The sequence below is a fragment of the Hordeum vulgare genome, chromosome 2H, assembly GCF_904849725.1.
Source record: "Hordeum vulgare subsp. vulgare chromosome 2H, MorexV3_pseudomolecules_assembly, whole genome shotgun sequence".
NCBI classification, from domain to species: Eukaryota; Viridiplantae; Streptophyta; class Magnoliopsida; order Poales; family Poaceae; genus Hordeum; species Hordeum vulgare.
The window spans coordinates 185,832,543-185,976,721 of record NC_058519.1 but is presented as its reverse complement, the minus strand read 5'-3'; positions in this window follow the sequence as shown (position 1 = coordinate 185,976,721).

Below are 144,179 nucleotides of genomic sequence, written 5' to 3'. Positions count from 1 at the left end.
GCGATACCTTTGTTGATATTCCTGATATCCGAGTTGAGCCTTCAAGCCCTGAAAAGGAGGAAATTGAAAACGTTAACCCTCCCAGTCCAGCTAAGACGCCTGAAGATCCAGATTCAGTCATTGTTACTGGTACTGGTTACTCTAAGCCTACAACTGCGATGTTAACCAGGCATACACCAAAAGATGCCCAAACATTTGCAGAGAAGGATATCACCGAGCTGAAGCTTCCTCATTATGAAAAAAATGGAGTTTGAAGAATTGTACTCCTGTTTTGTGAGCCGCTTGGAAGCAAGCTGAGAGATGGAGAAAAGCCTGGCCAACTTGATGCGAGTCAAACATGAGGTATGACATTTTTATTTTTGTGAATATATCCTCCCATTAGCCCTCGAAAAGGGCAGGTCATCCATGATGAATCGTACTTTTGCATCATTTCAGCAATGTGTAGCCCCCAAGTGCCGGGTCATCTTTTGAAAGATGAGCCAGGACTTCGAATATAAAATTTCTTCAACCTGTAGCCCCCAAGGGCCGGGTCATCTATTGAAAGATGAGTCGGGTCTTTGAATATAAAATTTCTTCAACCTATAACCCCCAAGGGCCAGGTCATCTTTTGAAAGATGAGCCGGGTCTTTGAATATAAAATTTCTTCAACCTGTAGCCCCAAGAGTCGTCTCATATTTTGAAAGAGGAGCCGGGTCTTTTGAATATAAAATTTCTTCAACGTGTAACCCCCAAGGGCCGGGTCATCTTTCGAAAGATGACCCGAGTCTTCTGAACATAAAATTTCTTCAACCTGTAGCCCCCAAGGACCGGGTCATCTTTTGAAAGATGACCCGGGTCTTCAATGAAGGTATGACTTGAAAAGAATCATACATTAGCCCCCAAGTGTGAGGGATGTTGCTTGCAATTTTCCTAAAACTTGCTTCCCCAAATTTTGTTTTGCAGGAATCCTTGACTCGGGCCGACTCAATCTTGTCCGGTTTAAAAGAAAGCTTAGCCAAACAACAAGATGCTCGAGCTAAGTCTGAAGAGAAATTTTGCCTGGCCCTTGCTCACATGGAGAAGATGAAAGCTGAACACCAGAAGTTTGAAGAGAAAGCCCATGCTGAGCAAGCCGCCATCTTGAAGCGGGCGGAACAAGCCGAAGAAAATCTAAAAGCTACTCTTCAAGAACTCGCCAGCTTAAAACATCATATCTCCAACATGACCCAAGCTATCTTTGGTAAGGGTCAATTCCCTTCATCTGAAAAGAGGTGCAAAGCATATTGCAAATGCTAATTATCTCATTTTGTCCTTCGTAGGTCCGCGAGCCGCCACCCTGCAGAATAACTGCATTCTGAAGCTAAAGGCGATTTATACTTTCACGGAGCAATTATACACGGGAGGCATTATGACTATGAAGGCCGTGATGGGCAACAGGGAGCCCATAAAATCCATCAAGCACATGCTGCGTTGTCTGTCAACATTGCCGTCTCAGGTAGAATAATTAAAGAGGTCAGCCGCCCGTAAAGGAGCACTGACCACCCTAAGCCGGTGTCTGGCCTATGCTCCTGAACTTAAGCCAGAGGAAGTGGGTGCTGGCTTTCCAGAGTTAAAAGACGATGCGTCGGAGTTCACCGAGGAGGACTACCATCGTTGCGTGAAAGAGTCTCACTCCGCGGCGACTCAACTAGCAGCCAGCCTGGACTTAGGTAAATATCAGGTGGCTTATGATGAAAGCAACAAAAAGGTGACTCCTCCTTCATATGAAATCACCAGCCCGACTCCACGACGCCGTAATAATCCCGTTGACTTTGACGTTGATCTGTCCGCCATCTTGAGTGATGAAGACGAGTTCGTCGCCTTGACCAATTGCAATTGGAAACTGGGCGAAGGAAGGGTGAACCGGAGGCGGCTTGAACTGACTGATCATGAGATCGATTCTCCAAAAATATTTTGATCCCTTTCTGACCGGTACATGATGCCCAGTATGGCTTGGTGAGCCATGTAATAGTCTTAGGCTTCAGGAAAACAGTATGATAACTGTACCTTGCGATTTGTGTTTGGAATTTGCATCTTTCATTAATATGAATCGCCTTGACCAAATGCTTTGTCATATCTTGAGAAAAAAAGTCCTTTGCCCTGTTTATCAAAGAAAAAAATAAGCCGGCTCAGTGAGTTGCGACGGGTTGTAAACAATAAGCCGGCTCAGTGAGTTGCGACGGGTTATAGAAATTTTATGAAACCTTTGGGCGATGCCACAAAGATAGTCATAAAGTTCGTCGGCTCGATGAGTTACGACGGGATAGGATGAGTTTGCAAAACTCTAGTGCTACCCCAAGAAGGCTTTTGCAATAGCCTTTAACTGTTTAGACCGGCTGATCAGGTGGAAGTCAAGCTTTAGTGAAGCAGGTTCAGTGAACCCATGGTTTGTCTATTTTCCATATGTCGACTTTCGCGAGTACCTTTCATGTTTTAACCAAGGCAAGTTCAGGGTCCAAAAAGTGGATTGACTCGCCAAGAGTACAAGGGACCATAGGGCGAGTCGTCAAACACACATTCCAGTATAACCATTGTAATGTGTTAATTTTTCGCTAGCCAAGAGGGTATTCAGGCTGAACTCAGTGAGTGGAAGCCCCCAAGTGACCTATGATTATGGAAAAGCCAGACATAGGATTGCAGAAGCGTATACACTCTTACTGCAAAAACAACTTGGAAGCTAGTAGCCCCCAAGTAAGCCGGCTTAATTCTCAAAACCATATAAGGTGCCCATGTTTGAACCGTGCAACGTGGCAACTTTGGTCCTCTTTGGCGTATCAACATCCAGGTTTGAAACAAGCGTGACATGGCGACTTATGCTCTTTGATGCTGATAGCGTCCATGCTTGGACGACTTGTAGAAGAATAAATACTCACGCTTTCAAGAAGCTGAAATGGCAAAGGACCCCGAAGTTCGTGGGCGCCGGCTTTATTGCTTTATAAATAAAATAAAGGATTACAAATTCGAAATTGTAAACATAGGTAAGGAGCCAGTGGCTCTAAGTATAGTATGGCTGCAAGTGGGCGATGTTCCGTGGGCGAGTTGTCTGAACCTCTGTCGTTGACCTATCCGGGTGAAGATCCACCAAGTAATATGAATCGTTACGGAGATTCTTGCTAATGACTGATACATCTCCAACGTATCTATATTTTTGATGGTTTCATGCTATTATCTTGTCAAACTTTGGATGTTTTGCATGCTTTTTATTTATTTTTTGGGACTAACTTATTAACTCAGTGCCAAGTGCAAGTTCCTGTTTTTTCCATCTTTTTGACCCCTTTCACAGGAGATTTTGAAACGGAGTCCAAACGGAAGAAAATCCCCGAAACGATTTTTTTTGGAACGGAAGAAGATCGGAGAACTTGGGAGACAATCTAGAGGAGCTCCAGGGGCCCCACAAGCCCCCACCCCGCGGCCAGGGGGGCGCCATCCAGGCTTGTGGGCCCCCTGGAGGTCCACTGACCTAGGTCTTGTGCCTATATATTCCCAAATATTCCCAAAAAATCAAGAGATCATCGCAATCGCTTTTCCGCTGTCGCAAGCTTCTGTCTCTGCAAGATCCCATCTGGGGCACGTCCTGGTGCCCTGCCGTAGGGGGGATTCGGATACGGAGGGCTTCTCCATCAACACCATGACCTCTCCGATGATGCGTGAGTAGATCACCATAGACCTACGAGTCCATAGCTAGTAACTAGATGGCTTCTTCTCTCTCTTGGATCTTCAATACAAAGTTCTCCATGATCTTCATGGAGATCTATCCGATGTAATCTTCTTTTGCGGTGTGTTTGTCGAGATCCGATGAATTGTGGATTTATGATCAGATTATCTATGAATATTATTTGAGTTTCTTCTGATCTCTCTTATGCATGATTTCATATCCTTGTAATTCTGTTTGAGTTGTGGGTTTTGTTTGGCCAACTAGATCTATGATTCTTGCAATGGGAGAAGTGCTTGGTTTTGGGTTCATACCATGCGGTGACCTCACCCATTGACAGAAGGGGTAGCGAGGCACGCATCATGTAGTTGCCATCAAGGGTAAAAATATGGGGTTTTCATCATTGGTTTGAGATTATCTCTCTACATCATGTCATCTTGCTTAAAGCGTTACTCTGTTCGTCATGAACTCAATACACTAGATGCATGCTGGATAGTGGTCGATGTGTGGAGTAATAGTAGTAGATGCAGAAAGTATCGGTCTACTTGTCTCGGACGTGATGCCTATATGCCTGATCATTCCCTTAGATATCATCATGACTTTGCGCGGTTCTATCAATTGCTCGACAGTAATTTGTTCACCCACCATGATATTTTCTATTATGAGAGAAGCCTCTAGTGAACACTATGGCCCCAGGGTCTACTCCACACCATATTTTCAGCCTTACACTTTCTACTTCGTTGCACTTTCCGCCTTCAGATCTCACTTTGCAAACAATCTTGAAGGGATTGACAACCCCTTTGAAGCGTTGGGTGCAAGCTTGTTTGTGTTTGCACAGGTACTCTGGAGTTGACGAGGCCCTCCTTCTAGATCGATACCTTGGTTCTCAATGTGAGGGAAATACTTACTGCTCCTGTGCTGCATCACCCTTTCCTCTTCAAGGGAAAAACCAACGCAAAACAGAGAAGTAACAAGGAGAATTCCTAAGTGCCAGGGAAGGACTTTTGTTGCCGTAGCAATGACAAACGGTCCTTCCCATGGAGGGGATAGATTATGCATACCAGTATGATTTTGAATCAATCAGAGCACTAAGTCTCCCTCTTGAAAAGATCGACTCTTGACTCGGCGGCTGTGATATCGTCGCAAGTCTTGTTGATAAATCACCGAACGTGACGTGGACAAATCACGCTCCTCCTCCAAGGCGTCCAACGAATCTTGACGTGCTAACTCGTTGTCTTGCTCCACATAAGCAGCGACTCATGGTGAATCGTGTCTGATGTCACTTGGCAATACTGCCTCTACCCCATAGACCAGGAAAAAGGGAGTAAAACCCGTAGATCGATTTGGGGTGGTTCTGATGCTCCATAAAACTGAAGGCAGTTCGCCAACCCAACATCCCAGGGTACGTTCTAGACGTACCATAAGCCGGGGCCTGATTCCTCATAGTATTTCTTGATTTGCCCTCCCTGCGTGTCCATCGGACTGAGGGTGAGCAACTGCAGAAATGTCAAGCCGGATGTGTTCCCTTGTGCAAAACTCTTGCATAGCACCTTTCGATAAGTTAGTACCATTATCAGTAATGATACTATGAGGATGCCCAAAGCGGAAAATCAAATTCTTCAGGAACTTGACGGTCGTGTCTGCATCACAGCTACTAACCGGTTCTGCTTCAACCCACTTGGTAAACTTGTCAACCGCCACCAACAGGTGAGTCTTTTATTGGAAGACATTTTGAAAGTACCAACCATGTCCAGCCCCTAGACCGGCCATGTGATTGGGATCATCCGTAATTCCTCGGCCGACACATGCATCTAACGCCCAAATTTTTGGCAACCATCACATCGACGAACTATATCCTCAGCATCCACATGAGCCGTCAGCTAGTAAAACCCATGGCTAAAGGCTTTGGATACCAGGGAGCGTGACCCGGCATGATGACCATAGTCGCCTGCATGAATCTCGTGAAGAATCGCACACCCTTCCTCAGAAGAGACACACCTTTAAAATACTCCAGAAGTGCTTCGCTTGTGCAACTCGCCATCATGTATGACCATGGACTTGCATCGACGGACGATCTGGCGGGCCAACAACTCATCAGCAGGTAACTCGCCTCGTGCCAGATACGCCATGTAGGGGATTTCCCAATCCGGGGTAGCACAGAGAGCCGCCACAAGTTGAGACTCTGGATCACGGACTGCCAAGTCTTCCTCTGAAGGCAGCCTTACTGATGGGTTATGCTATACATCCAAAAAGACATTAGGGGGAACCGGCTTACGCTGTGAACCGAGGCGTGAAAGAGCATCCGCCGCCTCATTAAGTCAACAATCAATGTGATCCACCTGATAGCCATGAAAATGACCCTCCACGTCCGACACGGCTTGCCTATAAGCCGCCATTAAGGGATCTCTAGAATCCCACATGCGAGAAACATGCTGTGCCACTAGATCTGAGTCACCCAAACATCTGACCCGACTAAGATTCATATCTTTGGCGAGTCGCAACCCATGGAGCAGAGCTTCATATTCTGCCGCATTGTTGGTACATGGGAACATGACTCGAAGGACATATCAAAACTTGTCACCCTGAGGCGAAGTCAACACCATGCCAGCCCCCGAGCCTTCCAGTTGCCTAGACCCGTCAAAATGGATGGTCCAATATGTGTGATCAGGTCTGTCTTCTGGAATCTGCAACTCGGTCCAATCGTTGATGAAATCCACTAGTGCTTGAGACTTAATGGCTATGCGAGGGGTATATCGCACGTGGTGAGGTCCTAGCTCAATGGTCCACTTGGCAATCCATCCAGTCGCTTCTCGATTCTCTATAATATCATCGAGGGGGGCTGAACTAACCCCCATGATATGATTCTCTTGAAAGTAGTGTTTCAACTTCCGACTCGCCATAAACACCCCAAAGACCAGCTTCTGCCAATGCGGATAGCGCTGTTTGGAGAGGGTTAGGACTTCGCTGATAAAGTAGACTGGTCATTGAACCGGGTATTCCTTCCCTTCTTCTCTGCGCTCGGCGACTACTGCCACGCTTACCGCTTTAGAATTGTCCGCGATGTACAAGAGCATAGGCTCCTTGTCAGTTGGGGCAGCCAGTACGGGTGTCTTAGCTAATTGTTGTTTCAGGGCCTCAAAGGCTTCGTTGGCTTCATCCGTCCAAACCAAACGATCAATTTTCTTGAGCAGCTGATAATGAGGGATGGCTTTCTCCCCAAGGCAACTTATGAAACGGCTTAGAGCCGCGATGCGACCCACCATGCGCTGAACTTGATTGATATTGGTCGGCTTGCCTAGCGAAGTGATCGCCTCAATTTTATCCGGGTTAGCTTTGATGCCTCGTTCTGACACCAGAAAACCCAATAGCTTTCCTCCGGGAACACCAAAAACACATTTGGTAAGGTTAAGTTTCATCTGGTAGACACGCAAATTGTCAAAAGTCTCCCTGTCCTCCAAAAGTGATTCCTTCCTCTGGGATCTGACCACGATATCGTGAACGTAGGCATGAACATTGCGTTCGATCTAGCTGTGGAGGCAATTCTGGATGCAACATTGATAAGTCGCCCCCGCGCTCTTGAGCCTGAACAGCATCGACACGTAACAAAAGGCTCCAAAGGCGGTTATGAAGGATGTTTTCTCCTGGTCCGCCACATCCATCTTGATCTGGTGGTATCCTAAGTAAGCATCTAGAAAGCATAACCGCTCGCAACCCGCCGTAGAGTCAATGATTTGATCACTGCGGGGAAGGGCGAAAGGATCCTTTGGGCAGGCCCTGTTGAGGTCGTTGTAGTCGATGCACATGCGGAAAGTGCCATTCTTCTTTAACACCAAGACAGGGTTTGCCAACCATTCAGGATGGAAAACCTCAACAATGAACCCAACGGCCAAAAGCCGGGCGACTTCCTCCCCAATTTCCTTACGTCGTTCTTCATCAAACCGGCGAAGATACTGTCGAACCGGCTTTATGTTAGGGTCAATATTTAGATGGTGCTCAGTGAATTCTCTCGGCACACCTGGCATGTCTGAAGGTTTCCATGCAAAGATGTCCCGATTCTCACAGATGAATTCGATGAGCGTGCTTTCCTATTTGGCATCCAGACCCGTCCCAATGGTGAACTGCTTGGTTGAGTCGCCAGGCGTGAAGTCTACCACCTTTGTGTCATCCGTCGGCTTAAACTTGAGGGGAGGCTCTGAGTCGACTGTGGGTCTCTTGAGTGGTGTCATATCTGTCGGGTCAACAATGGCTTGGTGAAACTTGAGTTCCTCGGCTGCGCAAGCCGACTCGGCATAAGCCACGTCTCCTTCCTCGCATTCTAGGGCTATCTTCCTGTCCCCATTGGTCGTAATAGTCCTCTTAGGGCCGGGCATTTTGAGCTTGAGGTAAACGTAACATGGGCAGGCCATGAATCGAGCATAATCTGGTCTTTCGAACAACGCGTGATAAGGGCTCTTATAATTAGACTCCATGCCGAAAGCTACGTTATGTTTGATTCACCCAACAGGGTATGCCGACTTACCCGGAACAATACCGTGGAAGGCCGTGGAAGATGGCATCAAGTCTTCTTCTGAGAAATTCATTCGCCGAAAGGTATCGAAGTATAAGATGTTAATGCTGTTGCCACCATCCATAAAGACCTTGGAAAGGGTGTAACCTCCGACCTGGGGAGCCACGACCAAAGCCAAGTCGCTGGAATTATCAACCCGGGGTGGGTGATCTTCCCTACTCTAGATAATGGGCTGTTCAGACCAATTGAGGTACCTAGGGAGCGCCAGCTCAACCACGCTAAAGGATCTGTGTTTCACCTTTTGCTCCCGTTTGCAAGTGCTGGTGGTGAACACGTGATATTGCCCGCTGTTCAACTGCTTAGGATTATTCTGAAAGCAGCCACTGTCATCCTGTTGCTGGGGATCACCTTGTGGGGGCGGTTGCTGAAACACACCTTGTGTGTTGTACCGCTGATGATTGTGAACTTGGTACTACCCGACGTTAGACTATGACCCGCCCTGCGGGCCCGGGTTAGGGAACCCACCGAACGGGCTTCGGTGTGGCCCGGGCATGCCGAACTGTTCCTGACGTCCACCTTGGTCACCTCCTTGACCTTTCTTGAGTGCCTTAGCTCGGAATTCCTGCATCACATAGCAATCCTCCCAATAGTGGGTAGACGGCCCTTCGGCAGTGGTGTGCTGTGGGGAGGGGCCTTTGAGCATCTCATGATAGTTGTGTGGTTTCTTCCCGCTGAAGCCCCTTTTCTTCTGACGTTGGTTTCCATTGCCAGCGTTAGTATTAGCGACGAAGTCCGTGACGCCTTCCTGCTATCTCTTTTTTACTTTGTCCCGCATGGTTGTGGTTGCTCCGCCCTTGGAATTGGGAGTGGCCATTTGACGACTCGCCTCTCCTGGCGGTGCTAACCTTGTCGTCGTCTTCCCCGGGGTCTTTAGTGTCGTCTGACTCGGCGTACCTGGTCAAGGTGTCCATCAACTCGCCCATGTCCTGCACCTTACGCTTGAGCCGCCCGAGCTTCAGCACCACAGGCTCGTAATGACAATTTTTCTCCAGAATTAGCACTGCGTGAGCCGCCGAGATGTCGTCTGATGAATGGATGACCTCTGCAACCCGGCGTGTCTAGTAATGGGCCGACTCATCCGGGTGTTGGACGCAGAGTTGCAGGTCAACAATGGTCATCGGGCGTTTACAGGTTCCTCGGAAATTTTTGATGAAACATTCCTTCAACTCGGCCCAGGTGTTGATGGAATTGGGCGGCAGGTTTTTCAACCATGTGCGCACCATTCCCTCGAGCATCATGGTGAAATACTTAGCGCAGGCCGTCTCGTTCACGTCGAGCATATCCATTGCAAGCTCGTAACTTTCGATCCACGATCCTGGCTCGAGATCTTGTGTGTAATTGGGTACCTTTCTCAGTCCTTTGAAATCTTTTGGCATACTCTCATTGCGGAGGGCGGGCGTTAGACAGGGCACCCTAACGTGCCTAACGCCTGTATCGGCCAACGCGGGAGGAGGCTGGGTGTAAGCTGGATAGCCTTGACCCGCCGCAGCTGTCGTCTCCATCAGTCGGGCGGCTCGCGCTGCATCCACAAGATCTTGAGCCCGTGTATTGGGCATCCCGGGCAGGTTGGTCCGCGGGAGGCACCGTTGCTCCCTGGTTATCGCAGGTAGGTCATCAGGGCGACTCCTGGTGTGACTCGCCCGGGCATGGAGTGTAGCCGGTCGCGGCTATGTGAATATTGCACATGTTGTACCACCGCCGTTTTAGCATCTCGATGGCGTTTCTCGCCTCCACTTCAGCCGGGGAGTTTCCGTAAATCGGAAGAGACTCTAGGTGGCGGGTTGCCGCCAACACATTATCCACGGGGTTCGAGAAGTGACCGTGTGGTGTGTGGAAACGGGGCGCACGAGCCTCTGTTGGCTGAGGCGACTGCGGGTTAGGCAGCGGCCGAGCCGGATCGTCTCCTGGAGCGGCCTGCCAAGGTCGATCAGGTCCCGTACCGGGGGTATGTGGACTGTCGAAGAGGCGAGTCGGGTTTAGATCAGCCGGGAGGCGGCCATGATGTCTCCTCTGGTGGATCGCATCTGAGGCACGCTGTTGTCTCTCAAGCCGCCAGCCTTCAATATTCAAACGCTCCGTCTCCGCGGTGATCTGGGCCTGCTGGGTTGCCACCCTGGCGGCTTCCGCTTCCATGTCCCGTGAATCTTGGCCATCTCCTCCCTCAGCTTCGCCAGTTCGGCGTTGATTGTTTCCTGGTTCTCTGTTGTCACAGCGATCACCATGAGTTTGGTTGTCTCTGCTGCTAGGTCTACCATGGCCTGAGCCGGAGCTTTTGACGACCCGCATGGCTCGTTGTTACCCGTCGGGTTTGGCTGAGGCGGTGCTGCCACTGCCATGTAGATGGAGACTTGTCGATGTGGTCCTGCAAAGTCCTCCGAATTTGCCGCTTGCGGTAACCCTCCAAGTTGTCCCTCATAGAGAGGGTAGATTGAATGTGTGTCGCCCATAGATGACTCGTCGTCTGAGTTGACGGGGGTGATCTCCTGGACTACCGGCATGTCCGGCAGGTCGGTTCCCTGCATAAAACCAACGAAGGCGTGGCATCCCCTGACCTGATGTTTGGTGGGATGGGCGTACCGGGCCAGCTCGATGATGTCGGTGAAGGTGTCCGGCTTAGGTACGGGCGCCCCAAACTTGCTGATGAAGACGTGGATCTTGCCGAAGGGGACCCTGTATCTAGATTTGATTGAATCGGTTTAAGGCCCCCAATGCAAGTTGTCGATGTAGTATTTTCCACGACGGCTTTTCGTCATGATGCCGATCGCGTAGGCTCCTGACCTTGGAAGGTCTCCCTTTGAGAACTCAACTCCACCATGCGCATGCCCCATGGTAGGCACCAACTGTTCTGGTTTTGTCACGGCAGATGTCCTCGTGAAAGGACTTAGTGAAGGATCCATCGCACCTTGGTGGCGACTCAAAGTGGGTGAGCGGAAGCGAGACTCAGATTTACCCAGGTTCGGCCCCTCGTGTCGAGGTAAAAGCCTACGTCCTGCTTGTGTATATTGATGGTGGATTCGATTACAAGGAGGGCGTAACTCGCCTGACCTAGCTCTCAATGATTTCTAACTTGATCTATTTGTCCCAGAGACTCGCCTTTATATACAGGCCGAGGCCCCAGGGTTTACAAAGTCCTGGCCACGTTACAAATCGTGGCCTTCCTTATCTCTAAGTCGTCTTGTACCTCAAGCCAACGAAAACTCCTTGGCGGCTTATCTTCTTTGTCATTCTTGAACCGCCAGCCGACTCATGGGCCGTGGCGGCCTTCTTACAAGATCTCCCAACACGCCCAGGCTCAAACCAAGGCTTATGTTGGTCATGTATGTATGAGTCACCACTTTCCTGACTCGGCCCATTAGGGCGGGTCATACCGCAGGTAATATCCTCAATAGGGTGGACCCTCCACCCAAGCGGCCTGGTGGCGCGGCCAGGAGGGGGGCCGCGCAGGGTGGTCGCCTGGGCAGGGCTGGCTCCCCTCTGGCCCACCTTGATGCTTCGTGAAGCTTCCCTCACACTGATTTTTATATATTTTTCTCGGGATTTTTGGGGCTCTGAAAATTGGGGTAAAGTCCCTACAATTAAAAGACATCAGCAGACAGAAACTGGCACTGGGTGCACTGAGTTAGTAGGTTAGTCCAAATATGTGTAAAAAGGTGTAAAATTGTAGGAAAACATATAACAATGTCACCCAAAAAAGCATGGAACAAACAGAAATTATAGATACGTTTTTGACATATCAACCACGCATCTCGGAGTTGGAATATACGCTTTGATGAGATGCTCAAAGTTTTTGGGTTTATACAAGGTTTATGAGAAACTTGTATTTCCAAAGAGGTGAGTGGGAGCACTATATAATTTCTGATAAGTATATGTGGTTGACATATTGTTGATTGGAAATGATGTAGAATTTCTAGAAAGCATATAGGGTTGTTTGAAAAGTGTTTATCAAAGGAAAACCTGGATTGAGCTACATGAACATTGAGCATCAAGATCTATAAAGATAGATCAAAATGCTTGATAGTACTTTCAATGAATACATACCATGATAAAGATTTTGAAGGAGTTCAAAAATAGATCGGCAAAGAAAGAGTTCTTGGCTGTGTTATGAGGTGTGAATATTGAGTAAGACTTAAAATCTGACCACGACAGAAGAAGGATGAAGGTCGTCCCCTATGCATTAGCCGTTGGCTCTATAGTATGCTATGCTGTGTACTGCACCTGAAGTGTGCCTTCCATGAGTCAGTCAAGGGGTACAAGAGTGATCCAGGAATGAATCACTGGATAGCGGTCAAAGTTATCCTTAGTTACTAGTGGACTAAGTAATTTTTTCTCGATTATGGAGGTGGTAAAAGAGTTTGTCGTAAAGGATTACGACGATGCAAACTTTGTCACTAATTCGGATGACTCTAAGTCGTCAACCGGATTCGTATAGTGGAGCAGTCATTTGGAATGTTTCCAAATGGCGCGTGATAGCTGATCTATAGGATGGCATAGATATTTGTAAAGCACTCACGGATCTGAAAGGTTTAGACCCATTGACTAAGACTTCTCTCACAAGCAAGACATGATCAAGCCCCAGAACTGTATAGGTGTTAGATTCATTGCAATCACATAGTGATGTGAACTAGATTATTGACTCTAGTGCAAGTGGGAGACTGTTGGAAATATGCCCTAGAGGCAATAATAAACTGGTTATTATTATATTTCCTTGTTCATGATAATTGTCTATTGTTCATGCTACAATTGTATTAACCGGAAACCGTAATACATGTGTGAATACATAGACCACAACATATCCCTAGTGAGCCTCTAGTTGGATAGCTCGTTGATCAATAGATGGTCATGGTTTCCTGATCATGTGTGGGGACCCCAACTTACGGGTCGAGATCGCCGAATGAACGTGTTCAGTGATCCCAGAGATCAATGCTGACCGAACACACAGAAACTAAATAACAAGAGTCTTACATCCATATATACCGTTTCATACAATAAATGACCATTGCGGTCAAGTCTTACGTATATAGGCCTTGAGGGCCAACACACCAAACTCGACCAATAGTGGGAATATTGGTCGAAAGCGTGAACCCATGCCATCGGTCTTAACCTACAGGCATTCTGACTGGGAAGCGTCCTAGCTCGCAGGAACATCACCAAGTTACTCTTCACCATATCCCGTTCTCTCATACCTGGCCAGTGAAATAACCAGTGGCAAGTGTCGTGGGTATAAGTCTGACAGTAGATGTGTAGGGTACGAAAGGATGGGCAGAGCCTTAGCTACAGCTAGGTTGTATGAGTTCAGGCCCCTCTATGGTGGAGGTAAAAGCCCTACGTCTCAGTGCTCTTGGGAGCTTAATGTCGAGTGTAATATAGAGTACAGTGAAATGCCAACCCCTGCACCAGTGGGGAAGGGCGGCTTATATAGAGTGCGCTGCCCTTCACAACGGTCCGGTGCATAGGGGTGGAGTAGTGGCGAATAAATGTTTACATTACGGGTAATGTATGCCTTAAATGCTAATAATGGTGTATGAAAACGTATGACCGTTGCCCTCCAGGGAGGTTACGATATACAGAGTGGAATCCAGTCGGTAAGTTTAATATGCTCCGAATGCTCGTTTCGGACTGGATGATGGGGGAATCGTCACCGACTGGATGATGGGAAGTTCTTAATTCAGTCGGAACTGGTTAAGGGCCTTGTCCCTTATGAAGGGTAGTCCTTGGGTAGGACTTATAAGGCAGGCCTATAACCCTACCCTGGGACTATAACCCCATCATTAGTCCCCGAATGGATCGGGGTTGGAACGACGAAGTGATGCTTGGAGTATGGATCCGACTGGTATGGATGCGACTTTGGCGTTGTTTGCCTCGATCCATTTTATCCTCTTGACCAGTGATTCGAGTGGATATATCCGTGAAACGAACCGTCAGAGACCGAGTGCTTCCGCGGAATCTTTCAACGTGACCAGTCAACTGACAGCGGCGGATTTTCCGGGATCCTCAAATTTCGGTTGTCGCGCGCTCAGCGGGGATGACGACATCGTCATCGAGTAGTTTCGGGGATGCCGCCTCGATTACCGCGCCTTTATCTCCTCCACTAATATCGCATCAGCCGGTCGGGGGATAAGATTTCGGGGACACCTGTTAGTGACCCAGTCGGAAGCTTACTTAAACCTCCCAAGCGAGGGTTTCTCGTTGCGCCCCCCTGTTTACTCGCACTCTCCCCGCTTCTCTGCAGCTCCTTGCGTGCTCCAAGCCTTCTCCTTCCTCTCCTCCCCTGCGGATCTGCTGCCTCCGCCATGACGAAGGGGCAGACGAGCAAGCTCGAGTCGCAGAAGAAGAAGAAGAAGGCGGCGGCTCCTGCTCAGCAGCGACAGCGGGCACTGCCGGCGGGTTGGATCCAGGGGGATTTCCTCCCCTCCACGGTGACGATGGACGACCTGCTGGAGCTGGTGGAGCAAGGCATGATTGCCAACAAGTCGGGGAGGCTGCCGGCGGAGGGCGAGACGGAGCCATCGCCGCAGGAGGGAGAGCGTGTCTTGCTGCTCAGTCACGTGTATCGGGGCTTCTCTCTGCCTCCTCATCCCTTCTTCAGAGGTATCATGAACCACTTCGGGGTGCAGCTCCGTCATTTTCCTCCCAACACGATAGCTTATCTCTCTGCGTTCGTAGTACTTTGCGAGTACTTTATCGGTTGTCCTCCCCATTGGGGGATCTTTAAGTACATCTTCTCTGCTAGATCCCAGACTGTCAAAAAACTTAGCCAGTCGGACGATAAAACTCATACCTCCAGCTCTGCGGGGGCTTAGGCTTCCAGAAGAAAAACAAAAGTAGCTACCCCGCTCTTCAATTGTCCGAGTCCGTTAGGAACTGGCAGTCGACTTGGTTCTATTGCCAGGATGTTGCTTGTCCGAATGCTGCAACTGGGCTGCCACCTTTTAGCCTAGACCGACCGGCTCCGCCCAGGTAGCTTGCGCTCACGAAGATGGAAAAGATCCAGATCCAACCTCTGGTCGAGGCGCTGATAGATGTCGTCCGCAAGGGAGTCACCGGCACGGATTTGCTGGAGACTTTTCTGGGTCGGCGCATCCAGCCTCTGCAAGTTCGACACCACGCCATGTGGCACTATGCGGGGCCTGGGGACTCCACTCGGACTCATCCCGAATGCGTGACCAGGGAAGTTGTGATGGCGTGGGTCCACAGCATCACAGGCGCCCGCGATAACCCCAGAGGAGCCCGGCGAGTGAAACCCTTCTGCGCTGACAACCCTCCTCCGAATGAGGTGAGCATATCTTGTCGAGTGCTTTCAATCCTATTAGATTCATCGCTTTTTCTTGTATCACTGTCTGACGTCTGATGTTGTCGACTGTATTTTGTGCACGCGTGGACCAACTGGTATTCTCCCGTTTCGAACGGGAATCCAGCTGAGGAAGAGGAAGGCAGCCAGGAGGGCAGCGTGGACAGCGTCGAGTATGTCTCTGACAGTGGGGAGACGGAGGAGGAGACCGAAGAGCAGGAGGGGGAAGTTGGGGAGCAGAGCTCGCCACCCCCACCACCAGAGCCTCGAACTAAGCGCCGTCACGAGCCCGTGACTCCGTCGGCTCCTCCAGCGGCCCCGAGTGCCTCGCCAGCTCCTCCAGTGGCTCCGAATGACCCGCCAGCTCCTCCCATGGCTCCGAGTGCCCAGAGCATGAAGAGGACCAGGGACACTGCTGCCGAGCCCACGGACCAACCTTCCAAGGCAGCCAAACCGAGTGGATCTAAGCCTCGGAAAGCTTTGCCTCGGATGAGGATCGTTGTTCCCGTCGCCTCAGCGTAAGTGTCTTGTTCTCCTATCTTCTTTCTGTATTTGATTGAACTCATGCTTATTGGTCGAGTGGATTTTACTCGATAGAGCTGCTACCTCCGCCACCTCTCTGCCACGCCAGGAAGACGATCCCATGGATACAGATAACGTGGCTACATCCCAGCAAGGTACGTTGAGACGACTCCGAGAGTTTGCATTATTGTTTCGCGAATTCTGTCTTTAATCTTGCCCTTTTTCTGTAATCTCATGTTGTTCAGTTGGGCTTCCTTCAGAGGTGATTCATCTGGAGGAGGATGACCAGAAGAGGTCAGGGCAAGCTTTGGCGCCTGTCCTTGAGGCTGTTCCATCTGCTGTAGGTCCCGCCACGGACGCACCGCCGACCGAGACGATGCCATCGACTGAGACGGTGTCCCTCGCGGCAGAACCGACTGGAGTGGGACTTGGGATGCCCAAGGATTCTCCTGTCGTGCCGGGTCCATCGACCGTCCAGTACGACGCCCGACACCTCCCGGAAGACCAAGTGGGAGCTGCCAAGGAGGCCATGGTGCAGGCTGAGTTGATGGTGGGTGATGCCAAGGGAGCGTACGACTCCGTCGCATCTTTGTACAAGAGAAGCTTGGAGCTCCGGGACGATATCCGAGTAAGTGCACTAGTAAGTGTTTACTTTCCTCTTGTAACCCACTAGGGGTTGAAGTGATAGACTCGGATATAGTAGTATTATTTTGTAGTGGGTTCACTCCGAGTGAACCCAGTGGGTGTAGTCCCCGAGACTTCTGTCGAGTGCTTGCACCGACAGTTGTCTTTATATATATATATTTTTTGACTTGATCGGATCAGAACTGATCTGCCCGAATGGTACCAGTGGGGGCACTCGGAATACACCCACTGGAAGTAGTCCCCGAGAGTAGTTTTACTCAGGTCGGGTAATAGTAGCCTCATAGGCTTGTTTTTGTCATGTAGCTCAATAGGGCGAACCTATTCGAGCTTCATGCCAGTGGGGTCACTCTCAGTGAACCCACTGGGTGTAGTCCCCGAGACCGCTGTCGACTGCTTGCGTCGGCAGGGGTCTGAAGAACTTTGAGCTTTTATTGTTTTCCTTGTTGAATGTGTCTGACCTTCTCTTCGCGCTGATTTGCAGAAGACTTGCGAACTGGGATCAACATATAATGCTCTGAAGGCTGAAAATATTCAGCTTGCTGCGAAATTGGAGGCAGCTGTGAATGACTTAGGTGGTGTGAAGGAGGCTCTTGCTGACCGAGAGAAGTCCTTGGAGGAGTCTCGTGAGGCGAACAAGGCGCTGGTGGCCGAAATTGAGAAAATGGGCAAACAAAGAACTGAACTGATGAGTCAGATGAAGTTGATGAACAGTCGATGTATATCGCAGGAGAAGTACGTCAGCGACTGGGCAAAGAAGATGATTGCACTGCTCGGTGGTAAGTTTTTTCCGAGTGTTTCTTGACCTTGTATGTCATTCTGCGCTTACTTTCTGCGCGTGTTGTCTTTGCAGACTTTTGTATGGACGCTGAGGCTGAAGCAGCTGACATTGAGCGGTCAGTTATTCCGAACGTTCCACTCAGCGACGAAGCCAATCGAGACATGCTCCGAGTGCACATTTGCCTTGGCAGGGTGGGACCTTTCATCGGCCGCCTGAGAGAAGTCATCGGCCGAATCGACAAGGAGCTGTGGCCCGATGACGATTCCCGGCGGGAGATAGAAGGGTTGATGACTCGGCTGGAGGACGTCCCGAACCCAGTGCAGGCGTGGAAGAAGTCTGCCGCTCATTGTGGTGCGGACGTGGCACTATCGCTGGTCCGAGTGCACTGCAAGGAAGCTCGCAAAGAGAAGCTGAAGGCGTTGCAGGTCGCCAACACGAAGAAGCTTCGATTCAAAGATTTCATGGAGACCTTCCTTGAGACCGCCAGTCGCATCGTAGACGGGATCGACCTTGACACTTTTGTGGAGCCTGCTAGTCCTGGTGCCAGTCCTGACGACGCTTGAAAAACTTTACCTCGGTATGCCGAGTGGTATCTGTATCAAACTTTGGCCACTGCGGTTGGCCATGACATTCGTGGTTCGGTGTGGATAAGCTTGATCTACACCGAGCCGACTATCATTGAACCAACTTTGAATTCGAATCGAATATGTTGCTCTTCATTCGCCAAAAAATTTTTTGACATGATTTTGACTCGTGGTTTCTGTTTGGCATTTCTTGGTGAAGCCAATGGCAAACATGCGGAGCATGTGGTTGTCAGTTCTCTTCACATCCACATGAGCCTCAACGAGGGTCTGCCAAGCCTCCGAGTGGATCTCTAGGATACACTCGAAGGAAACTTTTTACTTAGGCGATTCTTGATCGCAGCTAAGTCCTCGAGCGCGACTGTAAGGTCGCACTCGCAACGAGTTGCGACTCATGTAATTGTCAGTTGTCTTCACATCTACATGAGCCTCCATGAGGGTCTGCTAAGCCTCCGAGTGGATCTATAGGATACACTCGAAGGGAGCTTTTTACTTAGGCGATTCTTGATCGCAGCTAAGTCCCCGAGTGTGACGTTTAGTGTACACTCGGAGAGGGTTTGTACTTAGGCGATTCTGGATCGCAGCTAAGTCTCCGAGTGCGTCGTTTAGTGCACACTCGGAGAAGGTTTGTACTTAGGCGATTCTGGATCGCAGCTAAGTCCCCGAGTGCGGCGTTTAGTGCACACTCGAAGAAGGTTTGTACTTAGGCGATTCTGGATCGCAGCTAAGTCCCCGAGTGCGGCGTTTAGTGCACACCCGGAGAAGGTTTGTACTTAGGTGATTCTGGATCGCAGCTAAGTCCCTGAGTGCGGCGTTTAGTGCACACTCGGAGAAGGTTTGTCCTTAGGCAATTCTGGATCGCAACTAAGTCCTCGAGTGCGGCGTTTAGTGCACACTCGGAGAAGGTTTGTACTTAGGCGATTCTGGATCGCAGCTAAGTCCCCGAGTGCGGCGTTTAGTGCACACTCGGAGAAGGTTTGTACTTAGGCGATTCTGGATCGCAACTAAGTCCCCGAGTGCGGCGTTTAGTGCACACTCGGAGAAGGTTTGTACTTAGGCGATTCCGGATCGCAGCTAACTCCCCGAGTGCGACGTTTTAGTGCACACTCGGAGAGAGTTTGTACTTAGGCGATTCTGGATCGCAGCTAAGTCCCAGAGTGCGACGTTTAGTGCACACTCGGAGAGAGTTTGTACTTAGGCGATTCTGGATCGCAGCTAAGTCCCCGAGTGCGACGATTAGTTCACACTCGAAGAAAGTTTGTACTTAGGTGATTCTGGATCGCAGCTAAGTCCCCGAGTGTGACGATTAGTTAACACTCAGAGAAAGTTTGTACTTAGGCGATTCTGGATCGTAGCTAAGTCCCCGAGTGTGACGTTTAGTGCACACTTGGAGAAAGTTTGTACTTAGGCGATTCTGGATCGCAGCTAAGTCCCCGAGTGCGATATTTAGTGCACACACGGAGAGAGTTTGTACTCAGGCAATTCTGGATCGTAGCTAAGTCCCCGAGTGCGACGTTTAGTGCGCACTCGGAGCAAATTTTTTATTTTTTAGACCGGAGTCTGCCGACGCGGAAGAATTTTGAATTTGCAAAAAATCAATCTTCTTTGTATTACTTCAAAGATACTTGTTCTTTACATTGCCTTAGTCGGCGTTCACGTGTAGAAGCGCTTCAGAAGATCTCCGTTCCATGCTCGCGGCTCGTCCGTTTCCGTGTCGAGGTTGTAGAGTCGATATGCTCCGTTGTTCAGCACCTTGGAGATGATGAAGGGTCCTTCCCAGGCGGGAGCCAACTTGTGAGGTCTCTGCTGATCCACTCGGAGCACCAGGTCGCCTGCTTGGAATGTACGACTCCCGACGTGTCGCGCGTGGAAACGCCGCAGATCTTGTTGATAAATGGTTGAGCGAGTTAGTGCCATCTCGCGCTCCACTTTTTGAAGATCCACTCCATCTTGCCTAGCTTGCTCTACTTCGGCTTCGGAGAAGAGTCCGACTCATGGAGAGTTGTGAAGCAAGTCACTCGGAAGGACTGCCTCTGCTTCATAAACGATGAAGAACGGGGATCGCCCTGTAGATCTATTTGGAGTTGTGCGGAGGCCCCACAACACCAAAGGCAGCTCGGTGACCCATGCGACGACGGCATGTCCAACTTCCCGCAGGAGTCGAGGTTGCAACCCTTGAAGAATAAGTCCATTCGCCCACTCTGCTTGCCCGTTTGTTTGGGGATGCACCACAAACGCAAAATCCACTCGGATACCTTGGCATGTACAGAAACCCTTGAGTCTGTCCGAGTCAAAGTTTGTGCCATTGTCAGTGATTATGCTGCGTGGTACCTCGAATCTGGAGATGATGTCCCTGACAAACTTGATGGCCGTAAGGGCATCGAGCTTCTTGTTGGGCTTGGCTTCAATCCACTTGGTGAACTTGTCGACTCACACCAACAGATGTGTGAATCCCCCTTGGCCTGTCCTGAATGGACCAACTGTATCTAATCCCCATACTGCAAATGGCCAAACAAGAGGGATTGTCTAGATGTTGGCTTGTGGGACTTGTTCGAGTAGAACTGACAGCCTTCGCATCTGTCGACCATATCCTTCGCTGTTTCATTCGCCTGCAACCAGAAGAAACCAGCTCTGAATGCTTTGGCGACGATTGCTCTTGAAGAGGCATGATGGCCGCAGGTTCCCGAGTGAGTTTCTTCCAGGATTAGCTATCCCTCCTCAGGGGAGATGCATCGTTGAAGGACGCCTGAAACACTTTCCTTGTACAACTGACCATCAATGACAGTGAAAGATTTCTACCTGCGGACGATCTGCCTTGCTTGGACTTTGTCCTCCGGTAACTCTTGCCTCAGGATGTACGCAATGAACGGCACAGTCCAATCGGGCATGAGAGCAAGAATCTCCATGATCAAATCAACCACAGCGGGGACCTCGACTTCAGTCGGATCTGTCGAGCTCTTTGGTTGTACTGGTTCCTCTGTGAAAGGATCTTCTTTAACTGAGGGAAGGTGCAGGTGCTCGAGGCAGACATCACTCGGGCCTGGTCTCCGAGTGGATCCAAGTTTCGCCAATTCATCACCCGCTTGGTTTTTCAGTCGCGGAACATGGTGGAGTTCCAGACCTTCAAACTTCTTCTCGGGCTTCCTCACTGCGTTGCAGTATGAAGTCATGGTGGGGTTCCTTACATCCCACTCCTTCATTACTTGATTAACCACAAAATCTGAATCGCCATAAACCATCAGGCGACGGACGCCGAGTGTGATGGCCATGCGCAATCCATAAAGGAGAGCTTCATACTCTGCCTCGTTGTTGGAGGAATCAAAATGTATCTGCAACACGTACTTGAGTTTATCACCTTTTGGCGATATGATCACTACGCCAGCGCCGGAGCCATTCAACATCTTGGACCCATCGAAGAACATTGTCCAATGAGCCGAGTAGATGTGAGTCGGTTGCTGTTGTTCTACCGATTCTGCTATGAAGTCAGCCAGAGCTTGAGACTTTATAGCCTTCTTGGCTTCGAACTTGATGTCGCAGTATAACATCTCCATTTCCCACTTTGCCACTCGGCCGGATGCGTCTCGATTGTGGAGGATTTCCGACAACGGAGCATCAGAAACGACAGACACTGAGTGGTCTTGGAAATAATGAGCCACCTTCTTCGCAGTCATGTAGATCCCGTAAATAAGCTTTTGACAATGGGGATACCCCTGCTTGGAAGGAGTCAGGACTTCGGAGACATAATACACTGGCCACTAAACCTTGTGTGCTTTGCCTTCTTCTTCACGTTCGACTGTGAGAACAGTGCTGACGACATGATTTGTAGCCGCGATGTACAGAAGAAGGGGTTCTTTACTGAGCGGGGCAGTAAGAACCGGCCGGGTGGAAAGCAGGGCTTTGAGGTCGTCGAATACAATTTGGGCTTCGTCTGTCCACTCGAAAGTATCTGATTTCTTCATGAGTCGGTACAGAGGTAGCGCCTTCTCGCCAAGTCGACTGATAAACCTACTCAAAGCCGCTAGGCAACCTGTGAGCCTTTGAACATCGTGTATTCTGACCGGCCGCTCCATTCGGACGATGGTCCCGATGTTTTCGGGGTTGACATCGATCCCTCGTTCGGAAACGAAGAAACCGAGTAACTTTCCGCTGGGAACACCGAATGAACACTTGGCAGGGTTGAGCTTGATATCGTACCTACGAAGGTTGGCGAATGTTTCTGCCAAGTCAGTCAGCAGGTCGGAACCTTTGCGTGACTTGACTACAATATCATCCATATACGCCTCCACATTCCGACCGATCTGGTCAAGGAGGCATTTTTGGATCATGCGCATAAAAGTTGCTCCTGCATTCTTCAAACCGAATGGCATAGTGATGTAGCAGAAGCACCCAAATGGGGTGATGAAGGCTGTTTTTAATTCATCGAGGCCATACAGACGGATCTGATGATAGCCCGAGTAGGCATCAAGGAATGACAAACGCTCGCAACCCGTAGTCGAATCGACAATTTGCTCAATGCGGGGGAGCGGGAAATGGTCTTTCGGGCAGACCTTATTGAGATGCTTGAAGTCGATGCACATTCGGAGAGACTTGTCCTTCTTGGGCACCACGACAACATTGGCGAGCCACTCGGAGTGGTGTACCTCGCCAATGAAGTTGGCCGCCAACAGTTTAAACACCTCCTCTCGGATTGCTTTCCTCTTGTGCGCGGCGGACCGGCGCAGGCGCTCTCTGACGGGTCGAGCAACGGGATCCACATGCAGTCGGTGCTCAACCAACTCCCTGGGTACACCTGGCATGTCAGCGGGCTTCCATGCGAAAATGTCCCAGTTCTCACGGAGGAATTGGATGAGCTCGGCTTCCTATTTTGGATCAAGGGTGGTGGAGATGTTTGTCGGGGCAGCGGTGTCGTCTGTCGGGTGGATGCTGACCTTCTTCGTGTCTCCCGCCGACTGGAACGCAGACTCCATAGCTGGCTTCTTCGAACGCATCAACTCAGCGGGGTGACTGTCTTCTTGTACTCGTCCAGCTCGAGGATAGCCATCTACTGATCGGCGATCCTCGACCCCTGCTGCAGACACTCCTCGGCTCGCTGCCGATTGCCTGTGACAGTGATCACACCTTTGGGACCTGGCATCTTCAGCTTCAGGTACACGTAACATGGACGAGCCATGAAACGCGCATACGCCGGACGGCCCAGAATTGCGTGGTACGCACTCTGGAAATCCACCACGTCGAATGTCAGTTTTTCCTTGCGGAAGTTCTTGTCGGAGCCGAAAACAACGTCCAACGCGATCTGGCCGAGTGACTTGGCCTTTCATCCGGGGACGACTCCGTGGAACTGCATGCTGCTCTCGCTAAGTTTGGACATCGGAATGCCCATCCCCTTCAGAGTGTCAGCGTACATGATATTCAAGCCGCTGCCGCCGTCCATGAGGACTTTGCGCAGTCGGACTCCTTCCACCACCGGGTCGACGACCAGAGCCTGCCTCCCTGGGGTGGGCACGTGTGCTGGATGATCCGACTGGTCAAAGGTGATCGCAGTCTGAGACCATTTGAGGAACGTGGGGTTGGTTGGGGTGGCCATGTTCACCTCCCTGTTCACCAGCTTCAGTCGACTCTTGCTTTCCACGTCAGCAAAAATCATCAGTGTTGCATGGACTTGGGGGAACGGATCCTCCTTGTCCTCATCATCCTGTTCATTGTCCTTTTCACTCGGCTGCCCTTCGCCGAACCCTTGGATCAGGAGGTGACATTGCCGAGTGGAATGCTTTGGGAATATGGCGTTGCCTTCTTCGTCCATCTTCGTGTGGATTGGACATGGCTGATCCAGGATGTGGTTTTCGAACTGCTTCTTCTTGGGGGTGAACTGAGCCTTCCTCTTGCCCTTGAACTTGGCATTGGTAACGGCTGCGGCCTTTGCCTGTGGAGTGGACGGAGCTTTCTGCTTCTGCTTCCGAGTGCTGTTCCCATCTCCATCGGCGACTGCTTTGTGCTTGCCGCTACGAATGCGGTCCTCTTCTTCGCCATTTGCATAGCGTGCCGCTATCTCCATCATCTTGCTCATGGAGATGTTGCATGTCCGACCGAACTTCAGGTATAGATCTCTGTACCGCACGCCTGCCTTGAAGGCGCAGACTACTTGGTGCTCTGTGACATTCTCCACCGTGTGGTACAGGGTTTTCCAACGCTGGATGAAATCGCGCAGGGGTTCATTCTGCTTCTGGACATAGTGCTGGAGCTCCACGAGACCAGCAGGGCGTTTGCACGTGCCCTCGAAGGTCCTGATGAAGACTCGGGCCAGATCTGCCCAGCTGTAGATGCTTCAAGGAGCCAACTGGTTCAGCCACGCACGTGCCGAGCCGTCGAGCATCAGGGGGAGATGTTTCATGGCGACCTGGTCATCTCCACCACCGATCTGGATCGCCACTCGGTAGTCGTCCAACCACGTTTCTGGCTTGGTTTCTCATGTAAACTTGCTGATCCCCGTCGCCAATCAGAAGTTGGGAGGGATGTCAGCCGAACGGATGGCCCGACTGCAACACTCGGGGCCAGAGATGATGGTCCTGCTTCCAATCGGACGGTCTCTATCATGACCATCACGGTGTGCTCGACTCCTGTCGACCTTCCTCTGGGCGATGTACCCTCTTGCGTCGGGCCTTGGATCATAAGTGTGACCGACTGAATGCCTATCATCATGATGTCAGGGCCCATAGGGCCCACCCCGCGGAGGGGTGCGTGAACGGCGACGATCTTCGGGATTCATGGAACGGCTGCCTCCTCTGTGTCGCTGATGAGAATCGGGGCTGAAAACTGACCGATGCATGTTCGCGTGAACAGAACTGTTGTGGATCCTGTTGTGCGACTGGGAGACCGCCGAATTCTGCTGCTGTGCCGTGTGCAACAGGGCACACATCTGCTCGATCCCTCAACCAGCCTCTGAATCAGTCGGTTGGAGGGAATCGACTATCTTGGCAGCGGCAGCCAGGTTGAGGACGGGCGTGCGGAACACCTCCACGTTGGTCTGGCGAGTCCATCGACTGGCAGAACGGCGGGGCTAACGGCGAGCGCCGGAAGACTCGCCGACCTCGTGCTCGTTCCGACCAGTTTGGCGGGGACTTTCATGGGAATTGGCCATGAGAACTTCGGCCGCAGGCCCGCGACCCAAGTACTCGGAAGGCAACTCAGTCGGAACTGAGTCCAAGCACTGGGACGGCGGCGCGACCACGACCGACTCGAGGACCGCCACTTGAGAGGAAGCGTTCTGGCGCGCCTAGGCGTGTCACACCCAACGCTGGAGCTGCGGACGGCGAGACCGCTTATTGCTGCGCATGATGGGGGCGAGGATCGACATCGGAGGCGACTGCTGGAGAAGAAGGACGCCGCTGGCGCTAGCACGGAAGTGCGTAGCCCCACGACTGGGGAGCGCCTCGACGTCGAGGGGCGCATCCTGAAGCCATGCCGAATCGTTGATTATGAAGGAGAGTGCGCCGAAGAGGATCTCATGACCCATGCACAAATCTCCACCGGACGACATGATGAAAAGATGTAGTCGCAAACTCGCCGGATGTCGCTTAGACGCCTGCCCCATGGTGGGCGCCAACTGTCGTGGGTATGAGTCTGACAGTAGATGTGTAGGGTACAAAAGGATGGGCAGAGCCTTAGCTATGGCGAGGTTGTATGAGTTCAGGCCCCTCTACGGTGGAGGTAAAATCCCTACGTCTCAGTCCTCTTGGGAGCTTAATGTCGAGTGTAATATAGAGTATAGTGAAATGCCAACCCCTGCACCAGTGGGGAAGGGCGGCTTATATAGAGTGCGCTGCCCTTCACAACGGTCCGGTGCACAGGGGTGGAGTAGTGGCGAATAAATGCCTACGTTATGGGTAACGTATGCCTTAAATGCTAATAATAGTGTATGAAAACATATGACCATTGCCCTCCAGGGAGGTTACGATATACAGAGTGGAATCCAGTCGGTAAGTTTAATATGCTCCGAATGCTCGTTTCCGACTGGATGATGGGGGAATCGTCACCGACTGGATGATGGGAAGTTCTTAATTCAGTCGGAACTGATTAAGGGCCTTGTCCCTTATGAAGGGTAGTCCTTGGGTAGGACTTATAAGGCAGGCCTATGACCCTACCCTGGGACTATAACCCCATCAGCAAGCCAATGAGTACTTTGAATGTACTCGCAAACAACCTATAATATGGATAATGCAGTTGGTATGGTAACAAGTAATATGCAGTATTTGGTGGATAGCAACTTAACTGTAAATAAACATGATCATAGATGGAAGTGCAACATAAGCTAGATGGTATTTAGAAGAACAAGTTACAAATATCAACATATATGTTATAGGCTGAACACTCCGGGTTCACCGGATATGCCAAATCACCAAACTTGGTCATATCAACTCTTTCTCAGTTAACACCATTAGACACACACAAACTCGGTTTATACGGAAACGACTTGACGTAGTTTAAGCAGGATTACCCAACTATCCTTGACCGTGGACCCGACTATTAGAATAGTTTTACACTCTGCAGAGGTTTTACGTTGGACCCACGAGATCCGGGAAACTTCCATGTCATCCACGACTCGCGGTATATAACATACCCGAGGTAAGTACCCGATCAATGCCTTTCCCCTGACGATACTAGACAAAGAGGTCCACTCGATTGGTACCCAACCCACATGCTGTACGTCTTACGAGCACCGACTCTGGATAGTATAAACCATCCGGGGACCAACGGTGTGCCTGGAACACGTAAAAACGGCATAGTCGCCTTACCTGGCACGACCCCATCACGAGAGTGACTACACATCACTCCCGCCACTAGTAATGTAGCTCTTTGCTAGCACCGACTAGAGTAATCAAGAAAGCCCCGCCCCATAAAGGGGTACTCGTACATGTAAGGTTGTGACGGTCGACCCATCATAAATATATTCCCGTTTCCAAAACCACTCACACGAAAATACCCAGTGCACCACTTCAAAAGTGGCCACCTAACTCATCATCACCCTCGGGCATTAGTGGCACCCGACGGGGTTTTCATAAACCTTTGATTTATACCATCATCATGCTCATTCTATCATTATGCTGAGCTCTACTTGTCAACATGATATCAGCATGACCCTCATAGGTGGTAGGATCATGCTTCAAATACAAGTGCTCCGGAGGAGCCATCGGTAACATCACTTCAATGATTTACCGATACTTATGATCATGCTCAAAATGCAAGTGCTCCGGAGGAGCCATCGGTAACATCACTTCAATGATTTACCAAACATGGTCAAAGGGCTGCTTTCCTTTGCTCGGATAAGTCCTCGGGGTCTTCGCGGTCTTCCGATCCAACTCCGAGAACTCTGTCTACTCGTCAACTATCGTCGGAAACAATTACAGTCAGCCACACAGCAAGCAGAACAAAAGTGATATATAAAACATCAGTTTTATTTTTCTTGGACCACTCTGGTCATAAGAAAAATACCTGAAGCTGGCTAGAGGAGAGTTGGACCATCAGGGATTTTTGAATGGATGAGAGTAGGAATAGGGGATCCTTTGTGAAGCCCATAGAAAATATTCTGCTAAAAATGAGTGGAGGCACTCATTTGATAGAGCACGAATTTAGAAATATTTAGGAAGTTGTTTCACTCGATTTGGAGTTGGTATGAATATTCTAGGGAGTTTATAACATGGAATAAATAGCAAAAGGAAGCTATTTATTTATTTCAACAAAAATATGTTATACAAAAATGTTGACCAAGGTTTCAAAAATAGGGTATGATATTAGAACACTCTGGAATTTGGAATCACTCCATTTGGAGTGGAGTTGAATCCTCTAGGATTTTTGAAAGGGGCTAGAAGCATTCGAATCTATATTTTAAATATAAGTATAATATAAAAGTTGTTTGGAAAATTGTGCAAAGCACACCTCTCGTTAGATCTTAATTTTTGGGACCTGCAGAATTTTGAACCAACCAATTTGGAGTTAGGATGAAATATTTAGGGATTTGTGAAGTTCCTAATAAAATAAAAAGAAAAGCTTGCACGAGAGGGTTGCAGCCGCCCTGGGCGCTGGATAGATCTTGGGCCGGCCCAGCCACTCAGCCTCACGGGCCGGCCGACCACGTCAAAGGCGTATTCTCCAGAATATGCCTCCATACGGGGAAGGCGGTACCACGCCAAAGGCATGACCACGTATTGCCTGGGCCCGACCGGGGGAGGATGACAAGGGAGCCCCGCCTGCCAGGGGTCTTCTTCCCCCTTCGTTTGGACAGATTGGGAGCACAGGAGCGGGAGCTGGGCGACGTTGGTGCATCCTCCGGCGGCCGTATCCACCCTTGGCAGTGCCCCGGCCACCAGCACGCTCGGGGGACGAAGCCGCCATCACCGTGTGGACCCATTCCCGTAGGGAATCGGCGGGGGCGAGCGGGTTCTCTGCCGTGGCAGGGTCAACTTCAGCTGATGGGGAGGAAGGTGCCCCGTCCACCTGAGAGGAAAGAGGGAGAGTGGCGAGGAGCTGCAGTGGACTGGGGGTACTCCTGGAGTAGCTAGAAGGGGAGCACAGGAGATGGCTAGCTCTGGCTCGAGTGGACGCCGCCGAGGGATCTTCGGCTATGGTTGAGCAGGGGGAGGAGAACTTGGGAGGGAAGGGTAGGTGCTCAGGAGGTTGCTGGGAGGGAGGAGAAGCTGAGTGTGATCCAGAGAGGCTCGGGGGAGAAGAGATAAGAGAGGGGGAGGGAGAGAGAGAGCTCGGGAGCTCTCTAGAGCTTCCTGGTGCATGGATGCCACACACCCCAGAGGGAGCTTGGAAGCTAGCTGGTGCCGGGAAGTGGCTTGACTGGTCAAGGGGAAGGGCTATGACATACTGAGACCACTTGGTTGGGCTAGAAACATCCTGGAGGAAAGAGAAAAGGTGCAGAGCTCCCAAATTGCAGGCCAGGGTGGTGGTCACCACGGCCACCTGTGCCTAGAGTGATAATTTGACTAGTCAAATATGTCTTTAGCTCAGGGCATGCATGCAGGAAGGAGACTAAGGTGTTTGAAATCATCTGGGGCTGGTTAGGTGGGATTTTGACTATGATTAAGTTTGTAACAAGAAACTAGGGACTGGCAAAAGTGGTTTTCCCAGAAGGGGAATTGAGGTAAAACATTGCCTACCGGCCTTATACATGGAAGGACTACAACAATGCCAAGTTTGAGCTCACGCACAGGAGGGTAGCTAGTACTTGCTATACAAAGCTATATTTCAACCAGAAATGAACTTGCACATGTGCTGCTTATTTTCCCCACATGAGCATGCCATAACTTTGTTTGAAATGATGCCTTGGGATGCTAGGGACCCTCTAGAAAGAGGTGGGGTATTTGGCTTAAGCAGAAGTGGAACATGAAGGGTAAAAATGGTGACCCAAGGGTAAAAATGAGGAATAGTTACATGGAGTCTCTCTCCAATAATTTACGAGAGGCCATGGTAAAGCTACTAGAGGTAAAATGTAACTAGGGAAGGCCGTGGTAGAAAGTTGAGCTCAAGGGTAAAGGTGGAAGGGTCAAAGGAGCCAATTTGGTGAGTGCACACAAGGTGTTTCATGAGTGTCAGGGCAACTAGATGAACTTCAATGGATATGAAACTTAACAAGATCAAATAATAGATGAAAATAAGCCTGGACACCAAATTTGGTATTTGGTAGAGAAGGTTTCCAATGTAGACTTGGAAAACCCATGAAAGGGCCAGAAATGACTTTTTTCTTACAAAACTATTCAAATCAATTCCCACAAATCCAATATTTGGTGTGGGGGCATTATTTGAGCATTAAAGCATGCCCGAAAAGTTTTGGGGTCAATTGGAGAAACTTTATAATGTAAAATTTCCCAAACTAAGAAATCAATAGAGGGTTTTGAGAGGCTTGGGACAAGTTCTTCTATTCTCCTTGATGCACCACTTGGTGTGGATGCATTATTGGAGTATAAGAACATGTCTACCAAATGTGAGCACAATTGGAGACACTTGACAATATAGAGTTGCTCAAATTTGGATCTGGACACATAGGGTTTTAGAACATTTAGGGGAATCAAAACAACTTGGATTGAGATGAAACTTGGCAAGATAATCACATATATCATATTTGACATGCTAGAATTTTACACGAATTTATTGAGAATATTTCTTATGGAAATACTCCAAAAAGCTTGAAATAGGTAGGAAGGATTTTGAAGAGGTTTGCCCAATATTTGAACATGACCATGTGTTGAAACACATATATATGGAATATATATGTCCACTGAGTTTCCCTAAATTTTCTTAAATATTTTAAAATCAATAAAAATAACTTGCCTTCATAAGAGACCATTTCTGGCCTCACAGGAAGGCATTTAAATAAAATATAAAAATAACTTTTAAAATAATAATATTGTGGTTTTGGGAAGCCGTTTTGATAATGGGTTTTAAATAAAATAATTGGTGTAAAATAAATTCCCTAATTTTAGGACTTGTAGTACATATCTCATCTCACGGGTTCTGAAAGCTTAATTCAAAAAAATGCGTTTTGGTGAAAGTAATATTTGGTAAAAATAGTTTCTGGTCCTAAACACATGGCATGATCATTAGGCAGGAGTTTTTGGCTACATAGGTGAGTTTGGAGAGTAACATGAATTATTGAGGATCAACCACAGGCATACAAGCAAGCAAGCAAACAACAGTCACTTCAAGCATGACAAGCATTCACAAAACAAATTTAATTTCCCTGATTTTTGAAATAAGTAAATTAGTCAGGAAATCTAAACACAGGGTGTTACAAACCTTACCCCCTTAATAAAATCTCACCCTCGAGATTTCTAGGCTAGGGGTTGGAGAGATACAAAATCTTGAGTCGGAGGTAGTCTTCATGTCCCCATGTTGCTCTTGTCGGTCTTGAGGTGCTTGATGATACAGCTTGAAATGCTCCGTGTGTCCTTGCCTGACTGAGCGGGTTTTGGCAATAAGTTAGGCTTGACCGAGGGCTTGGTGCACTAGGTCCGTGCAAGGTTCTGGCTTTCAAGTGCATTCCAAGGTAGGAATACGTGGCAAGATAATGTGTCTAGGTTCTGGTCATGGGGCCGCTCAAGCCGGTTAGCGACATCTAGATGTCTCGTGTTAGAGCATACTGTCAAAGTCTTTGCGTAGCTCCCCGCTAACGGGGAAGTCCTTGACTCCTTTAAGGCAGGCAAGCTATGGTCGCGGGTGGTCTTCATCCTCGAGGGTGTTGGAGTGGTCTTCGAAGGCTTCTCGCGAAAGGGTCCGGGTAGGGTCTCGCCCATGAGTCTAACCTCGGAGACTTAGAGTCCGGAACAAGTCCTACCATCTCGGAGGGTTCACGAGGGGTTCTGGATGAGCTGGCTACCCAAGTGTATAGACCAGTCATCCACTCCTAAGGTCCGCGGCTCGGCAAGCGGGTGAATCACCTTTAGCAGGTTTTCACCTGATCCAATTAGGACTCTCGTCCTTGGTTTGGACTAAGAAGAAGTCGTCTAATTTCTCTCGCTGTCCAAAGGCTTCATCGTCTTGACTCATCGAGGATTATTAACATCGTTGATGTAGTCGGTGCAGGATCGGCGGTTGACGTCTTCTGCTTCTTTGTCATTGTCATGGTTTCCTAACCATGGAGGTTTTTCGTCTTGTCTTGGGTAGGATCGACTTCCGCTGCCTTGAGGTTGCTTCGAGAAACCCTTCTTCTCGATATAACACCTTACTCTTGAGGGGCATGGCAATCAGCGTCCTTGGGGTTCGTCCAAACAGGACTAAGGTATTCTTCCTCTTATTGGGTGAATAAGTATGTCATCCGCGTGGATAACAACATATTTGCCCCAAGCATGACATAAGCACAGCGCTCATGAGACAGGTGAGGAGAACAAGGACTTGCTATGGGTGGTCACTTGTCGAGGGGTTTGTGGTCCGACATGACCTAGTCCTTCATGCCCATGTTCATCATAGACACGATGGGTGGTGGTCGGGCGGAGTACTGGCCATATTCCAACGACTTAGAGCCGTTTTCTATGGTCGTAATTTGACCACCTTATGGCTGGGTGAAGCTTTAGGGTCTCAAGGAACTTAGGATGTGGGTGAACAGTTATCATCTTATCCTTCAGAACATTCCTTAGATGCCAATAGTCTGACCTCTAACTCTGGACAAAATCACCCTATTTCATTTAAGATACCATCTCACATAAGTCAACTCCACACCGCTTATGCTAGTCAACTCCGGGGTTGAGGGATTGACTAAACCCAAACACCACAAGTATCATACAACATACATTGCACATGTGTCCCTATGTGGGAACCTCGGGGAAACATACAAGCTGCTAAGCTCGAACTAGGATGCTACAAATCCAAATGTCCAACTAGATCATCCAATGGACAGGGTACTGCATTTCTATATTAAGGAAGCACATAGTATACCAATCCAAGATCTCGCTTCCTTCCTATGAATCCGGTCAAGTGGTCTATCAATCCGGTCAATCATCAGTGGACTCATCACTCCTACAAATCCAATATTGATGGGGTTTTACAGGATCACTTAGAGTCCTCATAATTCACATGTTCCTGCAAGGATTACGTCATAGTATATCCACCAACATTCAATCTCATGGCCAAATAATCTCTGAGGACTGCTTATACAGGTTCATAAGTTATTTCTACAACTCCAATTACTTCTACTCATTATCCACCGAGAAACATGGTGTCATCATCAGGCTAAATTCAATTTACTTTGAACCATGTGGTCTCTGTCATCATCGATACTCTATTGAGTTTACCTATTTAAATCCAAGACTCAAGTCCAATAAGAACTCTTACTCGATACTCCAAGTCATAATGGTAAAAGCATCAAATCATGCCAACTACTTGATAAAGTCAATTATACCACCAAGAATTATCGCTCGTGATCATAATCATCCTACTAAATCCAATCTTACTCCAAGAACATGTAGGTTATGCTACTATATCAACTTGTTCCACCAAGTTCACCTACCTGCATATGGGTCTTATGATCCACCAAGATAGTCTAGCTATATCCTCAAGACAACCATCATCATCACAACAACCTTAGTATAATACCATTATATCCGAGAACGGTCCTTCTTATGGCATCAGGGTCATGGTACTGGCTTAAGAATGAAGGATACTCGTTCACTGTGATCACTCGTCCCATAAAGAACCCGGTGCTAAACGGGGTTTATCGGGGCTTGATAGGTGTTCTGGTAAATCTGTGTATTAGACACGTGACCAGAAATTTGAGCCGGAAAGGTTTGTGGGGGTTAGGTTGGGGCTAGGGAGGCTTTCCAATCTCGAGGAAAAGCACAACCTCTACGGGCTGCGGGTGGTTAGGCATGGTATAGTCAATGTCTTCAGTGTCAGCTGTCCGTTGAAGTGGATCCCTCGTGCATCTTGTCTTGCTGGTCTTTAGTTGTCGAGAAGGGTGAGAGAGAGGGAGAGAGAGAGTAGCATAGAGGAGAGTGCCTAAGGGTGCTATAGTGCAAGTGTAATCAAACAAGTCTTAGAAAGTCAACTCAAACATCAAGATAAGGCACGTGATATAATCGTGTATTCGTTGCCTGGGGCAAAAGCGCGACTTATATCAAAGCACAAACAACAAAACAAGCAACACACAACATGGTTCCATCCGAACCATTTCACGGACTTGACTTCGTATAAGAGATTTACGACTCATCCTACCGTAGGGGTTCTTGGACTCGACAGTCGTGCTAGCTTCATGCTTCCGAGAGGAGTATGCTATGTCTTCTGGACCTTCTCATGGTGTTGCCACGTCTCTTCTTGTTGCTTGCCGAAGTGACTCAGGTTGAGTTGGAAGAATTCTTGATGACTTCTCGTGTGGTGAGTTGCCGACGAAGGTGGTTCTTCATGGCCGTCGTTGATAGGTCTTCTGTTGTCTTTATAACCTTGTCATTGTCTTCTTGCCTTTCAAGGCGTCGAGAGTTCCAAGTGGACGACTTTTATGCAATGACATTATCAAGGCATGATAGATCTTTGACCCATTAGTCATGTTGATCGCGATATCGACACCTAGAGAGGGGGATGAAGAGAGCCGTTTTCCTGCTCACTAAGGTGAGGCGGACCAAATGGCGACGTTCTCATCCACCGGTGGTGGTTGACACAACCTTAATGTTGACAGGGTCGCTCTATTAGTGATGCAAATAATGGTCTTGCACTTATTATGTCCTGATCATCGTAGGAGAATGTGGCATCACTCCTGAACAGTGTCGAGGGTGTCACCATCTTCGGGGCCTCGATATGCTCGTTCCTCATGGAGGTACTCCTGTTGGTGTCGTCTGGTCATAGCGTTGTCATCCTTATCCTTCAGTTCATGGGTGGTTGTTTGGAAAGGTTGCTTCCTTCCAAGTTGCCCACAAGGATTTTAAGTTATCCAGTGGTCAGAGGGCATAAGGTTGCTAGCAACCATTTGCAAGTTTTGAAAAAGTAGACGAGGAGTGTCAGATAATAAGGTGGAAGGCTAAAGTATAACCTTCATTTTCATTGAATATTTAGGAGATGCGAGAAATATATAGGATTTGCATGTACTTTTGAAGGGTTTGGAAAGCAGTTTTATACTAACTAACGTCCGTGCTAACTAAGGGCTTCCTACCATCAGGATGGCTCGGATACCAGCTTTGTGGGGACCCCGATTTATGGGTCGAGATCGCCCAATAAACGTGCTAAGTGATCCCAGAGATCAATGCTCACCGAACACACAGAAACTGAATGACAAGAGTCTTACATCCATACATACTGTTTCATACAATAAATGACCGTTGCGGTCAACTCTTATATATATAGGCCTTGAGGGCCAACACACTAAACTTGGCCAATAGCGAAAATATTGGTCGAAAGGGTGAACCCATGCCATCAGCCTTAACCTACATGCATTCTTACTGGGAAGCGTCCTAGCTCATAGGAACGTCACCAAGTTACTCTTCACCATATCCTGTTCTCTTATACCTGGTCAGTGAAATAACCAGTGACAAGCCAATGAGTACTTTGAATGTACTCGCAAACAACCCATGATATGGATAATGCAGTTGGTATGGTAACAAGTAATATGCAGTATTTGGTGGATAGCAACTTAACTGTAAATAAACATGATCATAGATGGATGTGCAACATAAGCTAGCTGGTATTTAGAATAACATGTTACATATATCAACATCTCTGTTATGGGCTGAACACTCTGGGTTCAGCCGATATGCAAAATCACCAAACTTGTTGATATCAACTCTTTCTGAGATAACACCATTAAACACACACACACACACACACACACACACACACACACACACTCTGTTTATGCCGAAATGATTGGACGTAGTTTAAACAGGATTACCCAACTGTCCTTGACCATGGACACGGCTATTCAAATAGTTTTACACTCTGCAAAAGTTGTACGCTAGACCCACGAGTTCCAGGAAACTTCCGTGTCATCCACGACTCGCGGTATATAACATACCCGAGGTAAGTACCCGATCAATGCCTTTACCCTGACGAAACTAGACAAAGAGGTCCACTCGATTGGTACCCAACCCACATGTTGTACATCTTACGAGCATCGACTCTGGACAGTAGCAACCATGCGTGGACAAACGGTGTGCCTGGAACACGTAAAAACGGCATAGTCACCCTACCTGTCACGACCCTATCACGAGAGTGACCACACATCACTCCCACCACTAGTAATATGGCTCTTTGCTAGCACCGGGCAGAGTAATCAAGAAAGCCCCGTCCCATAAAGGGGTAACGTGGTCGTACATGTAAGGTTGGGACGGCCAACACATCATAAATCTATTCCCATTTCTGAAACCACTAACACCAAAATACCTGGTGCACCACTTCACCAAGAGTGGCCACCTAACTCATCATCACCCTCAGGCATTAGTGGCACCTGACGGGGGTTTTCATAAACCTTTGATTTATACCATCATCATGCTCATGCTATCATTATGCTTAGCTCTAATTGTCAACATGATATCAGGGTGACCCTCATAGGTGGTAGGATCATGCTCAAAATGCAAGTGCTCCGGAGGAGCCATCGATAACATCACTTCGATGATTTACCGATACTTATGATCACATGCAACGGAAATATTTTCTCTACTGGCATGCAATATAACATATGCTCAAACATGTTCAAAGGGTTGCTTGCCTTTGCTCAGATAAGTCCTCGGGGTCTTCGTGGTCTTCCCATCCAACTCCGAGAACTCCGTCTACTCGTCAACTATCGTCGGAAACAATCACAGTCAGCCACACAACAAGCAGAACAAATGTGCTATATAAAACAGAAGATTTATTTTTCTTCGACCTCTCTGGTCATAAGAAAAATACCTGAAGTTTCCTAGAGGAGAGTTGGACCATGAGGTGTTTTTGAATGGATGAGAGGAGGAATAGGGGATCCTTTATGAAGCCCACAGAAAATATTCTGCTAAAAATGAGTGGAGGCACTAATTTGACAGAGCATGAATTTAGAAATATTTAGGAAGTTGTTTCACTGGATTTGGAGTTGGTATGAATATTCTAGGAAGTTTATAACATGGAATAAATAGCAAAAGGGAGCTATTTATTTATGGCAACAGAAATATGTCATACAAATATGTTGACCAAGGCTTCAAAAATAGGGTATGATATTAGAAGACCCTGGAATTTGGAATCACTCCATTTGGAGTGGATTTGAATCCTGTAGGATTATTGAAAGGGGGCTAGAAGCAATCATATCTGTATTTTCAATATAAATATAGTATAAAAGTTGTTTGAAAAAATGTGCAAAGCACACCTCAGGATAGATCTTGATTTTTGAGACGTGCAAAATTTTGAACCAACCAACTTGGAGTTATGATTAAATATTAGGGATTTCTGAAGTTCCTAATAAAATAAAAAGAAAAGCTTGCACGAGAGGGTTACAGCCGCCCTGGGCGCTGGATAGATCTTGGGCCGGCCCAGCTGCTCAGAGTCGTGGGCAGGCCGGCCACGTCGAAGGCGTATTCGCAAGAATATGCCTCCAGACGGGGAAGGCGGTACCAGGCCGAAGGCGTGGCCACTTATTGCCTGGGCCCGACCGGGGGAGGATGACAAGGTGGCCCCGCCAACCAGGGGTCTTCTTCCTCCTTCGCTTGGATAGGGAGGGAGAGCGGGAGTGGGAGCCGACCGACGCTGGTGCATCCTCCGGCGGCCGTAGCCACCCTTGGCAGTGCCCTGACCATCAGCAGGCTCGGGGGAGGAAGTCGCCGCCGCCCTATGGACCCATTCCTGCAGGGAATCCGTGTGGGCAAGCGAGATCTCTGCCGTGGCAGGGTCAGCTTCGGCTGATGGGGAGGAAGGTGCCCCGGCCACCTAAGAGGAAGGAGTGAGAGTGGGGAGGAGCTGCGGTGGACTGTGGGGGTACTCCTGGAGTAGCTAGAAGGGGGAGGAGAGGAGCTGGCTAGCTCGGGCTTGAGCGGAGGCCGCCGAGGGATCTTCGGCCATGGCTGAGCAGTAGGAGGAGGAGAGCTTGGGAGGGAAGGGGAGGTGCTCAGGAGGTTGCTGGGAGGGGGGAGAAGCTGAGTGTGAACCAGAGAGGCTCGGAGGAGAAGAGATAAGAGAGGGGAGGGAGAGAGAGCTTGGGAGCTCTCTAGAGCTTCCTCGTGCATGGATGAGACGCACCCAGAGGGAGCTTGGAAGCTAGGTGGTGCCGGGAAGTGGCTTGACTGGTCAAGGAGAAGGGTTGTGACATACTGAGACAACTTGATTTGGCTAGAAACGGCCTGGAGGAAAGAGACAAGATGCAGAGCACCCATATTGTAGGCCAGGGTGGTGTTCACCATGGCCACCTATGCCTAGAGTGATAATTTGAACAGTCAAATATGTCTTTATCTCAGGGCATGCATTCAGGAAGGACACTAAGGAGTTTGGAATCATCTGGGCTGGTTAGGTGGGGTTTTGACTGTGATTAAGTTTGCAACACGAAGTTAGGGACAAGCAAAAGTTGTTTTCCCAGAAGGGGAATGGAGGTAAAACCTTGTCTACTAGCCTTATACATGGAAGGACTACAACAATGCCAAGTTTGAGCTCAAGTAGAGGTGGGTAGCTAGTACTTGCTGTACAAAGCTATATTTCAGCGAGAAATGAACTTGTAGATGTGCTGCTCATTTCCCTACATGAGCATGCCACAACTTGGTTTGAAATGATGCCTTGGGATGCTAGGGACCCTCTGGAAAGAGCTGGGGTCTTTGGCTTAAGCAGAAGTGGAACTTGAGGGGTAAAAATGGTGACCCAAGGGTAAAAATGAGGAATAGTTACATGGAGTCTCTCTCCAATAATTTACCAGATGCCATGGCAAAGCTACTGGAGGTAAAATGTAACTAGGGAAGGCTGTGGTAGAAAGTTGAGCTCAAGGGTTAAGGTGGAAGGGGTCAAATGAGCCAATTTGGTGAGTGCACAAAAGGTGTTTGATAAGTGTTAGGGAAACTAGATGAACTTCAATGGATATGAAACTTAACAAGATCAAATAATAGATGAGAATAAGCTTGGACACCAAATTTGGGATTTGGTGGAGAAGGTTTCCAATGTAGACTTGGAAAACCCATGAAATGGGAAGAAATTGCTTTCTGCTTACAAAACTATTCAAATCAATTCCCACAAATCCAATATTTGGTGTGAGGGCATTATTTGAGCATTAAAGCATGCCCAAAAGTTTTGGGCTCAATGGGACAAACTTTATAATGTAAAGTTTCCCAAAGTCAGAAATCAACAAAGAGGATTTTGAGGGGCTTGGGATAGGTTCTTCTATTCTCCATGATGCACCACTTGGCGTGGATGCATTATTAGAGTATAAGAACATGTCTACCAAATGTGAGCACAATTCGAAACACTTGACAATGTAGAGTTGCTCAAATTTGGATCTGGACAGATACGGTTTTAGAATATTTAGGGGAATCAAAATAACTTGGATTGAGATGAAACTTGGCAAGAGCATCCCATATAGTATATTTGACATGCTAGAATTTTACAGGAATTTATTGAGAATATTTATTATGGAAATATTCCAAAAGGTTGAAATAGGTAGGAAGGGTTTTCAAGAGGTTTGCCCAATATTTGAACATGACCATGTGTTGAAACTCATATATATGGAATATATATGTCCACTGAGTTTCCCTAAATTTTCTTAAATATTTTGAAGGCAATAAAAATAACTTTCCTTCATAAGAGACCATATCTGGCCTCACAGGAAGGCATTTAAATAAAATATAAAAATAACTTTTAAAATAATAATATTGTGGTTTTGGGAAACCATTTTGATAATGGGTTTTAAATAAAATAATTTGTGTAAACTAAATTCCCTAATTTGAGGACTTGTAGTACAAATCTCATCTTAGGGGTTTTGAAATCTTAACTCAAGGAAATGCTTTTCGGTGAAGATAATATTTGGTTAAAATAGTTTCTGGTCCTAAACACATGGCATGATCATTAGGCAGGAGTTTTGGGCTAAGGAGGTGAGTCTGGAGAGTAACATGATTTATTGAGGATCAACCACAGGCATACAAGCAAGCAAGCAAACAACAATCACTTCAAGCATCACAAGCATTCACAAAAAAAATTAATTGACCCTAATTTTTGAAATAACTAAACTAGTCAGGAAAGATAAGCACATGGTGTTACATCATGGACATTGGATGTCATTGATAACGGGATCGCATCATTAGGAGAATGATGTGATGGACAAGACCCAACCCTAAGCATAGCACAAGATCGTGTAGTTCGTGTGCTAAAGCTTTTCTAATGTCAAGTATCATTTCCTTAGACCATGAGATTGTGCAACTCCCAGATATCATAGGAGTGCTTTGGGTGTATCAAATGTCACAACATAACTGGGTCATTATAAAGGTGCACTACAGGTATCTCCGAAAGTGTCTCGAGCAAGGTATATGGATACCAACGATTGAATCTCGGGCAAGTGTCATACCGGTAGACTAAGGGAATTGCATATGGGATTGAGTGAATCCTCGACATCATGGTTCGTCCGATGAGATCATCATGGAACATGGGGTAGCCAATATGGATATCCAGACCCCGTTGTTGGTTATTGGCCGGAGAGGTGTCTCGATCATGTCTGCATGTTTCCCGAACCCGTAGGGTCTACACACTAAAGGTCCGGTGACGCTAGAGTTGTTATGGGAATCGTATATGTGGTTACCGAAGGTTTTTTGGAGTCTCGGATGAGATCCTGGACGTCACGAGGAGTTCTGGAATAGTCGAGAGGTAAAGATTTATATATGGGAAGTCCAGTTTCGGTCGCGGGAATAGTTTCGGGGTTTATCGATATTGTATCGGGACCTCCTTAAGGGTACCAGGGGTCCACCAGGGGGGTCCACCTGTCCTGGAGGGCCACATGGGCTGAAAGGGGAGAGGAACCAGCCCCTGGTGGGCTGGTGCACTAAGGGGAGGAGGCCCAAGGCGCAAGGGAGGCCAAACCCTAGGCGTGGAGGCTACCTTGGGTGGGAAGCCACCCACCTAGGGCGCCCCTCCTCCTCCTAGGGCTGCCGCACCTCCTAGGGTTTCCCTAGGGGTAGCCCACCCCCTTCCCTCCCTCCTATATATAGTGGAGGATTTGGGAGGGCCGCACACACCTGATTTGATCACCCCATGGCGTAGCCCTACTTCTCCTCTTCTCCTTCTCCGTAGTCTGTTCTACCGCAGGTCGCGCGAGCCCCCAAAATAAGTGGTATTTTCTGAATTTGCTCATATGTCATGTATTGCACACAAAATTATAAATTAAACATAAGGTAAAATAAAAATCTTTCAGTAAGCAAATTATAATATAACAATCATACAAATTACTATAATTATTCAAATCACCGAATTAAAGTAATAGTTCAATATAAGAATTGTCCCAAATAATAAAATGATATAAATCACACATAAAATGAATAAAATGAATGAAGAAATGGTAGAAATTATTACCCATGCCGTTGTGAATGGTGCTCAATGAGATTCTCCTGAAGCTAATAGTGGGTGTTTGTGTCTTCAATCTACCGGTATGTGTGAAGGAATGCTTGTATGCGATCAAGGTCTCTAGCTGGCTACACATGGCTACCGACATTGTCATAGAAGAACTTGAAGTTCATGTCCCTCTCATCTTCGGTAATCATGTTGTGAAGAATCACACAACATCTCATGATGTTCTTTGGGGTTCGTTTGTCCCAAAGAGGAGCAGGACCACGAACGATGGCAAACCTTGGTTGCAAAACCCCAAAGGCTCTTTCAATATCTTTCCGGGCAGCCTCTTGTGCCTTTGCAAATTCGATGTGCTTCCTAGTTTTGGGTTTTTTGATGCTCTTCACAAATGTACACCAAGAAGGATAAATACCATCTTCAAGATAGTATACCTTTGTGTGCTCATGGAAATACACCATGTCGTTGTAAGTAGGAGCATCACCACAAATGAGACCATTGCAACACACTGATATCATTGAGAGTACCTTCTCCGGAAGAGGTGCATCGGATATGTTGGATTGTCCGCGAAGTAGTCTTGCATGAACACCTCGTTCCCAGGATGGCGGTTGCGAGGGATGCATAAATGACCTACAGTGAATCCTCGACATCTCTTTCGCTCCCAATCTTTGTGCCATCACGGCGAGCACCACAAACACCATATTCTCTCGATGGCTCTCGAGCAACGGGTCTATGTCTGAGTCATCGAACTAGTTCAAATCCTCAAGTAATAATTGCTCGCAAGGGCTCAAATCCATCTACAAAATGGTACCCAAGCTCGCATGAACGGATTTTCTTCTTCAAATCGATTGCTCAATCAAACTAGAAGAGGGCACAAATGGGCTCACCGGTGGCTGGCCGAAGGCGGCAGTGACACGGCGAATCCGGGGTGGGGCGGGCCTGGAGCAGAGACAACTCGGCGAATTCGGGGTGACAGCGACTCAGTGGTCATCAATCTGAGGCGGCGGTCACGCGACTACATGGATCTTAGGGGGCGAAGCGACATAGTGGAGTTGGGCCAGGAGTGGCCTGACGACGTGATTCTGGCGGCGGGTATGGACGAAATCGAAGGCGGCAGGCGTGCGATGATGGTGTTGGGTGGCTGAAGGATGGGAGCAGGAACAAGTGCGGGTTGAAATGTCCCTCCCCCAAACGCTTTCCCGAGATACATGACACCAACGGGGCGAGCGGGGGGGGGGGGGGGGCTGTGTATTCGCGGGATGGAAGGGCCAATTTACCATGGCCCTTCAAAAATTTAAGGGTCTGACGCGTTTACCGAGTCTGTTCGGGTCACTTTTTCAGCATCAAACCGTAAACTGGCGGTTATTTTGTAGGTCGGCGCATCATAAGGGGTCTGCTAGAGTTGATCTAAGATGATCAGGGAGTTCATGTCGTTCCTTTGTGCTGTTGGGGATGCATCACTTGGCGTAGTCGACCAATCTACCATCCAGCTTGTGATGAGGGGACATCTCTTTCGCAGCTTCTCTCATGCAGAGCAGCTAACCAGATCACTCGTGCCAATGAGCATTGCACCAACACGTGATCCGTTGTCTCAGGCTCCTACGGGCAACATGGACCATAGTGTGCATGTTAGAGCATATTTATCCATATGTGGTTTTGGTAATTGATGACAATCCCTATGGACTAATGGTTGCCTTGAGTTATAATTGAATGGTTTGTCCATAGGGACTTCTTGAAGTCCATCTGTTGGTTTCAAGGAGTTTATATGGTGACCAAGGTTGTATTCAAGGTTTTATCCAAAGGTTGTATTCAAGGTTGTATTCAAAGTTGAGCTCAATTATTACAAGCATGTCTTGACGAATAAGATTGTGTGAACATTCATGTTTACCTTCAATACATCATCTTTATGAAGATAGAAGATAATATACAAGGTTTATCAAGACTATGTGAAAAAGTGAATCATGTTGATCAATACACAAAGTATACAAGATGTACCCAGAGGGATCAAGTGATCCCATGGTATGGTAAGCATTGTCCATTAAACTTTGTGTACAAATCCATGGTCTACATGAGAGTTCTATGTGGGGTTAGGTATGTTTCCATGGTCTTGCTTCAAGAGGAAGATCACATACAACCCATGGAGGATGACATCAAGTGGTGATCGTCATCAAGATTGCGGTGTGCAACTTCAAGTGAAGCTTCACAAAGAGATCATGCTTGAAGCTTGCCATCCATTGTGGTGATAATGGACTTGTGCAGATGTGCCAAAAGGTGGCTCACCCAAAGTGGAGTATGGGGTAGCAATCTACTAGCCTTCTTCAAGACAGCGAAATCAAGAAAGGTGGTCCATCTTGGGGAGGATAAGATCGTCATCATCTAGCTCAAGTGGACTATGCACAAGGCAAAGGTTTGTCCTTGATAGGTTTTCTATTTTACCGGTCTCACGGTGTTAGTTGGGAGACCGGGTTATAGGGTCTATTGTCCTACTATGAAGGGGGGCTCTCAAGTGAATAGCTTGATCATATCATTCGTTGAGAGCTCAAATCATTGCATTCTTGGCATCGTCATTTTTCTTGGCTCATGGTTGGTTTTTCTCTATGTGGGTTCTCGAGTCTATGGTCATCTTCGTGACAAGTTCGAGTTCACTAAAAACAGAATCCATATGCATCTTCTATGATGTTTTCAATGTTGGAGTTTTCCCGGTCTTCATTCATAAAGGTTTCACATCTCTATATCATTGGCATTTTTATACTACCTCTTCTTAATTTAACCAACAATCTTGAGTTTCCTCAATTCGGAGCTCATTTGTGGAAGTTATGGAAGCTCTAGTGTTCCCTCATTCATACGTTGCCTTTGTTCTCGGCTAGACGGAACCAAGTGGTAGTACAGTGCAAGGCAGCGGTACTACGTCCGACCTGCGGTAGTACCGCTCACGAGCAGCAATACCATTGCCCAAGTACCATAGTTTGTACCGATGGCTTCGGTGTCTGGACTTTTCGTGTTGGACTGAGCGATTTCTGGTCGGTGGAATGGCACGGTAGTACCGTTCTCAAGCGGTACTACCTCCTATTACTACCGTGCTACTACTGCCCTTCTTTCTGGGCTTGGAACCCTCGGAAAACTACGAGCAGTAGTAGGGCACGGTACTACCTGTTATCTGCGGTAGTACCACTCCCACAAGCGGCAGTACCGCTTAGGCGGACTATCTTCGCTCTTACCACCTCTCTGTTTGTAGAGTTGTTGGACCGCAACCCAAGCGGTAGTACTACTTGGGCGAGCGGTGGTACCGCTCCAGCGACATTACCGCCTCGTGGCCTCATGTCTTTGCCCTTTGCGGCTCGCATAGCCACCCATGAGTGGTACTACCGCTTGTGTGCGGGATGATGGGGTAAGAGTTAGATTTTTTCCCTCCTATAAAGGGGGGTCTTCTTCCCCAATGGACCATACCTATTGAGCTTGTGTTTGCCGCCCGTTGCTGACCTTCTTCGATCTTGCTAACTCTAAATCCCTCCAATGATTTTCTTCTAGTTCTTGAGGGAAAAGAGAGAGGTGATCTAGATCCATGTTTCCACCAATCACTTTCTCCTCTATGTGAGGGGAACCCGTTGGATGTAGATCTTGGAGTTCTTTGTGAGCTCTTTGTTCTGCCTCTCGTATTCATCCATAGCTTTTGTTGTTGTGGTAGGATTTGAGTGTGAGGTACTTGACCACTCCGTGTGTTCTTTCCATTGCATTAGTTGCACCGGCTTGAGTTCTCCATGGTGATACGTGGAAGTGAAGTTTGAGAAGTATATTACTCTTGGGTGTTTGGGCACCCTAGAGCTTGTGCCTCTTGGGCGCCCTAGATGGTTGGTGGTGCCTCGGAGCTCAATCATTATGGTGTAAAGCTCCTGGCAAGGGTCGGGGGATATTGGATTCATGGGGAACAGGAAACACATGGACGATATTTACCGAGGTTCGTGCCCTCTCGGAGAGGTAAAACCCTACGTCCTGCTTGATTACATTGATGTGTGTATGACAACTACAGAGTCGATCTACCACGAGATCAGATGAAGTAAACCCTTGATGAGTAGGATAATAATTCTCTGCCCTACGAACTAAACCCTATGGTTTATATAGACACGCGGGGTACCAAGGGTTACACATGGCCGATTGCCATCAGGGAATAAACATGCCCATTATACCATCTTGACTTGGAGGACACACCAAGGCTTTGGAGGTTTCCTTCATGAACATGGAGTTGTTTTATAGCTCTGCCTTCCATAGGGCGGCCCACATGTCCGGCCCATAAGAGATAGACCGACAGCCCGAGGACCCCTTAGTCCCGGACTCCCTTAGTCACCCGAGAACTAGCCTCCAATATCGGGGTTGGTGTGCCAGAAGTCTCCAGTTTTCCGGGCAAGTTCTTCTCTCCTTCTATGTTCGTCTAACACACTAATTCAGCCACCGACGTGTTCGTGATTGTCGAAGCGCCGCGAGGCCCACAATATTGACTTTCTTTTTCAAGGTTAATGGCACCCCTCGATTCTCATGCATCGATGGGAGGTGGGCAGTCCAGAAATCTTTTACATAAATGCTCCTCACGGGTCAAAGGAAAAACGCCTATTAAATAGGCTCGACGTGCCACTCGCAACACACCCAAATCCCAACCATCGAAGGATAAAAAATTAGGGAACCCGAAGACATGGCAAGCGTCCCAAAATCCTCTTCTCGCCCTCAAGGCCCCCTCCTAGGCGACTAGGCAAGCTATTCAGTCTCCCTGTCTCCAATTGAGCGCCCTTGAAGCACAAGGGCACATTCCTGCTTTGGATCTAGCGCCCACCCGCCCTAGATTAACTTCCGCCAATGACGAGGCCTTTGCAGAAAACTTCCCACCTCCTAGGAAGGAAGAGATTGTATGCTTCGTACCCTTCCTCATACGAGACTTTGGCTTCCCCATTGTCGGTATCAAAACCAGAAGATCTCGGATAAGGGTACCAAATTGTGGATCTTGGATTGATGGGTAACATGAGACAAAGGAGACGATGTGTACCCAGGTTCGGGCCCTCTTAATAGAGTTAAAACCCTACGTCATGCTCTTGTTTATATTGATGATGGCATATCAAGTAGAGAGTTGATCTACCTCAAGATCATAAGTTGTGGTCTAAACCCTAGGAATAACGATCTTAATCTATCCTATGAACTAAATCCCTCTCATATATATATACCAGGGGTACTGGGGTTACACAATGTCAGTTACATCAAAGAGAAAACATGTCGATTACCAATGCTCATGGGGTGCACGCGAAGTCTTCGGAAGAGTCTGTCTTGGATACAACATCGCCACATCTGTTAGGATTCCAATAATAATAATAGGACGACCCAGGAGTCCGGCCCAAGGAAATAGGTAAGTGACCCGAGGACCCCTTAGTCTCGAACTCCCTCGGTAGCCCGTGAACTGGCCTCCAATGCCATAGTCTTGACTCCCAGCTGCTTCGTGCGTCCAAAGTCTCCTACTTGCGGGGCGAGTTCTCCCCTTTTTATATTCAGCCTGTAATAGGTAATAGTTCGGTCACCGATGACATCCCTGTTTCCAAACAAATATATATATATATATATATATATATATATATTCTTGAAGATATAATTTATCCTCCTAGGCTGGCAGTTCGATAGCGAACAACATTTTTCCTGACAACCTTTTTAACGAAAGGTTGTGGATGGTCAAGACCAATGACCTGTTACGGAAATGTAATTCGAGGCAGTTTTCATTGACACGTTCCATCAACATGGAGATTGCGTCCCTCTTTTCAAGGGATATGGTTCATGATTTGGGTTATCCCACACACACATAATCGCACGGTTTATCGGGAAATGGTGAATTTTAACTTGCATTACAAGGGCTCTTGGAATTTCAGTAGCTTATAAAAAGGAAACCGCCACCATAGCCTCCTTACGCTTTCCAGACCTCACATGGCCATTGCCTTTACCACTCCTTAGGGCTCCATCTTCCAAGCGCCATCTTTTCCCCAATCCCCTCGAACCCCTTCCCTAGTTCATCCATGGCTGGCTCGGGCTCGAAAGGCAACTGGGAGGCCTCCTATGTCACTGTGAAAATGACATCTTTGAGTTGAAGAGTGTCGGCTATTTTTTGGCAAACATCGTCCACCATGTTCCGAAGAAGGGCCACATAATCCCTAAGCCTAAAGAAGGCGAGAGGGTGGTTTTTATCCCCAACTTTCTTCGGGGACTTGGCTTCCCTCTCCACCCCTTTGTTCGGGGCATAATGTTTTATCATGGGTTAGATTTCCATGATCTTCCCCTAAATTCCTTTTTGCATATTTCGGCCCTCATCATAGTATGTGAGGCCTTTCTGCAGGTCCAACCCCACTTCGTCTTATGGTTGAAAGTCCTAAACATCAAGTGAAGATAGTTAATAGTGAGCAGGCCAACTACGAGGGAGCAATGGTTAGCAAACTTCCCCTAGTTCAATGGCTGACCGGTTCCTTCATAGACACCGTCAAGGTCTGGCAACAGGAATGATTTTACATCACTAAGACACGTGACGCGAGGTGGGCAACACCCCCCGGATTTAGATCTAGACCCCCATCCGATTAGTGTCATGGGCGAAGAAGTCGCTCGATTGTGGGGAAATCAGAGGTGGAGGCACTGCAAAGGTCCATCTCCATCTTGTTGAAGAACAATATCGAGCTGACCAACGTAGTTCAAGTCACGCTATGTCGTCGCCTCCCCCCTGTCAACGTCGGGTTGCTCCGATGTGGGAATACAGCCCGGGCGACCAGACTGCTGTGTGGATCTTTTGTCGCATCATCCACGAGAAGTTGTGGAAGGTGATATTCAAGCAACAGAAGACTTGGCCGGCCGAAGAGGAGGACATCGGCATCAATGTTACTAACCCTCTTGGACCGGCAAAATTATATTATGTGTTCGGTTTTCCCCTTTTAACAAGGCTCTTATCTATCTTTCGCAGATCTGGCTGGAAAAGTCCCAGCAGATCAACTGTCCGGCGCCCTTGCCCGAGGGCCCCAGGCCGACTTTATTGACATCCATGCTGGTCGAGAAGCTGGACACGACACCGATGGAGAAGGAAGAAAAGAAGAAGGAGAAGAGGAATGCCTGGGAGGGTCTTCGTTTAAAAGGACCTCTGGACACCAGGTCCAAAGACACACTTGCTCCCTCTCATCTGGAGGGAGAAGATGAATAAGGTGGGTAGGAGAGCGGCTCCTCCCATACGAAAAAAGGGCGCAACCAAAGACGCCAAGGGAGATTTAGCTCCCAAAGCCGGAAAGAGGCAATGCAAGGACAAAGTGGTCCTATTTTATGATGTTCCGGACTCCATCGAGGAATCCAAGGACTTTGGGAGGGTTCCTCAAATGAACCTAAGGGTGAAGCCTCGAGCGATAAGGTATGAGTGTGAAAACCCGAATACCCTTCCGTAATGAGACTTTCCTATTAATGATAAGCATACTTTCCGTATTGTAGCCCGCCGCGCGATTTTCCCACCAATCAAGTTTCGAAGGGGGACTCCTTACCGGCCAACCTGGTGGAGAGCGGGACCGCCTCACACAACATGCCTCCCCCAGTTATCGAGGAGATCGGGGAGGTAGTGCCTCGATAGACCCCCCCCCCCCCCGAAACCAGAAACTAGGGTAGTACGATGACCAGTAGTATGAATCCCTCGTGGAAAGAAAAGAGTGAGAGCCGGGATAATCCTGGACTTCTTCGAGGACAATTGCATAGACCTCTCAACCTCCAGAACCATCCGCACCAGCTTCTCCAAGAGGAGAAGAGCAACGCTGCACCCAGAGTTGTCCACAACATAGCAGCCCCAAACTGGGTGGCCGTCCATGATGGTAGACGGTCTAAATGACTCTTCCATCCCTGAGGAATGTCACACTCTAATAAGTGTGGTTCCACAAAGTATTTGATACGTTGATAACCAATTAAAGGAGGCTTTCGATGGCCGCTTCAAGGTAATTCACAATCTATTTTTTTTAAAAAGTAGTTGTAATTCGTGGGTTTATAAGCAATCCCCATATTCAATAGTCCCCGAGCCCTGTGTGGGTTTGAAAAAACTCATGCGGGGGTCAAATTTGTGTAGGAAACACACATACAATTTGTCTTAAAAATGAGTCGTAGCCCCCAAGACTGTGGTAGGATGATGGAAGGAACTTAGCAAAAGATTCAAAAAATCCGATAACTTGGGTGTCTGAGACGTATTTATGTGAGCCTCATCTTTGGCAGCATCCCCCAACTCCGTGGAATTGGCGGAAATGAATCGGAAGCTTAAGAGATCCGAGGAAGAACTCGACCTACTTAACAAGCGGTTCGAGAACGCACAAAGTCAATCCGAACTGGACCATTATTTCTCATCAAGGTGAGGTATTGTTACTTGCATCCTTAAGTTAGAATGTTTTAATGATGACTGTAGTCACCATCTCGGAGGTCGAGAAGCTCAAGGCCAAGCTATACAAGGCGAAGCAAGAAGCTGCCAAACAGAAGGCGGCAGCCGAACAGGGAGATGTCAAACTGTTGATGATGAGGTCTGTCAGTGACAAGCACGAGGCTAGGGTCACTGAAGTGCAGCAAGAACTCAAGGATACCTTCACCAAATGTGAGGTCCTTGAGCAGAAAAATATGGAACATGCTTCCGAGTTGTCCTCTCCAACCGAAGCGCTTCAGGAGGCGCGAAAGGAGGCACATAGCCATTAGAAGGAGATCCACCAAATCAAGCAAATTGTGGATGGTAAGTGATACTTACTGAAGTGTGTCTTTGGTGGAGAAAAAATTCACTGCTTACCGGAGTGTGGCATTCTAGAGGCGTGTTTGCGTACCTCCCAAAGAGTGTGGCCGATGGTTCAAGGAATTATGCGTTCGAGGAGGGGGATACTGAGCAAAGGATGTTCTGGGCGCAATTCCAAGCCCCTGAGCAACCTCTCCTTGTCTCCGATCAGCTGAAACAGCTGATGGAGCTACATGGAAGGTAGAGCCAACCATGAAGGATCTCTGCATCAGGCTATCGCCTACATAGCCGCTGCCGAGCAACTACTTTGGTCTAGTGCAGAAACTAATCATCGTTGCGCCCTAGATTGACGTCCTGAGTCGCTTCGTCTGCATGGAGGGAGCTCGTATGGCAATCGCGAGGACCATGATGCACTAACCGAAGTTGAAGCCCACCTAGATGGCCATCTCACCTCCGCCGCCTGGAAAGGAGCATAAGCGCCCCAAGCTATATTTCCCCAACGTCATGGAGGGTGCTCGACCAATAGAGGTCTAGTGCTCCAAGGATGTAATCATTGAATGAAAACTATCCTATATGAACGCTTGAACCCCTAAGGAATATAATCATTTTTGCTTTTCATGGTACACCATGTCTTACTTTGTTTAATTTGACTCATGTGCGGCCGTTTTAACATGAAAGTATCCAGTCGTCCACTTCAGCCCCCTGGTAGATGCTATCAGGGGTGTTTTCAACTTCTACACTATTAACCTTAGACAACGTCTTGGTGCCCGGAGGAGATAGTGCGGAAGGAAACAAGGCAATCAGACTATGTGGCTTTAATTCTTTCACTTAACCATAGGAGCTTGACTACGAGAACTAGTTACGAGCCCCCTTGTAGTTTGTAATGTTTGGACATACCGAGGATAAAAACCATTATCACTTGGTTTGTATAACTTCACACCCCCCGCATAACACGGTGAACCTTCATCGGCTCTTAGTTTAATACTTGGCAGTGGATGCTAGATCAGTTTTCACTTATTATGACAGTCAGTTTTCAGCTTTCCCCACTCAGGTACTTGAACAATCAAGCTAGAAGTACAATCATAATGGTTCTCCCTTTACCCTTTTAGCTGAACAAGCGAAACATAAAGGGGTAAGCACGGGAGCCGGGCAACCCAGCTATTGACCCAAGACATAATTTGGAATTGATGCATATAACACAATATCCAAGACGTTGAACACACATGACAAATGGTGGTGTTGGAATGATGATTATGGCGAGGCTGATAGACAAGCCCCCGGTAGATTAGCCAATCACATCGACAATACGTATTGAACAAGCATTCTGTTGTGAAAGAGGGGAAAATAGGTAAAGAAGCTTGTACAATATAAATGATAACCATGGGATCACAAAGAGTGATCTTTCTTTCCGATGAAATCATATAATATAATAGGATTTGCTCAAGCAACTATTATGGGTACTACAAAAATAAATTTACAGAGGAAAGGTTTACACGGGGTCTCTTGCGGATGGCTTGATGTCCTTCATGGTGCCCTGCTGCATGTCTGCACCTTTGCTCTCCATGAAGTACTCCTTTACGAGAGGGAATGATGGGCAAACATACCTTTGATAGAGACGGTCGTGAGAGGTCGCTGAGATGTGTTTAGCTTGACGCTGAATAGGACCTTAATGATACCTGATTTTTTCCAAAGACGTGTAATGACCATAGTTCGGTCTAGCCGGGTACTTGGTCCCATGTATTCATTCCCCACAACTGCACAGGGTATTTTAAGCAAAGAAATGTGCCTTTGGGGCACGTATTTTATGGGTAGCAAGCTCCTGGTGTGGGGAGTGTATCCCTATTTATTTAGAGCGTGAGAAGGATCCGGGAACTGTGGAGGGACACGATCTTGTTTGTTTTCCCCTCATTCCTTAATGGTGAGCTGGGACATTGGAGTCTTATTGTCGACCTATACATCGGCTGTCGGAGCCGTGGTATGTTCCTCGGTTTGGAGGGATCACTCAGTGTTACCATTGATGTTAATAACACCCTTGGATCCGGGCATCTTCATCTTCAGGTATGCATAATGGGGAATGGCATTAAAGCGATCAAACGTTGTACATCCGAGGAGTGCATGATAGCCGTTGTCAAAAGGGACAATGTCGAAGATCAAGTCTTTGTTGCAGAAGTTGTAGGGAAAACCGAACACTACTTCCAAAGTTATGGTAACCCAGCAGCAGGCTTCGACGCGAGGAATTATTCCTTTGAAGGTGGTGTTATTGGGATTGATCCTTGACGGATCGATACCCATTTTTCTCACTATGTGTGCGTAAATAAGATTGAGGTTGATTCCTCCGTCCATAAGGACCATAGTGAGATGGTACCCATTGATAAGGGGGTCGAGTACCAGGGCTGCCAAACCCCCGTGTCGAATACTGGTTGGGTGAACCATGCGGTCAAAAGTGATCGGAAATGCCGACGGCGGTTATACTTCGGAGCTACTGTCTCTCTGGTGTATACGTCCCGAAGTGCTTGTTTCCTCTCCTTTTTTGGCATCTGTGTGACATAGATCATTTTCACGTTTTTCACCTCAGCAGGAAATTTCTTTTGGACTCTATTGTTCGGCCTGCGAGGTTCTTCGTCGTCCTTTCTATGGGGACTCTTGTCCTGGTCCTCAGCTATATTTTTTGCTCGCCTATTTCATTACTCAACAGATACAATTGGTGTTGGGGATATACCCGGTCCATCACTTGGTGGCTCATACGTCACCTCGCTCACTGGCTCGACCTGGACGACATGGCCCAAGGCCCAGTGTTCAAGCCGACGGAAGGTGGCTCATGGAGAGGCCTGGAGGGTCGGCTCACAGAGAAGGCCCAAGAAGAGGACAGATTCCCTCACAAGGGAAGCAAGACCCAGATTAGGATCCAAGAGAGATAAGTCATAGTCCTAGTCCTCGTAGGACTATACCTGTAATCATGCCCCTTCAACTTATACAAGGAGGGCCAAGGCACACCAAGAGGGACAAGTTAAGTCTAGACAAGACAAGTCATTAGAGATAGACAAATTAGAAACCCTGGAGACTAGAGGTAGCGATTCTGCACCCTTGTAATTGAGATCATCATCATCATCAATACACACAAAGCAGGACATAGGCTTTTACCTCCATCGGAGGTGCCCAGCCTGGGTAAACCCGTGCCTCTCGATTCTGACCAACCCCTCTCAAGCCACTACCTAGTTGTGATGACCTCACACCTAGGTTCTCTCATGAGGACATCTGTCGTGAAAAAACCATGACAGTTGGTGTGAGTAGCGAGCTTATTTGGAGTGTCGTGGATCTGGCAGGGCATGTCTAGTATTTTGTCCAGTGCGGTCGGTCCATCCTGATTCCCTTATAATGTTTCTTCTATGGTCCAGACCTGGAGTTGTTGAATCCGTCATTGACTGTCGTGTCTTCAATTTGACCGTTGTTGTGTTGACGCTTGTTCTTTTGCGACGTGGCTTACCATTTCCGTCCCGCACTTCGGACATGCCGGGGTTTGTGGGAGGGTTGTTCCAACGGGCTAGCCAGTTGTTTTCGCCCGTGCAAAAGCGGGTCATAAGTGACATAAGGGCTGCCTTTCTTCTTGGCATGTCTTGCCCAAGTGTCCATTCTAGCCATTCATCCCAGATGTTGCTTCTGAAGGAGGCTAGCGCATCGGCGTTCAAACAATCGATTATTTGATTTTTCTTTGTTAGGAATCGATTCCAAAACTGCCGAAATGACTCGCCGGCTTGTTGGACGATGTGGCTGAGGCCATCGGAGCCCAGCGGCCTTACATAGGTGCCTTGAAAGTTAGCTCGGAAAGCATCTTCGAGCTCTTCCCAACTCCCAATAGAGTTTTCGGGGAGGCTATTCAACCAATGTCGTGTTGGTCCTGTGAGCTTTAATGGTAAATATTTTATAGCATGGAGGTCATCACCTCGGGCCATATGTATGTGCATAAGAAAAACTTGATCCACACGGTTTGGTCTGTTGTTCCATCATATTGCTCTATATTAACGGGATTAAACCCTTCAAGGAACTGGTGCTGCATCAACACATGTTTGAAACACATTGGGTGAGCAATGCCTCCAACTATAACACCCCAAATTTTTGCCAAAATTTTTATTTAATAAATTTGGCCTGAATTGCTTGGAATTTTTATTTCTGGGTTTTCGGTTGATTTCAAAACCTCTCTTATTCTTGGTTTTGTGAATAACTATTTTATGAGCTGGAGCTTTTTGAAAACTTTTATGTGACTTGAGTGTTGACTCAAATATTTCCCTCCACTGAATATTGCAGAGAAGGTTTCTCTATAAATATTATCTTTCAATTCTATTTATTCAAAACTGGCTTTTATTTTCCTAAGGGTCCAGTTTTGAACTGCAGCCACCTGTTAACTTCTTCTAAAAATTCCACAATAAACTTGGCAATTACCTTCTATGCTTCTGGATCAATTTTATATAAAAATATAGCCAAGTGTTTTGGAAAAGATTAAGCAATTTTTTTTAATTTCTGGTCCAATTGAAGATTTGTACTACAGCCTCTTAAATAAAGTCCCCAAAAATTTTGCAAAAATTTGTAGTAGCCAAGGGGTTCATACAAATGAGTTTTATGCAAAAACCCAGCTCAGTATTTTGGTAAAATATTGCTCATTGATATCATTTCTATTTTGGTCCAGGTAGGTGCTTTGCAGTGCAACCTCTTCATTAAAGTCTTTATTAATTCTATAAAAATTTGTAGAGGTCAAGATGTTTATATGAATGAGTTTTTTGCAAAAATATATATTGGTCTTTTGAAATATTTGAGCACCACTTCTTGTTTTCTTTTCTGGACCAGATTGGTATTTTGTACTGCAACCCCACTATTTCCTTCCCCAATGACCTTGAAATTTTTTGTGCTTATAGTCCACCCTATAGAACCCTTAATTATCAAATTTCAGCCCCATTGGAGTTGTTTTGACCCCTGTTGCATTATCATCTTGTTTCGGTCCAGAAATGGACTTTTGCTATAATTACACTATGAAGTTGTTTGGTTGCTAAATCTAACCTTGCCATCTTTGTGCCCGTCCAAGGAGACTCCTATCTGGAAATTATTGTGGCTAGCAAGTGCCTCTAGATGCCCTTGGCATTCTGTCAAACACCTGGTGTCCCTGACCAGAATTGACATGAAATTTTGTTTATGTGATGAAGTTGTACCCAAGAGTGAACCAACATGTCTAGCAATCCCCTAGTAGAGCCTTTAGCCACTATGGAATGTTGTACCACCAGGCCAAGCCCCTAGCTAGGCGTGGCAATTCGTTGAGCGCCTGGCAGGTATGCCAGAGTGCGCGGATTGCAGCCAGTAGACCCGAGCCGTCGCGTCGCAGCCCTGCCGCCCCCTCGCTATTTGAAGCAACCTTAGCATGTGGGCACACTCGCACGAGCTCCTCGTGCGCCCCTATTGCCCCTGCCGCCCCTGCAACGTCGCTACCGCTGCCGAGCCGGCCGTCGTCAAGCAGTAGTAGCAGCGCATCGATGTCATACGTCTCAAACGTATCTATAATTTTTTATGGTTTCATGCTATTATCTTGTCATCTTTGGATGTTTTATGTACCTTTTATATCTTTTTTTGGACTAACTTATTAATTCAGTGCCAAGTGCCAGTTCATGTTTTTCTGTGTTTTTGACTCTTTTAAGATCTGATTTTGGAACAGTGTCCAAACGGAATAGAAACCCCGAAATGATTTTTTCCCGAACAAAAGAAGATCAGGGGGCCTCTGGGCCAAGCCAGGTGGCCTCCAGGGAGCCCACAAGCTCCCACTCCGCCACCAGGGGGGAGGCGGCGGTGTCAGGGCTTGTGGCCTCCCTGGCCGCCCCTGACCTAGATCCTTGGCCTATATATTCCCAAAAATTCAGCAAAAAATCACGGGAGCCTCGAAAATACTTTTCCGCCGCCGCAAGATTCTGTTTCCGCGAGATCTCATCTGGAGACCGTTCCCGGCGCCCTGCCGGAGGGGACTTGGGAGTTGTAGGGCTTCTTCATCATCATCATCGCCCCTCCAATGACTCGTGAATAGTTCACTTCAAACCTACGGGTCCGTGGTTAGTACCTAGATGTCTTCTTCTCTCTCTTGGATCTTCAATACAAAGTTCTCCATGATCTTCATGGAGATCTATCCGATGTAATCTTCTTTGGCGGTGTGTTTGTCAAGATCCGATGAATTGTGGATTTGTGATCAGATTATCTATGATATATATTTGAGTGTTTGCTGATTTCTTATATGCATGATTTGATATCCTTGTAAGTCTCTCCGAGTCTTGGGTTTTGTTTGGCCAACTAGATCTATGATTCTTGCAATGGGAGAAGTGCTTGGTTTTGGGTTCTACCATGTGGTGACCTTTCCAAGTGACAGTAGGGGCAGCAAGGCACACATTAAGTAGTTGCCATCAAGGGTAAAAAGATGGGGTTTTCATCATTGGTTTGAGATTATCCCTCTACATCATGTCATCTTGCTTAAGGCGTTACTCTGTTCTTATGGACTTAATACACTAGATGCATGCTGGATAGCGGTCGACGTGTGGAGTAATAGTAGTAGATGCAGAAAGTATCGGTCTACTTGTTTTGGACGTGATGCCTATAGATATAATCATTGCCATAGATATCATCACGACTTTGCGCGATTCTATCAATTGCTCGACAGTAATTTGTTCACCCACCGTCTACTTGCTTTCATGAGAGAAGCCACTAGTAAACACTACAGCCCCCGGGTCTATTCCCATCCATCGTTTACACCTCCACTTTTACTTTGCTTTGTTACTTTGTTGCTTTAAGTTCTCACTTGACAAACAATCTATAAGGGATCGACAACCCCTTCATAGCGTTGGGAGCAAGCTTTTTGTGTTTGTGCAGGCTCTTGTGATACTCCTCCACTGGATCGATACCTTGGTTCTCAAACTGAGGGAAATACTTACCACCGCTACACTACATCACCCTTTCCGCTCCGAGGGAACACCAATTCAAGGCTCCAGGGTCATGGGGGAAATCCTTTGCATACTTGCCTAGGTAGTCCCTTAAGGCGTAGCCGCAGCAGAAGGATCAAGTCAAGTATTCTCCCGTCAACGTGCCTATTTCTAGGGCCATTGGAAGGTCTTTTGTTGCAGTAGCAGAAGTATTTCTAGCGCCGTTGCCAGGGAGGCGAAATCAAGATCTATCCAAGTAGGTCTCACAAACTCATCTCCTGCATTTACGTTTGTTGCCAGTTGCCTCTCGTTTTCCTCTCCCCCACTTCACATTTGCCGTTTTCTTTTGCCTTTGCTATTTTCCTTTGCCGGTTTTCTTGCTTGCTTGTGTGCTTGTTTGTTTTTTGAAGTCATCATGGCTGAAAACACCAAACTTTGCGACTTCTCAAGCACTAATAATAATGATTTTATTAGTACTCCAATTGCTCCCGCCACTAGTGCGGAATCATATGAAATCAACGCAGCTTTGCTAAATCTTGTTATGAAAGAGCAATTCTCTGGCCTTCCTAGTGAAGATGATGCATCCCATCTCAATACCTTCATTGAGCTTTGTGATATGCAAAAGAAAAGAGATGTGGATAATGACGTGATTAAGTTGAAACTTTTTCCTTTCTCGTTGCAAGATCGCGCAAAAACTTGGTTTTCTTCTTTGCCTAAAAAAATAGTATCGATTCTTGGGATAAGTGCAAAGATGCTTACATATCCAAGTATTTTCCACCGGCTAAGATCATCTCCTTACGTAACGATATCATGAATTTCAAGAAACTTGATCATGAACACGTTGCACAATCTTGGGAGAGGATGAAGCTTATGATTAGAAATTGTCCCGCTCATGGCTTGAGTTTGTGGATGATTATACAAATCTTCTACGTTGGCTTGAATTTCGCTTCTCGCAATATCTTGGACTCCGAACATTCATGAAAATCATGTTAGGAGACGCTACAAAACTCCTAGACAATATCATGACCAACTACTCTCAGTGGCACACTGAAAGGTCGCCTGCTAGCAAAAAGGTGCACGCTATAGAAGAGATTAACTCGCTTAGTGCTAAGATGGACGAGTTGATGAATTTTGTTGCTCTTAGAAACGCTACCGTAGATCCATGACATGCCACTATCTTCTTTGATTGAGAGTAGAAACGCTAGTTTGGACGTGAATTTTGTTGGTAGGAACAATTTTGGCAACAATAATGCTTTTAGAGGAAACTATGTTCCTAGGCCTTTTCCTAGTAACTCCTCTAACAATTATGGCAATTCCTACGGCAACACTTATGGAAATCACAACAAATTACCCTCTGATCTAGAGAGTAATATCAAAGAGTTCATTAACTCTCAAAAGATTTTCAATGCGTCCATAGAGGAGAAACTACTCAAAATAGACGATTTGGCTAAAAGCGTTGATAGGATGTCTTGTGATATTGATGCTTTGAAAGTTAGATGCGCTCCTCCCAAGGTCAACTTGGATGAAACTTTGAAAGCTATGCGTATCTCCATGAATGAGAGCAAAGAAAGAACCGCCCAAATTCGCGCTAGACATGAATGGTTTAAAAGGGTGTGTTCTAGTGATGCAAATCACAAAGATCTTAAAGTGCTTGGTGTGTCTCCTCTTGCATCTTTGTTTTGGCGTGTCAAACCTACTTATGGAGGGGCTGGATATGAATCCACTTTGGTTGAAAAACGCCCCAATGATTTGGAGTCTACCTATCTTGATGATAAAGGTGTGGAGAGTGGCGTAGAAGAAGTCAAAATTTTGGGTAGTAATGAAACTACCACTTTGGATTTCAAGGAATTCAATTATGATAATTGCTCCTAGTTTGAATGCATTTCTTTGATGCAATCCATTGCAAACTCTCCACACGCTTATAGCCAAAGCAAAGCCTTTACCGCGCATATCGTAGATGCTATGATGAAATCTTTTCAAGAGAAGCTCGAACTAGAAGTCTCTATACCTAGAAAACTTCATGATGAGTGGGAAACTACTATCAAAATCAAGATCAAAAACTATGAGTGCAATGCTTTGTGTGATTTGGGTCCTAGTGTTTCCGCGATTCCAAAGTCTTTATGTTATATTCTTGGTTTTCATGAGATTGAAGAGTGTTCTCTTAATTTCCATCTTGCGGATTCTACTGTCAAGAAACCCATGGGAAGGATTGATGATGTTCTTATTGTTGCAAATAAGAACTATGTACCCGTGGATTTCATTGTACTTGACATAGATTGCAATCCTTCATGTCCCATTATTCTTGGTAGACCTTTCCTAAGGACTATTGGTGCTATCATCGATATGAAGGAAGGGAATATTAGATTTCAATTTACTTTAAAGAAGGGCATGGATCACTTTCCTAGAAATAAAATAAGATTGCCTTATGAATCTATGATGAGGGCTACCTATGGTTTGAGCACCAAAGATGACTATACGTGATTCCATCACTTTTTGCCTAGCTAAGGGCGTTAAACAAAAGCGCTTGTTGGGAGGCAACCCAACGAATCTACCCTTTTCTTTCTGTTTTGTGTTTTCCACACTTTCATAATTCTGTTATGATTGTGTTTTTTGTGTTTCTTTTTGCGTTTGTGCCAAGCAAAACCGTCATCATTAGTCTTGGGGATGATCGTTTGGTCATGCTGGAAAAGACAGAAACTTTATGCTCACGAAAATAATTTTCGTTTTTTTTCTGTAAGAGATTTTGAGTTGATTCTTTTTGCTCCTCATTTCTACGCAAATGCTTCTGACTGTCGTAATGTTTCAGAATATTTGAAGAACAAGAGGTATACGAAATATACAGATTGCTACAGACTGGTCTGCTGTTAACAGATTCTGTTTTTGTTGTGTTGGTTGCTTATTATGATGAAACTATGGATAGTATCGGGGGGGGGGGGGGTATTATCCATGGAAGATTGAAAGTACAGGAACCCAACATCAGCACAAGTAGAATTTAAGTTTTCTACGGTACCTAAGGAAGTGGTGGTTTGCTTTCTTGTACTAATGTTATCACGAGTTTCTGTTTAAGTTTCGTGTTGTGAAGTTTTCAAGTTTTGGGTGAAGTTCTTATGGACAAAAAGATAAAGAGTGGAAAGAGCTCAAGCTTGGGAATGCCCAAGGCACCCCAAGATATTCAAGGATGCCATAAAAGCCTAAGCTTTGGGATGCCCCGGGAAGGCATCCCCTCTCTCGTCTTCAATCCATCGGTAACGTTACTTGGGGCTATATTTTTATTCACCAGATGTTATGTGTTTTTGCTTGGAGCGTCTTGTATCTTAGGAGTCTTTTATTTTTGTTGTGTCACAATCATCCTTTATGCACACCTAGAGAGAGAGAAACATGCACACACCGTGATTTTGTCTAGCTTCACTTATATCTTTCGGTAGACAATTCAGCTCACATGTGCTTCACTTATATCTTTTGAGCTAGATACTTTTGCTCTATGTGCTTCACTTATATCTTTTAGAGCGCAGCTGTGCGTGGCTTGGTAGTTGATCTATGCTTTTAAAGTAGTCTCAAAGGGGTAGTTATCCAAAGGGATACGAAAACTTCCACCTTCATGTGCATTGAATAGTTAGAGAAGTTTGATTCATCTCAATTAGTTTTGAGTTGTGGTTATGGTAATATTGAAGTCATGCTAGTAAGGTGTTGTGGATCTAGAAATACTTATGTTGAAGTTAGTGATTCCCGTAGCATGCACATATGGTGAACCGCTATGTGATGAAATCTGAGCATGATTAGTCTATTGATTGTCATCCTTTGCGTGGCGGTCGGGATCGCGTGATGGTTTATACCTACCAACCCTTCCCCTAGGAGTATGCGTTGAATCCTTTGTTTCGATTACTAATAAAACTTTTGCAACAAGTATATGAGTTCTTCATGACTAATGTTGAGTCCATGGTTAAGATGCACTTTCACCTTCCACCATCACTATCTTCTTAGTGTCGTGCAACTTTCGTCGGTGCACAAAACCCACCATTAGCCTCCCTCAAAACAGCCACCATACCTACCTACTATGGCTTTTTCAAAGTCATTCCGAGATATATTGCCATGCAACTACCACCATGACATGTGCCACCACGTCTACATTGCCTTTGCACGATCGTAAGATAGCTAGCATGATGTTTCCATTAATGTCTATGCCATGCTAGATCATTGCCACGGTTCACTACCGAAGGCATTCCATATAGAGTCATAATTGCTCTAAGTTTTGAATTGAAAGTGTGATGATCATTGTTAATGGAGCATTATCCCATGTTAGGAAATGAAAGAGGCCAAAGAAGCCCACAAAAAAAGAGGCCAAAGAGCCCACCAAAAAATGAGAGAAAAAGAGAGAAGGGACAATGGTACCACTTTTTCCACACTTGTGCATATTAAGCACCATGATCTTCATGATTGAGAGTCTCTCGTTTTGTCACCACCATATAGCTAGTGGGAAATTTTCATTATATAACTTGGCTTGTATATTCCAATGATAGGCTTCCTCAAAATTGCCTTAGGTCTTCGTGAGCAAGCAAGTTGGATGCACACCCACTAGTTTTCTTTAAGAGCTTTCACATACTCGTAGCTCTAGTGCATCATTTGTATGGCAATCCCTACTCATTCACATTGATATATATTGATGAGCATCTCCACAGCTCATTGATATGCCTAGTTAATGTGACTATCTTCTCCTTTTTGGTCTTTCAACCTCCACCACATTCCACACCATCTATAGTGTTATAGCCATGGCTCACGCTCATGTATTGCGTGAGAGTTGAAAAGGTTTGAGAAAGTAAAGGTGTGAAACAATTACTTGGCCAATACCGAGGTTGTGCATGATTTAAATTCGTTGTGCAATGATGATAGAGCATAGCCAGACTATATGCTTTTGTAGGGATAATTTTCTTTTGGCCTTGTTATTTTGAAAGTTCATGATTACCTTGCTAGTTTGCTTGAATTATTATTGTTTCCACGTCAATAGCAAACTATTGTTTTGAATCTAATGGATCTGAACATTCACATCACATAATAGGAATTACAAAGGACACCTATCCTAGGTAGCATGAAAGGATGAAACATTCATTCTTTATCACTTCCCTACTCGAGGACGAGCATGAGTTAAGCTTGGGGATGCTTGATACGTCTCAAACGTATCTATAATTTTTGATGGTTTCACGCTGTTATCTTGTCATCTTTGGATGTTTTATGTACCTTTTATATCTTTTTTGGGACTAACTTATTAATTCAGTGCCAAGTGCCAGTTCCTGTTTTTTCTGTGTTTTTGACTCTTTTCAGATCTGATTTTTGAACGGAGTCCAAACGTAATAAAAACCCCAAAATGATTTTTCCCGAACGGAAGAAGATCAGGGGGGCTCTGGGCCAAGCCAGGTGGGCTCGAGGGAGCCCACAAGCTCCCACTCCGCCACCAGGGGGAGGCGGCGGTGTCAGGGCTTGTGGCCTCCATGGCCACCCCCTGACCTAGAATCTTCGCCTATATATTCCCAAAAATTCAGCAAAAAATCTCGGGAGCCTCGAAAATACTTTTCCGCCGCCGCAAGCTTCCGTTTCCGTGAGATCTCATCTGGAGACCCTTCTCGGCGTCCTGCCGGAGGGTACTTTGGAGTTGGAGGGCTTCTTCATCATCATCATCGCCCCTCCAATGACTCGTGAGTAGTTCACTTCAGACCTACGGGTCCGTAGTTAGTAGCTAGATGGCGTCTTCTCTCTCTTGGATCTTCAATACAAAGTTCTCCATGATCTTCATGGAGATCTATCCAATGTAATCTTCTTTGGCGGTGTGTTTGTCGAGATCCGATGAATTGTGGATTTGTGATCATATTATCTATGATATGTATTTGAGTCTTTGCCGATTTCTTATATGCATGATTTGATATCCTTGTAAGTCTCTCCGAGTCTTGGGTTTTGTTTGGCCAACTAGATCTATGATTCTTGCAATGGGAGAAGTGCTTGGTTTTGGGTTCTACCATGTGGTGACCTTTCCGAGTGACAGTAGGGGCAGCAAGGCACACATTAAGTAGTTGCCATCAAGGGTAAAAAGATTGGGTTTTCATCATTGGTTTCACATTATCCCTCTACATCATGTCATCTTGCTTAAGGCGTTACTCTGTTCTTATGGACTTAATACACTAGATGCATGCTGGATAGCGGTCGACGTGTGAAGTAATATTAGTAGATGCAGAAAGTATCGGTCTACTTGCTTTGGACGCGATTGTTGGAAATAGGCCCTAGAGGCAATAATAAAATGGTTATTAGCATATTTCCTTGTTCACGATAATCGTCTATTGTTGATGCTATAATTGTATTAACAGGAAATAGAATACATGTGCGAATAAATAGATCACAATGTGTCCCTAGCAAGCCTCTAGTTGGCTAGCTCGCTAGTCAATAGATGATCATGGTTTCCTGGTCATGGGCATTAGATGTCATTGATAACGGGATCACATCATTGGTAGAATGATGTGATGGACAAGACCCAATCCTAAGCATAGCACTAGATCGTATTGTTCGTATGCTAAAGCTTTTCTAATGTCGAGTGTCTTTTCCTACGACCGTGAGATTGTGCAACTCCCGGATACCGTAGGAGTGCTTTGGGTGTATTAAACGTCACAACGTAATTGGGTGACTATAAAGGTGCACTACGGGTACCTCTGAAAGTGTCTGTTGGGTTGGTACGGATCGAGATCGGGATTTGTCACTCCGTGTGACGGAGAGGTATCTCTGGGCCCACTCGGTAGAACATCATCATGAGCTCAATGTGACTAAGGAGTTAGTCACACGATGACGTGCTACGGAATGAGTAAAGAGACTTACCGGTAACGAGATTGAACAAGGTATAGGTATACCGACGATCGAATCTCAGGCAAGTTCTATATCGACAAACAAAGGGAATTGTATACGGGATTGATTGAATCCTTGACATCGTGGTTCATCCAATGAGATCATCATGGAGCAAGTGGGAGCCACCATGGGTATCCCGACCCCGCTGATGGTTATTGGCCGGAGAGGTGTCTCGGTCATGTCTGCCTACCTCCCGAACCCGTAGGGTCTACACACATAAGGTTTGATGATTCTAGGGTTATCGAAAGTTGTTTGGATTCCCGGATGAGATGCCGGACGTCATGAGGAGCTCCGGAATGGTCCGGAGGTAAATATTGATATATAGGACGGATGGTTTTGGACACCGGAAGTGTTTCGGGCGTCGCCGGTAACGTACCGGGACCACCGGAGGTGGTCCCGGGGGTCCACCGAAAGGGGGCCACGACCCCGGGAGGCTAGATGGGCCAAGTGCGGGAGGGAACCAGCACCTAGGTGGGCTGGTGCGCCCCCACACTCAGCCCAAGGCACAGGAGGTGGAGAGGGGGGAAACCCTAGGCGCTGGTGGGCCTAAGGCCCACCTAGGTGTGCGCCACCCCCTCCCCCTGCCCTGGCCGCCGAACCTCCCATCTAGGGGGGGGGGGCTGCCGCACCACCTAGGGTGGGAACCCTAGGGGTGGCAACCCCCTCCCCTCCTCCTATATATAGTGGGGGTTTCGGGGCTGTTTGACACACAGTTTTCTCTCTCTCTCGGCACAGCCTTGCCCTTCTTTCTCCTCCTCTCTACCGGTGCTTGGCGAAGCCCTGCCGGGAGACCTCATCTCTCCATCGACACCACGCCGTCGTGCTGCTGGAGATCTTCCCCAACCTCTCCCTCCTCCTTGCTGGATCAAGGTGCGGGAGACGTCACCGGGCTGCACATGTGTTGAACGCGGAGGAGCCGTAGTTTGGCACTAGATCGGAATCACACCGCGATCTGAATCGCCGCGAGTACGACTCCATCAACCGCGTTCTAGCAACGCTTCCACTTAGAGATCTTCAAAGGTATGAAGGTGCACTCACCCCTCTCTCGTTGCTGGTCTCTCCATAGGAAGATCTGAATATGCGTAGAATTTTTTTGAATTTATGCTACATTACCCAAAAGTGGCATCCGAGCCAGGTTTTCTATGCGTAGATTCTATGCACGAGTAGAACACAAAAGGTTGTAGGCGATGATTTGTCAATTACTTGCCGCTACTAGTCTTATTATTTTCCGGCGGTATTTTGGGATGAAGCGGCCCGGACCGAAATTACACGTACGCTTACGTGAGACTGGTTCCACCGACAGACATGCACACCGTGCATAAAGGTGGCTAGCGGGTGTCTGTCTCTCCTACTCTAATCGGATTGGATTTGATGGAAAGGGTCCTTATGAAGGGTAAATAGCTTTGGCATATCATCGTTGTGGCTATCACGTAGGTAAGAAAGCGTTCTTGCTAGAAACCCAAATCAGCCACGTAAAACTTGCAACAACAATTAGAAGACGTTTAACTTGTTTTTGCAGGGTTTGACATGTGATGTGATATGGCCAAAGTTGTGATGTTGCATGTATGATGTATGAGATGATCATATTATTGTAATAGGTTTCACGACTTGCATGTCGATGAGTATGACAACTGGCAGGAGCCATAGGAGTTGTCTTAATTTATTGTATGAGATGCAACGCCATGTGCTTACTACTTTTACTTCATTGCTAACGGTTAGCTATAGTAGTAGTGATAGTAGTAGTTGGCGTGACGACTTCAGGGAGACACGATGATGTAGATCATGATGATGGAGATCATGGTGTCACGCCGGTGACGATGATGATCATGCGATGCCTGAAGATGGAGATCAAAAGAGCAAAGATGATAATGGCCATATCATGTCACTATATGATTGCATTGTGATGTTTATCATGTTTTTCATCTTATTGCTTAGAACTACGCTAGCATAATAAGATGATCCCTCTTAAAATTTCGAGAACGGATTCCCCTAAGTGTGCACCGTTGCGAAGGATCGTTGTCTCGAAGCACCACGTGATGATCGGGTGTGATAGATTCTAACGTTCGCATACAACGGGTGTAAGCCGGATTTACACACGCGAAACACCTAGGTTGACTCGACGAGCTTAGCATGTACAGACATGACCTCGAATACAAGAGACCGAAAGGTCGAACATGAGTCGTATGGTTGAATACGATCAGCATGAAGTTGCTCACCATGGTGACTAGTCCGTCTCACGTGATGATCGGACACGGGTTAGTCAACATGGATCATGTATCACTTAGATGACTAGAGGGATGTCGATTAAAGTGGGAGTTCATACTTAATTTGATTAAATGAACTTAATTGTCATGAACTTAGTCTGAAAGTTGTCTTTATAAATATTGTAGATGGCCAACATCAACCTCAATTTCAATGCATTCCTAGAGAAAAACAAGTTGAAAGATGATGGTAGCAACTATGCGGACTGGGTTCGCAACTTGAAGCTCATCCTTGAAGCATCTCAAAAGGCTTATGTCCTTGGTGCGCCGCTAGGTGACCCTCCTGCTCCCTCAGCAGCCCAGGACATTCTGAGCGTCTGGCAAACGCGGAGTGATGACTACTCTCTGGTTAGGTGTGGCATGTTATACAGTTTAGAAACGGGGCTCCAAAGGCGTTTTGAGCAACGCGGTGCATATGATATGTTCCAAGAGCTTAAGCTAGTTTTTCAAGCTCATGCCCATGTCGAGAGATATGAAGTCTCTGACAAGTTCTTTAGCTGTAAGATGGAGGAGAATAGTTCTGTCAGTGAGCACATACTCAAAATGTCTGGGTTACACGGTCGTCTGACTTCACTTGGAGTCGAACTTCCGGATGATGCTATAATTGACAGAATCATCCAGTCTCTTCCACCAAGCTACAAAGGTTTTGTGCTGAACTACAACATGCAAGGGATGGAGAAGACCATTCCCGAGTTGTACTTGATGCTCAAGTCTACAGAAGTAGAAATCAAGAAAGAGCATCAAGTGTTGATGGTCAACAAGACCACTAGTTTCAAGAAGGGCAAGGGTAAGAAGAACTTCAAGAAAGACGGCAAAGCCGTTGCCGCCCCCGGTAAGCCAGATGCCGGGAAGAAGAAAAAGAAGGGACCCAAGCCTGAGATTGAGTGCTTCTATTGCAAGGGAAAGGGTCACTCGAAGCGGAACGACCCCAAATACTTAGAGGACAAGAAGGCCGGCAACGTTAAAGGTATATGTGATATACATGTTATTGATGTGTACCTTACCAGTGCTCGTAGTAGCTCCTGGGTATTTGATACCATTGTTGTTGCTCATATTTGCAACTCAAAGCAGGAACTGCGGAATAAGCGGAGACTAGCCAAGGATGAGGTTACAATGCGCGTTAGGAATGGCTCCAAGGTCGATGTGATCGCCGTCGGCACGCTACCTCTACATCTACCGTCGGGATTAGTTTTAAACCTTAATAATTTTTATTTAGTACCAGCTTTGATCATGAATATTGTATCAGGGTCTTGCTTGATGCGAGACGCTACTCATTTAAGTCAGAGAATAATGGTTGTTCTATTTATATGAGTGATATGTTTTATGGTCATGCTCCGCTGGTGAATGGTTTATTCTTGATGAATCTCGATCGTGATGTTACGCATATCCATAGTGTGAGTACCAAAAGATGTAAAGTTGATAATGATAGTCCCACATACTTGTGGCACTGCCGCCTTGGTCATATTGTCGTTAAGCGCATGAAGAAGCTCCATACTGATGGACTATTACAGTCTCTTGACTTTGAATCATTTGACACATGTGAACCGTGCCTCATGGGCAAGATGACTAAGACTCCATTCTCAGGAATAATGGAGAGAGCAACGGACTTATTGGAAATAATACATACTGATGTGTGTGGTCCAATGAACGTTGAAGCTCGCGGTGGCTATCGTAACGTTCTCACTCTCACTGATGATTTGAGTAGGTATGGGTATATCTACTTGATGAAACACAAATCTGAGACATTTGAAAAGTTCAAGGAATTTCAGAGTGAGGTCGAGAATCAACGTGACAGAGAAATTAAGTGTCTACGATCTGATCGTGGAGGAGAATATTTGAGTCACGAGTTTGGCACACACCTAAGGAAGTGTGGAATCGTTTCACAACTGACGCCGCCTAGCACACCGCAACGCAACGGAGTGTCTGAACGTCGTAATCACACTTTATTAGATATGGTACGATCTATGATGTCTCTTACCGACTTACCGCTGTCATTTTGGGGATACACATTAGAAACTACAGCATTCACTTTAAATAGGGCACCGTCTAAATCCGTTGAGACGACACCGTATGAACTATGGTTTGGCAAGAAACCTAAGTTGTCGTTTCTTAAAGCTTGGGGCTGCGATGCTTATGTGAAGAAACTTCAACCAGAAAAGCTTGAACCCAAAGCGGAGAAATGTGTATTCATAGGATACCCTAAGGAAACTATTGGGTATACCTTCTATCTTAGATCCGAAGGTAAAACCTTTGTTGCCAAGAACGGATCCTTTCTAGAGAAAGAGTTTCTCTCAAAAGAAGTAAGTGGGAGGAAGGTAGAACTTGATGAGGTAATTACACCCCCTCTCGAACAGGAAAGTAGCGCAGCGCGGGAAGTTGTTCCTGTGGCGCCTACACCAACTGAAGTGGAAGTTAATGATAATGATCATGAAGCTTCAGATCAAGTTACTACTGAGCCGCGAAGGTCCACGAGGGTACGCTCCGCACCAGAGTGGTACGGCAACCCTGTAATGGAAATCATGTTGTTACACAACGGTGAACCTTCCAATTATGAAGAAGCGACGGCGGCCCGGATTCCAACAAATGGCTTGAAGCTATGAAATCCGAGATAGGATCCATGTATGAGAACAAAGTATGGACTTTGGTGGACTTGCCCGATGACCGGCGAGCCATAGAAAATAAATGGATCTTCAAGAAGAAGACTGATGCAAACGGTAATGTAACCATTTATAAAGCTCGACTTGTCGCAAAGGGTTTTCGACAAATTCAAGGAATTGACTACGGAGAGACTTTCTCTCCCGTAGCGAAGCTGAAATCAGTCCGAATCATGTTAGCAATTCCCGCCTTTTATGATTATGAAATTTGGCAAATGGACGTCAAAACAACGTTCCTCAACGGGAACCTTAAAGAAGAGTTGTATATGATGCAACCAGAAGGTTTTGTCGACCCTAAGGGTGCTAACAAAGTGTGCAAGCTCCAGCGCTCCATCTATGGGCTGGTGCAAGCATCTCGGAGTTGGAACACTCGCTTTAATGAGGTGATTAAAGCATTTGGGTTCATACAGGTTTACGGAGAAGCCTGTCTGTACAAGAAAGTGAGTGGGAGCTCTGTAGCTTTCCTCATACTGTATGTGGATGACATATTATTGATGGGGAATAATATAGAGATGTTGGAGAGCATAAAGGCTTATTTGAACAAGAGTTTTTCAATGAAGGACCTTGGAGAAGCTGCATACATATTAGGCATCAAGATCTATAGAGATAGATCGAGACGCCTCATAGGTCTTTCACAAAGTACATACCTTGACAAGATATTGAAGAAGTTTAATATGGAAAACTCAAAGAAAGGGTTCTTGCCAGTTTTGCAACGTATGAGATTGAGTAAGACTCAGTCGCCAATCACAGCAGCTGATAGAGAGAAGATGAGTTATGTCCCCTATGCTTCAGCCGTGGGCTCTCTTATGTATGCCATGCTGTGTACCAGACCTGATATAAACCTTGCCATAAGTTTGGTAGGGAGGTACCAAAGTGATCCCGGTATGGAACACTGGACAGCGGTCAAGAATATCCTTAAGTACCTGAAAAGGACTAAGGAAATGTTTCTCGTTTATGAAGGTGACGAAGAGCTCGTCGTAAAGGGTTACGTTGACGCTAGCTTCGACACAGATCCGGATAACTCTAAGTCATAGACCAGATAAGTATATGTTTTGAATGGTGGGGCAGTGAGCTGGTGCAGCAGCAAGCAGGAAGTCGTGGCAGCATCTACATGTGAAGCGGAGTACATAGCTGCTTCAGAAGTGGCTCATGAAGGAATTTGGATGAAGGAGCTCATCACCGACCTTCGAGTGGTTCCAAGCGCGTCGGGTCCAATGACACTCTTCTGTGATAACAGTGGGGCCATTGCCATAGCCAAGGAGCCCAGGTTTCACCGGAACACAAAGCACATCAAACGCCGCTACAACTCCATCCAGGACCATGTCCAGAGTGGAGTAATAGAGATTTGTAAAGTACACACGGATCTGAATGTTGCAGACCCGTTGACTAAACCTCTTCCACGAGCAAAACATGATCAACACCATAATGCTATGGGTGTTCGATACATCACAATGTAACTAGATTATTGACTCTAGTGCAAGTGGGAGACTGTTGGAAATATGCCCTAGAGGCAATAATAAAATGGTTATTATCATATTTCATTGTTCATGATAATCGTCTATTGTTCATGCTATAATTGTATTAACAGGAAACAGTAATACATGTGTGAATAAATAGATCACAATGTGTCCCTAGCAAGCCTCTAGTTGGCTAGCTCGTTAGTCAATAGATGATCATGGTTTCCTGGTCATGGGCATTAGATGTCATTGATAACGGGATCACATCATTGGGAGAATGATGTGATGGACAAGACCCAATCCTAAGCATAGCACTAGATCGTATTGTTCGTATGCTAAAGCTTTTCTAATGTCAAGTGTCTTTTCCTTCAACCGTGAGATTGTGCAACTTCCGGATACCGTAGGAGTGCTTTGGGTGTATCAAACATCAGAATGTAACTGGGTGACTATAAAGGTGCACTACGGGTACCTCTGAAAGTGTCTGTTGGGTTGGTACAAATCGAGATCGGGATTTGTCACTCCGCGTGACGGAGAGGTATCTCTGGGCCCACTCGATAGAACATCATCACGAGCTCAATGTGACTAAGGAGTTAGTCACACGATGACGTTCTACAGAACGAGTAAAGAGACTTACCGGTAACGAGATTGAACAAGGTATAGGTATACCGACGATCGAATCTCGGGCAAGTTCTATACCGACAGACAAAGGGAATTGTATACGAGATTGATTGAATCCTTGACATCGTGGTTCATCCGATGAGATTATCATGGAGCAAGTGGGAGCCACCATGGGTATCCAGACCCTGCTGATGGTTATTGGCCGGAGAGGTGTCTCGGTCATGTCTGCCTACCTCCTGAACCCGTAGGGTCTACACACATAAGGTTCGATGATGCTAGGGTTATAGGGAATTGTTATACGAGGTTATCGAAAGTTTTTGGGGTCCCGGATGAGATCCCAGACGACACGAGGAGCTCCGGAATGGTCCGTAGGTAAAGATTGATATATAGGACGGATGGTTTTGGACACCGGAAGTGTTTCGGGCGTCGCTGGTAACGTACCGGGACCACCGGTCCCGGGGGTCCACCGGAAGGGGGCCACGACCCCGGGAGGCTAGATGGGCCAAGTGCGGGAGGGAACCAGCCCCTAGGTGGGCTGGTGCACCCCCCACACTCAGCCCAAGGCGCAGGAGGTGGAGAGGGGGGAAGCCCTAGACGCTGGTGGGCCTAAGGCCCACCTAGGTGTGCGCCACCCCCTCCCCCTGCCCTGGCCGCCGAACCTCCCATCTGGGGGGGCTGCCGCACCACCTAGGGTGGGAACCCTAGGGGTGGCAACCCCCCTCCCCTCCTCCTATATATAGTGGGGGTTTCGGGGCTGTTTGACACACAGTTTTCTCTCTCTCTCTCGGCGCAGCCCTGCCCTTCTTTCTCCTCCTCTTTGCCGGTGCTTGGCGAAGCCCTACCGGGAGACCTCGTCTCTCCATCGACACCACGCCGTCGTGTTGCTGGAGATCTTCCCCAACCTCTCCCTCCTCCTTGCTGGATCAAGGTGCGGGAGACATCACCGGGCTGCACGTGTGTTGAACGCGGAGGTGCCGTAGTTCGGCACTAGATCGGAATCACACCGCGATGTGAATCGGCGCGAGTACGACTCCATCAACCGCGTTCTAGCAACGCTTCTGCTTAGCAATCTTGAAAGGTATGAAGATGCACTCACCCATCTCTCGTTGCTGGTCTCTCCATAGGAAGATCTGAATATGTGTAGGAAAATTTTGAATTTATGCTAAGTTACCCAACAGTGATGCCTATAGATATAATCATTGCCATAGCTATCGTCACGACTTTGCGCGGTTCTATCAATTGCTCGACAGTAATTTGTTCACCCAGCGTCTACTTGCTTTCATGAGAGAAGCCACTAGTAAACACTACGGCCCCCGGGTCTATTCACATCCATCGTTTACACCTCCGCTTTTACTTTGCTTTGTTACTGTGTTGCTTTCAGTTCTCACTTGGCAAACAATCTAAAAGGGATTGACAACCCCTTCATAGCGTTGGGAGCAAGCTTTTTGTGTTTGTGCAGGCTCTTGTGATACTCCTCCACTGGATCGACACCTTGGTTCTCAAACTGAGGGAAATACTTACCACCGCTACGCTACATCACCCTTTCCGCTTCGAGGGAACACCAACGCAAGGCTCCAAGGCCACGGGGGAAATCCTTTGCATACTTGCCTAGGAAGTCCCTTAAGGCGTAGCCGCAGCAGAAGGATCTAGTCAAGTATTCTCCCATCAACGTGCCTATTTCTGGCACCATTGGGAGGTCTTTTGTTGCAGTAGCACGATGCAGCACCGCGCAAGCCCTCCTCGAGCGCCACCTGCCCCGTGTACGACCTCCTCATGACGAGCCACTGCTTCCCCGCCATGTGGTTGCATCGAGCCGCCCCTGTGCCCTCGCCAGTAGTTGTCCCCGTCGATCTCATCCATCCCTGCTGCGGAATCGACACTCTGAGGCTATAAATAGGACCCCCGGCAGCCTCAAAGCAATGCAAGTCCTCTGTGATAGCTGTAGCCATCCCCTCTAGCTCCAATTTTGGGCCGAGACCCTTTCGTTCCCAACTTCGGTGACCTTCGGCCACCGCAGCGCCTCGGGTCGATTCAGTCTAGTTAGAGCGCCTTGCCCCTTCCTAAGCCTACCACTCGAACCCCCTGGACACCATGGAGCTGCTCCACCCCTCGCCTTGCACCTAGGGCCCCTCCTAGCATGCACCTCGTCGGAGCCGAAGATTCCTCCGCCATGGAGGAAGGGCTATTCGCTTCTGGTAGCCGCCGCAGCCCCAAGACCGTCGAATGGATGCGTCATGACCCCCTAAGCATGCCGGCGCCCTCAACTTCCTTGTTAGAGGCTCCTGTCGCCTATGAGCCTCGCCGGAGTCCCTCCTCCCTTCGGCCAGAGGAGGAAGAAGGAGACCAGAGTCGAACTTGCACGCAGGCCCCACGTGTTAGCGTCTCTGTCCCAGCCAGAGCCCGCGCTAGTGGAGACGCCTTTTGTCGAGTACACTTTCTCTCTTGCGCTAGCGCATTTTCGTCCAAAATGTTTTCTTTTCTATTTGTTTTTAAAAACAGATTTTTGACCAAATTTTGACTTGCTATAACTTTTATAGAAAACTCCAAATGAGTTGATTCCTTTTCTCACCCCTTTCAAATTCTGTCTAGTTTATTTTAGTATTTATTTGAAAACTTTCTAAGACAACTTTATGTACTATTTTTATATTGTGTGTTAATTAGCATATATTTTTAAATAGGCTTTGAAGAGGGGAGTCAAAACTTGCAAAATTTTTGTGGTGAACCCTACCTCTCTACACTTTGAAGGCAAGCATCCTGAACATACTTTTAACTTGATTAAGTGTGTTCGCTTGGTGAAAATAACATAGAGTTATGTCATATATATGGTGTTATTTCAAGTGACAACCATGCATGTGGTTCATATTCTATGAGCAAAGATTGTTGCATTATGGTACATGGACAGTGGTCACTCTTTCCTACCCTACATGCCTACCGGATGGGATTCGGTGAGACTCGGTGTGTTGTGGAGACACGACCGTGGGATTGACATCTCGTGGGTGAGAGTGGTCAGCAAGGCATGTTAGGCAGGTAGTGGCTTTGTCTGCACATGGTTTGTGCTAATCATGTAGGAAATCCTTAAACCTCCTAAGTCGACCATAGATCGAGTCTTCTCAGTATGTCTCCTTATTAGCGTGCTATCATAGCTTCCTGGATAATGGATTCGGTATAATCAGTTGCAGACCTGTTATCAGTCACACACCAGTAGAGGGGCCGGGATGAAACTATCCACGGCCGTGGTATAAGTCCAGTCATATGTTCAGGGGGCATGGGTATTTCCGGTCTGGGACCGGAAGGGAATGGACCTTCCCAGTGAGCGCACACTATAAATTTTTGATCCCATGCTAGTCGAGGTCGGAGCCTCCCCGTCTTATGGTTTTTCCTTGGCAGCGTAGTCCGGGTGAAGTCGGGCTTCGCGGAGGTAGAATGGGTGTGTGCTGGTTCTAAGTGTCCGCTTCTAAATTACCGTACGCGGGATTAGTCATGGTGACTATTGATAACCATGAACTATGGGTAAAGAGTACACCCTCTGCAGAGTCAAAACTATTCGCGTAGTCGTTTCCACGGTCAAGGACGTTGGTTGACTAGTCAAGTGTCGCTCTAAGTGTCGGTCTTCGGAGGTAGTTAAAGGACTATGAGACTAATCGGGAAATATGGTGGATGATTATAAACATTATTTTCTGTGGACTAACCCTTATGATTTTGATTGTTGAATATCCCTGGGACGGTTCTACCTCCGGGAAATTCTTTATTATTTCATATAAGCCCATTATGTGGTGTCGCTGAGACGCCCAACTGTGGCATTTTATTATTTCATATAAGCCCTTCATGTGATGTCGCTGAGACACCGGACTGTGCCTAGTTTATTATTTCATATAAGCCCTTTATGTGGTGTCACTGAGATGCCCGACTGTGGCATGTCCATCATTTCATATAAGACCTTTATGTGGTGTCGCTGAGACGCCCGGCTCTGGCATGTTTATTATTTCATATAAGCCCTTTATGTGGTGTCGCTGAGACGCCCGAGTGTGGCATGTTTATTATTTCATATAATCCCTTTATGTGGTGTCGCTGAGACGCCCGACTGTGGCATGTTTTATATTGAATCTGTTATTATTACCCTTATTGATTGCTTAATAAATTTCAATATGATTCTGATTTCACTACTAATGCTTGAGTAGTATTTTGGTTTGACGCAGTATTATGGCATCATTATGAGTGTATAATTAACACTGCAAATTATATATTTGTTTTTTGATGTTTGCGAGTACATTCAAAGTACTCACTAGCTTTTTCCTGGCTATTGTCTTAGCTAAATTTCAAGCTTGGAGAGGATATGCTTGACGATAAGCTTGGAGCATAGGCTTCAAGGACAGCAGTCGCGCGAGATAGGAATTAACCCGGACAACTGTTCCTGTGGGAAATGGAGTCCGAGAGGAGTTGGAGATCCGTGTAACGCTTCCGCCATCAACCACTAGAAACCCTTTGATGTACTCTTTAGACCACCTTGGTCTTGTACCTCAATTTGTATTTTGCTTGGACATTTGTATCAAGGAAAGGTGTGCCAGCTAACAGAATTCTTGGGGCTGGTATACTTAAGGGCCATTTGAAGGGAAATTAAAATCCCGGAAAATCCGGTCCCCACAACCTTGGTGTTAGAGCCAGGCTGACCGTTGGCTAATCCTATCTTAGCCAGGTTAATAAGCACTAGACGACCACCCATCAAACCAATGCCATAGCTACTAGTCAAACCTGCCCTAACCAGTAGCCGAATAGTGTTCGCCAACACCTTTCGGCAAAGTGGTGCCCAACCTATCAGACTAGCCCTGTGGTCAGATGCCAGTGACCACGACCATTTTGTCCTTCTCGCTATCTTGCGAGAGAAGACTTCGTTTTCCTTTCTGTAAAGGGAGCGATTGCCCCACATAGCACATCACAACCACAACTACCTCAAGATGCCAGGCCCCATTGTCCACAGTGAAACAACTGCTGCGGACCAAGGAGGTTTTGTAGCCATCCTAGCCAACCTAACCCGTCGTGCCTTTGCCATGGAAGAGCCTTCGTAGTATGTTGTGTACCAAGAGCGCACGAGTGGTGTCATTCATCACTTATGGGCCATAATACACATCTACGGCAGGAGTATCACCCAAGAGTGTCCCCATCGGTTCACCGGAAGGTCAACTACCTATGAGCCCGAAGTCATCTAGCTGACAGCTCGAGAGGCAATAGTTCAACTCCGGCACCTATCGCCAGGAGTTAACTCTCGCTCGTTCTACTAATACCCTAGCCGTGAAGGTTATGGTAGGTCGATCCAGGTCGCCGGCAGAGACCATGAGACCGACCCTGCCTTGTCGCACCATGTGCGCTACGTGAGAGCGCAAGAGGCACTGTACGACCAGGTCACCCTCGACCTGATTGTAGCTCGTGCAAAGCTGGCTCGTTTGAGGAGGAGAGAAGCGGAGCCCGAAGCCAGCAACCCAGTAGTACTGTTTGGGAGACCGATTGAGCTCCAGCAGTATGTTCCAGGTGCCGACCCAAATCATGGACCTATCTCCCCCGAGGAGCTTCGCCGCATTTTCGGGATTTCTTCCAAGGGAGCGGTTCCCACAGCACCCCCAATGGACACCACCGCTACCTCGACCTTGTAGCTCCACCCCCTTCCCCGAGCATCCGTGACGCCGTAGTTCCAGCAAACTCGATGTCCGCAAGACCCGCTCACCTAGATGTAAACGAAGTAGACTAATCCTTGACCCTGTTGTAGAGTTCTCTTGCATGTAATGTATGAGCCAGTATTTCATGAATGAGCTAACTGTTTTTGTTCCATTATTTTAAGCACTACAGGTAATCACCTATGTATGCTTTTAGGCTGCATAACTATAGTTGGACATAACCACGACAGTCTACCACAGTAAGGTGTCACATTTCGTGAACTTTTATCTATGGTCTTGACCAAACCCCGCTAGAGCGAAGCCAGCCACCGAGACCAACCCAACCTACGGCTTGTGTCCCAACCCCGCCTATATAAGGGTCACTCAGTAATCTTCCTAGCAACCCTCGCCCTGTGTACTGCCTTCACAGCCTTTTTGCCATGCTACCCCAAGGGAGTTACCTCATAACTCCGCATGCAACTCCGGGCAGTTTTGTTAAAGTATTGTGGGATTTTACCCGCAGTACCATGGGTTCTTCCTTCCCACCCAGGTACGAGCTGTTCAAATCGAGGATCACTCCCACTACCTCAAAATATTAGGTCGGTGTGCACATTTTCCCAGTAGACCATAACCAAGACCCCACGGAAATCTGCTTCAGCGGAAAATCTATTCCTACCCTAGAAATGGCCATAGAGGTTGCTGCCTACGAAGCGGTTACTCGTCTTCGATATGCAGTACCATATGCTAGTGAAAGGGTGTACTGTTATTTTCCGAGCCGTGTAGAACCCGGAGGAGCAGCATCTTTTTCAGGAACCCGTTCAGAGAGAGACCCCGTGTTGGTCAGGCTCGTGCAATATGTCGTTGCTCAAGAACGTTTGACACAACACATGATGAATTTTCTCCAGAACCTCACCATCCAGAACCCTCAAATCGCCAATGGTGAACTGATACGTCTCCAACGTATCTATAATTTTTGATGGTTCCATGCTATTATCTTGTCAACTTTGGATGCTTTGTACGCATGATTATGTTATTTTATATCTTTTTTGGGACTAACCTATTAACTCAGTGCCAAGTGCCAGTTTCTGTTTTTTCCGTGTTTTTGAACTTTTTCAGAGGAGAATATTAAATGGAGTCCAAACGGAATAAAACCTGCAAAATGATTTTTTTTCCATAACAGAAGATACGCAGGAAACTTGAGAACCAAGGCAAAGGACCTCGGAGGAGGTCACAAGCCTACCAGACCCGGCCTGGGGGGGCTAGCAGGCTTGTGGGATCCCCGTGGCTCCTCTGCCCTACCTCTTCCGCCTATAAATTCTCCAAAAATCCGAAACCACCAGAGAGAGCCAAGAAAATACTTTTCTGCCGCCGCAAACTTCTCTCTCCGCAAGATCCCATCTGGGGCACTTTCTGGTGCCCTGCCGGAGAGGGAATTCGGACACAGAGGGCTTCTTCATCAACACCATTGCCTCTCCGATGATGCGTGAGTAGTTCACCACAGACCTTCGGGTCCATAACTAGTAGCTAGATGGCTTCTTCTCTCTCTTGGATCTTCAATACAAAGTTCTCCATGATCTTCATGGAGATCTATCCGATGTAACCTTCTTTTGCAGTGTGTTTGTCGAGATCCGATGAATTGTGGATTTATGATCAGATTATCTATGAATATTATTTGAGTCTCCTCTGATCTCTTATATGCATGATTTCGTATCCTTGTAATTCTCTTCAAGTTGTGGGTTTCGTTTGTCCAACTTGATCTATAATTCTTGCAATGGGAGAAGTGCTTGGTTTTGGGTTCATACCGTGCGGTGTCCTCACCGAGTGACAGAAGGGGTAGCGAGGCACGCATCGTGTTGTTGCCATCAAGGGTAAAAAGATGTGGTTTATATCTATTGCATGAATTTATCCCTCTACATCATGTCATCTTGCTTAAGGTGTTACTCCGTTTGTTATGAACTTAATACACTAGATGCATGCTGGATAGCGGTTGATGTGTGGAGTAATAGTAGATGCAGAAAGTATCGGTCTACTTGTCTCGGACGTGATGCCTATATGTATGATCATTGCCTTAGATATCATCATAACTTTGCGCGATTCTATCACTTGCTCGACAGTAATTCGTTCACCCACCGTAATACTTTCTATCTTGAGAGAAGCCTCTAGTGAACACTATGGCCCCCGGGTCTACTTCACATCATATTTTCAGCTCTACACTTTTACTTTGTTGCACTTTCCACCTTCAGATCTCAACTTGCAATTAATCGTGAAGGGATTGACAACCCCTTTATAGCGTTGGGTGCAAGTTAGTTTGTTTTTGCGCAGGTACATTGGAGACTTGTCTTGATACTCCTACTGGATTGATACCTTGGTTCTCAAACTGAGGGAAATACTTACTGCTAGTTTGCTGCATCACCCTTTCCTCTTCAAGGGAAAAACCAACGTAAGCTCAAGAGGTAGCAACAAGAATTTCAGGCACCGTTGTCGGGGAGTATCAAGTCAAGAATAGTCTCCCTTCAACGTGCCAATTTCTGGTACCGGGGACTATTCTAAGTGAAGCTTATCCAAGTAACTATCACAAACTCATCTTTGGGGTGCTAGTTTTGCAATGTCCACTACTTGTTGCAATGATCATGATTGGGGTGATGATTTTTCTTATGATCTTGAAAAAAAAATTAGGCCTCATGATGAATATGATATTTGTACTAATATTGAAAGTGGGTTTGGACAAGTCATGACTTTAGTTGATGATAATCCCACTATTTTTGAAGAGCGTCAACTTTGCATGCATGTGGATCATGAAAAGAATATCCTATGTGATAGCTATATTGTTGAATTTGAATACAATCCCACATGTAATTGTTATGAGAGAGGAAAAAATTGTGGTAGAAACTTTCATATCACTAAATCACCTCTCGTTATGTTGAGATTGCTATTGTCTCTTTCTTCTTCCTTGCATATGGTAGTTATTGCTTGTCTTGATAATTTGTTTTCCTATAAAATGCCTATGCATAGGAAGTATGTTAGACTTATATATGTTTTTCACATGTTTCATGATGCTCTCTTCATGTCCGACTACTACTTTTTATGTGAGCATCATTGAATTATCAATGCCTAGCTAAGGGCGTTAAACAATAGCGCTTCTTGGGAGGCAACCCAATGAATTTATCTTTGCTTTTTTGCTTTCTGTTTTTTTGTGTCCACACCATCATAATTCTGTTATGATTGTGTTTTTTGTGTTTTTTTGTGTTTGTGCCAAGTAAAACCTTTATGATTAGTTTTGGTGATGGTTGTTTGATCATGCTGAAAAAGACATAAACTTTGTGCTCACGAAATTATTTTTAATTCCTATCCAGAAAGATATTTTGAGTTGATTCTTTTTGTTGCTGGTTGATATGCCAATTTCCCTAATTGTCATAATTGTTCAGAATTGTTGAGATACCAGAAGTATACGAAGTATACAGATTCCTACTCACTGGTCTGTTTTTGACAGATTCTGTTTGTGTTGTGTTGATTGCCTATTTTGATGAAACTATGGATAGTATCGGGGGGTACTAGCCATGGAGAAGTGAGAATACAGTAATCTAACATCAATCTAAATAGAAATCAAGTTTACTATAGTACCTAAAGAGTTGGTAGTTTGTTTTCTTATGCTAATGATATCATGAGTTTCTGTTTAAGTTTTGTGTTGTGAAGTTTTCAAGTTTTGGGTGATGTTCTCATGGACAATGGGATAAAGAGTGGAAAGAGCTCAAGCTTGGGGATGCCCAAGGCATCCTAAGCCAAATTCAAGGACACCAAAAAGCCTAAGCTTGGGGATGCCCCGGGAAAGCATCCCCTCTTTCGTCTTCAATCCATAGGTAACGTTACTTGGAGCTATATTTGTATTCACCACATGATATGTGTTTTGCTTGGAGCGTCGTGTATTATAGGAGTCTTTTCTTTTTGTTGTGTCACAATCATCCTTGCTTCACACCTTTTTGAGAGGGACATGCACACATCGTGAATTTGCTAGAATACTCATTGAGCTTCACTTATATCTTTTGAGTTAGGCAATTTAGCTCGCATGTGCTTCACTTATATCTTTTGAGCTAGATAACTTCGCTCTAGTGCTTCACTTAAATCTTTGTAGAGCACGGAGGTGTCATATTTTGAAGAAATAAAAACTCTCGATCTTCACTTATATCTTTTTGAGAGTGCTCTCTCTAAGTAACTTGGTAATTGGCGTGTGTTATGAAATCAGTCCTAAAAATGATGGGCAGCCAAAGAGGATATAATAAACACTTCCATATTCAAGTGCATTGATTAGTAAGAGAAGTTTGATTCCTAACAATTAAGTTTTGAGACATGGATTTGGTAATATTAGAGTTATGTTAGTAGGGTGTTGTGAATCTAGAAATACTTGTGCTGAAGTTAGTGATTCTGGTAGCATGCTCGTATGGTGAACCGTTATGTTAGGAAGTTGGAGCATAATTGATTTATTTATTGTCATCCTTTGTGTGGCGGTCGGGATCGCGTGATGGTTAACACCTACCAACCCTTCCCCTAGGAATATGCGTTTGGCACTTTGTTTCGATTACTAATAGAACTTTTGCAATAAGTATATGAGTTCTTCAAGACTAATGTGAGTCCATGGTATAGATGCACTTTCACCTTCGACCATTGCTAGTCTCTCTAGTGTTGTGCAACTTTCGCCGGTGCACAAACCCACCATATAGCTTCCTCAAAACAGCCACCATACCTACCTGTTATGGAATTTTCATAGCCATTCCGAGATATATTGCCATAACTCCCACCGTTCCGTCTCATGACTTGTGCCGTCTCTTTCATATTGCCTTTGCATGATCGTAAGATAGCTAGCGAGATGTTTCAGCGTCATACGCTAAGCTAGATCGTTGCACATCCCGGTACACTGCCGGAGGCATTTCCCATAGAGTCATCATTGTTCAAAGTATTGAGTTGTGAGTAAATAAAAGTGTGATGATCATCATTATTAGAGCATTGTCCCATGTGAGGAAATAAAAAAAAGGCCAAAGATGCCCACCCAAAAAAAATAAAAGAGCCCAAAGAGCCCAAACAAAAAAAAGAGAGAGAAAAAGAGAGAAGGGACAATGCTACTATCTTTTTCCACACTTGTGCTTCAAAATAGCACCATGTTCTTCATGGTAGAGAGTCTCGTGTTTTGACACTTCCATATACTAGTGGGAATTTTCATTATATAACTTGGCTTGTATATTCCAATGATGGGCTTCCTCAAAATTTCCCTAGGTCTTCGTGAGCAAGCAAGTTGGGTGCACACCCACTAGTTCTCATTTTGAGCTTTCACAAACTTATAGCTCTAAGTGCATCCGTTGCATGGTAATCCCTACTCATTCACATTGATATCTATTGATGGGCATCTCCATAGCCCATTAATACGCCAAGTCATTGTGACCATCTCCTCCTTTTTGCCTCACAACCTCCACCACACTCTATTCCACCTATAGTGCTATATCCAAGGCTCACGCTCATGTATTGCGTGAGAGTTGAAAAAAGTTTGAGAAAGTAAGAGTGCGAAAACAATTACTTGGCCAATACCGGGGTTGTGCATGATTTGAATTCGTTGTGTGGGGATGATGGAGCGTAGCCAGACTATATGATTTTGTAGGGATAACTTTCCTTGGCCTTGTTACTTCAAAAGTTCATGATCACTTTGCTAGTATGCTTGAAGTATTATTGTTTTCATGTCAATAGTAAAATATTGTTATGAATCTTACGGATCTGAACATTCATGCCACAAGAAAGAAGTTACAAAGGACAAATATGTTAGGTAGCATTCCACATCAAAAATTCAGTCTTTATCACTTCCCTACTCGAGGACGAGCAGGAGTTAAGCTTGGGGATGCTTGATACATCTTCAACGTATCTATAATTTTTGATGGTTCCATGCTATTATCTTGTCAACTTTGGATGTTTTGTATGCATGATTATGCTATTTTATATCTTTTTTGGGACTAACCTATTAACTCAGTGCCAAGTGCCAGTTTCTGTTTTTTCTGTGTTTTGACCTTTTTCAGAGGAGAATATTAAACGGAGTCCAAACGGAATAAAACCTGTGAAATGATTTTTTCCATAACAGAAGATACGCAGGAAACTTGAGAACCAAGGCAAAGGACCTCGGAGGAGGTCACAAGCCCACCAGGCCCGGCCTAGGGGGCAGTCCTAGCAGGATTGTGGGATCCACGTGGCTCCTCTGCCCTAATTTTTCCGCCTATAAATTCTCCAAAAATCTGAAACCACCAGAGAGAGCCACGAAAATACTTTTCCGCCGCCGCAAGCTTTTGTTTCCACAAGATCCCATTTGGGGCACGTTCTGCTTCTTCATCAACACCATTGCCTCTCCGATGATGCGTGAGTAGTTCACCACAGACCTTTGGGTCCATAGCTAGTAGCTAGATGGCTTCTTCTCTCTCTTGGATCTTCAATACAAAGTTCTCCATGATCTTCATGGAGATCTATCCGATGTAACCTTCTTTTGCGGTGTGTTTGTCGAGATCCGATGAATTGTGGATTTATGATCAGATTATCTATGAATATTATTTGAGTCTCCTTTGATCTCTTATATGCATGATTTCGTATCCTTGTAATTCTCTTCGAGTTGTGGGTTTTGTTTGGCCAACTTGATCTATAATTCTTGCAATGGGCGAGTTCTTGGTTTTGGGTTCATACCGTGCGGAGTCCTCACCCAGTGACAGAAGGGGTAGCAAGGCACGCATCCTGTTGTTGCCATCAAGGGTAAAAAGATGGGGTTTATATCTATTGCATGAATTTATCCCTCTACATCATATCATCTTTCTTAAGGCGTTATTCCGTTTGTTATGAACTTAATACACTAGATGCATGCTAGATCGCGGTCGATGTGTGGAGTAATAGTAGTAGATGCAGAAAGTATCGGTCTACTTGTCTCGGGCGTGATGCCTATATGTATTATCATTGCCTTAGATATCATCATGACTTTGCACGATTCTATCAATTGCTCGACAGTAATTCGTTCGCCCAGCGTAATACTTGCTATCATGAGAGAAGCCTCTAGTGAACATTATGGCCCCCGGGTCTACTTCACATCATATTTACAGCTCTACACTTTTACTTTGTTGCACTTTCCACCTTCAGATCTCACCTTGCAATTAATCGTGAAGGGATTGACAACCCCTTTATAGCGTTGGGTGCAAGTTTGTTTGTTTTTGCGCAGGTACATTGGAGACTTGTCTTGATAGTCCTACTGGATTGATACCTTGGTTCTCAAACTAAGGGAAATACTTATTGCTACTATGCTGCATCACCCTTTCCTCTTCAAGGGAAAAACCAATGCAAGCTCAAGAGGTAGCACGAACCCATGAGGATAAGCCGAGCAGGACGCATTTTGCGAGTCCTCCAACCCCTCGCCCCTGAAGACGAAGTGGATATTCCCCTGCCAGGAATATTTCCCCATGACCATTAGATTTTTGTTTTGCGTGCGCTGTAAACGCCTTGCTGTATCTATTAGCATAGTTATGTTTGTGTAATGAGATGATTGTGCCTTGTATTTTCCTCCCTCCGTCCCAAAATAACTGTCTCAAGCTTAGTACAATTTTATACTAGAGCTAGAACAAAGTTGAGACACTTATTTTGAGACAGAGGGAGTATATTACTGCATGCATGTGTTTTAATTTGCGTGACCACTACAAATATTTGCCTTAGACTTTTTTTCCTACAATGACCCTTGCGTAATTAATTTTCTTAAGAAAAATACTGCCGTAAATAGATCATTCAACAGGATTTTTATTCGCATGCCAGATAGCTCACAACCGCACACACTCTGCCAATGCACTAAGAGCAGAACCACACACACTGGACCCTAGCTAACTACCTCGCTAGCACCACAATTTCTCTGAAAGGAAATACACTATGAGTAGCTTATTTTCGCGAGAGTGCTACCAGCACACTGGCAGCCACCCCCGCAATTTTTGCACGCGCCTAGTCTTCGTGTTCATCGCCCTTGCGGAGAGCCGCCACTCGAGCAGCAGTGTCACGACGATCAACTTGGATCATCGCACACAGCAACGCCGAGAACCCGATCAGCGCCGCCACCCCTCCAACCAGCAGGATGATCAGCCACCCCGGGTTCTCATCCGCCTTTGGAGCCTCGCTTCTAGCACCTCCAAACAGAGAGGAGGAAGCAGGAAGGGTGAGGCTGAGAGTGAGGTAGAGGAGGGAACGAGGCGGTCGTTTTATAGCCCGAGATCGGTGCGTGATGGACGCAGTCCACCAGCGTCGCTCATCGCTCGATCGCTGGTGTTCGGAAAATAATCCACGAGCAGTGCCGACAAAGCACTAGCCCGCGACGCGAGTGCTCGCTGCGCCGGCAGCTAGTACGCCGCGCACTAGCACGGTACGGCCCTAGACGCCTACGAGCTAGACACCGCGCTTGGAGAAAGCAGCGTAAAGCGCGCGAGAGAGAGGAAAGAGGAGAGAAACAGGAAGAAGAAGAGACTGGTTCTGGGCCCTAGACTCACATGTCAGCGGGAGAGAACACTACGCACTCGGGTACGACAAGCAAACTCAGAAATTGAAAATTTTCCTTTTTTGAAAATTTTGTCGTAGCCATTTGTAGCAACACCTCGTTTTGCCAAAGCGTAGCTTTTGTCTGTATCACCAGTACCACACACTAGCTACACCAATTATTGTTTTTACTATGATCTCCTTGCTTCTGTTTAAATACCACTTGAGGTTTGTTTTTAACAAATCTCCAGGACGAGATTTTTCTTAAGGGGGGTAGAGTTTGTAACACCCCAAATTTTTGCCAAAATTTTTATTTAATAAATTTGGCCTGAATTGCTTGGAATTTTTATTTCTGGGTTTTCGGTTGATTTCAAAACCTCTCTTATTCTTGGTTTTGTGAATAACTCTTTTATGAGGTGGAGCTTTTTGAAAACTTTTATGTGACTTGAGTGTTGACTCAAATATTTTCCCTCCACTGAATTTGCAGAGAAGGTTTCTCTATAAATATTATCTTTCAATTCTATTTATTCAAAACTCGTTTTTATTTTCCTAAGGGTCTAGTTTTGAACTGCAGCCACCTGTTAACTTCTTCTAACAATTCCACAACAAACTTGGCAATTACCTTCTATGCTTCTGGATCAATTTTATATAAAAATATAGCCAAGTGTTTTGGAAAAGATTAAGCAAGTTAATTGTTTTTACTTTCTGGTCCAATTGAAGATTTGTACTACAACTCTTAAATAAAATCCCCAAAAATTCTGCAAAAAATTGTAGTAGCCAAGGGGTTCGTACAAATGAGTTTTATGCAAAAACCCAGCTGAGTATTTTGGTAAAATATTGCTCATTGATATCTTTTTTATTTTGGACCACGTAGGTGCTTTGCACTGCAACCTCTTCATTAAAGTCTTTAATAATTCTGTAAAAATTTGTAGAGTTCAAGATGTTTATATGAATGAGTTTTCTGCAAAAATATATATTGGTGTTTTGAAATATTTGAGAACCACTTCTTGTTTTCTTTTCTCGACCAGATTGGCATTTTGTACTACAACCCCACAATTCCCTTCCCCAATGACCTTGAAATTTTTTGTGCTTATAGTCCACCCTATAAAACCCTTAAGTATCAAATTTCAGCCCCATTGGAGTTGTTTTGACCCCTGTTGCATTATCATCTTGTTCCTGTCCAGAAATGGACTTTTGCTATAATTACACTATGAAGTTGTTTGTTCGCTAAATCCAACCTTCCATCTTTGTGCCCATCCAAGGATACTCTTATCTGGAAATTATTGTGGCTAGCAAGTGCCCCTAGATGCCATTGGCATTCTGTCAAATAGTTGGTGTCCGTGACCAGAATTGACATGAAATTTTGTTTATGTGGTGAAGTTGTACCCAGGAGTGAACCAGCATGTCTAGCAGTCCCCTAGTAGAGCCTTTAGCCACTCTGGAATGTTGCACCACCAAACCAAGCCCCTAGCTTGCCGTGGCAATTTGTCGAGCAACTGGCAGGCATGCCAGAGCATGCTCTAGAGCGCACGGATTGCAGCCAGTAGACCCGAGCTTCCGCATCGCAGCCCTGCCGCCCCCTCGCTATCTGAACCAACCTCAACACGTGGGCACACTCGCACGAGCTCCTCGTGTGCCCATGTTGCCCCTGCTGCCCCTGCAACGCTGTAGCCGAGCCGACCGTTGTCAAGCAGCAGTAGCAGCGCAGCGATGCAGCGCCGCCCAAGTCCTCCTCGAGCGCCACCTGCCCTGTGGACCACCTCCCCGCGACGAGCCACTGCTTCCCCGCCCTGTGGCTGCATCGAGACACCCCTGTGCCCTCGCCAGTAGTTGTCCCCGTCGATATCATCCATCCCTGCCGCGGAACCGACACTCTGAGGCTATAAATAGGACCCCCGGCAGCCTCAGAGCAACGCAAGTCCTCCCTGGTAGCCGTAGCCAGCCCCTCTAGCTCCAATTTTGGGTCGAGACGCTTTCGTTCCCATCTCCGGTGACCCTCGGCCATCGCAGCACCTCTGGTCGATTTGGTCTACTTAGAGTGCCTTCCCCCTGCCTGAGCCTGCCACTCGAACCCCCTGGACACCACGGAGCTGCCACACCCCTCGCCTTGCATGTAGGGCCCCTCCTTGCATGCACCTCGTCGGAGTCGAAGCTTCCTCCACCGTGGAGGAAGGGCTCCTCGCTTCCGGCAGCCGCCACAGCCCCAAGACCGTGGAATCGATGCGTCGTGACCCCCTGAGCACGTCGGTGCCCTCAAACCTCGCCGAAGGCTCGTGTCGCTGGTGAGCCTCGCTGCAGTCCCTCCTCCCTTCGGCCAGAGGAGGAAGAAGGAGACCAGAGTCAAACCTGCACGCGGGCCCCGTATGTCAGCATGTCTGTCCGAGCCAGAGCCCGCGCTTGTGGAGACGCCTTCTGTCGAGCACGCTTTCTCTCTTGCGCTAGCGCATTTTCGTCCATAACGTTTTCTTTCTATTTGTTTTCAAAAACAGATTTTTGACCAAACTTTGACTGGCTATAACTTTAGAAAACTCCAAATGAGTTGATTCTTTTTCTCACCCCTTTCAAATTCTGTTTAGTTTATTTTAGTATTTATTTGAAAATTTTCTAAGACAACTTTATGTGTTGTTTTTATATTGTGTGTCAATTAGCATATATTTTTAAATAGGCTTTGAAGAGAGGAGTCAAAAGTTGCAAAAGTTTTGTGGTGAACCCTACCTCTCTATAGTTTGAAGGCAAGCATCTTGAACCTACTTTTAACTTGGTTATGTGTGTTTGCTTGGTGAAAATAACATAGAGTTATGTTATATATTTGGTGTTATTTCATGTGACAACAATGCATGTGGTTAGTTTTTATGAGAAAAGATTGTTGCATTATGGTACATGGACAGTGGTCACTCTTTCCTACCCTACATGCCTACCGGATGGGATTCGGTGAGAGTCGGTGTCTTGTGGAGACACGACCGTGGGATTGACATATCATGGACGAGAGTGGTCATCAAGGCATGGTAGGCGGGTAGTGGCTCTGTCTGCACATGGTTTGTGCTAATCATGCAGGAAATACTTAAACCTCGTAAGTAGACCATAGATCGTGTCTTGTCAGTATGTCTCTTTATTTGCGTGCTACCATAGCTTCCTGAATAATGGATTCGGTATAGTCAGTTGGAGACCTATTATCAGTCACACACCAGTAGAGGGGCCGAGATAAAGGTATCCACGACCGTGGTATAAATCTAGTCATACGGTCAGGGGGCATTGGTGTTTCCAGTCTGGTACCGAAAGGGAATGGCCATTCCGAGTGAGCCCGCGGTATAAATTTTTGATCCCATGCTAGTCGAGGTCTGAGCCTCCCCGCCTTATGGTTTTGCCTTGGCAGCGTAGTCCGTGTGAAGCCAGGCTTCGCGGAGGTAGAATGGGTGTGTGCTGGTTCTGAGTGTCCGCTTCTGAATTACCGTACGCGGGATCAGTCATGATGACTATTGAAAACCGTGAACTATGGGTAAAGAGTACACCCTCTACAGAGTCAAAAATATTCGAGTAGCCGTGTCCACGGTCAAGGACGTTGGTTGACTAGTCAAGTGTCGATCTAAGTGTCGGTCTTCAGAGGTAGTTAAAGGAGTATGAGACTAATCAGGAAATATGGTGGATGATTATAAACATTATTTTCTGTGGACTAACACTTATGATTTTGATTGCTGAATATCCCTGGGACGGTTCTACCTCCTGGAAATTCTTTATTATTTCATATAACCCATTATGTGGTCTCGGTGAGACGCCTGACTGTGGCATGTTTATTATTTCATATAAGCCCTTCATGTGGTGTCGCTGAGACGCCCAACTGTGGCATGTTAATTATTTCATATAAGCCCTTTATGTGGTGTCGCTGAGACGCCCGACCGTCGCATGTCTATCTTTTCATATAAGCCCTTTATGTGGTGTCGCTGAGACGCCCACTGTGGCATGTTTATTATTCATATAATCCCTTTATGTGGTGTCGCTGAGATGCTCGACTGTGGCATGTTTTATATTTCATATAAGCCCTTTATGTATTGTCGGTGAGACGCCCGACTGTGGCATGTTTTATATTGCATCTGTTATTATTACCCTTATTGATTGCTTAATAAATTTCAATATGATTATGATTTCACAACTAATGCTTGAGTAGTATTTTGGGTTGACGCAGTATTATGGCATCATTATGAGTGTATAATTAACACTGCAAATTATATGTTTATTTCTTGATGTTTGCGAGTACATTCAAAGTACTCACTGGCTTGTCCCTAGCTATTGTCTTGGCCAGATTTCTAGCTTGGAGAGGATATTCTTGACGATAAGCTTGGAACATAGGCTTCAAGGACAGAAGTCGCGCGAGATAGGAATTAACCCAGTCAGCTATTCATGTGGGAAATGGAGTCCCAGAGGAGTTGGAGATCCCTGTAGCGCTTCCGCCATCAACCACTAGAAACCCTTTGATGTACTCTTTAGACCACCTTGGTCTTGTACCTCAATTTGTATTTTTCTTGGACATTTGTATCAAGGAAAGAAGTGCCAACTAACAGTATTCCTAGGGCTGGTGTTCTTAAGAGCCATTTGAAGGGAAATTAAAATCCCCAAAAAAATCCGGTCCCCACACTAACCTGAGCCACATCATCCGAGAGGTTCGATGAAGCCATGTTCCAAGGTGGCTCACAAAATCTATCGTTATGATTGACTCAAGCTTGGTACCCATCTCGTATAGCGGGAGTGCGTTCTGTAGACCCATAGATCGATCTTGGTCGTCCTGCTTTAGCCTTCAAGTTGTGCCGCAAGTCAGATGGGCCTCCTGTCTGTGCCAGCTCCTTCCCTCTTCTGCGAGGGTGTTCGGGTTGTTCACCGGCTTCTCTAGCCATCCTGTCCCGGCCTCGAGGGGGCGGTCTGGCTGGTCGCCCTTAGTGTGTCTGGGAAGTGTGGACTCAAAGTCCTCGTCCTCGAAATCTGGCAATAACCAGCGACGCGGGTAACTTTTGTTTTGTCCCTTCCATTCCTTGGCGAGCCCTTCTTTGGCGGCTAGGATTTGAGTCCATATGGCGTTGATAGAATCTTGTTCGTCTTTGATTTGATGTTGTTTTATCTTGAGGCTTTGAGCAGTGGATATGAGTTGCCGCTTGAATTGTTCATCATCCATCGGGTCTTCGGGGACAATGAAATCCTCATCTCCGAGACTATACTACTCTTCATAAGGGGGAGGTAGTTGCTATCCTCAGAGTTATCGAGGTTGTTGGGCTTATCCAGATCCGTGTGTCCATCTGAATCATCGAGTTTGTGTTCGGGAGCAGCGGGATCAACATGGTTCTCTGGGTCATCTGGGTGGCATTTTCATCGGTTCCCGTATTGCTTTCCTTGCCCTTACGTGCCTTATGCTTTTTGCGACGTCGGCGCCTTTGGGGGTTCATCACCATTGTTTTTAAATGGTGTGTCTTCATCTCTCCTCCCTGTGGCGCCATCATATTTAGGTGTGCCCACCATATATACATCATAGGTGCAGGTGGTAGTCCATCATCCAATTATGGGAGGAGCAGGTGTGTCGACATCTGTATATGTATCTTCGGCTTCATTCGAGGAAAAGTCCAACATATCGGTTAGATATTCATTAGTGTATATCAAGTGGGTGGTGGGTGGGAAACAAAATTCCCTATGATTGGGCTCGGAGCCGAACTAAGCATAGGTCAAGGTCGGGACGTCCGAAATTTCCATAGTTCGGATCCGGGCCAGTGTCTCATTTGACAGCGAGGGCCTGACCTAGCTAGACTAGTATCAGAGTTTTGGTGGAGTTGATCTATGGTGCGTCGCCATAGGGAGTGTGCTTGGACAAGGTTAACCCGTGGTTCCTGAACGCAAGGGTCAGATCCATGTTTGAGGCCGGATCCAAAGTAAGCACAGTACCGGACACGAAGTCGGGGAGGGGACCTGAAGTCAAGGCTTCGGGGTTTTCGGGCTCTTCAGCCGAAGCCGAGAACCCAGCAAGGACCAGATCGCCTTGGGCGTCGCCGAGATAATCTAGGTCGCCAAACTTGATTTCCTCGCTCGGGGCAAACCCGTTGATCTGGTCGTGGTGACGAGTTGCTTCGATATGTGGGACAATGCTCCCAAACATGGAGAGTTGACCTGGGACGAGTTTATCCTTGGTGCTAATGCCTTCACTGGTGACCAAGCGAGCCATCGATCCTTCCGGCGATCCTTTAGTGGAACTCTCAATGAAAGCACCAATGTCGGTGTCAAAACTGGCAGGTCTCAGGTAGGGGGTCCCGAACTATGGATCTTGGATCAATGGGTAACTGGATACAAAGAAGATGATGTTTACCCAGGTTCGACCTCCTAATAGAGGTAAAACCCTACATCATGCTCTTCTTTAGATTGATGTTGGAGTATCAAGTGCATAGTATATCTACCTCGAGATCGTATGTTTTGGGCTAAACCCTAAGAATAATGATCTTAACCTGTCCTATGGACTAAAGCCCTCCGCGTTATATAGATACCAGGCGTACTAGGGTTACACAATGTTGGTTACACCAAAGGGAAAACATGTCGATTACCACGTGGCCGTGGGGTGCACGCCAAGTCTTCAGAAGAGTTCGTCTTGGATAGCGCCTTATCTTTCCAACTTCCAGTAATAATAATAGGACGACTTAGGAGTGTGTCCCATAGAAATAGGTAAGTGGCCCGAGGACCCCTTAGTCCCAGACTTCCTCACCCATTCACCCCTTCCTAAGGGGTTTGCTAGAGTTATACGGGATCCAGCTCCATCATCTTACTCCTAGTTCCATTCTCCATATCTCGGGCTATGTTGCCCTTTGCAAGATGTTTCTGTGCTGCGAGGCCCATTTCGAATTATGGAGAAGATTTTCCTGCCTCATCCCATGCACCCGTGGAGGGACAATTTTGGAAGTTGACGGAGCTGAAGTATGGCGCATAGCCGGGACAGGGTACCCTATTGGGACCCAAAAGAAGGATCCCGAAGAGTGGACCTCAGAATGGTTTTATATTGAGGACGTCCCGGTATTTGATGCAGCTCAGAGGGGTAGGCCCGAGTACTCAGACACTCCTTGAAAGAAACGGTTTAACTGGTGACTGGAAAGCCCTTCCCTATAGAAGAGCGACGAAGTAAAGCGTGTGGCCACTTAGGTGCGGTTGTTAGCTCATAGTAATTTAACCAACATTAACATGATGGGCGCTGCTATTACTCAATGTGTCCAACCTCTTAAACAAAGGACCCATCCCTTATGGCATTACAAGGGGGCAAATGACGTGACCCACTACAAAAGGAAAGGTCCACCCAACCAGGCAGCAATGGCGGCCACACTGGCCGATCTCATTAAAGGAGAAAAGGAAGAGTTTGCCCGCCTGAGGACCACGGACGGTTCCTCGAGTTATAATCCCATCGAATGGGTAACTCCGGCTATATTTTTCATAATTCCGAATAGAACTGGAGACGTCGGATCGAGACAGTCAACTGCCCTCCTCCTCAACTGGAGAATTATTCCTACGGCGATCACCCAGGATTCCATGACGATCCACACACGTCAATCAACTTTGAGGACGGAGTCTATTACCAGGAGAGACTTGACCGCTTTGAGGTGGACCTTTTGGCCGATCACCCTGGGACACTCCCTTCCTGTGTTGTAAGTAACAAGAAGGAATCTTCCTGCAAAGGGTGCTCACCTCCCATTGTTCTGAGTATGCTGATTTCTACTCCCAAGGGCTATTGCACCATGCGCCAAACACCGGCCATAGCGGCGGCGCCCGAGTCCGCACCCAACGAGGGTTGGGCTCCCAAGCGTAGGGCGGCCACAGGAACTACCTCGACCATGGCCCAACCAAGAGGTAATATATTGAACTCATAGTTCGGTAATTGTTATAGCCGATGTGAGCATTGATAATCTTTTCCAAGATCTGTAGGAGAAGGACACTACCGCCTTCGTACGAGGACGTCAATGAGGTTCCAGTTGGTAATCCCGAACAGAGGTATTCAGCAAAGGCTGAGGTCAGTGTGGAGGTCCCCACCGCAGACCATCTTCCAGAGGATCCTGAGGAAGTCTCGGTTGCCAATTCTCAAGTCGAAAGTGTGATGAATCATGGACGGCGAAAGGATTCACTACGTCACCCTGTGTTTTTGAACATGAGTTTAACTCTCTTAATTCGGTGAACGCATATCTCGGAGCCGCCTGAGTAGGACTTGAGGGAGCCACCAACCTTATGTCGACCAGCCTATAGGTGAGTGATTGGTTTTGACAACCAAACACAAATCCTAACCCAGTAGCCCCCAAGCCTTAATTTGGTCGGGACGGCCGGTTTAAGGGTCGGAATACTGTTGTGACATGGTGTGGGCCTCGAGGGAACAAAACAAAAAATTGCTCGAGGACCTTGAGATAACCGAACACAATCGACGGCTGTGAAGGCCGAACTAGAGGAGATTACAAAATTCACCAAGGTGGCACACGGTGAGTAAAAAGTTTAACATGGAGAATTTTTTGGGGCACCTTTTCTAATGAAACATTGCCTTATAGTAGTCGAGTCCATAGGCCAGCTGTAGAAAGATTTGGATGTGGCCAGAGAATGTCAAAGGTATGCCGAATCGCACCATGAAGCCAACAATCGGGTAATTTCCTAGAGTCTTGACGAAAAGAGCGAGCTCAAGGCGGAAAACTAGTGACGGGCCAAAGAAATTGAGAGGTTAAAAACTCAACTGGGACGAACCCATGAGGAGAACCAGAGATTGACCGGTGGCATGTTTGGTGACTGAAATTTTGACTTGTATTTCCGTAAGATATGCGTATTATGCTAATGTGAGAGACATGCCATGTTTCTTGTTAGGTCTCGTGACTGGGCGCCCCGAAGAAGGGGCGAGCTTGTTCGGAGGGAACCTTTTAAAGGAATTGTCCATTGTACATGAGCGAGGTCGGAAAGCTATGAAGAGCATGGTCAAGGCACAACGGCTGACCGAGACGCCTCTGGAAGGGATGGTCGAGCTAGCCGATCGATTTAAAGGAGCTCGGTATCGCTTTGAGCTATGGAAGATAATGTCTTGTCAAGAAGGAGCATGGGAGGCATGGGCAATGGTGAAGACCCGCCTTACCAAACTCAACTCAGAGCATTTGGCTCGAGTTGGGCCGATAGAGCCAGATGGTCAAGAGGTGACACTTCATTTGGTGTATGACCAAGTGATGCCCATCGCACGTATCTTGCAAGAAGACTACACCCTGGATACCATAATAGATACTCTTGACCAGCAACCGGGTGTTTTATTCTATGTTGTTATGTATTGTACATTAAAAATACTTAGTCCATGCTATAAACATTGTCTTAACCGGCCATCGGCATCTACCGCCCCCGCCAGTGGTCGGTGAGTGTACCTTACTATGTGACATGAGGTAACAGGAAATTAATTTGGAGAACCAGGCAATCCATCCATCAGGCGCGAACAGACATAACATGCTCGGGGAGTTATGTTATATTAATGTTTAACGTAAGAAACATCTTTTGAAGAAAATAGTTCTTCCAGGGGTTCCTTTCTTCGGGTTGCCATAGGCTTTATAACCGGATACCCGCAGTATGCGGGTGATGGTTACTTCATGAAAATAAACCCGGGTTTCGATGATGATCATCGACTATTTTCACTTCCCTCGTGGCCGACCAATTGTCTTCTTAAGAATGCTCGCTTTCGGCTTCGCCTGTCTGAGGTACTGATGTCTACTATGCAACTTTATTCTTGTAGATGTTGTTGGGCCTCCAAGTGCAGTGTTTTATAGGACCGCGGCATAATTCCCTCAAGAGGGTGACCTAAGGTTTATAATTCATGGGAGGTGTAGGATGAAGATGGTCTATATCAAAAAAACCCTATAATAAAACAGAAGAAATCTCTTGTGTCTGCAACACACCTAATACAATGGCAAATTGTATAGGTGCACTAGTTCTGCGAAGAGATGGTGATACAAGTGTAGTATGGATGATAGATATAGGTTTTTGTAACCTGAAAATATAGAAATAGCAAGGTAACAAGTGTAAAACTGCGAGAGAAACATTATATAAATGCTTGAAAATAAGGCCTAGGGTTCATACTTTCACTAGCGCAATCTCTCAACAATGCTAACATAGAGTCATATGATCATCCCTCAACTTGCAACAAAGATTCACTCCAAAGTTCATAAGTACCGGATAACATAAGATAAAATATTCATAGGTAGTAGAACCACCTCAAAGTTATTCTTTTCGATCAATCTTTTGAGCTATTCATATAAGTGTCACAAACAGCCCTAGAGTTCTTACTAGAATAACACCCATGATACATATCAATCAACCCTAATGTCACCTAGATACTCCAATGACACCTCAAGTATCTGTGGGTTAATTATTCGACATGCATAAAAAAAATCAGATTCATCATACACAATCCAACACAAAGAACTTCAAAGAGTACCCCAAGATTTCTATCGGAGAACGTAGAACCAAAACATGCAATCAACCCCTATGCATAGATCCCCAAGGTAACCTAAATCCGCAAGTTGATGCCATAACATATATCAAGTGAATCTATAGAATACCCCAATTTCACTATGGGTATCCACATGCAATACATACATCAAGTGTTCTTAAATCCAATATTCAGTCCAAGATAATGAGATCTCAAAGGGAACAATTCAATTCATCACAACAGGATAACAATGGAAGAACACCGTACGATCCAACTATATTAACAAAGCACGTGATACATCAAGATCGTGACATCTCAAGAATGCGCGCGCGAGAGAGATTGAACACATAGCTACTGATACATACCCTCATCCCTAAGGGTGAACTACTCCCTCCTCGTCATGGCCTCCGCTAGGATAATAAAGATGGCCACCGAAGATGATTTCGCCTCTCTGGCAGGGTATCGGAGAGCCTCTAGGTTGGTTTTTTGTTGATACAGAGAGTTGCGACAACGGAGCGAAAGTTCTTTGTTTTTTAGGGTTCTTGTATATATAGGATTTTTTGGCGTTGGAATCACACTAAATGGAGCCACGTGGGCCCCACAAGCCATCAAGGTGCGCCCTGTTGGCTTGTGGCCCACAGGTGGCTCCCCTACAGTCGTTCTTCGCTCTAGTATTTCTTATTTTCTCCAAAAGAAATCAGAAAAAAGTTTCGAGCAATTCTGAGAACTTTTATTTTCTGCACAAAAACAACCCCATGGTAATTCTGCTGAAAACAGCGTCAGTCTGGGTTAGTTCTAAATAAATCATATAAAGTGCATCAAAACCTTATAAAAGTTATGTAAACATAGGCAAATATGGCATGAATACTTCATAAATTATCGTTACATTGGAAACGTATCATCATCCCCAAGCTTAATTCCTACTCATCCTCGAGTAGGTAAATGATAAAAGAAATAATTCATGAAGTGCGAATGCTAGCATAGTATATAAGTTTGATAAATGATAATTCCAATCACTTTTTCTGGCATCATAACCAGCAATTATTTCATAAAAATCATCATGGTTGAGTAGCGATCAATTCACATGCCATGGTTCAAACAATGTATTCTCTTGAAACTTAACAACACATGTTCTTAGTCACTAAATGCATCATCAAGTCTAAGTAAGAGCTCCACATACTCAATTATCACATAGTCTTCTATGATTACTAATACTTAAGGCATATTTTTAGAACAAACAACATCCATCGAACACAGAGAAAGATAGGGGCTTAAAGTTTTGCCTCCCAACATACTTATCATAAAGATAATTGTCAACAATCATGAATCATGATCGAATATATTTGACTAGATATATATGGTTGGATCTTTCCCCACCACATGGTGCTTGCCAACTAATAGATTGAGGTTGTAATAAGAAGTATACTCAACATGAAAAGTAAGTAACATGAAAGTAAATAGATTGTCCCTTCGATTAGGGAAGCAGGGATTTGTAGAGGTGCCAGAGCTCATTGTTTTAAAACAGAGATGAATATGTAAATTTGGGTGGTGTCCTTTTATGTCAGCATCAAAACAGAGTTTCCAGTATCTTCCATGCTAATCACATTATTGGCGGTTCCCAAACAGAATTGTAATTTTACTCCCCCTCCACCATTCAAACACATTCCATGGCTAGCCGTATCCACGGATTCCATCCAAACAATCAACTTTCTAGGGGGAGTTCTTGTTTATTTATTTTGTATTATGCAGGATTGGGCATCCTTTTTACCAGCCTCTATTGTGCAATGACAAGTAAATAAACACTCATCTTGATAATAACTCGCGTAGCATGGAAGATAATGACTGCTCCGATTGCTCCATGAGCGGTACGAGCACACAAAAAATATTTTTATTTGAAGGTTTTAGAGGTGGCACATGCAAATTTATTTGGAATGGCAGTGAAATGTCATATATGGGTAGGTATGGTGGACTCTCATGGAAGAAACTTGGCTCAAGGATTTGTATGCAAAAGAAGTATCTCTACTTAGTACGGAGTTTTAGCTAGCAAAAGGTTCTAAACAAGCACCACATGTTGGAGGATCCATAACAATATAACTTCTATGAAAACATACCTAAACATTACTATTAAGTTGTCTTTTTTTCCAACTTCAACTATTTGATCAAGTTTGAAAATAATTAATGTCGTCATTTTCTCATGACAGATGTCATGGGGTGGGTAATCGAGAGTGGTTGGCGCCGAAAGGACACCGACAGGCTCCGGGAACGCGATTGGTAACTAGCGGTGCGAGGCACACTATGTACCCAGGTTCGGGGCCCTCCGTGGGAGGTAATACTCCTAGTACTGCTGGAATGGTTGATGAACCAAGAGAACTACAATATGCTCCTTCAGCTATTCGACGGAGGAGGAAGAAGGAGCTAGCCGGCTCTAGTTCTCCCTCTCCTATACGAGTGTTTGTGTGTTACAATGGTTGACCCTCTGCATGGAGGAGGTCCAGGGGGTTTTATAGGCGAACCCCTTGGCATACAATATGGATCTATGGTACTTAGGGGGGACCCGACTGGCAGCCTCTCCGGCCTTCCAGTGGGACCCCGGCCGAGAAGTCTTCTCGCCTGCGGGGCCCGCCAGCTCCAGGCTCCCATCGGGTGCTGGGGCCCGCCGGCTGGCTGCTGGGATTGGTGTGTACCCTTCACGCACGACATGGGCCGCACTGTGGGTGTCATCTTGCGGAATCCAGCGGGGGTCAGCGGTACGGCCACCTCTACTGTAGCCACGCTGGGACAGATAATGGAGTCGGTGGAAGCATGTCGGCTCTGTGCGAAGCCGACGGGTCATAGCCGGTGCTTGTCAGCGGTACAACCGCCTCCACTGTAGCCAAACGTATTCCACTCCGTAGTACCTGAGCGCACGCAATCTTGACTTTAGTCGAGTGCATATGTCGCATCAGTCGTGTTGACGCGTCTAGTGCTCACCGCCCGGCTGGCAGGTAGCCATCGAGCTGGATGGCGAGCTGTTGTGCTCCTAGCCGGTGCGGGCTACACATCCGTCTAGGAGGAGCCGGCACACGAGGAGGCATCCGCCCCGTACTATGCCTAAACATGAAAGAGTAGGCTCGATGAGCCTACCCCGGGGTTATCCCCCCGTCAGTAGTCCCCGAAGCAGGGGAGGCTCGTCGGCTCGGCTTGCCGGACCTTGCCGTCTTGGAAGTTGCACCATCGAACCATTGAGCCTGTGGCCGGCTAGCTCGTTGGTCGGAGACGGACGACCCTGCAGTCACCCAGCGCCCGCGGGGTGCCTCGGATTCTCCGTTATTGCTTTGGTGAGTCACATGTAGAGCGTCATGGGCTGCGCCCTGACAAGCCACACGGGTGACAAGACAAGACCGGGCGGCGGGGCCCGCCCGGCCGCTTCCTCGGCCCACGCACAGAGATCTTCTGTGAATTTGGGGTGACTATTGACGCCCCCGAAACGTAATACCGCCACCATGAGGCATGGAGGGGGTGGAGATCGTGTGCAACGGATCCCCTCCCCCACTACCCCACGTGGGGTTTAAATGGGCAAGAGGGAAGGCCGAGGGAGCCATTCGCTCCTCGCCCACGCCCCTGCCACTCCGACGCCCCTCCCTTCCCATAGCGAGAGAGAGAGATGCCGGTAGTGCACTCGTTGCCGACGTTCGCCGCCATCGCTCAACGCGCCTTGTCGCCCTTCCTCGCCTTCAACACTATGTCCCGAACCACCGCCAGCACATCGAGCATGCGGAACACATCAAGTGTTTCGCCACCTCCCCAAGCTGTCGTCGGTGGAGCTCGTCGCCGCACGCGTCCCGAAGGCGGAGAATTCTCCAGCCCCGCGGGCCGCCGAGGTGGTGGTGTTCGCCGAGCATTTTGCTCGCGGGTTAGGGTTGCCGGCGAGCACCTTCTTCTTCCGCTTCTTGACGCACTTCGGCCTGCAGCTGCACCACCTTGCCGCCAACGCTGTGTTGCAGCTGGCCGCCTATGTCACCCTCTGTTAGGGATTCCTGGGGATTGAGCCGCGCTTGGATCTCTGGTGCCAACTCTTCTACTTCAAGCAGCAGTCGGTGTCAGACGGGGCCACCAGCAACAAACGGATGACCGCCTGAGGCGCGGCGCTCGTCCATCACTAGACGGGATCCATCTTGTCGAAGCTTCCTCTACAGGCGGTTCTTCTATGTGAAGAACTTCAACCCCAAGGACGACCATATCAACCTACCACCCTTCCTCCGCGTCTGGCTGCAAAGGTGGGCTGATATGCGCCTAGCTAGAGCTCTTTGAGGCGGAGGGCCTTACCACCATGGAACTTCTCGCCACCATGGTGGCGCGCCAAAATCCTATCGCTGCAGCACCGACCGCATCTTATATGCCAGATAAGCGGACGGCATGACCTGTGCCGGCTCTCGACAAAGGACATGCGGGCATCCAAAGTGGCGGAGCGGGTGAATTTGATATCCTCTGCCTTGATGGACGAGGGTGACGAATGGCATTAGGGCAAGGCCCCTTACGATTGGGAGAACCCAACCCCAAAGGTAAGCCGCACACCAGCCTAAGTTTATCTTGTCGTTTGTGTCATATTTCGGTTCCTAACGTCGGATGCCGGCTACACGGTTAGTTGTTTGACCGACTGCAGATTTATGGCCGGCCGGCCGATAATGTGAGCATGTCGGACCCCTAGGAGGTCGAGGATGTCGACGAGGTGGAGCCGCGGGAGATGGACCTTGAGGAGGTCAAAGACACGGCGCAGTCACACGGATCCGAGCCGGCTGGTGAGTTTCTCGTTTCCGGGCTGCTTGATTGGACTAATGATGATGCGAAGTCACCCAAGTTGCGTGGTGCAGCCAGTGTGGAGGATCTGGAGGAGAAAGAGGATGCCTCCATCGTGTCAAGGAGATGGCTGCGCCAAACTGCTTGCGAGGCAGTCGAAGACGATGAGGGGCCAAAGAAGAAGGGAAAGCAGTCGGTTGTTGCATGTCCGGCTCCTAGGCACGCGGCTGGTGGGCCTCTAGCTGGGGGTCGCGGAGGCAACGCGAAGAATCAACGGCTCGCACCGGCAGGGCCCTCCAGGCGGCCGGTTCCCGTCGTCATCGGGTGAGTCAACCGGACATCCTATTTCGTTTGTTTGGCTTTTTTCCTTTGTGAGGTTCCTTAGCCATCAGGAGACGACGAGTAGGGCCACCCGGATGGCGAGGAAGGAGGACGGATCTGAGAAGGATCACACTGCATGGGCCGAGGAGGATGCGGCACAAAAGGCGTTGCGTGAACAGGAGCACCGTCCATGGGAAGAGGCGGCCCGAAAGGCGGCGGCCGGCCTGGGCCACGTGGAGAAACGGGTAAACGACTCCGACCTGGAGCCGTCGTCCAAAGAGAAGCGCTCCAAGAAGAAGCACGACCCCGTGCGGTAGTGGGATGCCGATGATTAGACGCGTGTGGACGTGAGCGCGGCAGATGCCATGAAGGTGCCTGAGTCAGGGCTTGATAATGCGTCGGAGGGGCCCAAGGTGGCGCCCGAAGCGCCCGAGGCCCAGCTGGACGCCATACCAGAGGCGCCATAGGACGCGCCCGAGACCGAGGGCCCGCCGCCAAGGACGAAGACCCCGAGCGGCGGAGCTGACGTGGTGGCGAGTCGGTGTCGAAGGCGGGAGACGAGGTCCCGAGGGTTGAGGTCCCTGCCATGTAGGAGCTCCGCCAACCCGACACGCTGAAGAAGCCGGCTAGGAGTGCGCCTCCAGGGGCCGGAACCGTGGTCGTGTCGATGCGCGTTCAGGCTGCCTCCGGAGCCGACTCCAGTTCCTGGAACCAGCCGATGGAGACCTGGGATGCGGCCGGCGCGAACCTTAGAAGAGTAGCCCTCGTCGCCACGATGAGCGGGGTCCCCGCACAGATCATGGTGTTCACCCAATGACACAACCATGTGGCGCACACGGCCCAGGTGGCGCGGGAGGAGCTACTCCGCCTCGAGCAATCGGTTGGGGTAAGTTTTCCGTCCCCTTGCATTTTCTTTGGGATTTTTTCTTCCTGCTTTGCTTCAGTGGGGGCGCGCCACCACACCCACTTGGTGTAGCCCCCGAGAGTTGGGACGGCTCGGAATCAGCAGGATTGAGTCTTACTCGAGGCAAGTCATTTCTTCTTCTTCCATTGGGGGTGCGTGAGCACACCCACTGGGTGTAGCCCCCAAGAATCGGGCCGGCTGGAAATCACTCGATTCGAGTCTTACTTGCGGCTAACTCTTTTCTTCTTCTATTTGCAGGAGCATCAGGACCGCCGGGTGCTTGCACACAACACGCCGTTGAGCCAGCACAGGGGAGGCGGAGGGCTAGTTTGCTGATCTTCGGGGCCAGCTCGATCGAGCCCTCCAGGAGCGGGACGCCCTGCAAGAATAGGGCACCCGGATGCGCCAGGAGGTGGAGCTTCTCCACGCGGAGAAGAAGGACCGCGAGGCAGCCCATCAAGTAGAGTTGGAGCGGCTGGGTGCTACCCACCGCGACGCCTTGTCGTAGAAGGAAACGTCCCATACCGCAGAGCTGAAGCGGCTGGACCAGGTCCACCTCGTGGAGTTAGCAAAACTGAACTCGTCCTTGAAGAACATGGACAACCGGCTGGTGAAGGAGATCGAGGTGGCGCGGATCACGCGGGACAAGGTCTCCAGCCGGATCTAGGCGTTTGCGACCCGGGATCGCGAGCTGGAGGAAGAGGCGGGCTAAGTCGACATCCTCCTCAACAGTGAGTCCTCCTTGGCTTGATTTGCCTTCCCGGTGTTGATTCGGACTCTCTTTCTTTTCTTACGTCGTGCGCTCGTTTTTGCTCCCCAGATCTCTTTTCGGGGATGAGGGAGGCGGCGGATGCAGCCGTGGAAGCCCACCGCGAGGAGCAATGGGCCGCAGGAGTCCAGGTGAAGGCAGATGTTGGTTGGACCATGGATGGGGTGCCGAATGCCGCCAAAGCTCGCCTTCGAGACCTCGCGCGATCCATGGCCCGGCTCCAGGACGCCAGACTGGCCATGGTTCACGCTCTCTGGCTGGATGCGGTGGAGCCGGCGATGATGAGTCGGCTGTGACGGTGGCTTGAAGAGGGGAGTTCTCGGGTGAACGCCTGGCGCGCGTCGGCGACGCGAGCCGGTGTGTACATGGTGCTTCGGGTCACCAAGTCATGGTACTTCGAACTTGACTTTGGCCTGCTTGCGGTGCAACACACCATCACGGAAGCAGGGTTGGTTGCTGTCAAGGATGAACTGCTGGTGCGGGCCAGCGATGTTGCGTCGTTCGTCGCATGGGACGACTACATCCTAGCGGAAGGTTGATGGTAGTCTGCTTCTGGAGCACCATTACCGGCTGGCTCTTGACGATCCAGATGGCAGCACCGGCGAGACGGCTCTCGAGGATGCCGCCTCCAGCGGTAAAACCTACGCCGACTCTGCGACATAGGGTGATTCGGCCGCGAAGACCGGCGCGGGAGATGATCAAGCGGATGACAGAGCATCTACCTCGACTGCATGGGCGATGCCGGAGCCAAGGGTGGAGCCGCCATCGGCTAGAACTTTTCCTTTTTCTGCATTTATAGTTAATTCGCAGTTCCACCCACTGGGGGTGTGGTGTAATGAACCTTTCCATGGGCCTTTGGCACTTTTGTGTAATATATGCATGTTTCGAATGTTTGCTTCAAAAATTGTGTTTGCCGACTCGTTTTCAATCTTTTTTCCCTTGGTTTTGGCTACCCAAAACTTTGCGCTCTCCAGCTTCTGCCCCGCCAGTCCGACAGCCGGGAGCCGGTCTGTAACTGGGACATGGCTTTTGCCTTTGGGGTGTTAGTCGTGGATTTCCAGAAGCCGCAGAACACTTAGACTTAGTACGAGTCGGCAGAGGCCTGCTAAAAAAGGAACCGAAGACGGTTAGACTAGCCCTAGCCATTTACCCCTTCGTAGTCAAACTTTGAGAGTGGTAAGCCTTCCGTCCTAGGGACCCGCTAGCCGGACAGTCGGGAGCCTGTCTGTAGCTATGCAGGGTGGTAAGGGTTTTGGCTCGACACGCGTCGTGTGTTCGGCTAGGAATAGAGGAAAGGTTCGGGCCGGCCAGCGAGCCCTCAGGTCCAAGGAGTCGGACCGGGGAGCATGCTCAGAGAGCAACATTTTTGGGAAATCAAAAAGGTATGCCCCAAGCATTGGCTTGAGGCACCAGCTACATTCATTTAAGCCCAAAGGGTAGGAGATTGATACGTACACTTGTTTCTTTCTTTCTCTTAGAAGTAGAAGGGCGAAGGATTGCAGCTTTCCACGGACGCTCCGTTTCCTTGCCGGAGGCGTCTCTCTTGCGCTTCTGCCGCTTATGGGCGTCTATTAGATAGTACGCCTTACAGCGCCTTGCTGACAATGAAGGGTCCCTTCCATGGGGAGGATAGCTTGTGCTGGCCGGTTGTTCACTTGATTCTTCTAAGTACGATGTCCCCCTCGCGTAAAGAGAGGGGCCTCATCCTTTTGCTGTGGTAGTGCCTTAGCTTCTGCTGATAGATAGCCGTTCGGCTTAGGGCCAGCTCATGTGCCTCTTCGAGTAGGTATACGCCGTCTTCTCTTGCCTCTCTTGCGTCCGCCTTCGTGTATAATGTAATGCGAGGCTAGTCGAACTCAATATCCGTGAGGATGACCGCCTCAGACCTGTACACGAGGAAGAATGGTGTGAAGCCGATCAACCAGTTTGACATGGTGTGGAGGCTCCACGGTACAGTCGGCAGCTCTTCGATCCAGCAGCCGACTGACCTGATGAGTGGCGCCTGATACGTCTCATACGTATCTATAATTTTTGATGGTTTGACGTTGTTATCTTGTCATCTTTGGATATTTTATGTATCTTCTATATCTTTTTTGGGACTAACTTATTAATTCAGTGCCAAGTGCCAGTTCCTGTTTCTTCTATGTTTTTGGCTCTTTTCAGATCTGATTTTGGAACGGACTCCAAAGGGAATAAAATCCCCGAAATGATTTTTTCCCGAACGGAAGAAGATAAGGGGGCCTCTTGGCCAATCCAGGTGGGCTTCAGGGAGCCCACAAGCTCCCACTCGGCCACCAGGGGGCGGCGGTGGCACGGCTTGTGGCCTCCCTCGCCGCCCCTGACCTAGATCTTTGGCCTATATATTCCCTAAAATAAAGCAAAAAACCAGGGGAGCCTCAAAAATACTTTTCCACCGCCGCAAGCTTCTGTTTCCACGAGATCTCATCTGGAGACCCTTCCCGGTGCCCTGTCGGAGGGGCCTTTGGAGTTGGAGGGCTTCTTCATCATCATCATCGCCCCTCCAATGACTCGTGAGTAGTTCACTTCAGACCTACGGGTCCGTATTTAGTAGCTAGATGGCTTCTTCTCTCTCTTGGATCTTCAATACAAAGTTCTCCATGTACTTCATGGAGATCTATCCGATGTAATCTTCTTTGGCGGTGTGTTTGTTGAGATCCGATGAATTTTGGATTTGTGATCAGATTATCTATCATATATATTTGAGTCTTTGCTGATTTCTTATATGCATGATTTGATATCCTTGTAAGTCTCTCCGAGTCTTGGGTTTTGTTTGGCCAACTAGATCTATGATTCTTGCAATGGGAGAAGTGCTTGGTTTTGGGTTCTACCATGTGGTGACCTTTCCTAGTGACAGTAGGGGCAGCAAGGCACACATTAAGTAGTTTCCATCAAGGGTAACAAGATGGCCTTTGTCGTTGATATGAGATTGTCCGTCTACATCATGTCATCTTGCTTAAGGGGTTACTCTGTTCTTTTGGACTTAATACACTAGATGCATGCTGGATAGCGGTCGACGTGTGGAATAATAGTAGTAGATGCAGAAAGTATCGGTCTACTTGTTTTGGACTTGATGCCTATAGATATAATCATTGCCATAGATATCGTCACGACTTTGCGCGGTTCTATAAATTGCTCGACAGTAATTTGTTCACCCACCGTCTACTTGCTTTCATGAGAGAAGCCACTAGTAAACACTACGGCCCCCGGGTCTATTCACATCCATCGTTTACACCTCCGCTTTTACTTTGCTTTGTTACTTTGTTGCTTTCAGTTCTCACTTGGCGAACAATCTATAAGGGATTGACAACCCCTTCATAGCGTTGGGAGCAAGATTTTTGTGTTTGTGCAGGATCTTGTGATACTCCTCCACTGGATTGATACCTTGGTTCTCAAACTGAGGGAAATACTTACCACCGCTCTGCTACATCACCCTTTCCGCTTCGAGGGAACACCAACGCAAGGCTCCAATGCCACGGGGAAAATCCTTTGCATACTTTCCTAGGAAGTCCCTTAAGGCGTAGCCGTAGTAGAAGGATTCCTGGTGCCGTCGACATGACTATTCTTGGCGTCGTTGCAAGGGAAGCACAGCTGACATCGGAAGTATTTCTGGCATCGTTGCCGGGGAGGAGAGATCAAGATCTATCCAAGTAGGTCTCACAAACTCATCTCCTCCATTTACTTTTGTTGCCAGTTGCCTCTGTTTTCCTCTCCCCCACTTCACATTTGCCGTTTTCATTTGCCTTTCTCCTTTGCCTTTTTCGTTTGCCTTTTTGTTCACCCTTTTCTCTCGTTTGCCTTTCCATTGCTTGTGTGCTATGTGCCTTCAATATGCTTGCATCTTCGCTTGCTGAATATCTAGTGATATGGATCCTCATCCACTTGCTAATCTCTTTAAGAGACCCACTTATGTGGAACGAATTGCTAGTGAGTTGAGGGCACTTGACTATCTTTATGGAGTTTTGCTTGAGATGCGTGAATCTGAAAATCGTGATGAAGAAATTTATGAAGTGATTCACGAGGGTTCCTTGGATGAAAAGCATGATTGCAATGGTTTCACTATAAATCCTATTAGTGACAATCATGCTAAGAATATGCAAAACCCTAAGCTTGGGGATGCTAGTTTTTCTATGTCCCCTACTTGTTGCAATAATCATGATTGGGGTGATGATCTTTCTTATTATCTTGAAAATTTGTTCAAGTCTCATGATGAATATGATATTTGCAACAATGTTGAAAGTGGGATTGGACAAGTCGTGACTTTATTTGATGATAACCCCACTATTTTTGAAGAGCGTCAACTTTGCATGCATGTGGATCATGAAAAGAATATCCTATGGGATAGATATATCATTGAATTCGAATATGATCCCACATGTAATTTCTATGAGAGAGGAAAATATTGTGGTAGAAACTTTCATGTTACCAAATTACCTCTCGTTATGTTGAGATTGCTGTTGTCTCTTTCTTCTTCCTTGCATATGGCAACTATTGGTTGTCTTGACAATCTGTTTTCCTATAAAATGCCTATGCATAGGAAGTATGTTAGACTTAGATGTGATTTTAACATGCTTTATGATGCTCTCGTTGTGCTTCAATTCTTGTCTTTTGTGAGAGCATCATTCAATGCCTAGCTAAGGGTGTTAAACAAAAGCGATTGTTGGGAGGCAACCCAACGAATCTATCCTTTTTCTTTATGTTTTGTGTTTTCCACACTTTCATAATTCTGTTATGATGGTGTTTTTTTTGTTTCTTTTTTCATTTGTGCCAAGCAAAACCGTTATAATTACTCTTGGGGATGATCGTTTGGTCATGCTGGAAAAGACAGAAACTTTCTGCTCACGAAACGAATTTTCATTTGTTTTATATAAGGGCTTTTGAGTTGATTCTTTTTGCTGATGATTTCTACGAAAATTCTTCAGACTGTTGTAATTTTTCAGAATTTTTGAAGTATCATAGGTATACGAAATATACAGATTGCTACAGACTGGTCTGCTGTTAACAGATTCTGTTTTTGTTGTGTTGGTTGCTTATTTTGATGAAACTATGGATAGTATCGGGGGTATTAGCCATGGAAGATTGAAAATACAGTAACCCAACATCATAACAAGTAGAATTTAAGTTTCCTACAGTACCTAAGGAAGTGGTGGTTTGCTTTCTCTTACTAATGTTATCACGAGTTTCTGTTTAAGTTTCGTGTTGTGAAGTTTTCAAGTCTTGGGTGAAGTTCTTATGGATTAAGAGATAAAGAGTGGCAAGAGCTCAAGCTTGTGGATTCCCAAGGCACCCCAAGAGATTCAAGGATTCTGTAAAAGCCTAATCTTGGGGATGCCCCGGGAAGGCATCCCCTCTCTCGTCTTCAATCCATCGGTAACGTTACTTGGGGCTATATTTTTATTCACCACATGTTATGTGTTTTTGCTTGGAGCGTCTTGTATTGTAGGAGTCTTTTATTTTTGTTGTGTCACAATCATCCTTGCTGCAAACCTAGAGAGAGAGACATGCACTCACCGTGATTTTGTCGAGCTTCACTTATATCTTCTGGTAGAAAATTCAGCTCACATGTGCTTCACTTATATCTTTTGAGCTAGATACTTTTGCTCTATGTGCTTCACTTATATCTTTTAGAGCACAGCGGTGCGTGGCTTGGTAGTTGATCTATGCTTTGAAAGTAGTCTCAAAAGGGGTATTTATCCAAAGGGATACAAAAACTTCCACCTTCATGTGCATTGAATAGTTAGAGAAGTTTGATTCCTCTCAATTAGTTTTGAGTTGTGGTTATGGTAATACTAAAGTCATGCTAGTAAGGTGTTGTGGATCTAGAAATACTTGTGTTGAAGTTAGTGATTCCCGTAGCATGCACGTATGGTGAACCGCTGTGTGATGAAATCTGAGCATGATTAGTATATTGATTGTCATCCTTTGCGTGGCGGTCGGGATCGCGCGATGGTTTATACCTACCAACGCTTCCCCTAGGAGTATGCGTTGAATGCTTTGTTTCGATTACTAATAAAACTTTTGCAACAAGTATATGAGTTCTTCATGACTAATGTTGAGTCCATGGTTTAGATGCACTTTCACCTTCCACCATCACTATCTTCTTAGTGTCGTGCAACTTTCGTCGGTGCACAAAACCCACCATTAGCCTCCCTCAAAACAGCCACCATACCTACCTACTATGGCATTTTCAAAGTCATTCCGAGATATATTGCCATGCAACTACCACCATGACATGTGACACCATGTCTACATTGCCATTGCATGATCGTAAGATAGCTAGCATGATGTTTCCATTAATGTCTATGCCATGCTAGATCATTGTCACGGTACACTACCGAATGCATCCCATATAGAGTCATTGTTGCTCTAAGTTTTGAGTTTAAAGTGTGATGATCATCATTAATGGAGCATTGTCCCATGTGTGGAAATAAAATAGGCCAAAGAAGCCCACCAAAATAAAAAAAGAGGCCAAAGAGCCCACCAAAAAAATAAAAAAAATGAGAGAAAAAGAGAGAAGGGACAATGCTACCACTTTTTCCACACTTGTGCATATTAAGCACCATGATCTTCATGATTGAGAGTCTCTCGTTTTGTCACCACCATATAGCTAGTGAGAAATTTTCATTATATAACTTGGCTTGTATATTCCAATGATAGGCTTCCTCAAAATTGCCTTAGGTCTTCGTGAGCAAGCAAGTTGTATGCACACCCACTAGTTTTCTTTAAGAGCTTTCACTTACTCTTAGCTCTAGTGCATCATTTGTATGGCAATCCCTACTCATTCACATTGATATCTATTGATGAGCATCTCCACAGCTCATTGATATGCCTAGTTAATGTGACTATCTTCTCTTTTTTTGTCTTGCAACCTCCACCACACTCCACACCATCTATAGTGCTATAACCATGGCTCACACTCATGTATTGCGTGAGAGTTGAAAAGGTTTGAGAAAGTAAAGGTGTGAAACAATTACTTGGCCAATACCGGGGTTGTGCAAGATTTAAATTCGTTGTGCAATGATGATAGAGCATAGCCACACTATATGCTTTTGTAGGGATAACTTTCTTTTGGCCTTGTTATTTTGGAAGTTCATGATTACCTTGCTAGTTTTCTTGAATTATTATTGTTTCCACGTCAATAGCAAACTATTGTTTTGAATCTAATGGATCTGAACATTCACGTCACATAAGAGGAGTTACAAAGATCATCTATGCTAGGTAGCATGAAAGCATCAAAAATTCATTCTTTATCACTTCCCTACTCGAGGACGAGCAGGAGTTAAGCTTGGGGATGCTTGATACGTCTCAAACATATCTATAATTTTTGATGGTTTCACGTTGTTATCTTGTCATCTTTGGATGTTTTATGTATATTTTATATCTTTTTTGGGACTAACTTATTAATTCAGTGCCAAGTGCCAGTTCCTGTTTTTCTGTGTTTTTGGCTCTTTTCATATCTGATTTTGGAACGGAGTCCAAACGGAATAAAATCCCCGAAATGATTTTTTCCCGAATGGAAGAAGATCAGGGGCCTCTGGGCCAAGCCAGGTGGGCTCCAGGGAGCCCACAAGCTCCCACTCCGCCACCAGGGGGCGGCGGTGGCACGGCTTGTGGCCTCCCTCGCCGCCCCTGACCTAGATCTTTGGCCTATATATTCCCTAAAATAAAGCAAAAAACCAGGGGAGCCTCAAAAATACTTTTCCACCGCCGCAAGCTTCCGTTTCCGTGAGATCTCATCTGGAGACCCTTCTCGGTGCCCTGTCGGACGGGCCTTTGGAGTTGGTGCGCTTCTTCATCATCATCATCGCCCCTCCAATGACTCGTGAGTAGTTCACTTGAGACCTACGGGTCCGTATTTAGTAGCTAGATGGCTTCTTCTCTCTCTTGGATCTTCAATACAAAGTTCTCCATGTACTTCATGGAGATCTATCCGATGTAATCTTCTTTGGCGGTGTGTTTGTTGAGATCCGATGAATTGTGGATTTGTGATCAGATTATCTATCATATATATTTGAGTCTTTGCTGATTTCTTATATGCATGATTTGATATCCTTGTAAGTCTCTCCGAGTCTTGGGTTTTGTTTGGCCAACTAGATCTATGATTCTTGCAATGGGAGAAGTGCTTGGTTTTGGGTTCTACCATGTGGTGACCTTTCCTAGTGACAGTACGGGCAGCAAGGCACACATTAAGTAGTTCCCATCAAGGGTAACAAGATGGGCTCTGTCGTTGATATGAGATTGTCCGTCTACATCATGTCATCTTGCTTAAGGGGTTACTCTGTTCTTTTGGACTTAATACACTAGATGCATGCTGGATAGCGGTCGACGTGTGGAGTAATAGTAGTAGATGCAGAAAGTATCGGTCTACTTGTTTTGGACGTGATGCCTATAGATATAATCATTGCCATAGATATCGTCACGACTTTGTGCGGTTCTATCAATTGCTCGCCGGTAATTTGTTCACCCAACGTCTACTTGCTTTCATGAGAGAAGCGACTAGTAAACACTACGGCCCCCGGGTCTATTCACATCCATCGTTTACACCTCCGCTTTTACTTTGCTTTGTTACTTTGTTGCTTTCAGTTCTCACTTGGCGAACAATCTATAAGGTATTGACAACCCCTTCATAGCGTTGGGAGCAAGCTTTTTGTGTTTGTGCAGGATCTTGTGATACTCCTCCATTGGATTGATACCTTGGTTCTCAAACTGAGGGAAATACTTACCAACGCATCGCTCCAAGGCCACGGGGGAAATCCGTTGCATACTTTCCTAGGAAGTTCCTTAAGGTGTAGCCGTAGCAGAAGGATTCCTGGTGCCGTCGACACGACTATTCTTGGCACCGTTGCAAGGGAAGCACAGCTGACATCAGCGCCACAAGTCTTGGTTTGGTGCTGGCTAGGATCAGGCCATTTGCCCTCTCCGCCTAGCCGTTCGATTACGAGCGAGCAACCGACTCGAGGTCGAGCCGGATGCCCTCCTTTGAGTCGAAGAGCGGCATTGCTCCTTTGGCAAAGTTGATGTCGTTGTCGGTGATGATGCTATGGGGAACGTCGTAGCGGAGAGTGATGTCCTTGATGAACCGGACGGCTATGGGGTCATCCAGCTTATTGATGGGTCTCACTTTGATCCACTTGGTGAACTTGGTGATGGCCACCAGAAGATCTGTCATGCTTCCTATGGCAGTCTCTAAAGGCCCTACCATGTCGAGCCCCCAAACGGTGAAACACCATGAGAGGGGGGTGGTCTTGAGGGCTATAGCCGGCAAGTGGCTTTGTGTGCTGAAGCACTGGCATCCTTCACACTTGTCGACCAAGGCTGTTGCCTCCTCTAGGGTCGTCGGCCAGTAGAATCTAAGGCGGAACACCTTGGCCACAAGGGTTCTAGAGGCGGCATGATGCCTGCACTCGCCCTGGTGGATGTCTCTGAGGATTACCTGTCCCTTCTCTGATTCGACACAGTGTTGGAACACGACGGTTCTGCTGCGTCGAACCAGCTCGCGGTTGATGATGTCTTGGGAGGGAGACCGGCATTGGATCCGCCAGGCCTCGGCCTCATTGGGCGGGAGCTCCCCGTGAAGGATTAAGGCGAGGATGGAGTGGGCCCATGATGGTGCCAAGACGGGAGCCGACTCCGGCTCAGGCTGGGGGCCAGGGGCAACCGTAGCCCCCAGGTTTTTCGTTGGAGTCCGTGAGACGGAGCCGTCAGTCCCCGGAATTAAGGCGGCAGTCAGCTGATACGTCCCAAACGTATCTCTAATTTCTTCTTGTTCCATGATCTTTTGGGTGACATTGTTATATGTTTTGCTACACTTTTATATCATTTTACACATATTTGGACTAACCTACTACCTGAGTGCACCCAGTGCCAGTTTCTGTTTGCTGATGTCTTTTTGGCAGGACCTTTTACCCAATTTTCCGAAGCCCGAAAAAATACAGAAAAATATATATAAAAAATCAGTGACACAGAAGCTTCTGGATCACCGAAGGTGGACTAGAGGGGGGCCAGGGGCCTCCTAGGAGGCCTGCTGGCGCGGCCAAGCCCTAGGCCGTGCCAGTAGGTCGCCTGGGTGGGTCCCACCTCCTCCGGTGCCCTCCTTTGGCCTATATTTAGAGTCCTGAGAGGAAACCCTCACAGACTTTCTGGAATTGTGAATTTCTCCATCGTTCCGCCGCCGCAGCGCTTCCAACATCGGGAGCATCAGGAGACCTCTTCCCGGCACCCTGTCGGAGGGAGGATTGACCTCTGGGAGCTTCTCCACCGCCATGGATGCTTCCCGGACGTGCCGTGAGTAGTCCTCCTTGGACCATGAGACCATGACCAGTAGCTATGTGATGTCTTCTCTCCAATTTGTGCTTCAATGGTTAGTCCTTGTGAGCTTCCCTACATGATCAAGGCATCAATGTAATTCTCTTGCTATTGCTATGCTCGGTTTGTTGGGATCTGATGGATTATTATATTATGTTCAGATTGTTATGAGTTATATATTTGATTATCCATTTATATTATGTTGCTTAGTGATTCATGCATGTTCTCTGTTAATTTTATTGCTTTGGCCAAGTAGTAGATTGTAACTCCAAGAGGGAGCGTTATGCATGATTGTGGGTTCGGGTCCCTCAATGTCTAGCTTGAGTGACAGAAACATGAGACTAGGGGATGTCCTTGTTTCCACCAGGGAGAAAACAACGATGCTTGTGACCACGGTTCCAAGGATTGTTTACCTTGTGCATAGCTCGTTAATGGAGTTGTCCGTTGCTTTGAGTTTACACTTTGGGTGGGGCTCGCAACTTAATACCGGAGAGATATTCTGATAGATATCTCAAGGTGGATGATTAGTAAGTAGATGCTGATGAATAAACGGTCTACTTGCCTTCGCATGCTGCCCATTACTATTGAACCTCTAACTATCAAGGAGAATAATTAGCATTGTGGTGCGATCATAATTTTGTCAATTGCCCAACAGTGATTTGTTTACCCTAGCATAGTTGTTTGTTCTCTTCTCGGAGAGAGACATCACTAGTGAACATCATGTGACTCCAGTCCATATCACCATCATTGTTTACACCTCCATCGTTTACCGCTTTCATTTACTTTTCCGTTGCAATCACTATTACCTTCCCGCTTGTGTTTTGATCCTTTGCAAACTACAAGGTCGGAGAGATTGAGAACATCTATGTACTTGTTGGGAGCAAAGTTATTTGTTGTGTGTGCAGGTCCACGTCTTCTGCTAGCGCCACGGTGGAATACACCTATTTGTTGATCCTAGGAGTCCTCCTGGTTCGATAAACCTTACAGTCTCCGTATAAGGGAAATTTTCTACTGACTACATCTCCACCTTCCATTTGGGGTATCCAACGAGGGGCGAGAAGTATATACATCATCTTGTCATCAAGCGAATTTCTGGCACCGTTGTCGGGGACTCCAGTCTTCAAGATAGGGGAGTTGCACACTATCGTTTACCTTTGCTTTTTAGTATTGTTAGTTTGCTTTTTAGTTTTTGCTTTAGAGTCCTATACCAAAAACCAAAAAAAAATAGTTACTTTGCTTTGTTTAGTCAGTATGCCTAAATCCTTTGCCTCTAGTGTTGCACCCGAAGGAGAGATTCTCACCTTCAAACAAAGGGTTGGAGAAAGTTTGAAAGATGCTTGGTATAGAATTAAAAATTCTCAAGATAGAGCCACCAAGAAGCAATCCACCACTATTTTGCTTAGAAATTTTTACGTTGGTATTACTTCTTGGCATAGGTTTGTTCTAGACACAGCAATAGGAGGAAATTTCTTGGAAGCACCCGTTGGGGAGGCTCTTAACGTTATGGAAAATCTTGTCGGAATCCCACCTATTGTTGACATAAAGGATGATATCACTTTATCTCATGTTATGAGTAAACTTGAGAAAACGGAGCTAGAGATGCCAAGCATGAGTAAAATTAATGAAGTAGATCATAGGATTCAAGGGAACTTAAATAGACTTGATAGCTCCATGAACAAAATTTACAAAATTTTGGAGACCCTTAAATCCCATGATGTGGATCCTTCTAGGATTCATAAGATCAAGGATATTTTTGAAACTTTAGGAACTACTATACCCTCCATCAAGACTGAAAAGGTAGAAACCCCTGCAAGGAAGGGACCTAGGTTCATAAATGTACACAAGGTTCCTCTATCCAAAACAAGTATACCTATTGCTAAGGGTCTTGAAACTGTGAAGACCTTGGAAGAGATACCTCTCCTAAATAGAATTAGAAATGAAATTCCAATTGGTCTTACTACCTTTGCTTTTTCTCCTAGAAGTGTTGCCACTAAGCCTCTCTTTGATAGTACTCTTAATACTAGTTGTATTATTGAAGAGCTCTTTGATGATCTTGATGATGGTTCAATTGATACAACTTGATCTTTTTGCATTGTGCCTAGCTCAAAGGCATAAAAGAAAAAGCGATTATTGGAAGGCAACCCAATTTGTTTTTACTTTCTGTTTTAGTGGTCTTGATGTGTGTTACTACTGTAGAAACATCACTTTATCTTTATTTTTAAGCTTTGTGCCAAGTTATAACCTCCGATTGCAAGAAAGTTCAAAAATCGTGACATGCTATCCAGAAACAGATTTTGTCTGCTTGACGGAAAAATTTGCAAAAAAACACCAGATCATCTTTTTGATCTGAATTGTTTTGACAACATGCTATATATAATTGTCTTTCTGGCATCTGTTATGAGTTTTTTTATTTGAGTTGCAGAAGTGACCGAATAAATTATTAACTACGTGATGTTCTGTTTTTCACAGATTCTGCCATGTTTTATGTTTTCATTGTTTTGCGAATCCTAAGCTTGCTTTTTATTTTCAAAAACCTTTTGGCAACCATGAGAAGCAGTAGCTTTTCATGAAAATCTTTATTTCCAGCAAGTATTGAATTATTTTATTAAGGGAACTAACCACTCTAATCAGCTTATGATGAGTTCTGTATGAAGGGAGTTTTCAAGTATGCGATGGGAGAGATGATGAAAGAAGATACATGAGTGTCAAACGCTCAAGCTTGGGGATGCCCCCATGCACCCCAAGAAATATTCATGGAGACTCAAGCGTCTAAGCTTGGGGATGCCCCGTGCATCTCCTTCTCTATCAACAATCATCAGTTCGTCCATCTCCATGCTATATTTTTATCACTTCATATGATATGTGCTATGCTTGGAGCGTCCCGCTATTTGCTTTTTAGTTTGTTTTAGTTTTGCTTGATGTTCAAAAAAAGTTAGGACCTAGCCTACCTTGTTTGGGAGAGAGACACGCTCCATTCCACTCTAGAACACAACATAGCTTTTCATGCTTATCCTTTTTGTGTGTTCTTAGTTTTCATGCTTATCTTTTCATGAGCTTTTATTTAGGTTGATTTTGGAAATCTTCTGAGTTATCATGCTTATCGTGTTTAGAGAGTTGGCTTGTTGCACTGAGTTGTGTGTCTTGCATAAGTAGGTAATTGAGATTGCTATTTAAGTATAGTAGTAACTTGCAATAGTTTTGAGGTATTGATTTGAGTAATGTTTGGACTATTTGTGCCAAGAGCTTGAGCCTATTAGGGATAGGTGTCGTATTTTGGGAAATCCGTGTGTTTTTTAAAAACTAAAAATTCGTTGAGAACTTTAGCTACTAAATTGATCGCTAACCTCTAGAGGGGTTGGAATATATAGAGTACCCTCATGTTACCATGAGTCGAGGATGCACAAGGATAACCAAACCCCAAACACTCATCCTCGGGGTACTTGTCTCTTTGTGAATTTCCTAACTGGATAAAGAGTTACCGATAATAAGTGTATGAGTTCTTCGGACTAATGTGAGTATTCGATTGTTGGCACTTTTACCATCCATATTTTTCTAGCCTCTTCGGTATCGTGCATTGCCCTTCCTCACATTGAGAGTTGGTGCAAACTCCGCCGGTGCATCCAAACCCATGACATGATACGCTCTGTCATACATAAGCCTCATTATAACTTTCCTCAAAACAGCCACCATACCTACCTATTAAGGCATTTCCATAGCCTTTCCAATATACCTTGGCATGCAACATCCATCATCTCATGACTTGATCTTCATGTCATACATGCTTTTGCTTGATCATAGAGCCGCATGATAGTTGGGCCTTGCCCTCATTACTGCTACATGACGCGCTAGTATCATTGCATATACTGCTACACTGGCAGAGGCATACATTTGCATACATCATGATAGTTTTCACTTGTCTTTATGTTGAGTACTTCTTATAAAGTGCAATGACTTTTCTTTCTATACATGCAAAACATAGAGTGTTTCCCTTAAGTGTGGAAAAGATACCAAAGTGGACAAAACAAAAGATTCCAAAGAGGACAAATGAGAGATAAAAAAGAAAGAGCCAAAGAGGCCACAAAAAAATAAAAATAAAAGAGAAAAATAAATAAAAAGAGAGAAGGGGCAACACTACTATTTCGTTTGAAAGATCCACACTCGTACTCCATTACTATATTGGTACTACATAGAGATTATCATTCATGCATAACTATGTGGGGACCCTTACACTATAGAACTTGGTTTGCATATTCCAATGATGAGCCTCCTCAAATGAGCTCTAGGTCTTCATGAGCAAACAAGTTGAATGCACCCACGCTTGTTCCATTAGAGAGCTTATCCTAGCTCATATATGCATCCGTTACATGGCAATCCCTACTCCTCACATCATATATATCATTTGGCTTTCTCTCGCCTATGGTTGTCCTCATTGATGTGAGCCTTTCACAACTTTTTGTCTTCCTTCCCCATCATTATTCTATTTTCCATCCTAAGTGCCAACATATCTTGCTTACGCTCATTCATTGCATGAGTGCTCAAAAACGAAAGGGAGAGGATCATTTTGACTTGTGCCTAAAAAGTGGTCTGGGGATGAGTCAAAATAAGATTCCGAAGGAGACTAAGTGTGAGGTTTAGTAGATTGAGTTCTCAATTAAAAAATATTTTATCTCTGAACCCATCTCCCACTTCTTGTACGCAAACACCATTTGGAGACATTCGAGTCACGGAAAGCGAGAGCTCTTGCACCTTTATGTTCTTACTTTTCTAAATTAAATACTAGATATAGACTCTTTCTTGTTATTGTCTTGACTTGAATTTCATATCTCACCTGCTTTACTTTGAAGTTCTTATATGTGTGTTAGCATATCACCACAGAAATTATTGTGTTATCATTTATCTACTCGAGCACGAGCAGAAATTAAGATTGGGGATGTTGATCGTCCCAAACGTATCTATAACTTCCGCTTGTTCCATGATCTTTTGGGTGACATTGTTATATGTTTTGCTACACTTTTATATCATTTTACACATATTGGACTAACCTACTGACTGAGTGCACCCAGTGCCAGTTTCTGTCTGCTGATGCCTTTTTTGCAGGGGCTTTTACCCAATTTTTCGAAGCCCGAAAAAATCTAGAAAAAATATATAAAAAATCAACGAAACAGAAGCTTCTGGATCACCGAAAGAGGACCAGAGGGAGGCTAGGGGCCTCCCAGGCGGCCTGCTGGCGCGGCCAGACCCTAGGCCGCGCTAGGAGGTCGCGTGGGTGGGTCCCACCTCCTCCGGTGCCCTCCTTTGGCCTATATTTAGAGTCCCGAGAGGAAACCCTCGCAGACTTTCTAGAATCGCGAATCTCCATCGTTCCGCCGCCACAATACTTCCAAGATCGGGAGCATCAAGAGACCTCTTCCTGGCACCCCGCCGGAGGAAGGATTGACCTCTGGGAGATTCTCCACCGCCATGGACGCTTCCCGGACATGCCGTGAGTAGTCCTACTTGGACCATGAGTCCATGACCAGTAGCTATGTGATGTCTTCTCTCCAATCTTGTGCTTCAATGGTTAGTCCTTGTGAGCTGCCCTACATGATCAAGGCATCTATGTAATTTTCTTGCTATTGCTATGCTCGGTTTGTTGGGATCTGATGGATTATGAGATTATGTTCAGATTGTTATGAGTTATATATTTGATTATCCTTTTATATTATGTTCCTTAGTGATTCATGCATGTTCTCCGTTGCTTTTTATTGCTTTGGCCAAGTAGTAGATTGTAACTCCAAGAGGGAGCGTTATACATGATTGTGGGTTCGGGCCCCTCGATGTCTAGCTTGAGTGACAGAAACATGAGACTAGGGGATGTGCTTGTTGCCACCAGGGAGAAAACAACGGTCCTTGTGACCACGGTTGCAAGGATTATTTACCTTACGCATAGTTCGTTAATGCAGTTGTCCGTTGCTTTGAGTTTACACTTTGGGTGGGGCTCGCAACTTAATATCAGAGAGATGTTCTGATAGATATCTCAAGGTGGATGATTAGTAAGTAGATGCTAATGAATAAACGGTCTACTTGTCTTGGCGTACTGCCCATTACTATTGAACCTCTAACTATCAAGGAGCATAATTAGCATTGAAGTGCGATCATAATTCTGTCAATTGCCCAACTGTGATTTGTTTGCCCTAGCATAGTTGTTTATCATCTTTTGGGAGAGAGACATCACTAGTGAACATCATGTGACTCCGGTCTATATCACCATCATTGTTTACACCTCCATCGTTTACCGCTTTCATTTACTTTTTCGTTGCAATAACTATTACCTTCTCGCTTGTGTTTTGGTGCTTTGCAAACTACAAGGCCGGAGAGATCGACAACCTCTCTATACTCGTTGGGAGCAAAGTTATTTGGTGTGTGTGCAGGTCCACGTCTTGTGCTAGCGCCAGGGTGGAAGACACCTACTTGTTGATCCTAGGAGTCCTCCTGGTTCGATAAACCTTATAGTCTCCGTGTAAGAGAAATTTGTTGTTGACTACATCTCCACCTTCCACTTGGGGTATCCAACGAGGGGCAAGAATTATATACATAATCTCATTATCATCGGCCCGTCATCTACCTCCATGACAGCTGCGGGCTCGGAGCTGGGTGGGCTAGACGTGGGGTTCGTTGCAGCTGGTGATGCTGGCGGAGCCGGTGATGCTGTAAGAGCCGGTGGAGCTGGTGGAGCCGGCGGAGTCTCGAGACCTCGATGTCATTGGGTCAGATGGATCCGCGGGCACGAAGATCGATGTTGACTCCGGAGACAGCTTGATTGATGGCTTGTGCAGCTGCTCGAGGGAGACGCCTGTTGGGATTGCTTGTCGGGTGGAGCCGATTTTTGCCAGCGCATCCGCCGCCTCGTTGTCTTCTCGGGGGATGTGGTGGAACTCGCAACCCTCAAAAGGGCCACTAAGCTGCTTGATGAGGAAGTGGTAGCTCGCCATGTTGGCGTCCCTGGCATCCCATTCACCAGAGACCTGCTCCACCACGAGATCGGAGTCGCCGAAGCAAAGGATCTGTCGGATGCCGATTTCACTCGCGAGTTGGAGGCCATAGGCGATCACCTCGTATTCCGCCATGTTGTTGGAGGTGGCAAAGTGGATCTGGAGAGCGTACTTGAGCTGGTCCCCTTTTGGAGACGACAAGACGATGCCGGCTCCCAAGACGGTCCGCATCTTGGAGCCATCGAAGTGCATCCGCCAGTGCGTGGAGTCGGGAGGCGGCGGGAGGAGCTGGGTCTCGGCGCAGTCGACGAGGAAATCATCCACCACGTGGGACTTGATGGCAGTGCATGGCTCGCAGCGGATGTCGTGGTCGGCCATGGCGATGGCCCACTTGGCGATCCGGGCAGTGGCGTCCCGGTTGCCCATGATCTCTGAAAGTGAAGTCGTGCTCACCACCGTGATGGTCTGCTCCTGGAAGTACTGCTTCAGCTCCACCACTAGGACGACGATGGCCACACGCGTGGTTTCCCCGATGTACACGAGCATGGGCTCCTTCTCAGCCTCCGTGCCCAAGACGGACGCATAAGAGAGAGCGCACTTGAGGTCGCCGAAGGTTGCGTCCGCCTGGTCGTTCCACTGAAACTTGGTAGTCTTCTTGATCATTTGGTAGAGGGGCAGTGCCTTCTTGCCCAGTAGGCTGATGAACCGGTTGAGGAAGGCCAGGTAGCCGGTGAACTTATGTACGTCGTTGAGTCGAGCAGGCTTGGCCATGTGCTCGATAGCTTTGATCTTCTCGGGGTTGGTCTCGATGCCGCGAGGCGACACAAAGATAACCCAAGAGCCGGCCGGTTGGAACTCCAAAGACGCACTTCTCCGGATTGAGCCGGATCCTATACTCGCGCAGGTTGGAGAAGGTCTCCCGTAGATCATCGAGGAGACTGAAATGCTTCTTGGTCTTGATGACGATGTCATCAACGTAGAAGTTTATGTTCCTGTCAACCTGGGCTGGAGGCATTTCTACATGCAGCACTGGAAGGTCGCGCCTGCATTCTTGAAGCCGAAGGTCATGGCTGTGTAGCAGTAGGCTCCAAAGGGGGTGATGAAGGAGGTCTTGATCTTGTCGGCCGGATCCACCTTGATTCAGTGGTAGCCGGAGTAGGCGTCCAAGAAGGACAGCAAATCGCAGCCGGACATGGAGTCGATCACTTGATCTGTCCATGGCAGGGCGAAAGGGTCCTTTGGACATGCCTTGTTTAGACTTGTGTAGTTGATGCACATGCGCCAGGTTTTGTTTTTCTTAAGCACCCGGACTGGGTTGGCCAGCCTATCTGAGTGGCAAACTTCCATGATGAAGCCTGTTGCAAGCAGCCAGGCAATCTCTTCTCCGATGCTGCGTCGCTTCCCGTCGGCAAAGCGGAGCAAGGGTTGTTTGACTAACTTTTCATCCGGCCGCACATGAAGCTTGTGCTCGGCGTACTTCCTCGGAATACCCGGCATTTCCTTGGGGAACCATGGAAAGATATCCCGATTCTCATGGAGGAAGTCGACGAGCTCGCATTCCTATGTGGGCCGAGGTTGGAGCCGATGGTGACGCATTGTTGGGGGTTTGCCGGGTCGAGTGGTACCTGCTTAGTGTCCTTGGATGGCTTGAACGTGGCCTCACTGGCCATCTAGGACAGGGGAGTCGGCATGGCCGGCTGCCCCGTGGCCCGAGCCACGAGTCGGTCAAGCTACCTTCTCTCCTCCGTGATCACGAACGCTTCGGTCAGCTGGCTGCTATCGCGCACGCACTCGATCGACTTCTTGTAGTCGCTAGCAATGGTGATAATGCCCTTGGGCCCAGGCATCCTCATCTTGAGGTAGGCGTAATGAGGGAATGTCATGAACTTGGCGAGTGCCAGCCTTCCCAACAGTGCATGGTAGGGGCTGTCGAGGTCCACCACCTCGAACGAAATTGGCTCGCGGTGGAAGTGAGCCTTGTCGTCGAAGAGGACGTCTAGATAGATCTTGTCGGTGGGGGAGCAGGACCGCCCTGGCACGATCTGTGGAAGACAGTCCGGGTCGGCTGCAGGTCCTTCTCCTTGAGCCCCAGCTTGAGCACGGTATCGGGATAGAGGATGTTGATGCTGCTACCTATGTCGACCAGCAGCAGCGAGAACCGGCAGGTGAGTCTCTTGAAGGCGATGGTGGGATCGAGGACGAGCACGTAGCTGCCAGGGTTCAGCATCACCGCCGGATGATCCGCCGGGCTCCAAGTGACTGCTTTTCGAACCAATGCATGTATTGGAAAACCAAGGGGACCCTCGCGTTCACCTCGTGTCGGCGTTGACGTTGTGTTTTCTTGTCATCTCCCTTGCTAGTGAAGACGACATAGGCCCCATCCTGGTCAGGGAATTGGTTGCGGCATCCATTGTTGTGGGGAGCCCGAGCCAGAACCGGAACTAGCACCGGAGTTGGAGCTCGAGGAGCCGGTGGCGGGGGAGCCGGCAGGCCCTCGCCCCGGGCCAGGCGCTGTGAGAAGCTGCACTACCGGAGCGTATGGGTAGCTTGCTTCTCCCCTGTGTGCATTTTGCAGGGCGCGTCGAGCATCTGCTCGAAGGTGAGCTCGGGCTGCGAGGTGGCCTTGCCGGCCCGCTAGCGCTGGTTGCCGGCCTGAGTAGCCGGCTGCTCTTCCTCGACGGTTGTAACTTGCTTGCTCCCGTTCCGAGGATCCGGCTGGTCGGATTTGCGCTCGTTGTTGTGTTGGTCGTGGTTGTCGCCAGCCGGCAGCGTCGTGGCATGCGATTGGATGGGCTTGTCGTTCGTGCTGACCTTGATCCGCATCATGGAGTCGGTCGTGGCGTACTTGTCCACCTTGACCATGAGCGTCGCCAGTGTGGTGGGCTCGGAGCACATGAGCTTGTGCTTGAGGAGGGTGTCGTCTCGGCAGCCCTCGATGAAGTACTGGATGGCCTGCACCTCATGCACTCCCTCGCACGAGTTGTGCAACTCAGTCCAGCGTGTGATGTAGTCGCGAAGGGGATCATTGGGCTTCTAGACGCACATGGCCAGCTCGCTAGGGCGACCAGGGCGCTTGTAGGTGCGGGTGAAGTTGCGAACGAAGGCCTCCTCAAAGTCAACCCAAGTGTTGACGCTGTCGGCCGGCAGGCTGTTAAGCTAGGACCAAGCCGAGGCAATCACCATGAGAGGCACGTAGCGGACGGCTACGTGCTTGTTCACCCTGGCGATGCCGGCTGCAGTGGCATACTCGATCAGCCAGTCCTCCAGCTTGGCGGAGCCGCTGTACTTCGGAGTGTCATGGGGAAGTGTGAAGCCGGATGGAAACGACTCATCGCGGATCCGGGGGCCGAAGCACGCCAGACCGATTAGACCCTCCTCCTCCACGAGGGCCGACTCCACGAGCCTATCGAGGCTGGTGCGGGCATCGTTCTTGCTGCAGGGGACGCGCGGTCCGAGCTGGGCCGCGAGTTTGGTCCGAACGAGAGGCACAGGCGAGCATGCCTGCTCCTACCGTGCAGGCGGAGGGAGAACGAGGACCGACTGACCGCCCTCTCCTGCTGGCTAGTGGGGCCGGCTAGAGATTGTCGGTTCCTCGTTTCGGAGTTGAGAGTGCCGCCGCGGCTCCCATCGGCCTTCCGACCGGAGCCGTGAGGGGAGGAAGAGTGTTGGGCCGGCTGGCGGCCACTGGGTGCCCGGAGATCCTCGCAATCGAAGCTAGGGGATTTGGAGAAGGCGTGGATTGGGTCAAGGCGACCCTGTTGCTTGTTGGCAGCAGCGAGGAGGTCCTGGACGTGTTTCTCCTGCCACGCATGCTCCTCGCCCTCCATGGTGGCCATCTTCGCGTGCGCCACCTGGGCGGCCCGCATGTTGGCCGCAAAGGTGACGTATATAGGCAACTTGTCGCCTAGGACGTCGGTGACGACGTGGCCATGGCTGCGGAGCTCGCCATGCCGGTTGGGCCCGTCGCCAGCCAGAGTGAAGTCGTAGGTGGAATTGTGCTCATGATGCGCAGCCTCCATCCGACGCTTGGCGGCAACGAGGGTGGTACCCTCCGCAAACAGCTATTTGCGGGCTTCTTCCAGCTCGGCTGTCGGGGATATACCCCGCAGTGTAACTCGGCTTGAAGTATGACCCGCCAGGGACTTGGCGACTCACCAGCGACTCAACAGTGACCCGGCGGGCGAATCATACTTGACCCCACAGGCGACTTAGATAAATGACGAAGGCCCAAGGCTCGGCGTACACCCTGGCATAAGGCGGCTCATAGAGAGGATAGGAGGGCCGGCTCACAAGAGAAGGCCCAAGAAGAGGAGAGACTCCCTCACAAAGTAAACAAGACCCGTATTAGGATTCAAGAGAGACTAGTCATACTCCTACTCCTAGTAGGACTCTACATGTAAACCTACCCCTTCCACCTATATAAGGAGGGGTAAGGCGCCCTAAGAGGCAACAGATTCACAACTTAGGTCTAGACAAGACAAATCATGAGATGGAGAGATGAGACACCCACGAGATTAGAGGTGGCGAGTCTGCACACTTGTAATCGAGATCATCATCTTCATCAATGAAACACAAACAGGACGTAGGTTTTGACCTCCATCGGAGGGGCCGAACCTGGGTAAATCTGCGTCCCTCGATTCCTACCAACCCCTCTCAAGCCGCCACATAGCTGCGATGGCCTCACACCTAAGTTCTCTCACGAGGACATCTGTCGTGACAAAACCACGACAATTGGCGCCCACCATGGGGCAATCACACGGTGGAATTGTGTTCTTGAAGGGATATCTCCTAGGTATCGAGAAGCTTATGACCCGCCAGATCCAAAAGAGCTGGCATTGTAAGAATCTTCATCGATTTCAAATTCGTTCGTCAAGATTGTAAAAGTTTCATCATCGGCTTTAGGGGATTCATCAAAGTTGTGGATTGATGTATAAGAAAATTTCCGCTGCGGCGCTACAAGTTATGAGGAACTAGTCGTCAACCCGTGCATCCGCACGGGCTGGCTATTTTGAATCCATGGATAATGCATATCAAAAAAAAATTGTGATGTTTCTTTCCATGAAATTAGACATAAGATGCTTTTACCTTTATATGTGTATGTGTCTATTTTTTTTTGGGAACATGCACGTGTTTTTCTGTACATGCACCCTTTTTATCCTGGGGCTTGAATGCCAAGGACTCTTGCTTGTACATGCTGTTTTAATCTTTACATGTGCGTATGTGTTGTTTTTTCAATAAAACCTTTAGCAGAGTATTTCCATAGATCTTGACCCTTGAATTTTATACCTAAGGACTCTTGTTTTTTCAATAAAACTATATATATTGAATGATTATTTTAGAGAGTGTACATATTAATCCAATTAGTACTTGACAGGACTATCTGCAATTCTGTTCTTCAATAGTTAACATTGTATTTTGGATATTCTGATTGTGTTCTTGTTGGGCAACTTTTGAATTGTGAGTGTAATCAAAATATCATATATACATGAATAGATCTAATTCAAAAAAAAAATTTGTCCATTGACGCTTGACACCCATAGATCATTCTTTGAATGAGGTAAAGTGCCAACATGTAAGATGTGAAGAGTGTTAAAAAATATAGTATTATAAAGTTCTTGTCCGTAGTCTTAACGCTGACGTGGTTTTTCAGCAAATAACAAACTGGAAGGTAGAAATTCAAATGGTAAAAATACAATCGGGTTTTGAGCAGGATATTTTTCAGAATGGTATAATATTTGGTTAAACCAGAGTGAGTACACAAATGTTATTTTTTAAGCACCAAGATTCACACATTTAGGACTGGTATGTACTTTGGGAACCATTCCAAGTTCCATGCAAAACTAATTTTGAGTTTATTGGGACAATAATACCTTGTTAGCTATACCTTATTGGAGGTAATACTTCGATACATAAACATGCCATCAACTTCTTAATAATGGAAAGCTTCATTCAGAAATCGATTAGGCTATCCGTTTTTTTTAAATAACTTGCATTCATCTTTATGCACTGGAAACAATGGTTGCTTTTGTGACACGGAGGTATGAGTAATCAGGAAGATGAAAAGATGGACAACGAACAATTTATCACAAAGAAGTGACAAAATGAAAACCTTCTGAACTTTCAACTTTGTAATGACACTACCCTCATATCCTTTTCCTCAACCGTCCGGTATGGCAGAAAAAAGGACAATACTCTACAACAAAGATGAATTAACATGACACATAAATCTGAAAAATACAATTAGAATAATCAGAATGGATACTATAGTGTCCAAGTGAATTTGATCTCATTACAAACCTACCGAATATATGGAGACGACACTCACACAATATAAAATTTGGTACTTCAGTTGAAGTTGGAGAAAATCTTGAACTACACACTGCTAAATGCACCGTACAACATATCAGATAAAGTGCAAGAGAAGAACATATGTTATACACATGAGAATCCAGATGTGATAATTTTAAGAATCCATGCCAGACTTCCTCATACACCATTCCCAAATGCAAAACTGAAAATGCAATATCATGCTAAGAACTACAACTGTATGGAGATGGTTTCCAATTCCATTAAACTTAATATTTTTGCGATCTTTACGAAAACCAACCATGCAATTGCACGCATACAATACATTGTGCTTCAATAAATCTAAAAAAAAATACATAAAAATGATGATTAAGTAACTAGCTAATACCCACAAATTTACATTGTCGATGAATCCTCATAACTGAGAGCAAGCCTGCAATATGACACAAAGTGAGGATAGTACATCAAGTTCCAGTAGTATAAATCTCGGTTTTATAACTTCTCCCTCCAGTAGTATAAACCTACCTCACAGCTAGCTGCTTAATTGGAATATGGGAATATGTAGTGATTCCATCGGCTTTCTTGTTGTTGTATTTCTTGTTGATGTGAGACAGGCTGGGAGGAGTCCGAGGTAGTTCTTGATGATGGAAGAAGTACTTCAACTTACGCGCTAGAGCAAGCCTCATAGTTCAGAAGAAAATGAGAAAATCTTTATAATGAAAATTAAATGAAAATTACCAATTACAATGTAAGGGAAACCATGGTAATGTTCTTTCTCACAAATTATTATGAGATGCTTGAACTGTACGTACCTTTCCAGCCTTGTTCTCGAAATAATGAAAATGCCCTAATGACTACCGTACGTATCTACATTGCACATAGTTTGTTGGAGCCGAAGGTAGTAGTAGCAGAAGCCCCTTCATTGATTGGCTTAGAAAAATAGGTCCAGCAAAACAAAATTATGTAAATGATAAAGTCGCTGGGTTAGCCGACTTCCTAGCATGTAGTAGATCGGATGGAGGAAGACGGCCATGTGATCAAGTTGATGGTGCTCACCTGGTACAAAAAAGAATTACTTCTTTTTACCTAAGAGGCTGAGACGGACAGAGATGTATCATGCTTGTAGATCAATTAGAAAATGAATTGCGCTTTGTTTGATGCTGCATCAGATTGGCAGGACGTTCGTATAGAGAACCTGGCCGGAGTGCCGGCTGTTGCCGATGAGGCGGCGCCAAAAACTGACGGTGTGAATAATATGCAGAGACAATTACTGTTGTTGGACACCGTGGAATTAAACAATCAGGGCCATGGGAGAGGAGTTTCACGGCAGCCGCTAAAAGTCGTCGACGCTGGATCGGAGAAGACGTAGTAGAGGAGATCTTTCTCCTTTTTAGTAGAGATATAATTTTGGATCACTAAAGACGTGGTAGAGGAGATATTTTTCCTTTCTAGTAGATATATAATTTTTAAAATCAAGGCTAAAAGGAGATAAGGTTTTCTCTTCTAGAAATACAATGATATTTGGACTTTATAACCCTGATTACGTGTTGTTTTGGGCCAGGTTATGTTTTCTTGTTGGCATAGATAATGTAACAAAAATTGTAAAGGTAATGGGCTAATCTACATCTACACCGTAAAAACTCGGTCCCACCAGATAAACGGCTCGTAAAATCCAATTAACGTGAGAATTTCTAGGGAGTCTAGAATTAGTATAGCTATAGCAATAATGCTAAACCTACTAATTATTACGTGAGTTTACGTGATGACTCAGATGGAATCCAACATGGCCACGAGAGCAATAATGCTACACCTACTAATTATTACGTGAGTTTACGTGATGACTCAGATGAAATCCAACGTGGCCACGAGAGCGCCCGCGCACTGCGCGCTGAAAAAAGGGCGCAGAAAAAAAAGATAAACAGTACGTGCCGCTAATTACGCAACAGAAAGACAGCTTCGTTTTTCCCGATTTACCAGATCGCCGTTGCCTGCTTTTGATCGCCGTCGCCTGCTTTCGATCGGCGCCGCCTGTTGTCAGTCATCTAACCTGTACGAGGACGGGGAGGAGACGAGGTTCAGTTTCTGCCATCCTTCTTCAGCCTTTCTTGATCAAGTCTAGCGCTGGTGCTACGGCCGCCGTCTCGTCCATGATCAAGTTAATGCATAGATTGTGTGCTCCCGCTGTGCTACTCTTGCTCTTAGGTTCTTGTTCAATCTTACATATTTCCAAGTAGTGGTGATGCTGAAGCGGTTCGTGACTACTTTGTCAAAATGCAATCAACCAATCCAAACTTTTTTAGTGTCATGGATGTTGATGATGAATTCCGACTTAGGAATGTTTTTTGGGCTGATGCTAGAAGTAGAGCAATGTATGACTCTTTTCATGATGTCATTACTTTTGACACAACATATTTGATGGACAAATATGATATGCCTTTTGCTTGTTTTGTTGGAGTGAATCATCATGGCCAATCAGTGCTACTTGGGTGTGCTTTATTATCAAAAGAAGATACTGCACCATTTGTTTGGTTATTTCAAGCATGGCTTACATGCATGTCTAATCGTCAACCAAAGCTATTATAACTGATCAAGCAAAAGCAATTCAGAATGGTGTGAAAGAAGTTTTCACAGAAGCTCGGTACAGATGGTGCTTGTGGCACATACTGAAAAAAATACCCGAGACGTTTGGTGGCTATGATGAATATGATCGGATCAAGGTTGCCATCGGCAATGCAGTTTATGATTCATTAACAATTACAGAGTTTGAAGTTGTTTGGATGCATATGCTTGAGAAGTATAGTCTTAGTGATAATGATTGGCTGAAAGGGCTTTATGAGTATCGGCAGCGTTGGGTTCCTGCATTTGTGAAAAATGCCTTCTGGGCAGGTATGTCTACTACACAACGTAGTGAGAGTATGAATGCCTTCTTTGGGCTGAACAAATATGCACTACAACAAACCTTATGCGCACTATAAGGACTGGAGGGGGTACTACTATTTTATGTAGATTAAAATATTGAGCAGACCTACGATGCAGTTGAAAGGGGTATCATAGTCTGCGTTCGGATCATTTGTCAAATGGACGTCCGGCGCATAATTGCACATGGATCATCTGTCGTCTTAATAAATCAGGTGCTATCCGTTTTATTTATCTTATTAATATATTATAATTATTCCATGGACGGTTATTCTGCCTGTAATATTTTACTACGCAGGAGAATTACTCATAACAAAAGCGACATCATATGGCAAGTACGAAGCTGGTGTCAATCAACGCCACGGGCGACTCACTATTCGTCTCGGCCTACAAACGTCATGGGCGACTCACCCTCCGTGCCAGCTTACAATGACGCGGCCAAGACGGCTTACAATGATGCGGCCAACTCTTACATCCGCGCGACCAAGGCGACTTACAACATCACGGCCAACTCTCACGTCCATGTGATCAAAGGCGGATTACAATGACGCAACCGATTCTCGGGTCCATACAACTCTCGCATTCAACATCAACTCGCCGGTGCAGTGCTTGTCTGTACGAGCCGCCCAATAGACGGACGCAAGACGCCTCTCTCGTGGTCCGTTTTATATTAACTCACTGGTGCAGTGCTCGCCTGTACGAGCCGCCCAACAGATGGACGCAAAACACCACCCTCGCGGTCCGGTCGACATCAACATATCGGTGCAGTGCTCGCTTGGATGAGCCGTCCAACAGACACACGCAAGCCGTCGTCTGTTCTCCATATCGGTGCAGTGCTCGCCTATACGAGCCGCCCAACGGACGCATGCAAGTTGCCTCTGCGGCCCATCTCCCCCAACAACATTGGAGCAAAGGGAAAATGGCGTTCATATCTTACACGACATCATCAAAAAACGGACCGGCTCCTATTCGCGCCAGGTTGCTCAATGGATAGACGCATTGGTCAATACTATCTACTTCAACATGTCAAAAGTAACACGAGAGTTTGTCATGAAGGATCCATCCCTGATGAAGCTACAATTTGAGCCAGCCATCATTGAGCCGACAATTCAAAGCAAGCAGCAAAGAAAAAGGAAAGTGGTCCTGGACGAACCACGAGAGCCGGACAACCCGAGAATTAAGCACGGGTCCAAAATCCATCATCAACTGTCAAATCTTATGCCAGTTTATGCCACAATCAAGTATGGAGAATCTCAAGCCGCCTCCTTGAGTCGACTTAAGACTCGGGGGCTACATGGACATGGCTCGACAGACTCAACTGGGATGAATAATTCAAGAACCTCGGGTCATTACAAGGAAATTAAGACGGTCTTGGGGGCTGATGCCTCATTGACGAAATGATTTAAAGGTCGCCTAAGAAGACAAGTCGCCATGATGCGACCGGACAAACATAGGTGCCCGACCTTATTGGCGGATGATTCATAAGCCGTCCAAGCATGGACGCTATCAGTATCAAAGAGCATAAGTTCCATGCTGCACTTATTTCAAAACTGGATACTCGTAAGCCAAAGAGGACCAAAGTTGCCACGTTGCACGGTTCAAACATGGGCGCCTTATATGGTTTTGAGGATTAAGCTGACTTACTTGTGGGCTACTAGCTCCCAAGTCGTTTTGCAGTAAGAGCGTATACGCTTCTGCAATCCTATGTCTGGCTTTTCCCTAATCATAGGTCACTTGGGGGCTTCCACTCACTGAGTTCAGCCTGAATACCCTTTTGGCTAGCGAAAAATTAACGCATTACAAATGGTTATACTGGATTGTGTGTTGGACAAATCGCCCTATGGTCCCATGTACTCTTGGTGAGTCAGTCCGCTTTTGGACCCTGAACTTGCCTTGGTTAAAACATGAAAGGTACTGGCAAGAGCCAACGCATGGAAAATAGACAAACCATTGGTTCAGTGAACCTGCTTCACTGAAGCCTGACTCGCGCCTGATCAGCCGGTCTAAATAACTTGGGCTATTGCAAAAGCCTTCTTGGGGTAGCACTAGAGTTTTGCAAGCTCGTCCTATCCTGTCGCAACTCATCGAGCCGACGAATTTTATGACTATCTTTGTGGCATTGCCACAAGGTCTCATAAAAAGTTTTTATAACTCGCCGCGACTCACTGAGCCGGCTTAACCTCTTTTGGGTACCACTAGAGCCTTGAGAGGTCGTCTTACACGCCGAGACTCACTGAGCCGGCTATGGTGTAACCAACACTATTCTGTCATATACATGCATCATCTTGCATTGCATCATGCATCATACATACATATCATGTCGGTCTTCAAACCGGGTCAAAGCATAAATTCTTGCAGGTGCAAATTAATCTTTGAATAGCCAATTTGGCTGGATTTTCATCATCGTTTATCATAACCAGTGTTAAATGATTGGGGTTTTTAAACCAGCTCGGAAGAATTGACTATTGTCGAAGAGACGCCCTATCACATATAATGCCGAGTCATCTAATTGACCGGCCCTTGGATTTCTTCAACTTGTGCTCTGTAGTAAACTACAACACTTATGGATTTCTCAAACATATGGATTTCTCAAAGGATATATTTTCCGGGTTACATTGCAAACCACGGTCAAGGATTTATTTTATCACAAAGGCATCATCATCTCACAGAGTGGATATGATTTTGTTCTACAATGGAAGGCATAGTCCCGAGTCGCTGCAGGCACACAACCCGGCACTTGGGGGCTACATTATTCAAATCAAGATTACATCAAATTATGAAAGTCCCATGTCGTTGCAAGCATGCACCATGACACTTGGGGGCTAATGCAAACTGCTCTTTCAAATCATCACATCATCAATAGACCCGACTATTTCAAGGAGATAAGTCGGCCCTCGGGAGCTACATGTCGCTCTTTATTCAAGTATGGATTCAAGGAAGAATCGGCTCATCATTTCTATAATGACCCGGCCCTTGGGGGCTACACATTGCCGCTCAAGTTTACATAGTCAGATTTACAAAGTCCATGCTCAGTATTGCATAATGACACGACCCTTGGGGGCTACATCATATGATGTTTTATTTTCAAAGAAGAAGAACGTGGAAGTCACGAGTCACCGCAAGCAATTGACCCATCACTTGGGGGCTGCACTATTCAGATCATAATTTCTAAAGTCCTAGGTTGCCGCAGGCAAGACAACCCATCACTTGGGGGCTACATCACTAAGTTGTTTCACAAATCATGAGGTTCAAATTGAAGACCCGGTCCATCACACACTGATGACCCAGTCCTTGGGGGCTACAGCTAATATGGATATATCAAAAAACTGAAGAGCACATTTCATTTCGTCATGGAGGTGAAGTATAGGGAGACCGGCTCAGCATATTTTTATCTAGTTGAAGCATTTAAGGACCAGCTCAACATCACATGGATTTCTTTACCCCCAATAATTCGGTATAGTCAATTGGAGTTCAATTGTTCGACGGGGCATTACCAGTAATCATGACCTGCCATTAGCAATCATGACCCGCCATTAGCAATCATGACCCGCCATTGTCAATCATAACCCGCCGAAGCAAGAGAAGTTGGTTCAACATTGTGTGGATTTCTTATTCCCTAAATTTTCATCAAGCCAAAGCATTGGAGGCCGATTCAATGGCATATGTATTTTATTGTGGAGGACACGAACCTGCAAAATGATTGAGGACAGTTCAAAGAACAAACCCGGAATTTTCAAGGAGCCACTTCAGTAAATCAAGCCGGCCAGAGGAGCAAGCCAATCCCTTAACATATTTATTATTCTTATTTCAGAAGCTTACCATGAATAAATTCAAGCTAACCTAGGGGCTAATGTCGGGATATACCCCGCAGTGTAACCCGACTTGAAGTATGACCCGCCAAGGACTTGCCGACTCACCAGCGACTCAGCAGTGACCTGGCGGGCGACTCATACTTCACCCCACAGGCGACTTAGATAAATGACGAAGGCCCAAGGCTCGGCGTACACCCTGGAATAAGGCGGCTCATAGAGAGGCTAGGAGGGCCGGCTCACAAGAGAAGGCCCAAGAAGAGGAGAGACTCCCTCACAAAGTAAACAAGACCCGGATTAGGATTCAAGAGAGACTAGTCATATTCCTACTCCCAGTAGGACTCTACATGTAAACCTACCCCTTCCACCTATATAAGGAGGGGTAAGGCGCCCTAAGAGGCAACAGATTCACAACTTAGGTCTAGACAAGACAAATCATGAGATGGAGAGATGAGACACCCACGAGATTAGAGGTGGCGAGTCTGCACACTTGTAATCGAGATCATCATCTTCATCAATGAAACACAAGCAGGACGTAGGTTTTTACCTCCATCGGAGGGGCCGAACCTGGGTAAATCCGCGTCCCTCGATTCCTACCAACCCCTCTCAAGCCGCCACATAGCTGCGATGGCCTCACACCTAAGTTATCTCAGAGGACATCTGCCGTGGCGGCGGCTGGGTTGGCAGATGGCGCGATGGGGGTGCGTAACCCTTGCAGAGTGGCGCGAAGCGGGTCGGATGGACCCAGACGAACCGTAGGAGCACCTGTCGCGGCCTTGCCACGGCCCGAGCTAGTGCTGGAGCCGGTGACCATCACCTCCATGAGGACGGAGGAGATGATGCGTTGTGCAGGGAAGAAGACCCCGCGAACGATGGTGGATTGATATGGTCGAGTACCTCTCTAGGGTACTCATCAGGCGCATGCGCCTCGCCGAGGCACAACTTGCTGAAAAAGCACTCAAAGTGCGTCGACATCGATTGCAGCGCCGAGGCAGAGAGGCTCGTCGTCAAGACGCAGATCGCCGAAGAGGATGCTGAGGTGGCCGACATTGGCGGCGACGTCCCCACAGCGTGGCTCATCGATGGGGATAGCGGCAGAGCCTGCGAGGCAAACGGAGCCGATGGTCAGCACCGCAGAGGCTTCCGCGGGGGCAAGCTCCACGGGTGTGCTAATCATTCCAGATGCAAGGCGTCCGGTGGAGTTGGTGAGGGGTCCCGCCCGAAGCATGACTCCGACCGATGCCGTGGATGGCCCCACGATGGGCGCTAACTGTCATCGTTTTCTAACGATAGATGCCATGGGGTGGCTAATCGAGAGTGGTTGGGGCCGAAAGGACACCGACGGGCTCCGGGAATGGGATTGGTAACTAGCGGTGCGAGAAACACGATGTACCCAGGTGCGGGGCCCCCCATGGGAGGTTGATGAACCAAGAGAACTACAATGTGCTCCTTGAGCTATTCGACGGAGGAGGAAGAAGGAGCTAGCCGGCTCGAGTTCTCCCTCTCCTATATGAGTGTTCGTGCGTAAGAATGGCGGACCCTCTGCATGGAGGAGGGCTAGGGAGTTTTATAGGCGAACCCCCTGGCATATCATATGGATATATGGTACTTAGCGGAAACCGGCTCGCAGCCTCTCCGGCCTTCCACTGGGCCCCTCGGTCGAGATGTTTTCTCGCCTACGGGGCCCGCCGGCTGGAGGCTCCCATCGAGTGCTAGGGCCCGCCGGTGTGCCGCTAGGATTAGTGTGTGCCCTTCACGCACAGGTACGGGATGCACTATGGCCGTCGTCTTGCGGAATCCGATGGGGGTCAGCGGTATGGCTGCCTCCACTGTAGCCACGCCGGGACAGGTAATAGAGTGGGTGGAAGCGTGTCGGCACTATGGGAAGCCAGTGGGTCATAGCCGACGCCGGTCAGCGGTACAGCCGCCTCCACTGTAGCCATGTGTATTCCACACCGTAGTACCTGAGCTGAGGCAATCTTTCCTTTAGTCATGTGCATCTGTCGCATCTGTCCTGTTGATGCGACTGGTTCTCACCGTCCGGCTGGCGGGTAGCCGTCGAGCCGGATGGCGAGCTGTTGTGCCCCTAGCCGGTGCAGGGTGCGCGTCCAGCTACGAGGAGCTAGCACACGGGGAGGCATTCTCCCCATACTGTGCCGAAACATGATGGAGTAGGCTCGATGAGCCTACCACGGGGTTATTCTCCCGTCAATTAATGCGTATTCACAATCATAAAAGCTGTCCAAGATAATATATTTGTATGTGAAACTTCTCTTTCTTATACTAATCGTTCATGAATTGCTTGTAAGATCAATATTGTGATTGTCATACTTCAATATATTTATTTTCTAAGCCAAATGTGAAACTAGTGTTAGCAATATAGCACATTGATAATTTCATATTTATGACATTTTATTCATTCACAGTGTACTCTTAGGGTATAAGTAAAGCACAAGAGTAAACATCAAATTAGTGTCAAAAGATACAAGTGAAGATCAATGAGTAGTCAAATAATTAGGTAGCTATGTGAGGACTCTATCTCAATAAAGATTTCGAGATCTGATATTTTATTTCAAACAGCATAGGAAACAAAAATACACTCCATAGCACATGCCATGTGGATAAATAAAAATTTGGGCTCAATATAGGCTAACCGATATTTGTTTTCGGAAGAGAGGTGCGATGCGTAGCATCCCCAAGCTTAGATGCTTGACACTTATTGAAAAAATTACTTGGGGTGCCATGGGAATCCCCAAGCTTGAGCTTTCGTATATCATTCAATCCTCTGATATCCCGGTTTCACCTAAGTATCAAAAACTTCATCCATAAAAACTTGAAAAGAACTCGTGTGATAGGTTAGTACACATAGGAATAAATCAACATTTCATATACTGACAAGACAAGTTGCATAATAATTTTCAAGAATTATGTACTGTATACTATCATTTCTACAATTTATATCCACTAATATAATCCATGAAAACTCTAAGATAACTAGATAGCAAAACTATAGCAGCAATCTGTTCAAACAGAATAGTCTGTAGCAATCGATTTAAAAAACTTACTTCTATAACTCCAAAAATATGAAAATTTAGGAAATAATAAACAATTTGTATGGCAGCGGTGTGTAAAAATTTCAGAAAATTTTCACATTCTAGTAAAATCGAATAATTCAAATACTACAACAAAAGTTTCTGTTTTTGTACAACACATGGTACACATGCAATTCAATCATTCTAAAGGCAATTCTTGGAAATTTTTATTGAAAAACAAGATTATAAATAACAGAAAACAAATACTAATAAAATAAAATGATGCTCCAAGCAAAACCCATATCATGTGATGAATAAAAATATAGCTTCAAGTAAGATATACCCATAATGTTGGAGACGAAAGATGGGATGCTTCCGGGGCATCCCCAATCTTATACGCTTGAGTCTTCCTTATATATTACCATGGGGTGCCTTGGGTATCCCCAAGATTAGGTTCTTGTTGCTCCTTATTCTCCTCACATCGATATCTCACCCAAAACTTGAAAACTTCAATTGCACAAAACATAACGGAACTTCGTGAGATGGGTTACTGTAATAAAGATGGATCATTCACTTAGGTAATATCAACACAAGATAGATAATTGTTATCACATAATACCTATTGTATTATATCATTCCCATAATTTATATCACTAAATATAACCTATGGAAACACTATGCTTATTCCCATAATTCCCATACTTCCCTCACTCTAAAAATTATGAAAAATAGTAAAAATCAGGGAATTGGCATATGAATATATGTAGAAATTTCAGAATTTTTTGACAGTCGAGTACAATCAAAGAAATTCTGCACTAGACGTAAAAGTTTCTGTTTTTGTACATAATCAAACAAGAAAGTATCCACACTATCCCAAAGGCTTTACTTGGCACCTTATTGCAATAAAAGCTATAAACCATGATTAATGCAGTAGATTAATAACGTTAACACACATAAAACAAAAGGAAAAGTGTTGGATTGTTTCCCAAAAGGCACTTTTCTTTAATGCCTTTTAGCTAGGCATGATGATTTCAATGATGCTCACATAATAATAGTAATAGAAATACGCAAAAGAGAATCATGAATCACAAGTATAACCCACTTCCTATGCATAGGCAAGGCAAAACAATTTATTGCAATACCTACAAACATATGTTCCTCCCTCATAATAATTTATGCAAGCAAGAATCATCTAGCATCGCAAGGCAAAACAAGCATAACTTTGAAACTTTGAACACATAGGGAGGAAACTTGATATTATTGGAATACCTACAAACATATGTTCCTCCCTCATAATAATTTTCAGTAGCATCACGAAGGAATTCAACAATATAACTATCACATAAATCATTGTCTCATTGGTCCACAAGCATAGAAAATTTATCATTGTCCACATAAGCTATTTTCTTCTCATTCATAGTAGTGGTGGGAGCAAACTCAACAAAATAACTATCGTGTGATACTTGATTGATATAATCCAAATGAAAATTTGAATCATGATGACAAGTTTCATGGTCATCACAGTAATAATCATAGATAGCAACTTTGTTGTCATAATCAATTAGAACCTCTTCCGAAATAGTGGAATCATCACTAAATAAAGGCATGACCTCTCCAAATCCACTTTTATAATTATGAAAAGATTCAACACCCTCCAAAATAGTGGGATCATTAGTGCCTAGAGTTGCCACTCTTCCAAACCCACTTTCAGCAATATAATCATCATAAATTGGAGGCATGCTTTCATCATAATAAATTTGCTCATCAAAACTTGGAGGACTAAAAATATCATCTTCATCAAACATAGTATCCCCAAGCTTGTGGCTTTGCATCTCATTAGCATCATGGATATTTAGAGAATTCATACTAACAATATTACTATCATCATCATCATTCAAGAAATTCATATTAAGCATATTTATATATTCTTCCTCTAATAGTTGAGCATAATTTTCTGAGCATCATTTTCACGAAAGATATTATAAAAGCGAAGCAAATGAGGAAACCTAAATTCCATTTTTTGTAGTTTTTTTATAAAACCAAACTAGTGAAAATAAGAAACTAAAAGATTTAATTGCAAGATCTAAAGATATACCTTCAAGCACTCACCTCCCACGCAATAGCACAAGAAAAGATCTTGATGTCTACTACACAACTTTATTCATGTAGACGTCGTTGGGCCTCCAAGTGCAGAGTTTTGTAGGACAGCAGCAAATTTCCCTCAAGTGGATGACCTAAGGTTTCTCAATCCGTGGGAGGTGTAGTATGAAGATGGTCTCTCTCAAACAACCCTGCAATGAAATACAATAAATCTCTTTTGTCCCCAACACACCCAATAGAATGGCAAATTGTATAGGTGCACTAGTTTGGCAAAGAGATGGTGACACAAGTGTAGTATGGATGATAGATACAGGTTTTTGTAATATGAAAATATAAAAACATCAAGGTACGAAGTGTAAAAATACGAGCAAAATGTTGTATAAATGCTTGGAAATAATTCCTAGGGTTCATACTTTCACTAATGCAATCTCTCAATAATGCAAAAATAATAGAATCATATGATCATCCCTCAACGTGCAACAAAGAATCACTCCAAATTTCATAAGTAGCGGGGAACATAAGATAAAATTGTCGTAGGTAGTCGAACCACCTCAAAGTTTCATCACAACAAGATAGCAAGGGAAGAGCACCATATGATCCAACTATATTAACAAAGCCTGTGATACGTCAAGATTGTCACAACTCAAGAAAATGATAGAGATAGACGGATTGAACACATAGCTACTGATACATACCCTCAGCCCCGAGGGTGAACTATTCCCTCGTCGTCATGGCCTCCGCCAAGATGATGAAGATGGCCACCGGAGATGATCCCCCCTCTTGCAGGGCACCGGAGAGGCTCCGGATGGGTTCTCCATCGATATAGAGAGTTGCGGTGATGGAGCAGAATTTATTTGTTTGTTTTTGAGGGTTTCCATATATATAGGTTGTTTGGCGTTGGAATCATGCTAAACGGAGCCACGTGGTCCCCACAAGCCATCAGGACACGCCGAGGGGGTGGTCGCGCCATGTTGGCTTGTGGCCCACAGGTGGCTCCCCTTCGGTGGTTCTTCATTCCATTATTTCTTATTTTCTCCAGAAAAAATTATAAAAAAGTTTCAGGCAATTTCGAGAAATTTTATTTTCTGTACAAACACAACACCACGGTAATTCTGTTGAAAACAACGCCAGTCCGGGTTAGTTCTAAATAAATCATATAAAGTGCATCAAAACCGTATAAAAGTATTGTAAACATAGGCAAATATGGCATGAATACTTCATAAATTATCGATACATTGGAGACGTATCAGGTACGTACCTGGGTGATCCGGTCGTAGCAATCGCAGAGGTGCTCCCTTTACCCCCTAGTCGAACAAACGGAAAAGTAAAGGGTAAGCATAGGAGCAATGCAACCCAACTTGGCCAAATATTAAGTCAAACTGATGCATATGGTGGCTTAAAAACGATACTGGAAGGGTGCATACACGACAGAGACGAATAGATGCACAGGAAATATATTGATCGGCTTTGTTAATATGCCTCCCGGTGTGACCGGGTAGTACATTTGAAAAATATATGCCAAGGAAAACTTAATGTAACTGGGTTTAGCCATACACAACTTAGGAAATGCTAACCAATCCAAAAAAAGGAAAACAAGGAAAGGAAAAATATAGAAGGAAAAAAATCTAGTGAGGGTGAAGACAATGGTCTAGCCGTAGAAGCGCCGAAGACGAGTTGCGTTCCATGTGTTCGGTTGGAGGCAATTGTCCGGTGGGTTGCGAAGACGATATGCTCCTCCTTTAAGTACTTCATCAATTATGAAAAGACCCTCCCATTTGGGCAATAGTTTATTCTTATGCTTCTCCGCGAGGCGTAAAACAAGTTTGCCCACATTGTATGCCTTCGCTCAAACTTCCTAACTCTGGTAGTGTCGAGCCTGCTATTGATAAAAAGTGGAGCGTGCCTGAGCTAGATCACGCTCTCCTTCGAGGGCATCTAGGTCATCCTGCCGGTCTAGCTCGGCCTCCTTTGCTTCGTACATGCGCATTCTTGGCGCGTCATGGATGATGTCGCAGGGGACGACTACTTCTTCCCCTACACCAAAAAATGGTGTGTATACCGTTGATTGGTTCGAGGTGGTGCGCGGGCCCCATAATACTGAGTCAAGCGCCTCCACCCAGTGGCAGTCAGATTCTTCAGAGAACGGACTAGTCGATGGTTGATACCGCTCATAATAAGACTGTTAGCATGTTCGACTTGTCCATTGGTTTGTGGGTGATATACCGAGGCGTAATCAAGCTTGATGCCCATGTTAGCGCACAAGTCCTTTACCTCCTGGGCTGTGAAATTGGATCTGTTGTCCATTATTATTCTATGGGGGACACTATAACAGTGAACCACTTTGGATATAAAGTCTACAATTTGTCCGTACTTAGCTAAAGTTACTGGTTTTGCTTCAATCCACTTGGTGAATTTGTCGACCATGACCAGTAGATATTTATTTTTCTTGGTCCCCCTTTAAATGGTCCCACCATGTCCAGCCCTCAGATCATGAAAGGCTAGGTGATCGGTATCATCCGAAGAGCCGTTGGGAGCATGTGGCTTTGATTTGAAAAGAGGTGACAACCAAAAAAATGTTGGACGAGTGTATGGGCGTCAGCGTGAGCCATGGGCCAAAAGAATACGGATCAAAAGGCCTTGCTTACCAGGGTCCGAGTTGCTGCGTGGTGGCCGCCCATGCATGCATGTACCTCGACCAAGAGCTAATTTCCTTCTTCTCTAGATATGCACCGTTGGAGGACTCTGGTGGTGCTTTTCTTGTATAGCTCACCCTCATGGACCTTGTAGGCCTTGCACCGCTGAATTATTCATCTTGCCTCGGTCTAGTCATCGAGGAGTTCTTGGCGGAGAAGATAGGCGAGGAAGGGCTCGGTCCATGGCACGATTACTGCCATGAATTCATGAGCCGAAGGCACTTCTTCAAGTGCCGAACCGCTAATGATTTGTTCATCTGGTTCGATGACAAGAGGGATGATCTATTCTGGTCCATTGGCTCCAGCTTCCTTGTGCTCGTCTTTCCATACCACTGATGTCTTGAAAAGCCGTTACAAAAAGGTGTTCCTAGGAATGATGTCGTGCTTGGCACCCACGCGGGTGAGGACGTCAACAGCTTGATTGCTATTTTTGGAGACATGGTGAAATTCTAATCCTTCGAGCTGTGCAGATATTTTGAGGACGGCATTTCTATATGCTGCCATTTTTGGAGTTTTAGCGTCAAATTCACCGTTGATTGGAGAGATGGCAAGGTTAGAGTCTGCCCGTACTTCGAGCCATTGTACGCCGATTGATGTTGCCATCCGAAATCCATGTAACACAGCCTCGTATCCAGCCGCATTATTGCAATCGATGTACATGATCTGCAATACGTGCCGGATGTTGTTGCTAGTGGGGGTGAGAGTATAACTCCAGCCCCAGTCCGGCAAGTGTCTTGGATCCATCAAAGTACATCGTCCAATCGGAGTATGTGTTGTACTCTCTCGGGAGCTCAGCCTTCATCAATTCACCAAGAAAATCAGCCAACACCTGACATTTAATAGCTCGGTGTGGTTTGTACGCAATTTCGAAAGGAAGGAGCTCAATGGCCCATTTGTCTATGTGGCTGGTGGCATCCCTGTTGTGAATTATATAATTTAGTGGCACTTCGAATGCCACCGTGGCCAAACACTCTTGAAAGTAGTGTCCAAGCTTTCAGGATGCCATGAAAACTGTATAGGCTATCTTCTGGTAATTCGTATACCTAGATTTGCACGGGGTGAGCACTTCTAAGACGTAGTAGACTGGCCTTTGCACCCGGAGCTTGTGGCCCTCAGCCTCTTGTTCGACAATGATAACCACACTGACAACTAGATTTGTGGTCGAGATGTACAACAACATTGGTTCACCTATGTCGGGCGCTGCTAGTATAGGATTGGTAACCAATAATGTTTTAATTTTCCTTCCAGTGTGGCCATTGCTTCATCGGTCCACTCGAAGTTTTTGGTCCATTTGAGCATACTGTAGGGCGACAATGCCTTTTCACCAAGGCAGGAAATAAAGCGGCTCAAAGACGCCATCCAGACTGCCAATTTTTGAACTTGCTTAAACTTCGTAGGGATCTGAAAGCACATATGCTCCCTTGGTGGTTTTGATAATTCATGACAACATACATGGTCTCTTGGACTAACACTTTTACCTAGTATAATTCATGTATAGTCCACAAAGAGCATTGGCTAAGGATTGTGTGGAGAAGCCCCAAGGAAAGGAATAGGATTGGCCAAGCTTCAAGCTACAAGACTCTACATTTTTTATTTGTGAGAAATCACATTTGAGTCTATAGGAAAGCCAATACTATTAAAAGGGGGTGACGTATCTATGATGAATTGGTTGCTCAAGTGCATAGAGATAGCCACCAACAATACTCAACCATTATGCCACAAAATTCTCTGTCCAAAGCCTAAACATCAAAATCGATACCACCAATATTTTCCACTCGGCCCTACTGATATTTCCATAGATAGAACCATTGCCAAACCCTAAAATCTCGGTACCACCAACTTTCTATTCGGTGCCACCGAATTCAGTGACCAACTTTCTGGTTAGCCATTTTCAAGAGTCGATACTGAGGGTGTCCGGGATTAGGGGGGTCCTAGGGCCGCCTACCTATCCTCACGGGCTGGACTCTCTGGCCTGTTCGACTGTCAGCAGAAGTGTTGGATTCGAGATGGACTCTTCCGAAGACTTGGGATGCAATCCAAGGAGATGTAGTAATCTACATATTCCTTCTCTATTGTAACCGACCTTGTGTAACCCTAGGACCTCTGGCATCTATATAAGCCAGGGGGGCATAGGTCGTACGGGACACATCAAGCTCATTATGATCGGGGTTTAGACCACAACATCAATCTCGCAGTAGATCAACTCTATAGTATGTACTATTCCATCAATAACAATGAGAGCGGGATGTAGGGTTTTACCTCCATTAAGAGGGCCCTGATAACCCACAAGTATATGGGATCGCAATAATTTTTGAGGGTAGAGTATTCAACCCAAATTTATAGATTCGACACAAGGGGGGCCAAACAATATTTGCATGTATTAGCAGCTGAATTGACAATTCAACCACACTTGGAGATTTAGTATCTGCAGCATAGTGATTAGTAGCACAGTAACATGGTAGTTTTGATAGCAGTGGTAACGGTAGCAACAGTAACGGTAACACTGATAGCAGTTTCGTAGCAGTTGAAATAGCAGTAGCAACAGTAGTAACTTAGCAAGAATAATATGTGGAAAAATCGCACGCACTGGATCGATGATATTGCTGGCTGATATTCATCATGTATCAGTCATAACATAGGGTGACACAGAACTAGTTCCCCTTCATCGATATACTCTAGGCATGTATACCATAACTAGTCATACATGCTTATGGAAAAGAACTTGCATGATATCTTTTTTCCTACCCTCCCGTGGCAGCGGGGTCCATAAGGAAATTAAGGGATATTAAGGCCTCCTTTTAATATAGAATCGGAACAAAGCATTAAGACATAGTGAATACATGAACTCCTCATACTATGGTAATCACGGGAAAGGATCCCAATTATTGCCACTTTGGGTTATGCGGATCCTAACATGTAGTAGGGCCATATAACTTGCAAGATTGAATCAAGAACATAGATATAATGGTGAAAAACATAAACGGTTCAGATGTGAAATCATGGCACTCGGGCCCTAGTGACAAGCATTGACCATGGCAAAGTCATTGCAACATCAATCTCCGAACATAGTGGATACTAGGGATCAAGCCCTAACAAAACTAACTCGATTACATGATGAATCTCATCCAACTCCTCACCAGCCAGCAAGCTTACGAAGAAATTACTCACTCCCGGTGGGGAGCATCATGGAAATTTGCGATGAAGGAGCGTTGGTGATGACGAAGACCGAAGATTCCCATCTCCGGAGCAGCAAACGGGCTCCAGATCTGGCCTCCCGATGCAGAACAAGTGGTAGCGGTGGCTCCGTATTGTGAAACACGATGAAACTTCCTCTCTTATTTTTTTCCAAAACTAGGATTTTATAGTGCTGGAGTTAGGGTCAGCGGAGCCCTGAGGGCCCCACTACCCACCTCGGTGCGCCGAGGGGTGGCGCGCCCTAGTGCCTAGTGGGCGCCTGGGGGACCCCCTCTAGTGGGTCTTGGTTCCAGTATTTTTATTTTATTCAATAAAAAATCTCCAGAAAATTTTGTTCAATTCCGAGAACTTTTATTTTTGCACAAAAACAACACCATGGTAGTTCTGCTGAAAACTATCGTCCTTGTTTCTCTTGTTACCCATCGATCTAAGATCTACAGCTCAGGACCCCCTGCCCGAGACCTGTCGGTTTTGACACCGACATTGGTGCTTTCATTGAGAGCTCTCCTATGAGATTGCAAAAAGGCTCGATATCTCGCTTGGTCACCAGTAATAACGCCAAGTTTGGAGATATCTTCATCTCCGGCCAATCATGTGCTTTTAGCAGTACCACCTTGCTCTTCAAGGCGGCTCATCGTCAAATCGACGGGGTTACCCCGGGTCAGGAATTTAAGTTTGGTGAGTTGGAATTCATTGCCAACGCTCGTGGCGACCTAATCCTTCTCAAGGTTCCGGCTGTGGCCGAGAACCTCGAAAAAACCAAAACATCAACTTCCGGCCCTATTCTAGACTTCGATTCCAGAATATAATTTAACCTTGATTCGGCCTCGAGACAAGATCCAGCTATGGAGTTCGGAGGCACAAGGGTCATCCTCCCGAACACACGTCCTAT